General features: G+C 41.1%; 1 protein-coding gene and 1 long non-coding RNA gene across 3 annotated transcripts; one reads left to right on the top strand and one right to left on the bottom strand.

Moving 5' to 3' along the window:
- The first annotated feature begins 45,642 nt into the window (after positions 1-45,642).
- On the top strand, positions 45,643-137,147 carry GALNT1 (polypeptide N-acetylgalactosaminyltransferase 1). Of its 2 annotated transcripts, XM_058677167.1 has the most exons (12): positions 45,643-46,101; positions 75,216-75,461; positions 82,225-82,399; positions 95,851-96,017; positions 106,908-107,115; positions 111,483-111,653; positions 113,026-113,143; positions 114,549-114,729; positions 115,470-115,609; positions 131,411-131,509; positions 131,964-132,098; positions 135,247-137,147. In XM_058677167.1, exons 2-12 carry the CDS (start codon positions 75,323-75,325, stop codon positions 135,391-135,393), a joined length of 1,680 nt encoding a protein of 559 aa, XP_058533150.1. In that variant the 5' UTR covers positions 45,643-46,101; positions 75,216-75,322; the 3' UTR covers positions 135,394-137,147. The 2 variants fall into 2 exon arrangements, with proteins under 2 accessions (XP_058533150.1, XP_058533151.1); XM_058677168.1 differs by lacking the exon at positions 45,643-46,101 and having other exon boundaries at positions 75,215-75,461.
- Positions 110,370-131,390, bottom strand: LOC131482557 (uncharacterized). The gene is made up of 3 exons (XR_009247102.1): positions 131,306-131,390; positions 125,438-125,517; positions 110,370-110,499 (listed from the first exon to the last, which is right to left on the bottom strand). It is a non-coding gene; the product is annotated as an uncharacterized LOC131482557 (long non-coding RNA).
- Positions 137,148-144,179: the final 7,032 nt, after the last annotated feature.

Genomic DNA, 144,179 nt, shown 5'->3' with positions numbered 1-144,179 from the left:
GCTAAAGACAACAGCTTCACTCACTACACTACAACACCAGCTTCAGGTTGACTGATCTAAAGCCAGTCACTACAGCCTATTGCATAGAGTTATAATTTCATGATGCTTAATTCACATTAGCTCCACAAGAAAGCAAACAATAGGGAAATTGACTTTTTGTATCCATTTGTGTTTGATAAATGATTATAGAAATTATACATCAGATTTTGGTGTCTTGACATTTCTATCAGCAAAATGAACGACTTGACTTTTAAAAACAAATTTTTAAAAAATGTATGTGACAGGGCCCATCGTGGTAGCCTATTGGGTAAAGTCCTCGCCTTGAGTGCTCTGGGATCCCTTATGGGTGCCAGTTCTAATTCCGGAAGCTCTGCTTCCCATCCAGCTCCCTGCTTATGGCCTGGGAGAGCAGTCGAGGACGGTCCAAAGCCTTGGGACCCTGTACCTGTGTGGGAGACCTGGAAGAGACTCCTGGCTCCTGGCTTTGGATCGGCTCAGCTTTGGCTGTTGCAGCCACTTGACGAGTGAACCAGTGGATAGGTAAAAGATCTTCCCATATCTCTTTCTGTAAATCTCCCTTTCCAATAAATAAATAAAAATTTTTAAGTTTATTTAAAATATGTGATAGAAGTTATGTGAGTATGTTTACCTGTGTGTCACTGTACTCTGTGATGTGGTTGAAAGTGCCCATCTTGCCAACACAGTACTGTGGTGCTCCCTCTGGTCCTGTGCTTGGTCTAATCCTCTGCTCACTCACTGGACCACCATCCTGCATGGCCACCATCATCAGCACCACCACCACCACATGCTATATCATGGCCCAGGACTCCTGCTGTTTCTCTCACCTGGAAATCTATCCAGATACTATTAGGATCCTTGTTTAAGTGAATGCTAGTAACTCCTACCCCAGGAAAAATGAATTGTATTTGGAAGTAATTTTTTACAAAAAGGTCACACTTTTATTTGCTTCATCACATACTTAGAAACAATGTATAGGACTCATTAACAAAATATACTTGCATTTCAAAATTAAATGTTGAGGTTGAAAGTCACGTTCATTGTTAGGGAGTTGATCAGTATTTTAAACAATAGTGAACATTCATTCTGATGGCTCAAGTCCAAATTATCAGCAATTATTAGAATACTCATGTTGACCACCAAAGTTTACAAAACCTGTCAATATTGTCATCACCTTGTTTTCTGCTCCATGTTTCTCCACATATGAGACTATATCCTTGAATGTCTGTTTTGTATCTCTTCAAGTCCCTGTGGGTCTCCTGGCTGTTTGGTTTGGCCCTCCTTTTTCTGCCTCCTGTTGTTGCCTTTCCTAATGTTTTTGTTGTTGTGACTCAGGCTGGCTCAGTGTTGGGTCATACCAGGTCTTGGCAATGAGGATTCAAACAGAACGAAGATTCTACTGGACAGAGTGAGAGAGCAGGATGAAAACCCTGTCTGTCACAGAGCCTAGCTCTCATGGGAATATTAGGGATAACAGCATAGCTTTACGTCTTGTCCCAGAGGAAGGTAGCTTCAGCATACGACACCATGGTTATCTCCTTGCCTAATCTGTGACCGGCAGTTGTTTAAACTAAGTTCTATATAGACGCTGCCTTGAATGATCCTGAGTCTAGGAGGGACTCAGTCCACACACAACTCCAGCCTCCTGGAGAGGCAAATCAGCGTAAACTCCCCTGACAATAAATTCATGTGCATTTTATGTCATCATATTTTTGCTCTGATTAGATTGACCCTATTATGTTTCAGATAATAGTGTGGATATTCTTCCCAAAGCCTCATGTATTCGGCCTTGGTCCTCAAAGTCTTACGCCAATGGTTAATGGATTATAGGTGGAGACTGGTCTGATTACAACTAATGGAGGAGGTGAGTCTAGCAGAAGGTCTTGAGGTTACTGGAGAGGTCTTTAGAAGGTAATCTTCCCAGGAAAGTTGGTTGTTTTCTTGTTATGATTTGATTTATTTATATAAAATGCAGAGCAGAATGTGTGATAGACAGACAGACAGAATTCCTTCATTAGATCACTCCCTAAATGGCTGAAATGGGCAGACCTAGCCAGGCTGAATCCAGGAGCCAGGAACTCCATTCTGGTGTTTCACAAGGATGTCCAGAGTCTAAAGACTTAGACCATCTTCCATGGCTTTCTTAGCTGTATTAGTAGGGAGCTGGGTCAGCAGTACAGCAGTTAGGACTGAAACTTGCACTCAGATATGATGCTGGTGTTACAGGCAGTGACTCAATCCACTGCGCAACCACATTGGCCCTGAGAACTGGTTATTTAGGTAAAGTTCTGTTCAACTGGTCTCTCTTTGCATCATGGTTCACCATGTGACCCTCCTTCCATACATGTTCCAACATCTAACACCTCATCAGAGGTTAAACTGTCCAGTCTTAGGCTGTGAATCTACAAAACTGTGAATTAAATTAAACCTTCTTTCTCTCAAAGAAGCTCCTCTTGGGTATTTCAGTTAAAGTATTGGAAAACTGACTAACACCTGTTGACAGAGAAAATAGCACTTTGGTTTTAAAAGTCCCGTGGCATATTTTAACAACTCCAGTTTACCAACATCCAGGTTATATTTTTGTTCTTTTTGTAGATGTTGAAATTTTAACATATTACATACCTGAGAGAACACATTCAATTCTCTAATCAGAAATACCTTTTTGAAATTGAAAAACACTTCACTCCTGACAAAGATTTCCCAGGTTCACCCTGTGCACTCCCTGTCCCCTACCCTGCCTATTTTTCTGCCCAAGGACTCCCTGAAGGGAGGTCAAAGGCTTTCCTGCCCTCTGGTCCAGGTAGGTTTAGCCAATGGGGAGCCTCGACAGGAGGTGCAGGAGGGAGAGTGGACTCAGGGTATTTATTCTCCTTGCTTGCTCAGGCAAGGTCACCTTGAATGAGCACATCCCTCAACCACAAGCCTGGTAGACCTACTTACATGCTCCCAGTCTCCTCAGACAGCACTGGAAAGTCACACTGTCTCTTATGGCCTCCTGACTCCCAGCATACACTTTTCTCAACTGCTACTTCCTTAAAACCTCCATGAATTCTCCCAATTTGAATGTCTCACTGATTCTGATAATACCCATAAAGCATTGTCATCCTTGTTCAAGGGGTGGAAATATCACACTATACATTGACGTAATCTCACAACTCAGCAGAACATCCAACTCGAAGGGGAATCTGGGTTTATTTATTGATTTAAAGGGGAGGTGCACAGAGCACTGCCTTACATCTACTTGTTTATTCCAGAGACAGATCAGATGGAAATAGGCCAGGCCAAAGCTAGAAGCCAAAAACTTCTATCTGAGTCTCCCAGGGGGGTAGCAGGGACTCAAGTACTTGACTCATCATCTGCTGTTGTACCAGGGCCTTAGCAGGAAGCTGGCTTGGCAGCAGAGTCGCCAAGATTTGAAGCAGACACTTTACCATGTGATGTGAACATCCAAAACGATAGCTTCACCTGCTGTGCTGCAGTACCTGACCCCAAACACATTTCAAACTCACACTTGAAATTTGGAGTCATACGTATTCTTAACCTCTTATCTTTTCTCCACAAAAGGATAAAATTATGTCATGTTTTTGCACTGCTGATATAAGCAACTCCACAGTTACGACAATTCAGTCAACCAATTAAGTTTGGTGATGCCAAAGTTCAGCCAGAGAATTAAGCTGCAAAAGTGCTCATGTGTTTTGTGTCAGGACATGGCACATGGCCCATGCATTGCCATACTCATCTTCAGACCAGTTTACAATGTGTGTGGTGTGCATGTCTGCCTTTCTTGCCTTCTCTTCCACACATTCCAATCCTAAAGTGCATCCTCCAGAAAACTAAGAGGAAGCTTAATAGGACCCTTGGCTCCATATTCATGTCAAAGAAGAGGCCTGAAGTTCAAGTGGAGAGTTCACAACAAAAAATTGTCCATGTCTGGCCAGGGCTGAGACCTTTGCTGACAGTTGGAGCGTGGTTGCTGGCCTGCACAGGGAGGAGCGATGAGACAGTGCTCTGTGTGTGTGTGTGTGTGTGTGTGTGTGTGTGTGTGTGAGAGAGCTTTACAACCCTAAAAAGTGAAAGGCAGTTTGAGTTGTGGAGGAGTCAAGAATGAAAATTCAACCAAATCAGTTCTGTGACAGTGAAGGAAGTGGCAAATACAGCCATTTCCTGTTCCTTCATTTGGTGGTCTGGCCTGCTCAATGGACTGACTTCTGCCCTGGAGAATTGGTTTAGCTGTGGGAATGCTACTCCCCATGTGTTTATTCCAGACAACTGGGTCTGACCTAAGAGCATGGACTTTTGAAAGGTAAGTAGGACTTTGCAGTTGCTTGCCGCAGGCCATGTTCCTCCTGAGGGGAAGTGCAGACACGGTTAATTCCAGTTCATACAAGAAAGAAGGAAAACATTTGAAGAGATTCATCACAACATACTATCCCATACAATCAAAACCACAGTCTTCAAGTTCAGGGTGGTAAAGAGGGAAACCCCTGCCATGAACAGGCATTCAATGCCGCTTCCAGCTGACTCCATTCTCTATAGGAGGCAAGCCAACCAGGCAATATCTGGTGCCTCAGTTTCCTGACTTTCAAAAGAGACACCCAGCAGTTCCAGCAGCCTCACAAAAATCGCATGGTATCAAATATGATTTTATGGACTCAACACACCAGAAACACTGAAAAATGAAGCCCTTGTAGAAAAGCCACTTTGTGCCCTAAACAACACCAGCAGTCGTCACTGCCTTTCCTGAAACTGGATACTTCTGAAATTCTCCTCTGGGGATATTTAGGGATTCTTGTTGTGGCTCCCCCTTTGGGATTTTGCAATCCACTATTCTGCTAAATTTAAACATTGACCACCTCAGCTTACAAACAAGTCAGAATGTTAGGTTAGCACTCAAAGATTTAGTTTAACATAAAAATCAAGCTAAAAGAAACTCATAACATGTGCAATCACACTAGCAGAAAACCAGGCTGTTACAATATAACATAGCTAAATAAGAAATGTACTATCTGTAATTTGACCAGATAATAGTACACTTGCTAGCAAGTGATACCTTCTGTCCATTGATTCACTTCCCAAATAGCTGAATGACCTGGGCTGAGCCCAGCTGAAGCCAAGAGCCCAGGGCTCCATTCTGGTCTTCTATGTGGGCATAAGGGCTCAAGCACTTGGGTCATACTCTGCTGCTTTCCTGGGTGCATTAACAGTCAGCTAGATTGAAAGTTGAGATGCCAAGGCTCAAACCGGTATTCCAATATGTAATGCTAGCATTGCAGGTGGTGACCTAACCCATTATGCCATAATGCTAGCCCAGGACGCTCATTCTAAAAGCAAATCTCTTTCTCCAGATCTAGGTTGAATTTTCCCACTAAGGTCTTCAGACATGTGGTCTGACTGACTACATAATCTGTGGGTTCTAGTTTTTTTATATATGTAAAAATGTAGGGCCTCTTGTTAAAATTAAGAACCACAAGAAAGCAAAAGCAGAACTGTTTAAAGTATGATTTACTTATTTTGAAAGGTAGAGTTGCAGAGAGAGGAGAGACAGAGAGACAGATCTTGCATTTGTTGGTTCATTCTTCACACGGCTGTGATGGCCAGAGCTGGGTCAGACTGAAGCCAGAAGGTGGGAAGCTTCAGCCAGGTCTCCCACTTGGGTGTAGGAGCTCTAGCACTTGAACCATCTTCTGCTTTTCCAGGTGCATTACCAAGGAGCTGAATGGAACGTGGAGCACCTGGGACTCAAACCTGCGTCCATGTGAGATTATGGCATTGCAATCAGTGGCTTAATCCTGTACATCACAACGCATCTCCAAAGACAGAGCAATAACGCAAGCACAGACTGTGTTGCTGCACAGGTGGCAAGGCCACGAAGCTGACTGTGAAGATGGCTTCAACTTAATAGACCATCTTGATCCTCTTGATCAAGCCCAATCCTCAGAAAACAAAGGCCATTTTCTACCTAGATTCCTCAAATGATTTCCTTTAGCCCCTTTCTCTGCATGAATTATGCCTTGAACTCTTAATAACATTGATATTAGTTCCTGTCCTCAGAGAGTCCCTTGGCCTCTAAGGCTCCAAGTCTGTCTGGCTAAACAGGTAGTTGCTCTAAATCAGCGACTATATTCTACCTCCTACTGTGGGGTCTGGATGGAACATATGTCACGCACCTTCTTCTTCTTCTTTTAAAATTACTTTTATTCAAAAAGCAAATTTACAAAAAGATTTCCCATCTGCTGGTTCACTCCCCAAATGGCCACAACAGTCAGAGCTAAGTCAATCGAAAGCCAGGATCTAGGAATCTCTTCCAGGTCTCCCACATGGGTGCAGGGTCCCAAGTGCTTTGGGTCATCCTCTGCTGCCTTCACAGACTGTAAGCAGAGAACTGGCTGGAAAATGAAGCAGCTGGAACACGAACGAGCATCCATGTGGAAAACCAGTGCTTGCAGGAGGAGCCAATTGAGCTTTTGCACTGGTCCCCTGTTAAATACTTTCAAAACCAGGAACAGATTGTGGTAGGTCGAAGGCCAAAATCACATGGTTGCACCTGGGTCCTTTTTGTTTCAGCATTTATCCAGGGTCCACACCTTCAACTTGTTGGCTGGTCTTTCTGTGAGTGTCAAGTCAGTATCAAACCCCATTGATTTTTTTTTTTTAAAGATTTATTTTATTTTTATTACAAAGTCAGATGTAGTGAGAGGAGGAGAGATAGAGAGGAAGTGGAGCTGCCGGGACCAGAACCAGCTGCCATATGGGATCAAGGCGAGGACCTAGCCACTAGGCCACGCTGCCGAGCCCAAACCCCATTGATTTTTAATTGTGAACTTAATAGGCTTTTGGGTGCCCTTTTACTCAAACAATAATTGACTATATCTGTGAAGGTGTTTGGGGGGGTCTCACGAGTAAATTGGCAGACTGAGTAAATCAGGTTGCTCTGTCTCATGTGAGACTCACCCAGTCAGTTGAGGACCTAAATAAAACAAAAGATAGACCTTGTCGTGACAGAAGTGGGAGAAAAGCCCCCACCTGATTGCCTTGAGCTGAGACATCAATTTTTCTTTTGTTTCTAAACTCTAACTTCCAGAAACACTGGCTCTTCTTGAGTCCCAAGCCTGCCAGCTTTTGAACTGGAACTTGCACCATCACCTCTCCTCATTCTTGAGCCTTGAAATAACAGAGATTCTCCAAAGAATAAAGATTGCATTGAGGAATAGTGGAGCACTGCAGTGTAATAAATGTACCATAGCAAATTATGGATGTTTTCAAAGAAGTTGAGGCCAGGGGAGATTTGCTGTTTTTTAAGGCTTATTTTATTTATTAACTTTTTAGTTAAAATTCATTGATTTTTATTAAAGAGTCAGATTTACAGAGAGGAAAGCAGAAAGATCGTCCGTTTACTGGCTGCAATAGTCAGAGCTGAGCTGATACAAAGCCAAGGTTCAGGAGCTTCTTCTGGGTCTCCCACGTGGGTGCAGGGTCCCAAGGCTTTGGGCCGTCCTCGATTGCTTTCCCAGGCCAAAGCAGGGAGATGGATGGGAAGCAGAGCAGCCAGGACACAAACCGACTCCATTATGGAATGCTGTGTTTGGAGATGGAGAATCAGTTGAGCCAATGTGCCAACCCCTAGTTTATTTGCAGGGCACGGTGACACAGAGAGAGAGAGAGAGATCTTCCGTCTTATGGTTCATTTCCCCAAATGCAACATTGACCATGCCTGGGCCAGGATGATGCTTGGCACTTCATCAGGATCTCAAATGTGCATGCAAGCATCTGGGTCATCTTCAGCTGCTTTCCCAAGGGCCTTAGTAGGAACTGGAGCAGAAGCGGAGCATCTGGGGGCTCAAACCAGGGCTCTGACATGGAATGCCAGCATCATAAAGCACTACAATATGAACCCAAGATTTTAAAGGCCCAAATGAGGATTATATCAGGTATTCAGAAGGAATAATCTTTGGTCACAGTGATTAATAAACAGGCTGGGCAGACATCCTTACAGAACAGTACTTTTTTGTATAAGGTTGTGGTGGCCTCTGTGTAAGCTTGTGGTTATGGCAGAGTCTTTTGTTATGGTTACTAGGGGGCAATCGTGCAGAAGAGCTCTTTCCCCATAGCCTCCTGGCTTTATGTGTTTGTTTGTTAAGGCTAATACAAGAGACTGCATCTTCATTCTGACCATTTTCATAATACTCAGACTGGAGCTAGGCTGCCAGCTCTCCAGGGTCTCTAGCTTGCTAACTGCAGAACTCAGTTTTTCTGGGTCTCAGTAACTGAGTCAGCCTGTTCCCATTTTATATGTATGTGTGTGCACCCGTGTATATGTGTGTATGTATGTATGAATGTATGTATGTATTTACTGTTATTTCCATTTCTCTGGAGAAATATAGTGCACTCAGTCTATCCAAAAAGCACAGTTAGGATTGAAAGTGCTCATAGTCAATAGGATGTCAATGGGCTCCAGGCAAAGACCTCCAAAAAGGTAACTGTAGTTGATCCAGTTGGGTTTATTACTCACCACACTGAGAGAGGACACAAGCAAGTGGAGGAGAAGAACTATGGGGCATCTCAATGAGAGAATGTTAAAGTGGGTAGGTGCGTGATATATTGGTTAAGTTGTACTTGGAACACCCATACTCCTTATTGAAGTGTCTAGTGGCAGCAGGTAGTTATTCAAGTACTTGAGTATCTGTTATTCAAGTAGGAGACTTGAATCCAGTTCTAGGCTCCTGGCTTTAGCCTGGCCCTAGCTCTAGCTGTTGGGGAGTCTCTCTCTCTCTTAAATAAATAAGTGAAAACAATCAATAATTTTTTTAAATAAAAGAGTATTACAAAGAACCTATTGCAAAAGTGGAGCTTTAGGAGTGGTTGGAAAGGATCTAGAATGCAGATTCATCCTGGATCCCACACTGTCAGAAACCTGGGTCAATTCTGTGACTGGATATCAAAATGAAACTTCTCTTAGGAAAGTCACACTAGAACAGAAGCAGAGCTACAATGGGAAAGAAGCAGGAGCCACTCGTACTAGCTCAGAGGTGGAAATGTTTGCAAACTTGTGGGTAGGATATTGACTTTATTTTTATCTTTGCTTAGACAACATTGTGAAGTGGCCTTGTTTAGTCTATGTGACCTTGGCTGAGACTGGTGCTCTGTAACAACGCTTGTGATCTCTGCTTCGTGTTCTCAATGATCTCTACTCTGCTGGTCTTCCTGCCTACCCCTCCCCAGCCCATTCAACCCCTAACCAGTCCCTCTACCCGGGAAGACAACTCAAAGCTTAATCACAGAGGCCAAATGGACTGGCTCTCACTTGTTATAGCTGGAGGGGCTCTGGAACGTTCTGAAGGGAGCAGCCACTATGCACACAAGCATTTTTCTTGATTATTGTGATTCTCTTTATAAAATTATCATTACCCAAAACCCACAGGCACAATAATCTTCTTAAAAATCCTTAATTTACACAGTAATCTTCTTAAAGTATTGCTTGATCCTGATCAACAATCTGCCTGGCTCCTTCATTAAGTTCAAATACCTTATATCAATATCCTTACTGATCTGATCCTCAAATGTTCTATTGTCTGCAAATCTCTTTCCCCCTTGTTGTGGTCAAAATCATGCATTCACAACCCCCTGAGTACATCAAATGCATTTCCACATTTAAACTTCTTTAAGTTGAAGTATGCCTCTACCTCCATCCCATACAGTGATCCTGTGCTACTTTATATTGTTATCTGTGTTTTTAAAGTCACTGTGTTGCAATTACACCTATGGTTGATACTTTACAAAATGACCACAAGATCTCTCCATGCCTGTATCCATGTCTTCCTATCCCTTTGCCACTTCCACCCTCAAGGGGCAATTTGTGTCTTCCAGCTTTCAATCTAAGCTTGAAGCTGAATGTGGCTTGCTTGGGGGCAGTTGTGTTAGTCAGTTGTTCATCATTACAACAAATACTGAAGAGAAACTATTACAAAATGGTTGTTTTGGCTCACAGTTTGAGAGGTCTGGACACTGATGAGAGTACGGGATAGCAGAATGCATACAGAGGAACAATTATACGGTAGGCCTGGCGTGATGGCTGCCGAGTGGCTAAAATCCTTGCCTTGCACATACTAGGATCCCCAAGGGGCACTGTTTCGTGCCCCAGCTGCTCCACTTCCCATCCAGATCTCTGTGGGCTGGGAAGGCAGTTGAGAATGACCCAAAACTTTGGGATCCTGCCCCAGCATGGGGAGACATGGAGGAAGCTCCTGGCTCCTGGCTTGGGATTGGCTCAGCTCCAGCTGCTGCCACCACTTACGGAGTGAACCAGTGCATGGAGGTTCTTTCTCTCTGTTTCTTCTTCTCTCTGTAAATTTTTCTTTCCAATAAAAATAAATAAATATTTTAAAAATTCACATGGTGAGCAGGAAGCAGAGAAGGTGCAGCTAGGGCCAATTCTGTTTTCATAATCAACCCTCTGGTGAAAAACTATCTTTCAAAGGCACCCCCAATGACCTGAGGACTTCCTGCTAGGCCCAACTCTTGAATGTCATAACTGGACTAAGCCATCACCTCCTTTGGTATCATTAAATTATGATTTTGCAGTTAAACATCTGCAAGAGGGCCCAGCATGGTAGCCTAGCAGCTAAGGTCCTCACCTTGAATGTGCTGTGATCCCATATGGGCACCGGTTCTAATCCCAGCAACCCTGCTGCCCATCCAGCTCCCTGCTTGTGGCCTGGGAAAGCAAAAGAGGACGTCCCAAGCCTTAGGACCCTGCATCCACATGGGAGACCTGGAAGAAGCTCCTGGCTCCTGACTCCTGGCTTTGGATCGGCTAAGCTCCGTGTGGCACTTGGGGAGTGAATCATCAGACAGAAGATGTGTCTCTGTCTCTCCTCCTCTCTGTATATCTGACTGTCCAATAAAAATAGATAAATCTTACAAAAAATCCGCAAGAATTAGGAGCCAAATCTTGTTGAAATCATAACAACAGTTTTGTGGTTAAGCATAACAAAGGGTTAAGCTACCATCTATCATTGCTGGCAATCCATATTCCAGGCTGGCTTGAGTCTCGGCTGCTCCATTTCCAACTCGGCTCCCTGTTAATATACTTGGGAGAGCAGCAGATGTTGGCTCAATGGCTTGGGCTTCTGTCACCCATGTGAGAAACTTGAATGGAGTTCTAGGCTTCTAACTTTAAACTGGAGCAACCCTGGCCTTTGCAGCCATTTGCGGACTAAGCCAGTAAATGAAAGATTTCTCTTTCAATCTTTCTCATTCTCTCCCCTCCCTCTCTCTGTAACTCTGTCTTTCAACTAAATAAAAAAAAAGTGTAGCACTAGTAGAATACTTGAAGATCACCATATAAGGAATCTGAGCCAGCCAGCAAAGTATGAGAACCAAGGAACAGAAATGCTTCAACTTAGATAACAAATTAAAGCACAGGCTGTCCCAGCCCAAGCAGCCAATGCCAGATGTGTGAACGCAGCCACTCTCAGCCAGCTAGCTCTGCAGCAGGCTTTGTGGCACAGCAAGTTAAGTTACTGTTTGAGATACTGGTAACACATGTTAGAGTGCCTGGGATTGAGTTTTGCTCCTGATTCCAATCCAGCTTCCTGCTATGCACCTGGGAAGCAGCAGCTGATGGCTCAGAATTTCTGCTATCCATGTGGGAGATGTGAATGAGGTTCTTCACTCTGCACGTTGACATGACCTGGCCCTGACTATTGAGGGACATTTGGGGAATAAACTGAGAATAAAAGATACTTCTCTTCTCTCTTCTCTTCTCTCTTCTCTTTCTCTTCTCTTTTCTCTTCTCTTCTCTTCTCTTCTCTTCTCTTCTCTTCTCTTCTCTTCTCTTCTCTTCTCTTCTCTTCTCTTCTCCTACCTTACCTTCCTTTCCCTTACCTTCTCTTCTCTCTCTCTCTCTCCATTCTCTAGGCCAGCATTGTGCTACAGTGGGTAGCCTACCTACACTGCTAGCACCACTACCTACAGTGCTAGCAGTCATATGGATACTGATTCAAGTCCTGGCTATACCACTTCCCACCAGCTCCCTGCTGGAAAAGCAGTGGCAAGTGGCTCAATCTATTGGATCTCTTCATCAATGTGGGAGACCCAGATAGATGAAGCTCCTGGTTTCTGTCTGGACTAGCACTGGATGTTGCACCAATTTGGCAAATGACCCAGTGCATAGAAAATCTTTTCTCTGTCTCCATAACTTTGCCTTTCAAATATATATATTTTTAATTCTCTCTCTTGGGCCTGGCGTGGTAGCCTAGCAGCTAAAGTCCTCGCCTTGCACATGCTGGGATCCCTTATGGGTGCTGGTTCTAATCCCAGCAGCCCCACTTCCCATCCAGCCCCCTGCTTGTGGCCTAGGAAAGCAGTAGAGGATGGCCCAAAGCTTTGAGACCCTGAACCTGCATGGCAGACCCGGAAGAGGCTCTGGGCTCCTGGCTCTGGATTGGCTCAACTCCAGCCATTGCGGCACTTGGGGAGTGAACCATCAGATGAAAGATCTGCCTCTCTGTCTCTCCTCCTCCTCTATATATCTGACTTTTCAATAAAAATAAATCTATCTTATTAAAAACTCTTCTCTCTTTTTCTTTATCTCTGTGACTCAAACAACAGCTATTAAAAATCTTACCTCTAGCTTTAAAAGCTTTAAAAAAAAGCTATCAAGGGATCAGGACATAATCAGAGAGCCAAATCAGAAGTGGAGTAGCCGGAATACTAACTAGTCCCCATGTGGGATGCCAGCCCTGCAGGCGGAAGATTAGCTGGCGTGCCAGCCCCATGTGATGCTTTTTGGGGATGGCTTATTAGCAAAAATAGACACAAGATTCTAAATTCCTTCAGGGTCTGACCTATGACTCATCTTACCTGTGGCCTCAGACTTCTGCTTTGCCTATGGGATAGGTCAGTAATGGAGATTGGCTTTGATGACAATTGGACCAGAGAATGCTGAGAGCTGGGGCTTGAAGGAGCTAGGCTTAGTCTATAAATGGGAAATGTGGAGATGCCTGGGACGAGTTATATCATGCTTAAAACCTGCACGAAGCTCACAGGGTGACATCTGCTCATGTGTGCTCACCTGCCTCTGTCGTGACACTCTCTTATGCACAGCGTGGCTGTGCACTAGGGCAGCTAGCCCATGCTGGGTGTGGAGTGGTAGGAAGCGGTGACACTCAGGGAGGAGAGAGACATCCTGTGGCTGTGGGCTCCCACCGTGTTTCTCATTCCTTTGTCTCTTCATCAGGTGGCGTGCTGCAGAGGAGTGAAGACATGAACAAGCCGGGGTCTGGCTCTTCATGGGACTCTAGAACCAAGCAGAGACAGGCAGCAGGAGAACACACTTGCACGTCCGGGGGACACTCAATGGTAGGAAAGCTTACCTAGAAGGCTCCCTGATGCCAAGATGCTAGTTCCTGGGGATCTTTTTCCTGAACACAAATTAATCAACATTACTCTCTATCCTCTCCCACTTGCGGGAAGTCATGAATAGTTTCCCAAATCTGTAAGGTCCTATGTTCTTAACCAGATTGAACTTTTTTTTATTAGGCAAACAAGTCAAAATAAGAGGTTCTTAGAGGCAGAATTGCCTAGCTCTCAGAGCTGACCCCACCACACAGCTAGATCCTGTGCTCTGACCACATCAGCACCTTGAACTGTGCAGTCTGGGAGCAAAAGAAAGCCATTCTTTCCCACGGTCTGGGTGCCCCAGCTGTTTCATAATATTAGCAGTTAGTGGGTATTGAGTGCCTACTGTGTGCTAGTGAATATGAATGCTTTGTATGTTTAATCCTTTCTGCAACCCCACGAGGTAAGAACAACAGATGATTTCCTTTTTCTGATGACCAACCTGAAACATAAGAAGCTCAGTGACTCACAGAAAGTTCCTGAGCTGGGAAGTAGCAGACCTGGGGCTTGTTGCCTGGGGGCTTGGTACTGCTCTCCCTGAAGGTTGCACCGTTCAGATCATTCAGATCTTGTCTATTAACAGAAGTGTTAGAAAACCACACTGCTTCCTGTCCTTTCCTGTCACGCGGACCAGAACTTCAGTGTGGCCGCAGCCCAGCAGCTGTTTGGGCGGTCAGCAACCTTATGCTATTTTAGCTCTTAGAAGATGGGAAGTGCTCCCTCGATACTCTTGATACTTTTTGTCTGCTTTATCTTTTCTACAACATTCACTGTGAAGTAAAAGAAAGCCTGCCCTGCTCTCCTCAGACAGCTTAGGCATGGAGACCTTGACACACCTCTAGCTGGCACCTATCTGACACCTGCCCATGTCTGGCTGCAAGGGACTTGGAGAGAATCTCAGGGCTGGCTGATGCTCACCTCTTGCTGCCTGGTGGCAGCCTGGCACACTGCAGGGGCCAACTGCTGGCTGACAAAGTGAGTCATGGAATGAATCCACATGATGACGAGCAACCTGCCCCTATCCTTTCTACTTTTGGTTACGTGGTACATAGATGGAAGGAACCATTCCTGCATTTGCTATATGAAATACAGTGCAAGGTCAACATACAGTTAATGAGAGAAATTTCTCCTTTATAATTAATTTATCTTATTACAAAAAATAAAAATATATTATAATATTACCATTTTGCGGCTTCTAATGGAGTAATGGATCTAAACAATTAGTCCCAATTGCTGCTAAAAACCATGAACTAGCAAGTCACAGAAAACTCTTAGGCTTGTTTGTTTTCTCAGCTTTATTGGGATAATCTGATAAAGAGAAATTGTATGTAGATACAGTGGCCAGCTTACTGCTTTGATTGACATAAACACTGTGAAATGACCAGAACAACTGAGCTAGTCAATATATCCATCACTTCATGTAACTACCTTGTGTGTGCATGTGTGTGTGGTAAGATCACATAAGACCCACCTTCAGGCCCAGTGCAGTAGCCTAATGGCTAAAGCCCTTGCCTACACACACGGGGATTCCATATGAGTGCCGGTTTGTGTCCCAGCGGGCCTACTTCCCATTCAGTTCCCTGCTTGTGGCCTGGGAAATTAGAAGAGGACAGACCAAGGCTTTGGGACCCTGCACGCATGTGGGAGATCCAGAAAAAGCTCCGGACTTTGAATCAGCTCAGTTTTGACCGTTGTAGCCGCTTGGGGAGTGAATCAATGGACAGAAGATATTAACTCTCTGTCTCTCCTCCTCTCTGTATATCTGCCTTTTCAATAAAAATAAATAAATCTTTTTCAAAAATCCACCTTCTTAGCAAATTTTAATAATAAAGCATTACTAACTGCAATCACTCTGCTGTTCAGTGGATTTCCAGAACTTACTCATCTTACTTGATTGAAAGTTTATACACTGACCAATCTCTCCTCATTTCTCTTACTGCCTCCTGGCAGTCACCATTCTAGTCTCTGCTTCTATAAATCCAAATATTTTAGATTCCACTGATAAGTTAGCTAATGCAGTATTTGTCTTTCTGTGCCTGGCTTGTTCACTTGGCACAATGTTCATGTTTGTTCAATGTTTGTGGCACAATGGTTCATCCATGTTGTCACAAATGTCAGGATTTCCTCTTTAAAGGCTGAATAATATTCCATTGTAAACACATTTGCTTTATCCATTCACCTGTCAACAGACATTTAGGTTGTTTCCAGAACTTCACTATTGCAATGAATATGGGGTGAAGATATTTCCTCAGGATAATAATTTTATTTCCTTTGAGTATGTAAACCCCCAAGGGGGACTGCTGGATCATATGGTAGTTTTTTTTATTTTAAAATGTTAAGGAATTCCCTGCTTTCTATTTTCTTTTTCATTTTGTTTGAAAGACAGACAAACATAAAGATCATCAATCTACCTGTATATTTCCCAAATGCCCACAATAAGCAGGGCTAGACCAGAGCAAAGTCAGGAGCCATGAATTCAGTCCAGGTATCCCAAAAGGGTGGCAGAGACTCAAGTACTTTGATCTGTTACCTGTTGCATTAGCAGGAAGCTGGATCCGAAGTGGAGGCACTGGACTCAAAGCAGGCATCCTACTGTAAGACGTTGGTGTCCCAAGTGGTGACCCAACCAACCTGCTGCCTCCCAGGGTTTGCATGATCAGGAAGCTGAATCACAAACACAGGAGGCAGGGCTCCAACCGGGAACACCACAGTGTCAGCCCTTCCCCTTGACTTCTGAATGTCCTTGGGATTGAATGGAAGGATCCTTAATTTAATTCTTTGGTATGACAATAAATTTGTCTGAGTGCAAAGATAAGGCCAGTGTCTTCAGTTTATGACTCAGAGATGTCCTCAAGGCCCTGGGCCTCTTTCTGCACTTAGGTCAAGCTCTTTGGAATGTTCTCTCTACCTGAGGATTTTTAAAGTCTTCTAAGCTTGCTTTAGGCCAGGAAATAAATTTTAGTGAAATTTGTTTAGAAATTCCTAATTATACAGAAACAGATTTCTTTTATAATCTCATGAAAACTTTGTAGTAAATAGATCTTGAAAATATAGCTTGAATCTTCTGATCAATCTGACTTCACCAAAAAAAAAAAAAAAAATCCACCTCATTGTGTAATTTCATAGGAAATTCACAGAGCCACCTTTGAAGCATTCTTGTTGAATAATCAACCATACTCTAAGTAACCTCTAGACTGAAGAAATAAAAGATAAGAAATAAAAATACATGCTAAAAGATGACAGAGGGATGCAATCAGTCGGATTCAGAGTATGGAAAATCCTACAGGATAGATGACTTGGCTGTGGTAAGGAGTAAGCAGCAAGAAAACAAGGAGGTGGGGAAAATGTAGCAACTCAGACGGGGTCGGCCTCATCTACTTCCTGATTGAAACAAATCAACTAGAAAAAAAGTGATTTCTGGATAATAAGAAAATTTGAAGCTTGGCTGGATTCCAGAGAATAAAAATGAACTGGGGCTCATTTTTAAGGTCTGAGAACGGTCATGTGGTTCTGTTTTAAAATTGCATTTTTTTAATCTATAAGCTTTACATTTGGAAATATTTACAAATAAAAATGTATGGTACCCAGGGTTTTCTGGAAAACTGCTGATGGAGAGCTACAGGGAACAAGAAAGTGCAGAAGAAGGAAGACTGGCCACACGTATTTTTGGGTTGACTACACTACTCTCTACTTTGATGTTTGACAATGTGCACAATATTTGTTTCCAGGAATCTTAAATCCTGGAGGGTGGATTGCTTCTAGTTTCCTCTGCACCTCTCCTCAGTTCCCTGGGGCTGCCTTGACAAAGCACCACGAGTTGACTGATGTAAAGAATAGCGGCTTACATTCTTTTTTGAAAAACTTATTTCTTTTAATAGTGACTACATGGTGGATCGGGGTGGGAAGGATTGAGGTTTAGGGAAAATTAGGTGAGTTCATTGCTTTCAGATTTGCCATTTCTTCTTGTTGCTCCTGAGGGAAGGGGGAGAAACAAAGGCGGAAACCATTCATGACTTTCCACATGTCCCAGTATCCAGGGATGAGGAACTGCCACCTCATATTAACCCAGAGTCTCCATGTGTACATACTCCGAGGGTTCTGTCCAAGTGATTTGGATAATTCAGAAATGCTGCCGATTTCACCGATCCAAGGATGATGTCACCCTCCCAATGTCCATTGGCTCCATTCACTGAGATTTTTGCTGTCATCCTTTGGGGTTGTTGTTCTGTTCTTCTTCTGCTAGGGCACCAAATGAGCTGCCATAGTCTCCGTTTACAACAGGGCCTGTGTCCATTGCTCCACGCTTTTCATTAAGTAGGACATGTTCTTTCAGGTAAGTCCAAGTAACTGGGCCAGGTGTCCCAAGCATCACTGGATCCCCTACCCCTGGGCCTCACAAACCTGACACTCACCTAGTTAGATGGGCCCTGGGATACGGGACAGGAGACCCAAGCCCCGCCAGATCACCCACACCAGGGGTTCACAAAACCAACACCCACGTAAAAGGTGGGCCCCAGAATCAGGGCCAAGTGATCCACACCCCACTGGTTCTCCCGTCCCCACCCAGCCCCCACCACACAGGTGGCCCCATGACCTGAGCCAAGCTATCCGAGCCCTGTCAGATCCGCTGTCCCTGGGACTCATGAACCCGGTCCCCTGGGCCCAGGCTGGCATGACTCTCCTCACCTCAGTGTCTGCAATCTTATTTCATAGCCTGGCCTAGTCTGATCTGCTGCCTGTTTCAGCTCCTGTTGGTGGGTGCTGCAGCCTATCCCAGCCCAGCCTGATTGCTGTCCTGGTCCTAATGTGAACTGGCTGGTGTTGTGGCCCGATCTGGCTCCTCTTGCCCCCTGCCCTGGTTCTCAGATCTTCCAGTGGGTGTCATGTGCTGGCCCAGACTGGTCTGTTCTCAGACCTGACCCATATGTATACCGGCGGGTATTGTAACCTGGCATGGTCTGGGGCTGGTCCTTGCCTTGTTTCTTGTGCTCACCTGTAGGGGCTGTGTCCCAGTGAAGAGGTTTCCCAAGCTCCTCCAATGAGTCTCGGAGGCTTACATCCTTAATTTTCGTTCCAGAAGTTACAAAGTCTGAGATCAGGTACTGGCAGAGCAAGCTCCTTAAAAGAGCTGTAATGGAAGGATATGTTTTTTTCTCTCCCTTCTCCTTTTGTCATCACATTGTTTTCTTTCTGCCAAGGCTGGGTCCAAATCCTCTTTTCCTTGTAAATTCACCAGTCCTGTTGGATTAGGATCCACTCTAATAGCCTAAATTTGACTTATTGCCTCAGACCCTACTTCCACACATGGTCACATCCTGAAGTACTAGGGGTTTTGATTCCGACACATGAATCTGGAAAATACAAGCCAGTCCTTGACTCTCCTCTATCCCCACACCTGCTCCACTGCTTGGAAAGTAGAGGTCCAGCAGTCAAGGCTGCTGCAGTTTTAAGGATGGGGAGTCATTCCCCTCACTTTCCTCAGTTCAAGGCAATGAGAGGATGGTGAAAGTAATGCAGGGCTAACCAGTTGAAAGCTGTCACCAGCCCAACTGGCTCTTTCTGGTACTTTCATTTACTCGGACCATAATTTTAGTAGGAAACAAGATAATCAGGCAAGACCAAGTACATTGCCTCAGGCAGACCCTGTGCTTTTCCATCCTCAGTAGCCATTTAATCTCAAACGGAATAGTATTAAGAACCTAGTCTCAAAACAAAACAGGAGGACCCTGCATGATATCCTAGTGGCTAAAGTCCTCGCCTTGAACCCACCGGGATCCCATATGGGCACCGGTTCTAAACCCAGCAGCTCCACTTCCCATCCAGCTCCCTGCTTGTGGCCTGGGAAAGCAGTGGTTTACGTCCCAAGCCTTGGGACCCTGCACCCACATGGAAGACCCGGAAGAAGCTCCTGGCTCCTGGCTTCGGATCAGCTCAGCTCCAGCCGTTGCGGCTGTTTGGGGAGTGAACCATTGGACGGAAGACCTTTACTCTGTGTCTCCTCCTCTCTGTGTATCTGCTTTTCCAATAAAAATAAATAAATCTTTGAAAAACAAAAAACAGGAGTAATTGTTAACTGGTGGGAGTCCTGTTGATATGTTTTAAAACCTGTAAAATTTATTTAAAAATTATCTTTACACATTAATAATCAAAAAGGAACAGAAACACATGTTACAAAAATGCAAAAATAAATTTCTTTTAGTCTACAATATATTTAGCCACTTAATGTAGTTCTGACTGTATCTTTAATTTCTGCTTCTTACATAAAAGAACAAGAGAAAATTAAACAGTTCAAAGTTATGTGCATATGATCTATTTTTAAATGTTTAAACTATCAAAATTAGGCAATTACAGAACATTAAACCATTTTTGGATACATACTATTTTGTCAGATTACTTGTTTCTTTTAACTTCAAGCTTGCAAATCTCATAAGAGCACTGCAATATATTTTTTACAGATTTATTATACATATATATATGTTATTTTATTGGAAAGGCTGATGTACACAGAGGAGGATAGACAGAGAGGAAGACCTTCCGTCCAATGATTCACTCTCCAGGTGACCGCAATGGCCGGTGCTGCGCCAATCCGAAGCCAGGAGCCAGGAACTTCCTTCAGGTCTCCCACACAGGGTCCCAAGGCTTTGGGCCATCCTTGACTGCTTTCCCAGGCCACAGGCAGGGAGCTGGATGGGAAGTGGAACTGCTGGGATTGGAACCGGTGCTCATATGGGATCCCGGTGGGTTCAAGGCGAGGACCTTAACCATTACGCTATCGCACCGGACCCAGATTTATTTTATGGTTTTTTTTTTTTTTTAAGATTTTATTATTATTATTGGAAAGCCGGATATACATAGAGGAGGAGAGACAGAGAGGAAGATCTTCCATCCGATGTTTCACTCCCCAAGTGAGCCGCAATGGGCCGGTACGCGCCGATCCGAAGCCGGGAACCTGGAACCTCTTCCAGGTCTCCCACGCGGGTGCAGGGTCCCAAAGCCTTGGGCCATCCTCGACTGCTTTCCCAGGCCACAAGCAGGGAGCTGGATGGGAAGTGGAGCTGCCGGGATTAGAACCGGCGCCCATATGGGATCCCGGGGCTTTCAAGGCGAGGACTTTAGCCGCTAGGCCACGCCGCCGGGCCCTATTTTATGTTTTATTAAAAAGTCTGATTTACACAGAGAAGGAGGAACATCCGCTGGTTCACTCCCCAAGTTGCCGCAATTGCCAGAGCTGAATCAATCTGAAGCCAGAAGCAGGAGCTTCTTTCAGGTCTCCCATGTGGGCGCAGGGTCCCAAGGCTTTGGACCATCTTCTGCTGCTTTCCTATGCCACAAGCAGGGAGCTGGATGGGAAGTGGAGCTGCCAGTCCATGAACCAGTGCCCATATGGGATTCCAGCGCATGCAAGGCGAGGGCTTTAGCCAATGGGTCATGGCGCTGGATCCAGCACTTTAATTTTTAAAAATTAATTTTCCTAACTAGTCACTTAAGAAAAATTTGAAAGAAAAGCAGAAAGAAACCTTCGATTCCAACCTCAGACAGGCCAGTTACTAACGTCAGTGTATTTTCTTTCTGTCACTCATTTAAATAGTTAATAACATTGGAAAGATTTTTGTTTACCTTGATGGGAAACGCAAATTTACAGAGAGAAAGACAGAAAGATCTTCCATGCACTGGTTTACTCCCCAGATGGCCACAATGGCCGAAGCTGAGCCAAACCCAAGCCAGGAGCCAGGAGCTTCTTCAAGGTCTCCCACACTGGTGCAGGATCCCAACGCTCTGGGTCATTCTCTACTGCTTTCCCACACCAGAAGCAGGGATCTGAATGGGAAATGGAGCATACAGGACAGGAATCAATGCCCCTATGGGATCCCAGCAGTTGCAAGGCAAGGATTTAGGCACTAGTCTATCATGTTGAGCCCTAAGCATCACTTTTTAAATTTACTTTTTCATTGAAGTACTTGTAATAGTCAGTAAGTATACAAATGTTATTAAATCATGCAGTTATTTATTTGACTGGCACAGAGATTGATAAATCAGGAGAGCTGGTTCCCAAGTATTCAGTCATTCCCCAGTCATTGGTCCTGGCTGCAGCCAAACCCAGGGGTTGGGAACTTGATCCCATGGAGTCACAGAAACTCACCTCTGTGGTCCTGTAGGGTTTTCACTAGCAGGAAGTTAGGATCACAAGTCAGAGGTTTTCTTTTTGCCTGTTCTTGAGCTAAATTGACTCAAAATGCAAGAACTCTTGATTTCATTCAATATTAACTCTTTGAGATTTCACTAAGTGTTTCTGGACCCCATTAGTTTATTCTTTTTTGGTGTTGCATAGTGTCTCTTGCAGAAACATGTACACCATTTATTTATTCTACTACAGATCAGTGTCTAGATTATTTCTAATTTGAGGCTATTATGAGTAAAGATACTGTGAACCTACTTGTACCCATCTCTTTTGGACACAAGCTCTCATTTCTCTTGTGTATTTGTCCAGGAGTAGAATTGCTACATCATATGCTAATTGCATGTTTAGTTTTGGTAGATATTTCCAAACCATTCTACAAAACGGTATAACAAGTTACCCTTCTACCAGAAAAGCTCAGTGGGTTCTTTCCTCAGCTTAATATAGAAATGAAAGGCTGGGGACCAGTTGCAGACAAAGAAGTTTTATTTGTGAAGTGGCCAGGTTAAAGGGGAACGAAGAGGGAAGAGGAAAAAGCACCTCCCAGGAGAGAGCTGGGAGATAGGGTGCCTCTTGAAAGGAGGGAGGGCCCGGTGCAGTAGCCTAGTGGCCAAAGTCCTTGCCTTGCAAATGCTGGGATCCCATATGGGTGCTGATTTATATCCCAGATATTCTACTTCCCATCCAGCTCCCTGCTTTGGGACCCTGAGTCCATGTGGGAGACCTGAAAGGAGCTCCTGGCTCCTGGTAGGGAACAACTCAGCTCCAGCCACTGTGACCACTTGGGTGATGAACCATAGGATGGAAGCTCTTTCTCTCTGTATATCTGCCTTTTCAATAATAAATAAATAAATCAAAAAGAAAGGAAGGAAGGAAGGAAAAAAGGCAGGCAGGAAGGAGAGACACCAACGGTTTCTTGGGATTTTAAGCATTTTCTGATCCTTGTTGGGTGTTCCCCATTGGTGATCTCTTAACCAATTCGGAAATGGCTGGGCAATTTTTGTGCCACCCACTTGAAGGTGTGGCCAAGATTTCAGTGGGCACAGATGGTCTCACCTTGCACTAACCTCATATAACTGTCTCAGTTACTCACATTCTCAACAATTGATATTGTCCATCTTTTTAATTTTAATGATTCTTCTGGCAACGTTATTGCTGTTCATTGTAGTTTGAATTTTAGTTTACTTGATTACTTTTTTTAATCAGAAAAGGTACTCAGAAAATGCTCATATATATACACATATATTTTAAACAATTTATTATTTATATTCATTTGAAGAGCAGTTAGGGTTTACTCTTCCAATGGTTGCAAACAAATCCAGAACTAGAAGTTTCTTCCAGGTCTCCCCTGTGGGTGGCAGGGCCCAAGCACTTGGGACATCTGGTACTTTTCCAGAAACATTATCAGGGAGCTGGATGGGAAGATGAGCAGCCAGGGCAGGAACAGACTGAAACTTGGATCTATACAAACAAATGTTGAAGACAAGAAATGGAATAAATTCAGGTAAAATACCATTTTTTAAATCTGTAATTGTTCTGACTGTGTATTGCAAAATAGTAGCAATGTAGCACACACTGCAGGCGTATGCTAAAACTATTATGGCAATGTCACAAAGAGTAGAAGGAAGTAATTGAGAACAAACAAAACTCTAAAGCCATTAACTAGATGCATAATGCCATATTACTATTTCCAAGTAGACTTTAATTAACTAAAAATGTATATCATATAACCGAAGGCAACTATGAAAAACTTTAATGGATGCATGCACAATTCTAGAAAGAATATTAAAAATGGTAAAAAAAAATGATCAAATGAACAAATAAATGGTTAGAGAGAGGGGAAAGAGTGAAGGAAGAGGTAGAAGAGAGAATAACTAACAAGACTGCAAATTCAATATCAGTCATCAGTAATCACATTAAATGTGCTTTAATGGAAAAAAAGAATGTGCAAAAACGGAAGCCAGAACAATTATATTAATCTCTGAAAACATACTTCAGAACAAAAAATGAGGAAATAAAGGGACAAAAAGATATTGCACACTGATGAATGAATATGCCTCAAACAAAAGTACTGGAGGGGCCTTAGCACAGTAGTCTAGTGGCTAAAGTGCTTACACTGTATCTGCTGCGATCCCATATGGGTGCCAGTTAGTGTCCTGACTGCTCTGCTTCCCGTCCAGATCCCTGCTTGTGGGCTAGAAAAGCAGCAGAGAGCAGCCCAAATCCTTGGGACCCTGCACCAGCGTGGGAAACTTGGAAGAAGCTCCTGGCTCCTGACTTGGGATTGGCTCAGCTCGGGCTGTTGCAGCCATCTGGGGAGTGAACCAGTGGATGGAAGATATTTCTCTCTGTACTTCATTCTCTCTATAGTTCTGCCTTTCCAATAAAAATAAATCCTAAAAAAAAAAGTGCTAGAGGGGCCAGTGCGGTGGCATAATAGGTTAATCTTTCACCTGTAGGGTTGGCATCCCATACAGGCACCAGTTTGTGTCCCAGCTGCTCTTCTTCCCATGCAGTTCCTTGCTTATGCCCTGGGAAAGTAGCAGAGGATGGGCCAAAGCCTTGACACCCATGTGGGAGACCAGAAAGAGGCTTCTGGCTCTTGGCTGCAGATCAGCTTAGCTCAGATTGCTGTGGCCATTTGGACAGTGAATCCTCAGATGAAAGATCTCTTTCTCTCTCTCTGTTACTCTGACTCTCTAAGGAAAATAAATAAATCTTTCAGAAAACAAGAAGTTGTTGGCATTGAAAAAAATAGACAAATTCTCTATTGTAGAAAACTTCAACGTTCCTTTTTTTTTCTTCTGTATCTGGGGAAAGGGGGGAAATAAAGGGAGAAGCCCCACCCAACCTCCTACCAATCCCAGGGTCCCCAATGTGGGGCATGCTCCGAGAGCATTGCTCAAATGGTTTTGATAGTTCAACGGTTCTGAATTGCTGCCAATTTCTCCATTCCAAGTGTGATGAAATCTCTCTAGAATCCACTGACTGACATAGTCCACCTTAGCGTCTCCATTTGCCCAGATTTTCACTGCCAACACTTGGCTGGGGTGGTTGACCAATTTGTTCTGTTCTCTGTCCTCTCTTACAGTACCAGGTGTCCTCTGCAGGCTTCAATGTAATGCTGTATCCTACATATACACCTGGATATGCTATCTACTGCTCCAACTGAGCCACTGAGGAGGCTCAGCTTTGGCACATGAACTCCACAGTTAGATCATGGAACCTGCACTTCTCTTCATGGCTGGGGTTCTGAGTTCAGCAGTTCAGTTGGGAGGATCCTTAAAGAAACTTTGAGGTAATCCCAGAACTGGTCTTGTGTGTGATTGCCAGTACAGCGTCCGGCACAATCCATCACCCCAATCAGCTTATGCACATGCTGGTCGTTGCAATTGTTGGGTCAGTTCTGTTTCCAGTCCTGTCTTCTACATGAACAAATGGGTGTTGCAGTCCAGCCCGATCCTGCCCACCACACGTTCAGCTTTCACACAAACCAGGGGAGCTGCCTAGTCGAAGGAAGCCACAACAACCCCCCACCAGTCCTGCCCGCTGCCCTGGTTCGTGTACAGCAGGCTGGTCCAGTCCGTCCCACATCCCTTTCAGCTCTCTTACATGTCAATGGGATTGAAGCCTAGTTCAACCCGACCAGCCCCACTATCCAGCCCACACATGTGCCAGTGGGTACCATTCTGTCTAACCATGCCTGCTCTAGTCCTGGTTCTTATGCTCACCAGTAACCCAAGAAGGAGGTGCCCACTATTTCCCTACTAGACCCACTCCCACTCCTGGATCATGCACTCTCCAGGTGGTTCTGCAGTTTAATTTAACAGAATTATCCCCCCATGCTGGTATCTGCCAGTTTATGCTGTGGCGAAGCCCAACCAACCCATACCCACTCTGACTTATGCTTGCACCAGTAGAAGCAGTCAACCTAGCCTGTCTTTTCCCTGGTCCAGCTCACATCAGGCCAACAAGTATTGTAGCCCTGCCTGGTCTGGTCTGGCCCCTTCAACCTTCCTTTCTTGACAAATGATGAAACAAATAATAAATAAAAATAATAAATATAAATAATAAATATAAATAAATAAATATTAAAAAAAGACCTGAAATAACCAAATTTTCCTGAAGTGTCATGAAAATGGCACTAAGGTGGGTCTTTTTTTTATTCATTTGGCTAGGATTTTGGTGGTCCACATTGTTGGGAGATTCTGTATTATTTCTTTACTAATTTTTCCTTCTTTCAGCTTTTGTGGAATTCTATCAACTATTGGATTCCTAAGCTTCTAATATTCTTTTATTATTGTTATTCCTACCTTCCTTAACCTTGTGTTTTTATTTTTTAATCTATACTCTTGGAGTTTTTTTTAAACTCCACTTTCTACTTGTTTTATTTATATATACATATATATCATATTTTAGTTTTCCAAATGCTTTTTTCTACTCTTCAATTCTTTTCTTTTTCAAGAAGAAAATTATTTGTGTGTTTGAAAGGCAAAGCATCAGAGAGCAAGGGACAGCGACAGTGAGCTTCCATCCTGGGCTTGTCCAGGCCAAAGCCAATAGCTAAGAGTCCAGAACTCCATCCTGGTCTCCCACATGGTGGCAGAGCCCACATACATGAGCCACCACCTGCTGCCTTGCAGGAGGTAGTTTAGCAGGACGCTGGATTGGAAGTAGAAACCAGGACTCAAAGCGGACCTTCTGATACTGGGTGAAGGTGTTTCAACTGCTGAACCAAACACTTGCTCCTCCATCTTCCCTGGGCAGCACAGAGAGGCTGACCGACCACCAGCAATGGATCTTGCACTATCCAGGTGGTTCTGCAGTCTAGCTTGACAGGCCATGCCCCCATTCCCAGTACTTGCCAGCTGATGCTGCAGCAAAGCCCGACCAGTCTGCACTTATTCTGGCTCATGCATGCACCAGGGGATACAGTTGCTTAGCTCAGCCAGGCTCTCCTCCTAAACCAGTTCATATGCAGGCCAATTAGTGTTGTAACCCTGCCTAGCCTAGTCTGCTCCTGGTCCCAGTTCTCATGCTCACCAACCAGAGCAATGGTTTAACAGGGGAGTCCTTGCTGACTCACTACCTGGCTTGCCTCCACCACCTCAGTCTTACGTGTACTGGTGAGTGGTGCAGCTCAGTCTGTCATGCCTACCTCACCTCAGCATTTGCCAGAGGATACTGTAGCCTGGCCTGATCTGGGTTGCTCCCAATCTCAGTTCTTGCACTCACCTGAAAGAACTGCATCCTGACAGAGGAGTTCCTCAAGCTCCTCTATCAGATCACCTCCCAGTGGCAGATCTCACACACACCGTGAGTCCTTGGTCCAGTCTGACTTGGTCCACCCCCTGTCCTAACAGGTACAGCAGCCTTGCCCAACCAGCCCATCCCAATTCTGGTTCATACCATTGGGTGCTACAGGCCAGCCACGCTTACTCCACATCTAGACCCAGCCAGCTCCCATGGTTCAGCAAGTACCAAAACCTAGTCCAGTCAGTGTTGGAGCCTAGCCTAATCTGGCACACCCCAGAGTCATTCCACATCCATGCCAAGGGAAACTTCAGACATGTCCAGCCCAGTTTGCCACCCCCGTTCTATCTCTCATGTTCACCAGTAGGAACCACATCCCAGTCGTGGCCTTCACTGCTTTTGATTCATTCCTCAAATATTCACAATAGCTAGGGCTGGCCCAGGCTCAAGTCAGGAAGTTGATCCACATTTCCCACATTGGTGGCAGGAATCCAGATACTTGGGCCATCATCTTCTGCTACCCAGGCATTTCAGCAGGAAGCAGGATTGGATTTGAGACTCAGCCCCAAGCACTCCAACATGGGATGAAAGCATCATAAACTGGGGTTAATCTCGTGTGCCCCACTGCCTCTTTTCTGCACTTTCATGTTTTCTTTAATGTTTCTTGTCCTCATGGTTAAAAAATACTTCCTGATTTTTTGTTTTATTTTCTTTTTACTAGAATTTAGTAGGCTTTTAAGTGGAAAAAAAGTAAGATGTATGGCATTAATCTACCATTTGTGATCATGAAGAAGCATCAGTAAAGAAATAATGACTGGGGCCCTGCGTGGCAGCCTGGTAGCTAAAGTCTTTGGCTCGCATGCACCAGGATCCCATATTGGATGGGTTCATGTCCCAGCTGCTCCACTTCCATTCCAGCTCCCTGCTTATGGCCTGGGAGAGCAGTGGAGGATGGGCCAAGGCCTTGGGACCCTGTACCCATGTGGGAGAACTAGAAAAAGTTCCTGGCTCCTGGCTGTGAATCAGCTCAGCTCCAGCCATTGTGGCCACTTAGAGAATGAATCATGGGATGGAAGAGCTTTTTAGGTAACAGCAACATTTTTGCAAGCCACATAGAGTCAAGCAAAGATGTCTTGGCTAAAGTAAGTCATTCATAACAAAGCAGAGTGGAACAGGCCTCAGAACCAACAGTGACACTTTCTGCATTTACGTCTCTGCACCTGCCTGTGTGTAGTTCTCATTTTCCTACACCAGTAAACATGGGAGAGAGCCCATGGCCACTCTAGACATAGAACTAAGTTAGCAGACACTGTTGTCTGTTCATCTGTTTGTGGCTGTTTGAGGCCATCTAAGGTATTATTCTCACACCCACAACGTAGGCATGGAAGCTAACACTTGAATTTGAAAGATACAGGCAGCTGTGACACAGCTGCCAGAGTCCTCATCTCCTAGGAAACAGAGTGACTACAAGCAAAAGGTGAATGGAATCCAGGAGGGAAAACCCTGGTACATCAGAATGTGGTCGGCCTGAACCTTTGATCCTAGTCCACCCAGGCCGGCTTTGAGGCGAACGGGGCGATGTGTGAGTGCTGGAAATCTGCTGGGGCAGAAGCAGCTGAGCGTACTGCACCTGAACAAACAGAACCTTCTTGATTCCTCCAAAACCCTCCATCAAAAAGCTGACTCTTTCCTAAAGGGATGTACGTGCTTCTGAATTCGTATTTTCCTTGTCAAAGCAGTGATTTTTAAATTGTTCTGGTGCCATTTGAGAAAAGAGGTAAAATTTCTAGTTACAGTAAGAAAAATAGCATAGTTCCCGGAAAGAAAAATAGCTAGAAGATGTTAGAATCAGAGGAAGTAAACGGAAATGGAGCCTGGAGCAGAATGGTGTTGACCAGAGCCAGAAGGTAGAAAAGAAGAAATATGAAAAACCAGTAGGATTCCTGCTGAGAATCTACAAAACCGCCTGAAAAAGAAACCTGGGATGGATTGATATGTAGATAGATTGGAAGAATGGATAGATCCTGACATGCTAAAGGGTCTGTGTCATCTTTTTGATGCGATAAATCTTATCTCACTCCTCTTCACCAACAATCACACATACTGATTTGCAGAACATGGCTAGCACTGTTGTCACAATAATTTATTTATTTATTTTGCTTGAGAGGCACAGAGGCAGAAACACATAATTGCTTCTTCTAAGATCAAGTGTGAGACGTGTGAGACACACAACTCTCTAATGCCACGATCATCAAAAGAGACTTATGAGAGCCAAGAGAAGACCGTGAGGATTGGACAGCAGCCTGGCAGGTAACAAAGATAATGTTTTAGTCCTCTGTTTCAGAAGGATGCATCTTCACGATAAAAGGAGGAAAAGCAGCCCAGAAGCAGTAAAAAGCAGCAAAAAGGAGCAGCGGGAAGAAATCTAGCAATCCTTCAACCCTACTTCTTTTTCTTTAGCAGCAACAAGTTTACCAGACATGGGGGACAGCCCTGTTTGTCCAGGTGGAGAGTATCCCAAGATGCAAGACTTCAGTGCTAAAACAAAAAAGATCTGGGAAACTCAGGATGATTTGATCACCCTAGCTAGATCCTTGGCTCACCTAAATTAAAGAGTTAAATCCCAGCCTCACTTTTAGCTAGATACAGTCAAGTGATTGCGTTTTAGCTAATGAAGTAAAAGCAAAAATAATGTCAGATTCCTGTGCTGTTCACATTGAAGGAAAGAAAGTGTGTTCTTCCTTTCCTTTCTGTCTTCCCAGCGGGCTTCACGAATAGGTGGAAGAGGAGTAAAAAGTCATCTTAAACTGTAAGATGGTTACAGCCACATGGGAACATTGGAGCAACAAGAGAGAAGGTTCAGACCCTTGACTATTATAGATCTACCCTAAGCCTGAGATGCCTACCCAGCTGTTGTGTGTGAGAATAAGCACCTTTTTGCTGAAGTCTCTATTTTAGGTCTTCTACAGCTGCCTCATATAATGTATAAAGGTACAACTAGGTTGGGCTAATTGACTTTTTAAAAGATTTATGCATTTATTTTATTAAAGATGAATTTATTTTTATTGGAAAGACAGATTTACAGAAAGAAGGAGAGACAGAGAAAAAGATCTTCCATCTACTGGTTCACCCTCCAAATGGTCCCCATGGCCAGAGCTGGACTGGTCCAAAGCCAGGAGCCAGGAGCTTCTTCTAAGTCTCCCATGTAGATGTAAGGTTCAAAGGGCTTGGGACATCCTCCACTGATCTCCCAGGCTACAAGCAGGAAGCTGGATGGGAAGTGGAGCAGCCAGGACACGAACCCATGCCAATATGGAATCCTGGCACATGCAAGGTGAGGATTTAACCACTGAGCCATTGTTCTGGGCCCTATGTTATTTATTTTAAAGGCAGAGTTATAGAAAGAGAATTTTCTGTCTACTAGTTCACTCCCAAAATGCCTGCAGTGGCCCACACTGGGCCAGCCTGAAGTCAGGAGCCCGGAGCTTCATCTGAGTCTCCCACATGGGTGGCAGGTGCCCAAGTGCTTGAATCATCCTTTGCTGCTTTCCCAGGTACATTATCAGGGAGCTTGGCCAAAGTGGAGAAGCCATGACTTAACCAGTGACCTCTTGCTACACCAAAATGGTGGCCCCAGCTAAATGATTCCAATGGATTTAAATGGAAAATCATTTTCTCCTGGTTGAAGTGGAAAAGGATGAAAGAAAACATAGTATTTGTTGAGTATTGAGTGCTGAGCATTCCACTGCTTGTTCCTTTACTTAGGATATTTCATTTATTCACCAAAATCTTAGTAAGAGTGTGTTGAAATATTCCTGTAAAGAATATGTTCTTAATTTTGAAAAGATGGAGGAAGGCATTGTTCATGACCCCTCAGTTGACTAATTGGATGGCAATATTGGGTTTTCTAGAGGTTAATAAAGCAACATTGGTAATTTACAAAGTGGGCGAGATCACGAAACTCCAGAAAAAGTGTTCCAAAAACAAAGTTTGTTACAGCTGTCTCAGTTTCATCTTGATGAGATGATTTCTCTACTGTAGGTCAGTGAAATGTATAGTATAAAGCTTTTGGTAAGAATATCTGTGACAACCATACAGACTTGTACAACTCGGTATACTAATTATTATGAACAGTCATAGGCAAAGGGTACTGAATAACACTTCAACATCAGTTTGGAAATGAATTTCAAGAAGTATGCCTTGATGTGGTTCATTATCTTTCTCAGTGATTTGGGTGACGAGATAGTAGAGTACTCAGGAAACTGATAAGGTGACAGGACACCAAGAAAGACAGTGAATGTTACAAAGATAGAGTCAAAGTAAAGAGTCAGCCTTGTCAACTAGAATGGCAGGCTGGCACTAGCAAGATGAATAAATGTATATTTATCCACCCGTATTTTTAAAAAACAAAACCAAATTCATCCCATTAGATAAGGCATGAAGGAAGTATGGAAAAGACAGTGTTTTAGGTGATGATTCAAAATGGGTTAAAATGAACTTGTCTTTTAATTCCATTTCCATTTAAGAATTTTATATTACAGTTTTGTCATGTTTAAACTTTGCAGGAAAACTGGACGAAGAGTACAAAGGACCTCCTTCTTAATTTTGTAGCTGTCTATGAATTTGTAAATATTTTTAAGTGGAAGTTGTTACAAAGTAGCTGGGAACAAAAATTAATGACTGATTAATAAACAAAAATTGATTGCGGGGCCTGTGTTGAGATGTGGTAAATTAAACCAACAACACCAGTGTGCCAACATAGTTGCCTATCCTTTTATTAATTTAATATAATTAATACAATTAATTTAATACAATTAATTATATTAAGTTAATAAAAGGTAGGGAGTGCCAGACTTGGACACACCACTAACCCTAGGTGTGTGTGGGAGTGAGGGGAGAGGGCTCCAGTTTCCCCGGGAAATGTAGCTTGGGGACATGTTGAAGTGGGAGTGGTTGAGGGCATGTTTGGCACAAGGGGAGGAATGACTTATGGGGGCTTCCACAGACCAGGTCATCACACTCACAGGTAGGTGAGGCAGCTGAGATGAAGTAGTTTAGGAGGGGAAACCAAAGGGCATGTGTGGGTCAGGCTAAGGCACCCACCCACATGGAAGATCTGGCTAGGCTAAGAAGCATCACCTGTTGGTACATGTGAAAGCTAGGTGGGGAGTGGGTATGCCTGGTAGGCTATAGTACCTGCCTGCGAGTGTCAGGGTGGACCATGTCAGACTGGGCCACAGTACCTCCCGGCCTGGTAGGAGAACTTGGGGAACTCCCCTGTTAGGCCTCAGCTTTTGCTGCTGAGTTTGAGAGCTGGTGCTGGGGGCTGGCCAGGCCATGCACTGAGGTGAATTTTGTCAACCAATAGACTTTGGAAAGATTGTCTCTACCCTGGTGCAATGAAGCCAACAGTGTCTCAGAGCTATCATAACCACTCAGGTAACACCCTCAGAACACTTTCCCACATCAGGGTCTCTAAGGTGTCATCAAATGACTATACTCCATTCCTAGGGGCTGATTTAGTTTGACAGCAAGGAGAGCACTCCTCCCTTCCCCCTGCCCCTGCCAATCAGTAGACTGGGAGAATAAAAAAAAAAAAAAAGATATGTTCTGTCAAACAGAAACAGTCTTAATATCAATAGACCTGTTTAATATTAGTACTAATAGTAGTACTTCAGAAGGTATCAAAAGATCTCACAAAAGTCGAAGACATAAAAATAAATGGTTAGCAAATAACTCAATAAAATTACCAATTAGCCTAAATATTAATTAACTTTTTAGGATAAATAATATCTGAACAACTAGGTAGGTAAAAATAAAGTGAAGGAGGAAAAAAGCAGAATAAGCTTTTTAAAGGATGAGGGGAGGGAGTAGGAGCTATTTAGAGTAGTGGTTAAGATACTGTGTTCCATGTCGGAATATCTGGGTTGATTCCTGTCTCTGCTAACTTCAGCTTCCTGCGAAGGCAGACCCTGGGAGGCAGTGATGCTGGTTCAAGTAATTGGGATCCTGCTGCTCAGATGGGACACCTGGTTAGCATTCCTGCTCCCAGAGTCAGCTGGGATAGTGTGGATATTGGGAAGCAGACAAGCAGATGGGAGTTTCTTTCTCAAATAAGCAAACACGATCATATAAAAATAAATGAAATATAAGAAAGAATAAAAGAAACAAAATAGAAAAATAGGATGATACCTTGTAATAAGTAATACACACAAATTCAGATGTAATCCTAAACACTAAAAGCCCAGGGTTTTTTTTGCTTTTTTTTTTTTTTTTTTTAAGAAATGTATTTTGGACCCAGCATGGTAGCCTAGTGGCTAAAGTCTTCATCTTACATGCCCTGGGATCCCATGTGTGCCAGTGCGTATCCCAGATGCTCCACTTTCCATTGAGGTCACTGCTTGTAGCCTAGGATGGCAGTCAGGGACGGCCCAAAGTCTTGGGACCCTGCACCTGCCTGGGAGACCCAGGGGAAGCTCCTGGCTCCTGACTTTAGATTAGTTTATCTCCAGCTATTGTGGCCACTTAGGGAGTGAACCAGTGGACAAAATATCTTTCTCTCTGTATCTCCTCTTTGTAAATCTGACTTTCCAATAAAAATAAATAAACCTTTAAAATTTTTTTATTTTGATGATATTTTGATATCAAATATTTATTTGATGATAATTAAGAAGGATGCATGCCCATGTGGACCACCAATCATGGTTGGAAGTGTCCAGGAATGGGGAAAAGTGGATGAGACAATTGCTTCCATTTTTTCTTTCCTGCTGTATCTTGTGGAACGCAGGAGAGAGGGAAAAGGGCCACTCCCAGCAGCCAAGCTGCATCAGTACCTAAGGATGGGGGTGGCCCTCGCTGTTCTCCTGGGACCCTCATTACGGAGCCTGTTCCAATGGTACTGCTTAAGTGGTTTTGATAGTTCTGAGATGCTGTTGATTTTGTTGCTCTAAGTAAACCCAGTTTTGAGAAAAATTGGTTTCAGAGATTTTTTTTAAGAAGCTGTTTTCAGGAGACATATTTAAAAAATAAGGCACAGGAATTGGAAATGATAGAATGGGGAACATGCTCACACAGAAAACCAGGAGATATAATGATATTAATGTCAGACAAAATAGACATAAAGGTGAAACTAAATGGTACAGATTTCCCGTCAAGGTAAAGGGGAAATCTCTAAGGGAAATGGAAGTAGGAGTGTCCGCTGGAATCACAGAATTTCCTATCCTTGGATGAGTTCCATTCTGGGCTGAAGACTGTTTGGCGGGGACGTCAGGGAGGGCAGTATGACACCGGAGGAAAACTAGGACTCAGTGATCATATGGTTTCTTGTCATCAAGTCTAATTTTTTTATCTCATTGTTTGCATTGTTTTTCAGGTTTTAAGAGCTTATAAGATTCTAAATTTATACACTTAAAGTATAATTGCTTGCTGTGAAATTTTAAGTGAACATTTTATGCCTGGAAAAATATCCAACAATTGTTTTTTCCTTCTAATTGCACACAATATGCTATTTCTTTGTAGCCTTTGAAATGTCATTCTTTCATGGCTAGAAGCTTTTCTAATCAGCCAGGTATTAGAAAGCAAGCACTGACACTCCCACCTGATAATGAGCTTTCATTTCTACATTAAAAGGTCTGGTACATGGGCCCAGCACAATAGCGTAGTGTCTGAAGTCCTTGCCTTGCACATGCCAGGATCCCATATGGGCGCAGGTTCTAATCCCAGTGGCCCCACTTCCCATCCAGCTCCCTGCCTGTGGCCTGGAGGACAGCCCAGAGCCTTGGGATCCTGCACCATGTGGGAGACCTGGAAGAGGCTTTGGGCTCCTGGCCTCAGATCGGCACAGCTCCAGCGGTTGCAGCCAACTGGGGAGTGAATCAATGGATGGAAGATCTTCCTCTCTGTCTCTCCTCCTCTCTGTATATCTGACTTTCCAAGACAAATAAAATAAATCTTTTTTTTAAAAAAATGATTGGTATACGTCTGTATATGTAAGGGCAAGATTATGTGTATACTAGAGTATTTGCATACATAGATACACACACAGAGGCATGCATATCTTCCAATCATTTCTTTAAGCCAATTGACAACACCCTCAAATGGAAACTTTTAATGTCCTATCTTGTCTAACTTAGGCAACAGCAGTTAGGTGACCAAGTTACTAATGGATACCCAAAGAAATATAAACAACACCAGGCCTTTTGAACAGACAATATCTTTTGAGGGTGGGGTGGGTGGCAACTGTTGGCAATCATACTTAGCAGTTCTTTTGCAATACAGAGCTTTTGGTTTTTAACTTCTAGAGTAAGATCTATCAAAAAAAAAAAAAAATTCCCATTTTCCTGGGAGATCTCCTGGGCTGAGAGGGGATAGAGGAATTTCAACCTGCTTCAAGATATCCCAAAGGTAAACCAGAGCGCCATGTGTTTTGTTGTTGTTGTTGTTTTTAATCACTTCTCTGGAGACTTCTGATAACACCAAGCATGGAGAAACCTCATTCTAGCATTAAAGAAGTATGACCTTTTTCTGTGCTTTAAAATATCGATTTCAGGGGCAGGCATTTAGCCCAGTAGTTGTCCCTTGGATATCCATATTGGAGTGCCCGGATTTAAATCTTGGCATCGCTCCCAGGTTCAGCTTCTTGCTAATATACTCCCTGGAAGGTAGTAAGTGATGGCTCAGGAACTCGTGCCCCTGCAACCCACGTGTGAAATCTGGACTGAGTTTCTGACTGCTGGCTTCACTTCACTGAGTTCCAGATGTTGTAGACATTTGGGACAGTAGATGGGAGTTTTCTCTGTCTCAATCTCTTTGCCTGTTACATTCATAAACATGAATTAAAGTATTAATTCCTCCAGAACTTGATAGTCTTATTTTACTGGACACATGGCGATTATAAAGTTTTTGGTGGTGTTATTTTTTATTTTTTTGGGGGGGGATCCTTCTTGAGGCTGTATTTCCAAACACATCTCATTTGTTGTCATCCACTTTGAAGGTCATGCTATTTTTCACTATGATGCCTGAAGTCTGGCCTTTAGATTGCATGTAAGAGTACAGCACCAAGAGATGACCAAAATGGTCATGGTTAGTGAATGTGATTTCTGTGATCTTAAGGAGAATTTAATAATTGTCTCAAGAAGATGAACTAAGACAGCAAGAAGCTTATTTCAGATATGATTGAGTTTCTAGGAAAATGAAACAAAAATAATGAGTTTCAACTCCTGTAATCATTTACTGACTGAATGGACTTTTGTAATATAATTTGGAATTAGTATTCAAGATTATTTTTAAGTGGCTATATTACAAAAGGGTTGGTTTAAAAAGGTAATTTTAGATTTTAGCAAAAAGGAAACAACAGAGCAGTGAAGTGGTTGACTTTGCTCTGTCTTCAAAACATTACAGAATTGAATATTTTTAACAGAGGTGCAAAAATAAATACCCTCTACTACTCACAATCTCCTCGGATGCAAGGAAAATAGCTGAGCTCAATCTGGCTTAAGAATTCATTATATAAGAGCCACATGAAAATTTATCCTTTACCTAGACTGAAAATGTCCTATTTATGAGTTTTTTCTGAGAAATCGGTGTTCCACTTGTACATTCCTCATGTCATTAACACTCTTGACAAGGCAATAAATATTAAAAATATCTATTGCTTAAATATCTGATTTTTAAAAAGGACTCACTGTGAACTTACACATCCTTATGAAATTTCAGTACACTACAGAGGAAACTCTCCAAGGCTTCCTGAGAACACAAATACCTCATTTGCAATGAGAAGAATTATGCAGGAATATGGTGCAACACTGCCTTCATAGTGCTAACAGAAAGTGACTTGGGATATAGAGTTCTGTGTTTATAAATTTATCAGTCTGTAATTTTGACTGTGGGAACTAAACATTTAATCATCTTTCTGGAAAAACAGGTCACATGAGCAGATGATCCAAAAAATGAAAATGGGAATAAAAACTCCCACAAAAGAGGGGCTGCTGTGTGGCACAGCTGGCTAATTCACAGCTTGCATCCCATGTAGAGTGCCAGCTAGAATCTTGGTGCTCTGCTTCTGATCTTGTTTCCTGCAAATCCTCCTGGGAAAGCAGCCGATGGTGATCTGAGTACTTGGGCCCCTGCTGTCCCTTGGACATCAGATGGACTTCTGCACTCTGGGCTCCTGGCTCTGGCTTGCACCAACCCCAGTCATTGCAACCATTTAAGGGAGGGAACCAGTGGATGGAATATCTCTACGTTTTTTTCCTTTTCTTGCTGCCAGTGATACTCTCAAATAGCATAAATAAGTCTAAAAAAAAATGAGGGTAAAACAAATCCAGAAAGTTATGGTCACACTCAGAATAGCAATAAAAAGACCCTCTAGGCTTTTGGTTGGGAAGCAGCTATAAAGGCAACTGGTTCAAATTAAGCACGTCATTAGAAGACTTAGAGACAAATGCATTTGATAAGAAAATGGATTAGCTTCAGCAAGTAAAGATGATTTAAGAAGTTGTGTGGACTTGATGAAACAGTGGAAGTGGTTGTTTCTTTTAAAGGAAAAGTGCAATAAAAACTTCTTGAAAAATAAGAATCTCTACAAAAAAATCAGTCTATACAAAGGAAATTAAGTGGACCATGATTCTAAATAGCTTATAAAGTGTAATGAATAATAAACTATTTAGTCTTGGTTTTTTAAATATGTTGTAGATACATGTGTTGAGAGAATTCCATTTTCTCCTCCACAATTTTATTAAATTTTTGGTTTTGCAGAGAATAGTAAGCAGACAATTATAGTATTAAAAGTGCCTTTTGGGCCAGGTGGGGTGGCCTAGTGACTAAAGTCCTTGCCTTGAACGTGCCGGGATCCCATATGGGCACTGGTTCTAATTCTGGCAGCCCTATTTCCTATCCAGCTCTCTGCTTGTGGCCTGGGAAAGCAGTCTAGGATGGCCCAATGCCTTGGGACCCTGCACCCAGATGGGAGACACAGAAGAAGCTCCTGGCTCCTGGCTTCAGATTGGCTCAACTTTAGCCGTTGTAGCCACTTAGGGAGTGAATCATCAGAGGGAAGCTCTTCCTCTCCGTTTCTTCTTCTCTCTGTATATCTGACTTTGCAATAAAAGTAAATAAATCTTTTAAAAAGTGCCCTTTTTGGATCTTTTAAAAAAAATCTACTCACATATAAGGCACAGACTTAATTTTAGTTCTAAAACATAATGGAAAGGCTATAAACGTTCATGATGGAAGAGCTGGGAGACAGAAAGAGGATATAAAGATAAAGGGATATAAAATGTAAGGGTGTACATATTCTGATTTTTTAAATGAAGATTTCAGAGATACTATCTAAAGTTAAATGAACAAGAAAGTACTTAATACAAGGAAAATAAGCCAGTGGAAGGATTATGGAGGATACAGCTTGGAAACTGAAAGGCTGGAGAGAGGGATGCATGGGAATTTAACTGGAATAAACTGCTTATGGATTAAGATAAGTTTAGGAGTGCAGGCAAGGAACAAAAAAATAGCTTAACAAATATGGAGAAGGGGAAAGAGCAAGGTAATTGTTATGACTGGAGCTCAGAATCCTTATGGATGAGCTCGAGCGAGAGCTGGCATAATTGGGAGGACCAGGCTAGGAGTGCTTGGTAACATGCGTGAATCCAGGCTAGTTTCATGCATCAAGTGTTTCAGGAAGACCCATGTAGTAGAGCAGGTTAGGACAGGCTAAGTGATGAAAACAGTCCTGGGAGGGGGCTGGCCCAAAGCCAGGAACTATCCTGTGGGTGTTTGAGCCATCACTATTGCCTCCCAGGGTTTGCACCAGTAGGAAGCTACAGTTAGGAGTGGAGAAAGATAGTGGACCCAGGCACTCTAATAGGAGATAGAGACAATTTAACTTCTAGGCCAAATGCTTGCCCTGTCATGTAGCTTCTGTTAGATCCCTTGTACCTAAATTTACAAAATGAAGCCTCATTTTTTCAATAGAAATATGAAGACTACACTAACAGACTGGGTGCCTTGCAGTATGGTGAAGGAAGAGACCAAGAACAATATTTTCATAAGGCTCTGAAATCTAGGACCACCTGGGAAAGATCTATGTAAATCTCCCCCCACCTGCCCTGTGCAACTTGACATGGGTTATTTCTTTGAGTCTTCCTAAATGCCATCTACTCATCATGAATTTATATGCATTCATGGCGGAAATTGTGGCTGTTTTCTAGTGCCTTTTGGAGGCCAAGTGCCCGTCACCTCTTCCATTTCTTTTCATTTGCAGTTCTTGCCATTTTTCTTTTATTTCCCTCCAGAATTAAAAAAAAAGCTCTATATGTCAATATTCTTACTCATACAGCTTAACCTGAAAATGTATGACCTCATGTGTGGTGTTTCCCTTAGGAATTGGTGAAATTAGAGGAAAAAAACTTAATTTCTGAACATATCAGCAATATTCATTTCAGTGTGATCTTATCTGTTTATACCAAGGTTTTCTTCTCCCCCAATAAAGGCTCTAGCACAAATTCAAGACTCCTTTGAATGACAAATGTTAAAAACCAAGAAACCCTTTAAAATAACTAGTTTATAAAACAACACAGCAGAATTTCTAGGTACATGTAACATGAAAGGATGTTCATTGAAAACAAGAAACATGACCATAAGCTTTTATGAAGAAGTATAACAAGCCCTTAGCTATTTCATATATACCACAAGAACATCTGGACACAGTTTTGTGAAGAAACCTAGAAAAGTCTTATTTTTATAAAGCACACATGTGAATCTTTCTGAATGCTTCTTCCAACCCGCCTTCACTATGCTGAAGAAATACCGAGTTCCTTCATTATTCTGGTTGGGTGGGTGCCTTCCACAACTGGACTCTCCGGACAAGTGGTTTCTGCACAGGATTTTCCTGTCACTGGATTTATGACTTTTCCAACTCTGACAAGGATCTCAGTCAGTTCATGTTTTACAGGCTCTGCTAGTGGAACAGGTGACGCTTGGAAAAGCACAATATCCCCAGCTGTGCAGTGCTGAAGGGCATTGTGAGCAAGACAGAATTTTTTTTCTTACTAATATATGTGTAAGAAACAGAGACTCAGAACAAGCCTGGTCACTCTCACCTGAATAGATTTTTGCTTTCCTGCCCACAACCTCTTCCCCACAATCCACTTGTTTTGGACAGTTCAAAGAACTATTGCTATCATGTGATTTTGGTTACTTCTGGCTACACTGTGTAACCCTTTTTTGATTTCCTTTAAAAATAAAAATACCCAAATCTACTGTCTCCTGAGACTTCCTTCTACAGTCCTGGATGACTTCTGTATCTGACTTAAGGTTCTACTTCTTTGCTGACTCCTGCTTTTCTCGAACTAACTAAATTATAAAAAAAAATCACATTGGTAACTCTTCAACTTTGGAAAATGTTCAGTCTCTCGGGTTCATTTCTGCCCATTACCTTCTATACTTTCTTTGACTGCATGTCCACACACTACAGTCTTAAATATGCAAGCCCTGACTTCACTGCCACGCTGCGGCTTGTTCTTCTCACTGGCTGTCTCACCTTTCACACTTCTCCACACCTCCTGACTTCAAACGCCAACTGGTCCTTGACCTAGCAGTTTCTAGCATTTTTTCCACTACAATAAACATGATAGCTCCAAGAAATGTCTAGGTGTACTCCAAGGTGTATGTGAGTGGAATTCCCAGTAGCCTGGCAGCAAACCTTTCCTTTCCTGACTCAAGAAAGCCAACTGGAACACAGCAGTCTAAGAGTGATGTTTTCCCTAGAAATAATCTGAAATCTTCTCTAATTTATGCTTTAAAAATTTATTCTCAACTTCTGGTTTCAGACCAAGATGCAACAGTGGATAGAACATACTTTCTACTAAAAAACAGCTACAATGCCTCGGCATTAGGTGTGAAATACACAGAAGATGGAAAGGTGGAGAAGGAAGGGAACTGGCTGCACATCTTCGCATCTGAGGAATAGCACAGTATCCAGTTCCTTGGGGTTTCCTTTTGTCCCATACGCCCTGCACCAAGTGCTTGCTGGAGAGTGAAGTACCCCAGGGACACCACCAGAGCAGATGCAAAAATAAAACAACCCTTTGTGACCGAAAACCAGGAAAGGGGCAATCTAGCAAGACATGAAACGTATAGACGTTAATGCCCTATTCCTGGCATACCTCAGGGAGGAAAAAAAAACACACACACAATCTTACATTAACCTTGGCCAGTAAAGGCTGAATAGAGAGGCTAAGCTCTCACCTTAACCCTCTGTCACATGGTATTCCCTCCCTCATGATCCCTTCACTCCCTGCTTGGATAAGTGTCAAAGAACAAGTCAGGAGCTATCCTTGTCCAGCTAACATGAGCAGATACAAACATGACCAAACTATACAACTGAGTTTGAAAAAGTTAGGCCTCGTGGCCTAGTGGCTAAACTCCTCGCCCTGCATGCACCAAGATCACATAAAGGAACCAGTTTATATCCCAGATGCTCAACTTCCTATCTAGCTCCCTGCCTGTGGCCTGGGAAAGCAGCAGAGGATGGCTCAAAGCCTTGGGATCCTGTACCATGTGGGAGACCCGGAAGAAGCTCCTGGCTTCGGATTGGCTCAGCTCTGGCCACTGTGGCCACTTTGAGAGTGAACCAGCAGGTGGAAGATTTTCCTGTCTTCTCTCTTTAAATTTGCTTTTGCAACAAAAATAAGTAAGTCTGAAAAAAAAGTCATTCTCAAAAGGTCACATACTATATGATTTCACTTACGTAACAGTCTTGAAATGACAAAATCCATAGAGATGAAGAACTTGTTAGTGGTTACCAGGAATTAGAGATGGTGAGGGTGGGTGTGATTATAAAGGGTTAGTTTGATGGAGATCTTTTATCTGGATTGTGGCATGATAAAATGGCACAGAACTGCACATACACATTGTACTACGTCAATTTCCTGTTTTTGCTATTATTCTATAGTTAAGCAAGATATATCCAAGGGGGGAAACTGAATGTTCAATTTGTAAATCTTCTATGAATTTTTAATTATACCACAGTAGCAAGTTAAAGTTATCCTTCAACTTTGATACTTTTGATGGTCACTAATGCTATAATCCAAATAGTCCCCCTATTTACTGTGATTGATTCTATTCCTTGGAAGTTAGGAGTGGCCACATGTGTGTACATATTGTCTTTACCACTGAGGATCCCTGTCCTGCCATGGATTCAACATGGGCTCAGGGTAACCTAAAGTTCCACTGACTCTGAGAGGGATGGACAGAAAGAACCAGACTTTCAGACTTGTGGATACTGCCATTTGGCACGGCACAATAACCATTAAGTCAGTCACTTGCTCCATCACCCATACATGACTAAACATAATGCCAGGCCGGCTCCACCTTCCTCAGCTCAGGCCTGCCCTCGTCATGCTGACACACCCTTCCTGCCTGACCACCCACCATCTCCTCATAAGGACAGTAGATCAGGGCTATCACCTCCATCTGTTTTGTCCCCCTTACTCCCGGGCTTCAGTTCCTGACAGTGATGAGGTGCTATGCGCAGAGGAGCAACGAGAAGAGCACCCATGGACCTGAGGCTACTGCTACAAGGCAGGATTTGGCTTGTCAAAAGCAAAAACAAGTAAAAAAAAAAGTCACAGACATAGCACCTAGGGGGTTCTGCATGATTCCACATACTTCCTGTCATTTGACTTCTGGCTTGAATCTCATTCCTTCAATACACTCTTCTCTTCTTCCCCATCCTGTGGGCACTTGACACAGGTCTGTGTAACCAATCTACCCTCTCCTTCCAGCAAGTGCCAATTAGTGATTAGCACTGGGCAGTTTACTCTGCCCTAGGCAGTCTCTCATATCTCCCCATTAAAATCAAATCCATCCTAGGTACCATTCCCTGGCTTTCTAGCAAAGTGGGAACAACGAGGCCTCATTCACAAGTTGAAAGACTATTAGTGTGGTTCATGTAGCCACCATTTTAGAGAAATCTTGCAGAAACAATGCAGGGGTCATGGTTTCCTGAAAGGAGCAGCTCCTCTCTGTGCGTCCACTTGGTAGGCAGTAGAGTCTCACGGCAGACAGGTTCCTTTCTGTGGGATCAACTTCAGCCTTTCCAATCAACGGGTCTTCTGGGAATTCCACCTATAGTAAAATCATAGAAATGATGACAAAATCCTTGAAATAGCCGTGAAATCATGGAGAACAATCCTGAAACACAGCATTACCCAGCCCAAAGGCAGGACTCCTCTGCGGAGGCATGAATCTGCCTAACTGGAAGAAGCCAGCAAGTCTTGAGGAAAGAGAAATAACACAGCATCAGGAAAGACGAAGTTAGAGGTCTTCGTCTGGGACTCCCTGTCTTGTCACTCTCTTTCTTGTTGGCAAATCTTGACCGTACAGCATCCAGTTTCATCCTGCTGTCCAATATGCTTAACCTCTTCTTCCTCATTTCCTACGCGTCTACTAGGTAAAGAGTGATTTTCGAATGAATAGAAATAGGTAGTTGTGGAAGGGCATGTTGAAGAGTATTCTTGGCTATACAACCGAATTATAAAAGTTCATTTCATCAGCGTAGAATGCAAACTACAATTTTTCCATATGTCTCTAAGGGTTTAGTTTTTTTTTTTTTTAATTGCAGGGAACTGTGGAATCATCTCAAAAATGTACTACTATCTGGGGCTACTTAATGGTACACAGAAATCTTTCTTAAGAGTTGCTTCATTTTTGAGGTAATTATACATGCCATAAAACTAAACTCGTCTCAAGTGCAGAATCACATTACTTTTCAGTGCACCGAGAGCTGTGAAACGACACGCCAATGCTAGAACACTGCTATTGTTGGAAACCAATCTCTCGAGCCTGTTTGCAGTCATGCTCCATTCTTACTGCAGTCCTGGAACCGACAGTCTGCACAGCTTTCCCTTTTCTAGACATTTCACATAAATGGAATCATACAATATAGGCTTTTTGGAATCTGGCTTCTTGCCTTAGCTTACAGGTTTTTATTTTGTTTTGGTATTTATTTGAAAGGCACCTACAGAGAGCGACACACACACACACACACAGACACACACACACACCCCTCTTTCATCTGCTGGTTCACTCCTCAAACGCTGCTCAAACTCCTCAAATGTTCCCCTGTGGATGGCATGGAACAAAGTACTTGGGCCTTCTGCTGCTATTTCTTTTCTTTTCTGTTTTTTTTAATTCATTGATTACATTGTATTATGTGATACAGTTTCGTTGGAACTGGGATTCTGCTGCTATTTCTTGATGCACCTAGCAGGGAGCCGGATAAGAAGTGGAGCAGCCGGGAGTTGAACAAGCACTCTATGGAACCTGCGTAGTGCAGCCAGCAACCCATTGAACCACAGTGAGCCTGTGAACTTTCTGGTTTTGAAGTTCCTCTGTGTTGTATCATCTGCAAGTACTTTGTTCCTTTTTTTTTAATGAATAATAGTCTGAATAAATATGCATTTTGTTTACATATGCAGCCGTTCCTGGACTTTTGGATTGCTTCCACTTTCTGGCTCTTATGATCTACACTCTCACAAGGAATGTATGAGGGTTCTAACTTCTCATCTCCTCACCAACACTTATTGTCTGTCTTTTTAAAGACAGCCCTGGCAGCCAGCGTGAAGAGCTTTCCCGTGGTTGCTTTTCATTTGCATTTCCCTGGTGACTAACGATGTTGAATATCTTTTCATGTAAATATTGATCAGTTAAATGGTTTCTTTGGTAAAATATCCTTTCCCCCATTTTTTTCCCATTGGATTATTAGTTTGATTCAGTAGCTGGAGTTCTTTATCTACATGTAATCTGGATGCATGTTCTTTATTAGATATTATTTCCAAATCTTACTAAGTTTTTTTTTAAATACAGGATTTTTGAAAGTCTTTATTTTAAATCAAAAAAAATTTTTTTTCCTGGTGGAACATTACTAGTCTAGTTCTAGTAGATTTTGTTTCAAAATATTATATAAGTAAGTACTTTTAAAAACTGTGACTTTTAACTTCTATTTTAGAATACTACCTGGAAAATATAAACACAGAATAGTTAAAATGTCACAGATAATGTATAAAATTTTGCGTGCGATTTTCTTTGGGGGGGGCACTTAAACAATACAAGCCACAGCATTACAGTTATTGGTTGGCAAGGCATACGACATAAACCTCTGAACAAGTAGAAATCCAATTACTCAAAAGACGGTGGGTTATGCCGGGAGTGAGTGAAGGAGAACCAGGGTTTTGTCTTCCCTTCAGGGCAGCGGACGCCTGGGTCCTGGGATTAGTACAAACAGGGGTGCTTCCCAAAGGGAGCGTCGTAGGAGGCTCCCCCAAGGATACTGAGCCGGCCCACCTCCCTAACGGTCCCTGTTCTTCAATTTCTGTACCCCGAGGCTCGGCAGCCTCCTAGGGTGCTGCAGCTCGGTGGCCTCCCCTTTCACCATCCACCCTGGGTCCTGGACCGTGTGCACTCCCGTCTACAGGCGCAGGGCTCCGCAAGGCGGGACGAGGACCCAGCGGCAGCCCTTCAGCTGCAACCCTCCTGGAGCGGTGAGGGAGCTTCTCTTTTCTTTCCCTCCCACCCCGTGATCTGTTCGACGTGAAACGGCCAGAGTTCTATTTTACTTGCTGCGGCAGCCTCTTTGTCCGCACCCTGGCTCAGGGGGAGGGGACCTGGACGAGCGCTTCCCAGACCAGAGCCGCCTGCGGGTCGGGCTGGGGAGGGCAGCCACGCCGAGTCGCCGGAACCTCCCGGGCCCAGAGGGAAGCGCGGCGGTCCCGGCCCCGGCCCCCGAGGTGGGCTCGCCGCAGGGGAGGGGGCCGGCGCATCCGGGTGAGCGTGCCGCGGCGCCCCCGCCTCGCCAGCCCGCCCGAGCAGCCTGCCCCGCGCAGCCGCACGGGCCGCCGCGCCGAGCACGCGGCGCGCTCCGTGCACCGTGCTGGAGCGGCCTGCGGGGCGGCCCTGTGGCCTCGGGCACGCCGCGCTGAGGCGGCCCTGAGCTAGCGGCGGCGGCGGCATGCCGGGCGGCCCGGACTAGCACGCCGAGCCCGCGAGGCCCGGCGCGGAGGCGGGAGCGGGCGCGGCGGAGGCGGGGCCCGCCGCGGGCCCGCCCGCCCGCCGGGGGAGCCGCCGGCAGTGGCCGAGGAGGCGGCGCGGCGGACGGCGGCCCGAGAGAAGCGCCCGCGCTGCGGCCCGCGGGACCGCGCCGCGACCGCCCGGGCCGGCCCCGAGGAGCGCTCGGCGCCGCCGCCCGCCGCGCTCGAAGCGAGGTGAGTGTCCGCCCGCCCGCGCCCGGGCGGTCCGGGAGGCGCGGCTTGCGCGGGGCCGGAGGAGGAGGAGACGGAGGCCCGACCGTGTCCGCGTCCCGCGTCCCTTTGTGGCCGGCGCTGCCGAGGGGCCAGGGCGCGGGCGCGCTCGGCTCGGGGTCCGGGTCGGGGGGACTCCGGGACCACTGGACACGCCGGCGTCTGTGGTTGGCAGCTGCGGTGAGCAGCGAGTTTCCGTCCTAGTTTGACATTGAGTTAGAACCGTTTTTCTTTAGAAGACGGAAGTTTGTTTTATTGACAAAAAATATCGCTAAATATGGCTTCTTGGTTCGGCCGTGCGTGGTACTTGAAGCCGCGGTGCCAGCCTGACCCTCGTCGGGTCAGCGCGACGGGGGAGGGTAGGACACGCCGGCAGCCGGGGGCGGGGGCTTCCCGGGCGCTGCTCCGGACGAAGACCCGGCCCTGAATTAGCCAGTATGTGTGTGTACGTGTGTACGTGTGTGGCGTGCTGGGACGTAGCGGACTTCAGGTATTGGGGCAGCCCATCCTAGAAGAATGAATGAATGAATGAAAATAGCATTTCCTCGCTCAAGATCGATGCGACGCCCACTTAAAGGATTTAAATTGTGACCATTTGCATCGTCATTGCCTCCCTTACCTGGCTAGCCCTTCCAAGCGAGGGCCCTGTCCCTCTTCCCCCACTCCCTCAACTTCCCCAGTTGTGACCTTGGCCTCATTTTAAAAGCCAGAGGGCAACCAACTCCTAAAAACAAACTCGCTTGACATTTTTTTTAGCAAGTGTGGGCGATAGAGTAGGTTTTGTGATGGTGAACGTGTGCATGCGGGCAAGGAATGTCACCCTCATCATATACCCGCTGTGCAACTAACACCTTGCTGTAACAGTGAGTGAGAACCCTGAGAGGTAGGAGGCCTTGTCCTCACGTCACAGATGAAGAAGTTGCCTTGAGGAGTTACAAGTTTCCAGATCAGCAAGCTAAGCGGTGGAATTGGGATGCAGTGCCGTTTATCTCACCTGAGTGTCTCCGCCACGACTGACCGGTGTGATAACCACCAACCACATGCAGCTATTTCAATTTTTTTTGAAAAATCAATTCTTAAGTCACAACTGCCACAGTTTTTAAGTGCTCAGCAGCCAGATCTGTTGAGTGGTTACAGCTGAGCAGAAGTAGTCCAGACCACTTACTGATAGGGCAACTTGAGTGCTGCCAACAAAGCATGGCTTTAAGTCCTGGTATATACTGTGGTGCCGTGCCTAAGCGATAGCCTTGCCTTCCTGGAGTTTGCGCTGGGGGAGGATGTATCCGTGGCACAGCTGAACCTTGTTTATCCCAGTGTGGCTCGTGGATCACCTGGGTTTCTGAAAGTAATGCAGAGTGTCGGCCCCACCCCAGGTTAACTGAGTCAGTATCTACTTTGACCAGATTCCAGGTTGTTCCTGTGCACTTTGAAATCTGAGCCTCCTGTATTCAGATGAGTGTGATAACTGGATTAATGGGCATTCTAGGGGTTGGTTTGGTGCTGCTTTAAAGCAGCAGGCTGCTGGACTCTGGGGAGCCCTCACCAGTTATGCAGATACTTGTTAAATGCCTGGCTTCCTCGATGGAATTCGAACTTTATGAGGGCAGAGATTGTGGCTTCTTGTTCCAGCTATGTATCCCCAGAGACTTTCCTTGTGTGCTAAGCATTAGGCACTCAATAGATGCTTGGTGAATGAATGAATGAGCATGCTGGGGTAATGTAAATTTGTTGATTCCAAGGCGTCTGAAGGGAGGTAGTTCTCATGGCATTAGGTGGGAGCATGGGACCAAAGGCAAGATGAAGATGTATCTATTTGTGGATTTTCATGGAAGCTTTACCCTGCCTGGAGTTTTGCTTCTGGCTCCCTGCATGTCCTGATTCTCTAATTATATAAAAAAATTAATAATTTTGAATCAGATATATTGTCTTCTCTGCAACTTTTCTAAAAAAAGTAAATTCTAGGCCTTATTTGGAATTTATGTAGTTTTTTCATTAATATTCTCTTTCCAAAAATCTAGTCCAAGGTATAAACATTGGAGTTCGGCATCATATCTCCGTGATGTTTGGTGTGTAGCTGTTTCTCATTGTCTTTGTTTTCCTCGACTTTGTAGCCTGGAGGAATACTGTCCTGGTGTTTTTTGGTGGCTCAGCTTTCCAATGATCATATGGGATCATCTCACTCCGAGAAAAGGCTCTTACACTCACGAAAGTAAGGCCGCAACTGGAACAACACACTCTTGGCTCTCTTCTATTTGTTTATGTAATGCATATGTCTATTTTCTTATGTAACAACATGCAACTTTAGTACTTTGTTTTCAGTAACAGATTTCTTGCATAGAGTTTCTGATTGGTAGAGTTGGTTGAGATTCAGAAGTGCTACAACATTGCAGTTGTGAACCACTGTTTTAAAATACACTGAGTTTGTGTGTTTTTAAATCGTGACTGTAGAGCTGGACTGAGGAGGAAGGAAAAGGGAGAGAACAGATAAGAAGACAGTAGGCCAAAGAGTGACTGTGGTGAAGAGGAATGACAGATAATGGAAGGAGTGGGGCAGCTTCCTGGAAGAGAGTCATGAGTAAATACTGTTTGTTCATTTATTCAGTTAACATTTATTGACTGGTTAAGGTGTGCCAGCCCCAGTGCTAGAGACTCGAGATGATTGGGTAATGGACAGCACTAAGCAAATAAGCGTGTAGCTCAGTATGCACGTGCCAATTATAGCTCCGAGAAGTGCTATAAAAGGGTGTTGGAGGGTGCATGCTGCTTTGGTTAGCTGGGTTGGTGAGGAAAACGTCTGTGAATAAAGTTAATATTTGAACTCCTGTGACCCTGACTTAAACATCTTTTAAAAATTATTTTTATTTTATTTTTATTTGTAAAGCAGACACACACACACCTCTTAGGTCTGGTTGTTCACTTCTCATATGCCTGCAACAGCCAGGGCTACCAGATGGGAACCAGGAGCCAGTCCCTCATTCCTGGTCTCCTGTGGGACTTGCAGGGATCCAGGTAATCTAGCTATCACCTGCTACCTTTCAAGTGCTGATTAGTTTGGAATTGGATTGGAAGTGGAGCAGCTGAAATTTGAACCAGGCACTCCAGTATGGTATGTGTGGTCATCCCAGTGACTGCTACACCACATGCCTGCCCATCCCCTGGCTTTGCAGACCTTCCGTTGCTACCTCACACTGCTTACCTGTTCCTGATTTCACGACACACACTTGGCTGTTTCTGCACAGGTGCTGTGCATATTTCTGGCTCTGTTTTTATGAGTTCTCCTTTCTAAGAGGACCCCACCTCACTTGAAGTTTTTTTTTTTTTAATTTAATATTTTCATTTTGAATTTTGAATTATGTGGTACATTTTTGTATAGGCTGGGATTCCCCCCCAAACTCCCACCCCCATCAGATTTTTCCCATTTTGTTACAATGGTGTAGTCCTTCATAAGGAATCATAATTCTAGCAGTCTCTTATTTAAGTGTACCCCGACATTGTTGGTACAGACAATGTCGGACAGTCCAGTATCCCATTGTCTACACATGTCCAACAGTTTCATTGGGATTCCATCTTTCGTCTGGATGCAGAGATGCATGTTCCATTATATCCCCACGTCTGAAGTGCTACCACTTTAAAATTTACTCCTATTCCATCTCCTTTACGAAGCCTTTCATTGTCACTCTACTTGAGTGTATGGTGTCTGAGGGTGGGGATAATACTTTACATTTGTATCTGTGGATCCTTACTTAGTCCAGCACAAAGGGAGAGTTAATGTAGCATTCTGAAGTGTTCATATTTTGGTGATTATCCTTAGAACAGTGAATGGAGGTCCCTTTTTAAAAATTTTTAAGGATTGATTTATTTTTGCATGAAAGTCAGAGTTGGAGACAGGGAGAGACAGATCTGCTATCCGTTGGTTCAGTCCCCAAATGGCTGCAGCATCCAGAGTAGGGCTGGTGCGAAGCTGAGAGTTGGGAGTTCTTCTAGGTCTCCCGTGTGGGTGCAGGGTTTCAAGTACTTGGGCCATCCTCTGCTGCTTTCCCAGGCTGTTAGTGGAAAGCTCGATCACAAGTGGAGCAGCTGGAGTTTGAACCAGCACCCATATGGGACGTAGGAGCTGCAGGCAGAGGATTAGAATGCTATGCCATGGTGCCAGCCCCAGTTTTTTTGTTTTCCTTTAATTAAACACTTTATTGTGAGATAATCATAGAACCATTTGCAGTTAAATGAAATAATTCAGAAAGATAACATGCACCTGTTGCCCCCAGTGGGCTCTTCTTGTAAAAGTATAGGATTATATCACACCTATGATGGGGACAGATGTGATACAAAACATTTCTGTCTCTGTAAAGTTTCCTCCTGCTGATCTTTCAGTGGTTCTGCTTCCCTCTTCTGTCAGCTTAAAAACCCTGGTAAACACTAATCTGTTGCCTATTTCTATAATTCTGTCGTTTCAAGAATGTTTTATGAATGGAAACAGACAGCAAGTACCTTTTGGAATTGGCTGTTTTATTCAGCATGATTTTCTAAAGATTCATCCAGGTTGCACTTAACAGTAGTTGCTTTCTTTTTGTTGCTGGGTGGTAGTTCATAGTATGGATGTACTTTTATGATTCTTTTAACTGTTCATTCATTGGACATCTGGCTGTTTCCAATTTGGGGATATTAAAAATAAAGTTGCTGTAAACATTCATGGACAGTTTCCTGTGTGGTAGTTACTTTAATTTCTAAAGAAGCTGTCAAGCTGTTTGTAGAGTAGCCGTATTGTTTTGTATTTTTACCAGTATGTGTGATTGATATTTCCTCTGCGTGTTCATTACATTTGGTGGTGTCACTGTTTTTTGTTTAAGGTATTCATCGATATCTCTTTGTGATTTGTGTGTGTGATTTTTAAAATAACGATATTTTGAGATGTAATTCACTCCCCTGTTAGCCACCAGGGCTGGGCAGTATTGCAGCTGGGAGGCAGGAGCTTCTCCCAGTTTTGCCATGGGTGTCCTGGGGCCTGAGCACTTGGGCGATCTGCTGCTGCTTTTGTCATGTAGGCGAGTTAGCAGGGAGCTGCATCAGAAGTGGAGCAGCTGAATTCAGACTGGCTACATGATACATCTTGAAACAGATAGACTGATTCTATTTTATTAATTTTTTTAAAGGTTCATTTTATTTTTATTGGAAAGTCAGATATACAGAGAGGAGGAGAGACAGAGAGGAAGATCTTCCTTCTGATGATTCACTCCCCAAGTGACTGCAACAGCCGGTGCTGCGCCAACCCGAAGCCAGGAGCCAGGAACTTCTTCCATGTTTCCTACATAGGTGCAGAGTCCCAAGGCTTTGGGCCATCCTCGACTGCTTTCCCAGGTCACAAGGGATGGGAGGTGGGGCTGCCAGGATTAGAACTGGTGCCCATATGGGATCAAGGCGAGGACTTTAGCCACTAGACCACGCCGCCCGGTCCTCTATTTTGTTTTTTAAAAAGTTGAGTTGTTTTTGTTCTCCTGGCTTTTTATTTATATTGTAGAATAATCTACCTATCAAAAAGTCTTAGAGGATTTTGATTGAAATTTAGTAGATCAGTATGAATTCAGGAAAAATTGACATCTTTACTACATTGTGTTTTCCAATCTGTGAGCACACTATGTCCCTAATTATAGGGGATAAAGCACCATAATATTAATGGTAGATTTTTCATAGATATTCTTTCATCAAATTCAGTAACTTTCACCTTTTTTATCCTAGACTATTTATCATCAGTGGATATTGAATTTTGTCATTTTTTGTGCATGAATTAGCATTCTGTGATTTTTCTTTAGTCTATTGTGGTTTGTATTGATTTTTTTTTTTACTTTAAAATGTTCTATTTTATTTTTAATATTATTTACATAGTTGAGGAATGCACACCCTTGTATGCCTCTGATTAGAGTGGGGACGGTCAGGTATGGAGGAAGGTGGATGGTGCAGATGTTTCAGGTTTTTTTTTTGCTTCCTATGTCTACAGGATGGAGAGGGCAAGTAAGATGGCCCCTGCTTTCTGTCAGATTACATCGTCACTCGGGGATGGGAATGATCGTTTGATGATGCCTTAGAGATGCCAATGTGGGGAAGGATGTTCTAAGGGTGTTATTTGAGTGTTTTGTTTTTTAAAGATTTATTTTGTTTTTCTTGGAAAGGCAGATTTATAGAGCGAAGGGGATACAGAGAGAAAGATCTTCCATCCGATGAGTCACTCCCCAAGTGGCCACATGGCTGGAGGTGAACCAGTCTGAAGCCAGGAACCAGGAGCTTCTTCTGGGTCTCCCACACGTGTGCAGGGCCATCTTATACTGCTTTCGCAGGCCACAGGCCAGGGAGCTGGATGGGAAGCAGGTCGACTGGGATTAGAACCGGTGCCCATATAGGACACCAGCTCATTCAAGGCGAGGACTTTAGCTGCTAGGCTATTGCACTGGGCTCAGAAGGATGTTTTCTATGTGTAAAAGATTTTGTGTTGATAATTCTTTTCTTTTAGCACTTGACAAATATTTTTAAAGGCTCATTTTAATTTTTATTGGAAAGGCAGGTCAGATTTACAGAGAGAATAGACAGAAAAATCTCTGACCACTGGTTCACTCCCCAAGTAACCACAACAGCCAGAGTTGAGCTGATCTGAAGCCAGGAGTTTCTTCCAAGTCTCTCACGTGGGTGTAGGGTCCCAAAACTTTGGGCTGTCCTTGACTGCTTTCCCAGGCCACAAGCAGGGAGCTAGATGGGAAGTGGAGTGTCCGGGACAGGAACTGGCACCTGTAGGGGATCCTGGTGTGTGCAAGGTGAGGACTTCAGCCACTAGGCTATTGCATTGGGTCCTTGAAAAAGATTATACCCCTTTTTTTCCTGGCCTCCATTGTTTCAAGTATGAAAACCACTGTCATTCGAATTGCTTTTCTCAGAATGTAATTAAGGTATCATTTTTCCCAGTGTTCTTAGGAATTTTTAAAATGTAGTTTTGTGAAGTTTTATACGATACATCTTTGTGTGGATTTTTTTTTTATCCTGTTTGATGTTTACTCAGCTTCTTGATTTTGTAAATTTATGTCTTACCAGTTTGGGGGGTTTTGACAATGATTTCTTCGAGTCTTTCTTAGTACTATTTTTTCCTGTCCCCTCAAAACTTACAGATCGAATGTTAGATCTGCTGACAGTCCACAGGTTCTGAGGGTTTGTCCCTTCATTTTCTATTGTCTTAAAAATGATTTTTCTGTTACTCAGTTTGGGTACTTTATAGTCATCAGATCATTTGCTTTGTCCTTTCAATTCTGCAGAATCTATCCACTGAGCTTTTAATTTTGGTATTTTTGAACTCCAAGCTTCCCATCTAGTTCTTTATATCTTCTGTTGACTGAGGTTTTTTATTTATGTGTTTCAAATTTGTTTCAAGCATGCTTGTTCTTGCTGAGGCATTTCTGTTGCAGCTGTTGTAAAGTTGTAATTCTAGCATCTCTGTTGTCTGGGAGTTGACATCTCTGTCTTTATTCAGTTTGAGTTCATTGTGGCTTTTGATGTACTGAGTGATACTTTGTGTAGAAACCTGGACAATTTTATGCTATTTTAGATTTCATTTACTTTTCTATTTTAAATTTTTTAATTTAAATTTATTTGAGAAGGAGAGAGGAAGAGAGAGCTCCCGTTTGTTGGTTTGCTGCGCAGGTGTCTGCTGGGTCAGGCCTGATGGGCTGGGAGTTGGGAACTCAAGTCAGGACCTTCATGCTGTTCCTTTGGGAGTGGGCAAGCTGGAATCAGGAGCAGGGCTGAGATTTGAAGGTAGGTAGTATGTGGAAACAAGAACTCTGGGTAGCACCTTAGATACTAAAGCAAATACTTACCCTACTTTTTTTTTTTTAACTATTTTTAATTGACACATGATAGTTAACACACACTGGCAGGTTACAGTGTGACATTTCAGTCCATGTACACAGCGGGTATTGATCAGATCAAAGTAATTGGCAAATCTGTCCCCTCATTTATAATTTTGTGTTGGGGACATAGAAAATCCCCTCTGCTAGCTATTTTGAAATATGCAGTTAGTATTTGTTGGCCGTACTTATCCTGTTTATGCTAAGGAACACTGAAATGTGTTCCTCCTTTTCCACTATACCATGAACCATCCTCTTCCCTTGTTTTTTTTTTTGTTTGTTTGTTTGTTTTTTTTTGTTTTTGGACACCTTCCAGGAGACAAAGATTGAGGCAGAGGAATACAATGCTGCTTTGGTGTCAGGATAAATTCGAAGTACAGACTCCCTTCATGGCCTTCCTTGACTCATGAGTTAGAGTATCTTGTTAGTGCCATGTGAAGATTGAGTTCCAGGACAGACACTTGACCCCTCCCCAAGGGTGGGGTGTGGAAGGCTCTCTTGTTACTAACTCATATGAATGAAAGCTTGGGTTCCTCTGTTGGTGTGGAAAGGTTTGTGCTATCTTGTTACATAGCCTGATGAGGGCGTGAAGTCAGGTTATCCACCTGATTTCTCTTGTCATGGGTGGGGTCACAGTTTTTTCTGATACTTGTTTAGAGAATCGTTTTCTCCTCCCAATATTCATTCTTGCTATGTCTCTTTATTGGTCTTCTGATTAAGCAAAGGCTGATGTTGGGGCTTTTGACGTTCTTAGCCAATCAGCCTTCTCTGTAATCTCCTCCTGGGATTATTTCATGTGTAACATCCAGAGAGTGGTGGTGGTGGTTATACTAGAAGTAGATGTTCCTGAAGGGCCAGTGTATTCTTGTTAGGTTGATTTTTGCCTTAAGCATATGTGAGATATAAATTCCAAGAAAAGTGACAGTTAAACACTACAGTATACAAAGTCCCATTTGAAAAACTGTTGGATTCAGTAGATGTGGAATTTGTGTCAAATTCATATCAGAGTTTTTCAATACTTTCGTGCAGTCTTGCTAGTAATCTCCTGAGGGTCAGATACTAGTTTGCTGTCCAAGGACTCCATTTTTTTAAAAAAAGAATATGTATTTATTTGTTTGAAAGAGTTACAGAGAAGAGGGCAGGTAAAGGAGACCGAAACCTTCTGAATTCACTCCCCAGATGGCTAGAATGGTCAGACCTGAGCCAGGCGCTTGCTCTCAGGCTCCCACATGAGTGGCAGGGCCTCAACCACTTGGACTATCCTCCAGTGGAGCAGAGGTAGAGCAGCAGGGACTCAGACCAACTCCCAGAGAGGATACTGGCATCATGGGAAGGTGGCTTTGCCCACTATTCTGCAGTGCTGAATAGTCCATAGGGACTAGAACTGCCTGGAGTGCTGCGACTTGATTCCCCAAAAACTGTAACTCAGTGATTAGCCATTTGAGTCTTTTTTTTTTTTTTGAAAGATTTATTGATTTTTATTTGAAGGGCAGATTTTCAGAGAGAAGGAGAGACAGAGAAAGATCTTCCATTGGCTGGTTCACTTCCCAAGTGGCCCACAACGGCTGGAGCTGAGCCTTTCTGGAGCCAGGAGCCAAGAACTGGGAGCTTCTTCCAGGTTTTCCACATGTGGGTGCAGGATCCCAAGGCTTTGGGCCATCCTGTACTGCTTTCCCAGGCTGCAGGCAGGGAACTGGATGGGAAATAGGGACCTAGGACATTGAACTGGCAGCTGTATGGGATCCTGGCATGTGCAAGGTGAGGACTTTAGCCACTAGGCACTGTGCTGGGCCCAGGGACTACAAAATCTTTTAAAGTATAGTATCATAGTGATGAGGCCTAACAGCTTTAGGGATTGATGGGCACATTCTGTTCATGGTATACTACAGAATTTAAGTGTTTTCATGCATAGAGTTCACTGTTTGAACTAACAGAACTGTTGTAGAGAGTATCCCATGAGACTTTCAGCCTTTGCCCAGGTTGAGGACATAAAAGAACTGTAACAGCTTTGCCACATAGTAAGATAGTGTCTGTTCTAAAACTTGAGAGGGAAAAGACAAAGTGGAAAGAAAAGGGTGTTTAATTATAGACTGAGAGGCTTTAAGCAAGGGTGGAGATTGATGAATACTGAACATTTCAGGGCATGAGATACAGCACTCCTGGAGACAAAGGTCATTTGGTGGCAGAAGCTTTTGAATGGAAATACTTCTGAGTTGGAAAAGGGAGTGCAACATTGGTGGCTTATTACTTGGCAACAGTGACTTGATTCAGATGGATAGGAATCTAGGTTATTAGCAGTTAGGTAGAGAGCTACAAAATACAAATAAAATAGTGCAGGTGGTACTGCCATGTGCAGATCCTTATTCTGATTGTTGCCCTGTACCTAACTGGTTTGATCTGTATAATAAAATTTCTTGACACAGAGAGGTTAAGTGGTAAAGCTGGGATCTGTACCTGTCCTCATATCTGTGCTTTTAACATGGCGCTATGGCTCCACAATTCATGATGTAAACCGCTGGAAGATTTGCTAGGGTAGCTTATGCAGGATTGGGAGGATGGACAGTATAGGTACAGTTTGGAAGGCAGGAAGGGGTTGTTGAAGGATTTCATGGGAGTATTGATTGATATAAGAATCAGTAACTATGGGCAAGTCATTTAAAAAAACTGGGGGAAAACATGAGGCTAATGCATTAGTGCAGGTGACTGAATACAGGAATATACAGGTGTGTTTTTGGATTTTCTTGTTTATGGATGAAGGGAAGAGAGGACTCAGTCTCTTGATCTCTGAGAGAATGTAACTGTTTACAGCAGTGGTGCGGAGTGCAAGTTTATGGGAAGGGAATGAGTTTAGTTTAGATGCTGTTCAGTTGTAGATATTGGAGAGGGATCATAGGTGGAACTGCAGGCATCATAGTTGAACTGGTCCTTGTGAGGAGATTGGAGGTACCGATGAGGGTTATCAGCATGGAGATGATGAAAACGGGGAGTGGAGATAACTGAGGAGTAAGCCCGAGGGAACACTTAGGGTTAGAGACCTAGAGGAGCAAAGTATTTTTTCCGTCTTTTTTGAGTGAGTATTTATTGAATATCTGTCGTCATCTGGTACTCTGAAGACAGAACAGAGATGCTTCCTGTCTTTATTGATCATATACAGTTTAACAGGGCAGAGAGATAAAGGGGAAATGACATTTCAAGTGAGATTGAGTTCAGAGACTTTAATGATACAAAACATGGGGACAAGAATGGTATGTGAAGAGGCCATAAAGCAGAAGAGAATTTGTTCTGGTCAAGGAACTGAAAGGTCACGTAGCTAAAGGAACGCTAGAGTAAGGGGAAAGCAGAGTGAGGTAAAGGTGGAAACGTTGGCATGGGACAGCAGATGGAGGGGTGGGGCAGGGAGGCCTTATTCTCTGTGCTGTTAAAAATTTTCAAGCAGGTTGCTGTTTGGTATGACTGTAAGCAGTCAGCCCTACTACAGTGTGGAGAGTGGGTAGGATGGGTGAAGGGAAGGCAGGGAGGCTTGGACTAAAATATTTTTGAAGTGGATATGTCTGAGGCAGAGGAGTGGGCTTTGGTGTTTCTCTCGGCAAGCTGTTCTGACATTTCCTGACCTTTTCTTTGATGCCTGTTTTTTTCTCTATTGTATGTTATGTTGTCACTTTTTATTTTAGCTCTTACGCCCCTTTTAGACTGTGAGTTCCTTAGGGAAAGGACTTCTCCTGCCAGTCTCTTAGGCATTATTGCCTTGTTGCCCAAGAAATGCTGAATAAATCACTTAATCTTTCACTGGATCCTTTTGTTGTTAATTTCCCTTAAGAAAAACTTTAAGAGATTGGGAAGTTGATAGAGTGTTATGGGGAGTAACAGCATGCTGAATGTGTGGGGCTGGTGAGCACCAAGCACTGAAGAGGCTACATGGTATAGGGGTGTTTCCCATGATTTCTTCACTTGGAGAGTTAGAGGAGTGCAAAGTCAGGAAAGCTGAAAGGAGATTTGATAGTGATGTCACCGATATTCTGTGATGTTGAATATAAAGGTCGTGAAAAGATGTGCTTTTTCCTGTTTTTGTTCATTTTGGCAGAGAGATAGGGGCAGAAATCATATTACAAGGCAGTAAGAGTGAATGCCTGGTCACAATGTGGTAGAGCAAATGCAGACCGATTCTTGAAATAATAGGAGGAAGGAGATAATAAGCATGCATTGGGGGTCAGTTGAAGGATATGCTTTTTAGGATAGAAAGGAACAGAGCTCAGCAGGATGTGGCATACTAGGGAAGTAAGGTGGATTAGGTCGGTGTGACGGCAGGGCTGCGACCCACAAGTTATGTCAGTTGTGGTGCACTCTGAGGAGTTGGCAAATACTCCATTGCAAGTGGCAGTCATTGATCAGCTTCTGGGATTTTGCTGTTTGATTATGTTCACTCACTGGAGGCAGGGGGTCTTGTCTTATCAGAGAAGCCAGAAACTGACCTTTCAAATAAAATACTCTGCTTCTTAGATGTTGATATCAAATTTAATTTTTAAAAATGTTTTTTGGAAATGCTGAAAGGGACAAAGACTTATCCTGGCACAAAAAGAACTGGTAGATTACTTGGTTAGTATGGGGGTGAAAAGGGAGGAATAATTTGTGGAGCAAGACTTGAAGGCTATTAGAACAGAGTGCAGTTAAGTGTAGAAATAGAGTGTTATCCATGAAAAGGAAAAAGGATGTTGAATGTGAAGTGGAGGGGAGATTTGCCTGCAGTCAGAGGCAGAATTGTCTTGAGTCACCTGAGGGTGTTTACGTATGAAGGTAGGGGCTAGGGTGAGAGAGTGATTGCGGGAAAGCAATAGGCAGGAGTAGCAAGGGCTGCGTCTGGTGGTTAGCATGCACTTATGATGGATTTGACCAGTGCTGTTTCAGAATTTTCATGTTAAAAAAAACAGTGGGACTTGGATAGGGTTAAAGATTATAATTGTAAGGCTGAAAGGTCCAGTGGAATGAGAATCTGTGTGTATCATAAAGTGCAGAATTGCAAAAAATGTGACTTCTAGATTCATAGCCGTGCATATAAACCTAGAGTTTTGGTTAGGGAGGAGAATAGAAAGTGAGTGTAACAGGTAGTGCTGCCAGCATTGCATGTGGGCACCAGGTTAAGATTTGGCTGCTCCACTTCTGATGGAGGTGGAGGATGGCTCAGGTGCTTTGGTCTCTGCATCCATATGAGAGACCTGGAAGAAGCTCCTGGTTTTGGCCTGGCCAAAAGTAGATGGAACTACATGAGGAAGAGCAGGCTTTTCGGGGCGAAGGAGTCTGAACTGACTAAATGGTCAGGAGACTATGGTTGGGTAGGTGTTTTGGGTTTGAGTTTGGTGTTGAGCCTTGAGACATAGAGAGGACAACTCAGTAGGACTGAGGCTGCTAGAGACTGGTGTTAGATGGTAAGCTTGACCATTCCCAGCAGAAGATTGAGGTAGAGTTAGACAGTGGTAACTCTAATTGGGGAAGGTTAATGGCATCTTAAAGATCAATCTTAATATAAGAATAAATGTTTTGTTGTGGAACCTAGATGAAATAGCAGATTTTGACTAATCAACAATTCACATTTGCTAATATAACTCATTAGTTTGAGCACATGGGAGATATTCTGTGTAAAATGCTGTCATATGACAAGAAGTAAAATGCAGAGATTTGGACTGATCTGTTTACTTAAGGCAGAAAGGCAGGGCATCCCTGGGATAGACACATTTGATTGCCCGTCCTAACCCATTTTTTCTCATTCATTAGCAACTCTCAAAACTTGTTGGAAGTGGCACCCAGTTTTGCTGTTATCTGTGACTCTAAAAGTACCTGTAGTATCACTTTTTGAGAGTTCCGGGACTTGAAAAAAGATTCAGTTTTTTTCTTAAACTTTCAGCAGAGGAAAAGGATTGGCTTGTTTGGTAAACAGAACAGCTTGTATTAGCAAGCTGCTACAAACCACTCTCCAAACCAAAACTCTGAAGAAAAAAAAAGATTATGATTTTAAGTATGTTCTTGTCTATCTTGCAACGACACATTTCTGTAGTAAGGTACTATTAGGAAGGGCTGGCATTTTGGTGTAGCGTGTTAAACCCCCACATGAGCTGCCAGCAGTGCAATGGCCTAGTAGCTAAATTCTTGCCTTGCAAATGTAGGTATCCCTGTGGGCACTGGATTGTGTCCTTGCTGCTGCACTTCCCATCCAGTTCACTTCTTACAGCCTAGGAATGCAACAGAGGACGGTCCAAAGCCTTTTGACCAAGCATCCGTGCGGGAGACTCAGAAGCACTTTTTGTCTCCCGGTTTCAGATTGGCTCAACTTTGGCTGTTGTGGCCAGTTGGGGCGTGAACCAGTGGATGGATCTTTCTCTCAGCTTCTCCTCCTCTCTGCAAAATCTGCTTTTCTAATAAAAAAAAAAATACAACTTTTTAAAAAGAGGCACTGTCATAAACATTTCGTACCAAAAAAAGAAATATTTGAGTTGAGCAGACCTTGATGTATGCAAAACCTATTGTGCCCAGATCAGTGGTAGACGAGAGCAGAACATTCAGTGCAGATCTTAAACCAGTGGGATCAAGACCTTAAAGGATTTCTAGGAATAATTATAAGCAGGAGATGAAACATGGCTTTACCTGTATAATCTTCAAAACAAAGCACAGTCAAAACAATGGTTACCAAGAGGTGACAGTGGGACAAATAAAGAGAGCAAAGGTCACGGAAGCTTAAGCATTTTGCTGTTGTCTTTCATGAGGGCTGAAGAATGATAGTATCTGTTTATTAGGGCAGTGTCTTGAGAAGTTAAAGTTTCATCAAAAAAAAATGCTTGGGGAGCTTTACCTGATTGCCTTCCACCAACTCATTGTTTGTGCCCATTTCTGTCATCAGAATTCATTCATGTATTCATGTATTCATGTAGGAAATCATTAGGCACCCACCTTACCGTCCTGATTTGGCTACTTTAATATTTTGTTTATTGCCTGATTTTTTTTTTTAAAGAACAATACTTTTTTTTTTTTTTTTTTTCAGTTAAGATTTCCAGGACTTCCAGTTGTCTGGAGAAAATGGCTGTTATCAGCTTTAAAAAGTGACTTGAGTTGATGGAGTTTATGTTGACAAATAATATTTGTTTTAAATTTTTATCTTTTAATTCCATTTCTCATGACCTTTTTGAAGTCCTTTTTGTTTTGGAGACAAAGATCTTATGAAGATTGGAGGAAACAAGAGTTTTGTGAAGATCTAGGACTCTAAATATTGAATACAGAGGACAAGATAATGTGTGTGTAAAAGAGAAGTAGTATAACTTTTACCCTTAGTTAACAAGGGTTTAATTGAGACCTGAGCTGGGGAAAATCTTTTCTTCAGAGACATAAAATAGGAGCTAAAATAGTGGCTTTGTTCAGATTGTATAGAAAGGTAGAAATTGTTATATAAGTATATAGAAATGTGTATATATACATATATATGAAGTCTATTGGTATATATAGTACATGAGAGTAGGGAAAAAAACAAATTTCCAAAGAAAAAAAGGTAAGAACTTTAAAATTGAACCAAACCAGCTGGGCATTTATACTGTTTTCTCAGCCCCTGAATATTCTTTATCTTAAAATATTGTCGGGCTGTCTTTGAGGGTTTTTTAAAATATTTATTTATTTTTATTGGAAAGGCAGATTTACGGATCAAAGGTGAGACACAGAAAGATACTCCATTCACTGGCTCACTCCCCAAATAGCCTCAGTGGTAGAGTTGAGCTCGTCTGAAGCCAGGAGCCAGGACCTTCTTCTGAGTCTCCCATGTGGGTTCAGGGTTCCAGGGCTTTGGGCCATCCTCTGCTGCTTTCCCAGGCCACAAGCAGGGACATGGATGGGAAGTGAAGCAGCTGGGATTAGAACAGGTGCTCGCATGGAATCCTGACGCTTACAAAGTGGTGATGTTAGCTACTGAGCCATCTTGCCAGGCCCTGTCTTTGGCTTTTGTTATGAACTTTTGAAGAGTGTGCTCAAGTGTGATGAACTAGGGATAAAGGATTTTCACCAGAAAAGTGTATGAAAGGGGAAGGTCACCTTGTATGGGTAATACTGGTAATCCTGAAGTTGAACATTTTTGTGTCACTCAGCTCTTTGGAAGGGACTTTATAAAAAATACTTGCCCTTGGGGCTGGTGTTTATGGGTGCCAGCTCTTATCCTGGCTGCTCCACTTCTGGCCTGGTTCCCTGCTAATGAGCTGGGAAGAGGAATGGAAGTTGACCCAAGTGCTTGTGCCCCTGGATCCATATGGGAGACCTGGATTCAGCTCCAGGCTCTTGGCTCTGGCCTGGCTCCACCCTGGCCATTGAGGTCATTTATGGAGTGAACCAGTGGATGGAAAAGATCTGTCTTTCTGTAATTCCACCTTTGAAATAAACAAATATTTAAAAAGCAATAGTTATCCTAGACTGCTAAGAGCAGAATGTTTCAGTCTAATGTAGATGGGTTCTCATATTCCTTTGCAGCACAACTTCTCAACTTGTAGTTCTTTTCATCTCTGAGACAGGTTTTACCTCCTAATATTGGAATAACTTTTAAATTAATTTTAATTTTATTTATTTATTTTTAAAGATTTATTCATTTTATTATTACAGCCAGATATACACAGAGGAGGAGAGACAGAGAGGAAGATCTTCCGTCCGATGATTCACTCCCCAAGTGAGCCGCAACGGGCCGATGCACGCTGATCCGAAGCCGGGAACCTGGAACCTCTTCCGGGTCTCCCGCGCGGGTGCAGGGTCCCAATGCATTGGGCCGTCCTCAACTGCTTTCCCAGGTCACAAGCAGGGAGCTGGATGGGAAGTGGAGCTGCCGGGATCAGAACCAGTGCCCATATGGGATCCCGGGGCTTTCAAGGCGAGGACTTTAGCTGCTAGGCCACGCTGCCGGGCCCAATTTTAATTTTATTTATAAAGGATGTGTTTTTGTTTGACAGGCAGATTTTACAGACAGAAGGAGAGAAAAGTGGTTGTCTATCTGCTGGTTCACTTTCCAAATGACCAGAGCTCAGCTAACCCAAAGCTGGGAGCAAGGGAGCCAGCTCATGAACTGGTGCCCTTAAGGGATGCCAGCATGGCAGGGTGAGGACTAGGATGCTGTGCCACAGATTTATGTATTCTTATTTGAAAGAGATCTGTAGAGAGAGCAGGGCCTAGAGAGAGAGAGAGAGAACCATCTGCTGGTTCACTCCCAAAATGGCCACGACAACAATGACTGGTCTGGTCAGAAGCCAGGAGCCTAGAGCTACCTTTGAATCCCCACGTGAATGCAGGGCTCAAGAACTTGGACTGTCCTTTGCTGCTTTCCCAACATACCAGCAAAGAGCTGGTTTGCAAGTTCACCCAGGCAGAACTTGAACCAACACCCATATGGGATGCTGGCTCTGCAGACTGAGGCCCAACTTGCTACTCCATGGCATCGACCCTGTGGCATAAATCTTAGCCTGTTGATTATCTTGCTTATCCTCAGCAGAGCTCTCCATTCCATTCATGAATTCCCCAGATGCTTCGTGCTGTTACACAATGGCTCATCCTAGTCCACTTGGGTTGTTCTTTTTTTTTTTTTTTTTTTGCAAGAAATATGTTCTTTTTATTTTACTATTTTTTTAAATTTGGGATCCTCCCCACTCCCACCCCTTGACAAGTTTTCCCCACTATACAATAGTATAGTCCTTCATAAGGAGTCATAATTCCATCAGTCTGTTATTTAAGTGTGCCCCAACATTGCTGGTACAGACGATGTCAGTCCTGCATCCCATTGTGTACACATTGCACTTGGGTTCTTTGAGTGTAGGAAGTAGACTTCACCTCAAGCAGGCAGTAATTTATTGGAATGGAATGAGAAGTTTACAGAGCTGATGTAATGTTAGAGAATCAAACTGGAAAACAAACTAATCCAGCTCAGTGGGGCTTGGAAGCAGGATTATAGGAACGAGTTGATTAGATTGTTGCCACTGGGAATAATTGAACTCCTTCTGTCTATTCTTCCATCTTTGCAAATTAATTGCCCAACATATCAGCGTGTATTTTAATTGAGCTTTGGTATGCTGAAAATACTGGTGGTTTAAGGAGGGACTTATTTGCAGGAATCTCTTTGGCCTCATGGATTAATCAAGGTAATGGACAGGTAATTCTTCAGAAGGAAAATAGGAATGAGGAATGGAAGGATGCTAGCCAGTTGTAAAGAAATGTCTCCTCTACGCTCCCATTTAACATTAATTTCATGACTTTCATCATCATAATCTACTATAAGGGAAACAGCTAGAATTTATGCAGTGCTTTGCTCACTGTGACTTACTCTGTATTCTATTTCAGCCCTTTCACATGCTGGTCATTTTCATTGCCACTTGTGTGAATTTACTTGCTAGTAGGCGTCAGAGGCAGGATGTCAACACAGATAGTCTAGTCATACAGTGTGTCTGCTGTTTAAAAAATTACTGTGGATTAAGCCACTGCCTGCATTGTTGGCATTCCAGTTGGGCAACTCTTCAAGTCTAGCTGCTTCACTTAAAATCCAGTTTCCTGCTAATGCTCCTGGAAAAGCAGGGAGGGTGATTTCTGCCACCCACATGGGAGGGCTGGTTGAAGTTCCAGCATCCCAGCTTTGGCTTGAACCAGCAACAGCCTTTACAGCCATGTGAGGTGTGGATGGAAAAATGATACTTGCCTGGTCCCAGTCTCTTTCTAGCTCTGCTTTTCAAGTAAATAAATAACTCTTCACAACAACACCATTACTAGGGGGGCTGTCTTCTGGCACAGGAGGTTAAGCTGCCACCTGTGACACTGGCATCCCATGTGAACATGAGTTCAATTTCTAGTTGCTCCACTTCTGATCCAGTTACCTGGGAAAGCAATTGAAGAAGGCCTAGTTGTTTGGACTTCTGCCACTCATGTGGAAGACCTGGATGGAGTTCTAGGTTTTAGCTTGGCCCAGCACCGCACGTTATAGCCATCTGGGGATTGAAGCAGCTTTTGTAAGGTGTTTTTTTCCTTCTTCTAACTGCCTTTCAACTTGAAATAAATAAGCAAATCTTTAAAATATAAAGCCTAGCACGATAGCTTAGTGGCTAAATCCTTCCATCGCATGCACTAGGAACCCATATGGGTGCCGATTTGTGTCCTCGCTGCTCCACTTCCCATCCAGTTCCCTGCTTGTGGCCTGGGAAGGCAGTAGAAAACAGCCCAAAGCTTTGGGATCCTGCACCTGCGTGAGAGACCCGTAAGGAGCTCCTGACTTCTGTTTGGCACAGCTCTGGCCATTGTGACCACTTGAGTGAACCAGTAGATAGAAGATCTTTCTGTCTCTCCTTGCCTCTGTAAATCTGACTTTCCAGTGAAAATAAATAAATATTTAAAAAATGAAAAAGTTACTGTGAATTTTGTTAATATGTACTTTCAAACTTATTTGATTTGTATTAAGCTTTACCTATTTATATGCATTACAGGTATGTATATATTAAAAATTTAACATTTACTTGACAAGCAAAAAAAGGATAGAACATACAAGCAAGCATTTTTGTCTGCTGGCTCATTTCTCAGAGGCACATGATGTGCAGGGCTGTGCTGATCTGTGCTGGGCCACAACTGGGAGGCAGGAGCTCAGTGCTACCCTGTGTGAGTAGCAAGACCCAGGTGCCTAAAGCACAGCCCTCTGCCTCCCAGGGGCCACAGTAACAGAGGCCGGAGTTAGGTCCCAGAACTGGGGTTGAAGGCAGTTGCTCTCACGTAGAATGTGCTAACCTCTATGCTAAGCACCACATCTCTACATAGTTGTAAATGACAGTATTATGCCTGTGTATGCCTCTCTCATTCACAAATACATGTTGACTGTAGATTAGGAATCTGGCTGACCTTGTGGTGGTGGTGTGTGACTGTCTGCCTACCCTGGACTCTCTTCTTTGGCATTTTGTAGCAATTATTGGTGGACCCTGAGTAGTGTAAGACTATCATGGCCATCCCATATGCCTTACAGGGATTTGATTGAGAAATAGGCTTGTTACTATTTTAGACTGAGGGAAATTGTGGGAGTTCCTGGAAAATGCATGTCAGAATTATTGGAAGAATCTGAATCTACTCATGAATGTTAGCCTGTGAGTTGCTGTAGCAGTCTTACCAAACACAAGGAAGAAATGGACCAACTCAAGTTCACAGAGCTGAGAAGACTATATAGGGATGAAATTGAAGATGCTGTATTGTCACTCTGATGGTTAAACTTTTTTTTTTTTTAATTGGAAAGTCAAATACACAGAGGAGAAAAGACAGAGAGGAAGATCTTCCATCCGTTGATTCACGCCCCAAGTGGCCACAATGGCTGGAGCTGTGTCATTTTAAAAAATGTGTATTTTTTAAAAAAATTTCATTTTAGCATTGTAAAATGGAGCGTCATGACAACAAATGCTTTTATTAGCTGTGGTGAAGCAACTGTGGATGTTTAATGATTCATATCTGTGACTTAAGACAACAAATCTTATTTAGCTTTGTTGCTGATTGGCTGGGATGCAACAATTGAAAATGTTAGGTTTCCTTACCTGTAAGATGAGTGTGATCATATTTGGCTTGTTATCTAGTTGGAAGAATTATGTTATGTTGTGCCAGTAAAAATGTTTAGCATATAATACATGCTTGGTAATTGCATTTTCTTTTATTTCCCTTCAACATTTAAAAAAAAGATGGTCTTTATTGCTTTGGGAACTATAGCTTGTTTGCATTTCATACATAAATAAACCTTAAAAAAAAAAACCCAGTGTTATAGTGAGAGGGATTTTCTGTTGGCTGCTCTTCTTCCCAAATAGCCACAGAGGAGCAGCAGGGACATATGAATGTAAGACTGAATTTCCGCCACCCCACTCCTGTCATCATCTGTCACTGGCTGCTGCTCTTCAACATTCTGTTGCCAAGGATCCTTTACTCGGCATTCTCATTGACAGTCTCCTTCCCAGGGACCGTCACCTGGTTTGAGTCATCTTTGTCTTCCTGTGGTCTGGTGAAATGCTTGGACTATAATAAAAAGACACTTACTAGTAAATGAATGGGTTTGTGCTTTGATTTTTATTCAACGTGTTGCAGTGTTTGTCATATTTGACCTCCAAACTAAGTTGTTAATTCATTGTTAACCTTAATCCATTTGTCTGAAATATACTAAAAATTATTTCCTTGCTTTATATTTAAAAAATTTCTAACATAAACTGTGTGTATATAAATTTGCATAAACACACTCATATATATGTATGTTAGTAGAGGAAATGGTAAAATGGACTTCCCAAATCTGTACCCATTCTTTACACTGAAGGCCAGAATTTTGCCACAGGTGCTTTACCTAGCCGTCTCTTCCTTCATCCACAAGCTCAAGAATTATAAAGCAGTAAAAAAACATGTCATTTTACTTTAAAAACTTTTTAAAGTGTGGATCTCCTAAAAATGAAAACATGTTAAACTACAACCGCATTGTTGTTCCTTTAAAACTAGCGATAGATAATTCCTTAGTAGCATCTAATACCCATTCCATAATCAGATTTTTCCATTGATCTCTAAATTGTCTTAAAATTGGCTTGTAGATTCAAAAGTCAAACAAAGCCTGGCTGATTGCATTTGATTTATATAAAAAGTTTCTTAGGAAGAAATAAAAATGTATCTAATTTTCATTACGTTATTCTTTTTTGTTTCTCAAGTTTAGGGTACTTTATAATTAAATGGTAAATTTTGTTATATCATGTTAAGGATGCATCTCCTAAGACTGCCTAGTTCTTTGGAGGAGGGTGGTAGAATCAGGGACTTAACGGGTCTGAGAACAGTTACACAGAATGTGAAATTGAAAGGTACAAATTGGACTGGTCTCTGATCTTTCTCATAAAATGAAATAACATATACAGGACTGTTGAGATTTATAAAGCTGTAACATATTCATCAAAAATATATGCTGTTTGATAATGTATAAATATGTAATTTTTTAAAATTTGCACTTAATCACCTTGAATTTATTGTAGAAGAAACTTGAGGTTAGGCTGAAGTAATGGTGCTTTGTGTTTGGGAAAGACTACTTGTGAATGAGACAGTTTTTTAAAAATGATTTATTTATGGGGCATGGCACGGTAGCCTAGTTGCTTAAGTCCTCACCTTACATGCGCCAGAATCCCATATGGGCGCCAGTTTGTATCCCAGCTGCTCTGTTTCCCATCCAGCTTCCTGTTGTGGCCTGGGAAAGCAAGGTAGTATGGCCCAAAGCCTCTGGGACCTTGCACCCATGCGGGAGACCTGGAAGACGACTCTGGGCTCCTGGCTTTGGTGGCTTAGCTCTGGCCATTGAGGCCACTTGGGAAGTGAGCCAGTGGATGGAAGATCTTTCTCTCTGTCTCCCATGCAAGTGCAGGGTCCCAAGGCTTTGGGCCATCCTCTGCTGCTTTCCTAGGTGATAAGCATGGAGCTGGATGGGTAGTAGAGCAGCTGGGAATTGAATTAGTACTCATATAGGATGCTGGCACTACAGGTAGTAAGGACTTAACCCACTTCTTCATGGTGCCAGCCCCATGATCTTAGTTCTTAATTTCTCTGACACTCCAGTGGAAAAGTCTTGCATGTAAAAAAATTTTTTTTAAGTTATTTTTGAGTCAACATTTTTGTTAGTAATAATGGTATCATATGGCAACTCACCTGTATTTCTGAGTGTTTTGAGCCTTTAGTAGAATGCAATTTTGAAAATTAGATAGGATTTAAAATTAATGCAGAGGAAATATTTTAAGTTATTATTATGAATTAAGTAGTTATTTCTGACTTTTTCCAGCAGTTTGCTTGTTAGCTTTTTGTGAGATTGTTAAGTAAGTAACAACCTAATTGTGTTTGGTTTATTGTTGTTGAGAACAGAAAGCAGAGTTGCCTTCACAGAAAATCTCAAGAAATGGCACTTGAAATGTCATGCCCTAGAAACAATTTGTCTTTTGTCAAGGCAGAGACAGCTTGAGATTGCGGGGAAAATCCAGTTGAGAGAGTGAGCAGAGAATAGCCATTCACAGAAAAATCAGCAAGGCCGAATGTAGAAAGACCACTTACCATTCCTTGTGTTCTTACCAGTCTAAAGGTAGAATTTATTTTCCTGATTACTGGTGAGATTTAGCATATTTTTATAGAAATGGGCAGTTTTGATTCCTTGCCTGTCACTTTTTAAAAGGTGTATGTGTGTGCACACAAATATGTATACATACTATATGTTTTGAAAATTATAATGACAAAGAGAGGGAGAAATATAAAAAGGAATCTTTCTTTTCCGAGTTCACTTGCCATATGCTACAGTGGTTGGGCCTGGGGCTTCGCCAGGGCTTAAGCCAGGAGCCTGGAACTCCTTCTGGGTCTCTCACATAGTGGCAAGGGCCCTAGTACTTAGGCCATCCTTTCTGCTTTCCCAGGCACATAACAAGGGAGTTGGATTGAAAGTAGAACAGTCAGAACTTGAATTGGTGCTCCTAATGTCACAGACATGGTTTAGAATGTTGTGCCACAACATTGGCCCTTCAGGATACTTAAACATTTTGTGTAGTGATGTTTATTTTGATTTGCTGATGGTTTTTAGCATACACTGATAGTATTCTTCATTATTTATCATGCAGATGTTATTTGCCAGTCTTTGGTTTATCATTTTTGAAGATTTATGTTTATTTATCTGAAAGGCAGATTTTACAGAGAAGGAAAGACAGGGAAATGTACCTTCCATCTGCTTGGTCACACCCAGATAGCTACAGTGGCCTGAGCTGAACCAATCTGAAGCCAAGAAACAGGAGCTGCTTCTGGTCTCCCACGTGGGTGCAGAGTCCCAAGGCTTGAGCCCTCTTCTGTTCTTTTCCGAGGCTGGGACGGAGCTGGATAGGAATTGGAGCAGCCAGGACATGAAACAGCTCTCATATGGGATTCAAAATTATAATGGATTCCTTGGCTTTATTCAATATGTGATTTTAGGATCCTCTGTAAAATTCTGGAAAAATTATGTCCAGAATTAGAACTAAAAAGTGCACATGTTAATACTGAGAGAATTTGTCTTTACTGTAACAAACCTTCCACAATAAGCATGCTATCTTTAAAAAAAAAAAAACTTTCATTTGATTAAATTATGTTTTGAGAGTCAGTTACAAAAGAGACAGAGACAGAGATGGGGGTTAAAGGCAAAGAGAGGAGGAGGAAGGACAGAATTCTGTTCCCTCTACCTGTTTGACGCCGCAGTTGTAGCCATCAGTCAAGGACTGATGGAACCCAGGTTGTGAGCCTTGCTTTCTCAGGTGTGTTAGCAGGAAGCTGGGTCAGGAGTGGAACCGCTGAGACTAACCAATGCCTGTATAGGATGCCTGCATCAGGGGTTGCGGCTTAACATGATATGCCACTTTGCTGATCCCTGTTAATTTTTAAAGGTCTTAACAGTTTTAATTTTTTATTGTTCTTTAATCTAGTAACCTTGCTAAAAGTTATCATTTGTTCTAATTGTCTTTATTTTCTTGGGTTTTCTATCATTGTGCATTTCCTTTATGAATCATAGGTTTTTTTTTTAAAGATGTATTTATTTGAAAGGCACAGTTACAGGGAGAGGGAGCTCTTTGGTTCATTCCCCAAATGGACACAATAGTTGGAGCTGCACCAGGCCAAAGGCAGGAACCAGGAATTTTATCTGGATCTCCTGTCTGGGTCTAGGGGCTCAAGCACATTACACCACCACACTGGACCATTGAACTCACTTGAAGTTCACTGACCATACATTCTGTTGTCCATTACCTGCTGTTAAACACCTTAAGGGGATTTTCCATTTCAGACTTTGTGGTTTTGTATTCTGCCTGGTGTGTGTGTGTGTGTGTGTGTGTGTGTTTTATTGTATATTGTGGCTATCATGTTTTTGTGACCTTCTGTCTTCTGTAGATTGTTGATACTTTATTGTTCTAGCAGATAACCAACTGACTGCATTTAAACTCCAAACTGTTTTTCTTCTGCATGGGGTAGGTGATATTTTTGCTTAATGCATTCAGCCACGTGACTGTTGCTTCTCTTTAGTGCCTCTTGAATTTCTTTGGTGTTATACAACTTAGGGGTCAGCTAAGGGTTGTGATGGAGTTTACATATATTGAGATTTTGCCTTTCTGGGGTTTTCTCCCGATAGTAATGAACTCTTCATTATTTTAAAATACTGGAGAGAAGCTACATATAAAGCAGGTTCATTTGGCTCATGGCTTGAGGTTCACAGACCAAGATGGAGTAATCTCATTTGTTTGTTGTCATGAAAGCCGGAAACAGAGCATGTGTAGGAAGAACAATCAGAAGGCAAGCCAGGAAGCAGACACACACAGGGAGTAGGATCTTCTGCTACCCCCCTGTGTGTGGTCTCCTCTTTGACCATGGGCTGCACCAACATAGTCCTGTCCAATCTAGTTGCTTCTCAGATGCCCTGCTCACCTTTGCATAACATAATTGGATCAAGCTTCTGCTCTAATCTGCTGACCATTAATGTTAATCTGTTAACTATAAACATAGAATTTTAAGTGTCTCCTTGAATTTGGAGAGCAAATTCTGCTTAAGCCATAAATCCCCCTCATTTCCACTTTCTCTGCCAGCTCCAAACCTGTCTGTTGATGCCTCAAGCCAGTAATTGTGACTTCCTTTTTGAGGTTCAGCCACTCTGCCCAGTGTAGACTGGCATCTGTCCTCAGGCAAGAGGATACATAAGGCATGTCTTGTCTAGTGTGTATATAGTTCCCTTTCTCATGGGGTGAATTCTCAGTTTCTCCAGTGTCTTAATATAGTTCTTGTACTTTATCCAGAGATTACAATTGATATTTGCAGGTGTTGTATATAAACTATTGGTTCACTTTCCAGATGGTTACACTGGGCAGTCGTGGGCCAGGCCGGAGCCAGGAGCTTTATCCGTGTCTCCTATGTGGGTGGCTCATGCCTAGACATAAGGACCATTTTCTGCTGCCTTTCCCATGCCGTTAGCAAGAAACTAGATTGGAACTGGAACACCTGGGACATCAGCTGTCACCCATATGGGATGGTGGCTTGAAGTGCTGTGTCACAACACTGACCCCTTTGTTTTCCGTTTTAATCTTTGTTTTTGGTATATGTGTTGTAAATAGTGTATAGATTTTATTTTTAAAATATTAAAATGTGATAATTTATCTTTCTTTAAAAAATTTGTGTAAGTGACAGAGTTACAGAGAAAGGAGAAAGAGGGAGATAGAGAAGGAGGGAGAGATCTATCCACTGGTTTCACATCACAGATGACCACAAGGGCCACAGCTGACCAGACCGAAGCCAGGACCCAGGAACTTCATATAGGTTTCCCACATGGGTACAGGGCCATATATTTCTGGTTTGCTAAGCATATTAACAGGGAACTGCATCAGAAATAGAGCAGCTGGGACTCAAACTGATACTTATATGGGCTGTGAGTGTTGTAGGCAGTAACTTAACTTTCTACACCACAACACCAGGCTTGATAATTTGTCTTTCAGTGGATACATCTGAAAGTTGTTTTTTCTTAATTAAAAATATTTTCTAAATTTTTATTTACTGAAGGGAGACTTGTGGCCTGCAACATCGTGGGGATGGAAGCCACATGGGCAGAAGCCCAACTAAAACCTATACCACTGTCCCTCAGTGTGCACACTAGCAGGAAGCTGGAACTTGAAATTAAACTTGAACCCAGGCACCATGGTCTGGGATGTAGGTGTCTTTAACCATTAGGCCAAATGCCTACCCCATCTTTAAATCTTAATTTTAACAACTGAAACATTAGTGTTTTTTTCTATCATTTCATTGTATGTACTCTATATGTTTAGTTTTTCATTTTAAGTTTCGCTTTTTGTTTGAATTTCTTTCTCCTTTTTCAGATTTGATTCTGTTTTTGCTTACTTGTTACCTTTTCATTTTCAATATGATCTGCATCTTTAATCGGATATTTTTACCCTATCTTTAAACACAACTTCAAAATGAATTCATTTTAATTACCTTTCTTACTCTCACATGGAATTGTTTTCTGGCATTTTCATTGACTAAAAAAATAATTACAGACTCTTCTGCCTTATGCCATGTGCTTTTCTAGGTTCTATAATACTGTTAAAGTGCCTGCCTGTTGGTATTTACAGTTAACACAAGTTTTGCTCTAAATTAGTATTTGATACGACAGTGGAGAGTGAAACACTAAGAAAGGACAGGTAGTAGCATTGATGTGGTGATGCTGTCTTGGAGATGATTCTGTTGTGAGGTATTTCATATTTTTTTGCTTAAGTATGAAGAACATAATTTCCATGGTAGAGAGCTTTTGCTGTGACCAGGAAAAGAAGGATTTGAGAGCAGCAGCACATGGAAGGTGAAGCTGTGCCCTTGATGTGCTGCACACAGGAAGTGTTTTTATTGGAAAGTCAGATTTACAGAGAAAAGGAGAAAGAGAAACATCTTCCATTTACTGGTTCACTCCCAAGTAGGCCACAATGACCAGAGCTGAGCAAATCCGAACCTAGGAGCCAGGAACTTCTTCTGGATTTCCCACGCGGGTGCAGGGTCCCAAGGCTTTGGACCGTCTCAACTGTTTTCCCAGGCCACAAGCAGGGAGCTGGATGGGAAGTGGGGCTGCCGGGATTAGGACCAGCGCCCATTTTGGATACTGGCAAGACGAGGGTGTTAGCCACTAGACTACCACGCTGAATTCTTTTAATTTTTGATTTTTTAAAGATTTATATACATATATATATATTTCTCTTTCATTTATTTATTTTTTAAAATTTATTCATTAATTACATTGTATTATGTGACACAGTTTCATAGGTACTGGGATTCTCCCCACCCCTTCCCAAACCCTTCCCCCGTGGTGGATTCCTCCACCTTGTTGCATAACCACAGTTCAAGTTCAGTTGAGATTCCCTCATTGCAAGCATATACCAAAAATAGAGTCCAGCATCTTATTGTCCAGTCAAGTTCAATGGCTTCTTAGGTAGACCCTCTCTGGTTTGAAGACAGAGCCGGCAGAGTATCATCCCGATCAATTAAAAGCTCCAACATACCATCAGCAAAAATTTACATCATTATAGAATTAATTGACATAGTAATGAGTAACCAATATGTTAAAAATAAATGCGAGCTCTTAACCACATTCTGTAACCACCTCATTGACATTTCAATTTTAGTTTATACACAACATATAACATACATAACATAACATGTTATACATAACATCATATCTTAAATTAAGGCAAACATGTAGTATATATATTTTTAATTAAAGGGAGATTTACAGAGAGAAGGAAAGACAGAAAGATCATCCATCTGCTGGTTCACTTCTCAAATGGCCACAGTGGCATGGAGCCATGAACATCTTCTGGTTCTCCCACATAGGTGCAGGGTCCCAAAGATTTGGGCTGTCCTCCACTGTTTTCCCAGGTGCAAGAAGGAAACAATGGGACATGCAGTAGCTGGGACTTGAAATGGAGTCCTTTTGGGATGCTTGTGCTTGCAAGTGGAGGATAATCTGTTGATCCATTGTGTTGTTCCCAGTCTTTAATTTTTAAAGGACCTGTACCTGGCTTTCTTGTTTTCTTAACATGATCAATAAATTTAGAAACAATAAATTTTTGTTATTTTTACTTATTGTAATTTACCTTTGATTCAGTTATGCTGTCTTAAATGAAACTGTCAAAAATAATTTTTTTATTATGACTTGCTGTTTCTAATATATATAACTAAATGGCATACTTGAGTGTTACAATAGCCAAAATGCAAAGCGCATTTGACACATGGGAGAATTCTTTGTGTCTGGTAACTGAATGTGAATATGCAGAATAGACAGGGAGTTACCAATTGTTGAGACTCCTATAATTGCTAGTTTTGCTTTAGCATTGTAATGTGACAGTTAAATGGAAAAGTATTTAAGGTCCACATGTTTGATGATATTAAATAGTTCACTATTGTTTTTATTTTTATTTTTAATTATAAAGAATCAGATGTTTTCCTACTTGTTTGTTATTTATATGTGCAGTGTATTTGTATCCTTTACCCATTATGCTATTAGATACTGTTTTATAGGAATTATTTTTATGGTTGTGAATTTTCATATTGAGGAATTAATTCATATGAACTAAATTCATAGTATTAATCCTATAATTGATTTTCTAGCTTGCAAATTTCTAAGTTAATCTTTTTTTCTCTCTATAGGATATGAATGTGATTTCTGATGAAACTGGATTGGAATAATTTTCATGATCTTTGTATATTTATATATATATATATATTTTAAAATTTTACATTTGATTTAAAGTGCCATGAGAAAATTTGCATACTGCAAGGTGGTCTTGGCCACCTCCTTGATTTGGGTACTCTTGGATATGTTCCTGCTGCTTTACTTCAGTGAATGCAACAAATGTGATGAGAAAAAGGAGAGAGGACTTCCTGCTGGAGATGGTGAGTGATATTCTGCAATAACAAGTGTTTTGATAAAGATATCAGTTTTAAATTTGGATAATATAAATTTTAATTTTATGGATTACTAGAAATCCCAGCTTTGTATATATAATCGTATTTGTAAGAGTCTCTGGTGGGTTCTTCCAACAACTAAAAATATTAAAGTATCATATATTGAATTGCTGAATACATTTGTAGCCATACTAAACATGAAATTTATTCAGGTTACTTTGTGCTACCAAACAATGTTAGAAGTATCATGGTTGAACTGTCTAAATTGTGTAGAGAAAATGCCTTACTGCTGGTTTCACTCGTGGGTGACAGGGACCCATCCTCTGTCCTCTGAAGGACAGTAGCAGAAGACCGGGTTGGAAGCAGAACAGCACTCTGTCACTGGATGCCAGTGTCACAGATGGTAGCCCAACTTGCTGCACTGCAACTCCAGACTCAAGTGTAATTTTAATAGGTCGTTTTATTTTACTAGTTTATTTCTTCTTGGGAAATTTGTCTAAAAGTAGGCTCAGTTGCTACTACTAGATGTTAGTAACACCTAGGCTGACCTTCAACTTTTTAATTTTTACTTTCTAATTCTTAATGAAATTTATTTTTATTGAATGTCAACCAGCTAATTTGCATATTTGCTTCACAGCTCAGGTATTTAACTTTGTTGGAGAGCAAAACTTTGTTTTAAAGATTGATTTATTTTTTATGCAAAGTCAGGTATATAGAGAGAGGAGGAGAGAGAGAGAGAAAGATCTTCTGTCCGATGATTTACTCCCCAAGTACCACACGGGTGGAGCTAGGCTGATCCAAAGCCAGGAGCCAGGAGCTTCTTCCAGGTCTCCCATGCAGGTGCAGTGTCCCAAGGCTTTGGGCTGTCCCCGACTGCTTTCCCAGGCCACAAGCAGAGAGCTGGATGGGAAGCGGGGCTTCCGGGATTAGAACTGGTGCCCATGTGGGATTCCGGCGCGTTCAAGGTGAAGACTGGCTGCTAGGCCACTGTGCTGGGACTACGAAACATTTTTTAACTTGCTTGAGCTGTGCTGTCTGCCTACACCTAAATCAGTGGGCCGGTCTTACTGTTCTTCCAGAAGAAATCCTGATATTCCTTCTCCTTATTGTATATTTATTCATTGCTATTTATAGTGGGAGCTGATGGTGTTCTGTCTGAAATTCAAAACTTTGAAAGCAAGGAAGAGAAGACCTCATAGCATGTAAATATTCTTAAAATAGTGATGTGTGCTGACCAGTGTGCTAGTTATTCAATGAAAAAACAACTACAACAACAATAACAAAATTTATACCTTCCTAATATAATGGAAGAGAAAAATAATTGTAAAATATCAGTGTAATGAATATTGCTCTAGAGTTGTATGTGAGTGGACATTTAGTGAGAGTCTTGGGGCCTTAGAGAAGCTGCAGAAAGGAAATATCGGGGTGAGCTTGTGTTTATTGGGTGTGATGGACAGATGAAGAGGGTCCCGGCAAAGGAAAGCAGTATGTACAAGATAAATAAGAGCAAAAATAGACTTGATGGATCGGAGAATGAAAGATAAGCACATAGGATAAAACTCTGGGAGATGGCAGAATGCCACAGAATCCTACAACAAGCTGAGGATTTTGAACTTCATCCTGTGGGCAGTGGGCATGTCCCCATGACAGATTTTTTTTCTAAGAGTCTAGCAAAGTTTTCGAATGTATTTTATTAATGCTCATGGCACTGGCACATGGCTGAAAATGTTGGTGTTGTGTGTGAAAGGTACTCATTATTTTCTGGTCCTAGCTAAATAACCTCTGTCAGGAAAACATAGGCAGCACTGGAAGTAACTGCCCCTTGACGGATTTTGAATGAAGGAGTTTAAGTCAGCTGGTGGAAACTGGACTTTAGGAGAAAGCTTTGGTTCTGTAGCTGTTTGACTGGAAGAACCTAAGATAGGTAGCACTGCCTCGTTTGAGGTGTTGTAGAAGTTTAGACAAGTACTTGTCTGTCGTTCATGCCGGAATGACACTAGAGGGAAAGAAACTCTCGGAAGTATTTAAATACTGGAATTTACATAACCTGGGAGCCATGGAATTTGAAAGTGAGAACAGTTTTAAGGTGATTGTTAGGTCTCCCTGACTGAATTAATACGAATTAGGGGTTAGAAGAAGAGCAGCCTTGATGAGAGGGTGAATGAATGGAGTTGAATTTGGAACTTTGACTTTTGAGGTCCTGGGGGTGGGTGTTCTGCCGCAGAGACTGGGTGAGGTGCAGAATGTAGGTGGTAGGTTACGTCCTGAACACACAGGAGGCTGTCAGGGAGCACGTGGAGGGTTGGATGAATGGCTTGACGGGCCTGGAGGATTTGTAAAGGAAGAGAAGGTTTCTCGGCTAACCCAGTAGGAGAAGCTGAAGGGAGCACAACTCCAAGGGTGAAATTTGCTCATAGAGTCTGTCCAAGATGAAGATGGAATATTTCTGATACATTAATGGGATTTCTGTTGATCCCAATATGTGCCATTTCATGGAGTAGTAAACTGTCAAAGCAGAGGAATTGATGTGTCAGTGGAGAAGTAGAACTGAGAACTAGAACCTCAGAGAGCTTTGGCGAAGAAAATCAGCTAGTACGATTAGTTAAAAGAAAGCAATAGAGCCCAAGTTGTTGGTTTGTTTTTTTTTTTTTTTTTGGATGTATATATTTGCTGTTTGGGGGAAGAGGTTTAAGATAGGGAGAGAAAGGAGCAATACTTTAAAGAGCAAAGTCTCAGTGCATGAAATAGTGTAACATCAAAGCCATATGAAAAGGATTATCCTCAAAGAGGATTCTAAGGTTAACATGGTTTTGAAAACCACTAGTGACATGAACTTCAAAGAAAAGGAGTAGGTTTTGTAGTAAGTAGGAAAAAAAAGTCTGAAAAATAATGTGGAGCTGTAAATGCTGTCATTGCATACAGAGATAAGAGGAGTTCTCCAAGGAAAGGTAATGGCCGTGGGCTTTTGGAGGAGAGCTGGATTTCAGTTAAAGCTTTGGTCTGTGTGTTATGAGCAAGATGATGCAGAACTTTGTAATGCTTGTGGTTGTTGGGTGTTCAGGGATTAGCCTGGAAAAGAAGAACTGAGCGAGGAGCCAGAATGTTAGTAAATACCAAAGGGGTGACAGCCTGAAGGGAAACATGTTCTTTGCTGTCAGTGCAGTGGTTACTGAGTGTTCAAAGTTGCATTGGAACCCTAAGGTTGTTCATGTCCCACTCGCACTATATTGCTGCAGTACATCTGGAGAGTTTACTGGGGATTGGTGAATTTTACCAAATTCTGTGCTTTATATTTTGAGTAAAGGTATCCTAGGTTTCAGTAGCATGTATTAGAATTCTTTATGATAATGCTGGTAAAGATTATCATTGACATTCTTAAACATTTTTTCAGAATCCTTACATGCCTGTTTCAAGTCTTCAGTGATTTCAAAAGGATTTGTTTTCTTTCTTTTTTTTTTTTTAAAGATTTGTTTATTTTTATTGGAAAGTCAAATATATACAGAGGAAGATCTTCTGTCCGTTGATTCACTCCCCAAGTGAGCTGCAACAGCTGAAGCTGAGCCAATCCCAAGCCGGAAGTCAGGAGCTTCTTCCAGGTCTCCATGTGGATGCAGGGTCCCAAGGCTATGGGCTGTCTTCGACCTCTTTCCCAGGCCACAAGCAGGGAGTTGGATGGGAAGTGGGGTGGCCGGGACATGAACTGGCGCCCATGTGGGATCCCTGCACTCGCAAGGCGAGGACTTTGGCCTCTAGACTACCATGCTGAGGCCCTATTTTATTTTTTAAACAGTTCTCTTATTTCATTCATTTTATATTTTGAATTTATTTTTTTATTTTATTGTAATTATACCCTGTATAAAATAGCAAAATCTTCTGTTGCCAGAGTTAGATTGTATTCCCATGAAATAAAGTGGGTGTGGCTTATGACCCAGGAATTTGAGAAACATTAAACATTTCAAATTAGAGAATTAAATATGATCATATGTATATCATGAATATGTTAATAGTATTTGTAGGTTTTCGAAGTACATCCAGTGTTTTTGGTACTTTTGTTGCAAAACAAGTGTAATTGAAGCATACACTAAAATATTTTTGTTCTAAATACTTTGGAACACATATAATTTCTTTGTCAAAGTTGATTTGATTCTTTAAAATGATCTGCATGTAGAATTTTATGCAAACAAATTTTTTCTCAGTTCTTGAGATAGCATCCAAACCTCCTTTCAGTTAGCTTTAAAACAAGATTTTACCGGGGAAGTGCTTCAAAAAGTTCATGGAAAATGAAATTAAAAGATAAAGTTATTTTGGTGTCATAAAAGTTTGGAAGTCCATGCAAAGAGGTGTTTTTAAAAATCCATGAAAGGGCCAGCATGGTGGCACAGTAGGCTAATCCTCAGTCCTGTGATGCTGGCATACATATGGTAGCTGGTTCCTGTCCCAGTTGCTCCACTCGAGATCCAACTCTGTTTATGGCCTATCAAAGCAGCAGAAGATGCTCCAAAGCCGTGGGACCCTGCACTCAGGTGGGAGTCCCGGAAGAGTCTCTGAATCCTGGTTTCAGATCAGCTATACTCTCACCATTATAGTCATTTGGAGAGTGAAGCAGAGAGGAGGACCTCTATCTCCTCTCTGCAAAAACTGCCTTTCAAAAAAAAACCAAAAAAAAAAAACTTTTCAAAAGTTCATGAAAATACATGTTATAGAAAAATCCACACATGGATTTCGATTTTAACACCAAAATAAACTTGTCATACAATTTCATTTTCGTGAAGTTCCCTCATATGAAAGATTGTTAAGGAAAGTTAATGGAAAATTAATGCCTGCCATGTTTTTGTTAGTTGCTTTCCAATTTTGAATATGCATTGGTAACAAAAATATATTCACTAACCACATACATTTTATCCAAGCTTCTTAGCCAAGGAAAACTTATTTATAGATCCATTTAATTCTTTAGGTTTCACAATTTCTTAGAGTATGGTGGTGTAGTCATGTTGCAATCATGTAACATTTGATTAATGACAATATTAAATGCAGCTATGTGTAACACTAGATTAGAGTAATAACTACCATGGGACTTAAGTAGAGTTTTAGAAGTACCAGGTGGTCAAATTTGTAAAACCTTGCAGAAACAAGCTTGTTTTGTCTGGTTCTCTAAGATCTCAAAGCCAGTAGTGCCACGGCAAGGCTTTGAGTTTCTGCTCACGTAGTCTTAAGCAATAACAGTCAAGTTTGTTTATTTATGTATTAATTTATTTTTATTTGGAAAGTGGTTAGAGATATTGGTAGAGACAGAAGCAATCAAGTTGATACCTTGGAGTACTTACAGCAATACATTATTTGAAAGATTGGTTTGTTCATTTGAAGGGCAGAATTGTACTAAGTGGCCAAAGTTGGGCTTTTCAGGAGCCAGCGACTTCTTTCCTGTCTCCCAGCTGCGTGGGCCCTGCTGTACTGCTGTCTCAGGTGCATGAGAGAGCTGGATTGGAAATTAAACAGCCTGCATCTGCATTTACCTACTGTGCCACAGTGTCGGCCCTATAGCAGGATTTTTTTTAAACTCTCCTTTAGGCCTTTTTGTGTAGATTTTCAAATGTAAACAAAAGTACAGGGAATAGAAAATGAAATTCCCACTTTCTCATCATGTGTCTTCCCGAGTTGTCAACTCAGGGCTAGTTTTGTGTAATGGCTTCCCTTTTCTGCTGTCGAAGAATATGAAGTTGCGTTGTTCCTTTCCAGTGTCCCAGAATTAGGATTTACATCCTTTGATGTTTACTGTGTCACCTGCATTTCCTACAAGTTGGTGATTAAATCCAGAGCCTTAATCAAATTCAGCATCTTCTCTCCACCCCCAGCAAAGCACATATTTATAGATGGTGTTTGAAACTAGTAATTTAAAAAGCAGAAAGCGGGAAACATTTGTTTTAACTTTGGTTTAAAGTACCATCTGATGCTGAGACAGGGCATAAGCAACAAAAGCATTTGTGTCAGGGCCACCATATGACTCCCAGTTACTTTGGGTTATCTCTGTGTCACCCACCGACAGTCATTTTCACCTCCACAGATCTGCTTCTTACTGATCCCTGAATTGCCAACCCCAAAATCTGTTGATTGCTTTTTACTTTTAGGGACATGTATGTGTAAATGAGTCATAGTTTCATAATCCAAGGTTTTGAAAGCATATCTTTGACATTGTACTTCAGTATTTGTTTTTATTCTACATGTTGAATTTTTAAAACTTTCTGCCAACTTTGTTTGAGGAGCTTGGTTGACAAATATTAGGCAGGATTTATGTTTAAAAGTTGTATTCCTGGGACAAATGCCATGACAGAAGGTCATGAGTGGCTGGCTGTCAGAGGAAAAAGTACTGGAGGGTAGCTGAGGCAGGTCTGTTAAGTCATGGATTTGGAAAACCAGGTAAAATTTTTGGCTTTGGAAAAAGAAAGTTGGGCTCTGGGAGACCACAGAAATAACAAGACTTTGTGTCATGGAGGTTAATGTGGCAATTTTTGAGAAGGGCAGGCCAGTTGTATGCGGTAGTTCAAGTGAATGGTGCAAAGTGAAAAAAGTTTGGGAGTTAGAATATAACTGTAAAAGTGAAAAATCAGTCAGTTCCCTGGAGGTGTTAATACATTAGGATGGGAGAGGGTGGCTTGGAGATGGTTCTCATTGTTGAGGACACAGTTTAAACTCAAATCTGATAAAACAGAACCATGTTATGAAACAAGTACTAGTTGTGTTTCCTTGTTATTAGTTCTAGAGACAGTCCAAAAGCCTCATGAAGGTCCTGGAGAAATGGGAAAGCCAGTCGTCATTCCTAAGGAAGACCAAGAGAAGATGAAAGAAATGTTTAAAATAAATCAGTTCAATTTAATGGCAAGTGAAATGATTGCACTCAACAGATCTCTGCCAGATGTTAGACTAGAAGGGTAAGTAGCTGTTATGGCACTGACTATATTTGAAGATACGTGCTGAGTTCTCAGTAAACTGTAATACAGTGCTGATTGTTCTTAGAGTGAATGGCATTATTACTAAATTAATAGTTAACTGTTAAGAAATAATGCTGGTACAATAAATAAGATCATTAGAACTGCACATAAAGATGTTAGTAAATAATAATGTTTTTGATGGGTTAGTTGGGAATTTTAAGCTTCATTACTTCCAAAATGCTGATATGTTTAAGTTTTTACAGAAACGTTCCAACTGTGTGGCTTGAAATAGTTGAAGTATATAGCTTGATAAATTTTAACATTTGTATACATCATCCAAATCAAGATATGGAGCATCTCCATGCTCCTGGAAGTTTTGTAGTTTTTCTTTCCAGTCGTTTCTTTCACTCTCAGAGACAGCTATTGCTTTGATCTCTCTAAACATAGGTTGGTCTTGTGTCTTTGTGAAATCTTTTTCTGCAAGATTACATTTTTAAAAAATTTTGGGTTTTATGGTACAATTCCAAAGCATCTGTGGATACATCGAGTACTGTTGTTTCTTGTAGTTTTTTGTTGTTGCATTTGTCAGAAGTTCATTCTTTTTCACTGAATTATAGTGATTTGATTTGTGAACATTACTCTATTTTATACACATTTGGGTTATTTCCACATTTTGATTATTATGATTAAAGCTGTATGACATTCTTGGACATGACTTTTGGTTTTAAAAGCTTCTGTTCTTAAAATTTGTTTTTATTTAGTATGTACTGAGGAAACAAATAGATGATGGATTTATGTCATTTTGTATGGTGCTGCCAATTATTCTTCCAGAAAACATTTATATTTCACTGCAGTGTAACAGGTTGAGTTGCTCGATGTGAAAAAGATAATAAAAGGTATCTACACTAGTAGACAGGTAGGCCAGTTTCTAGAGCACAGGGACTGTGTACCTGGCAGGTAGATTAAATGAGCCGGTGTAGTCTAGCTACTGAGCACCCTCACCTACCTTGCCGTATTTGGCTCCCCTAAGGCTTTTCTTTTCCAGGAAAGAAGTAAGAAGAATTTTCTCAGCAAAATTGGATTTGTTATAGAGAAGAAGAAAGATAAATGGACCATCTATAGTGGCAGGGTGGGGGAATTTGTGAGAGTCCTACACAAGTTGACATTGGAGATTCTCCAACTTAATAGCCCAGGATTGTCCCCTTGTGCATAAGTCCCATTTACAAATCCATGCTCATATTCAGCTATATAGCCTTCTCTTTTTAAAAAGAACTTATTTATTTTTATTGGAAAGGCAGATTTGCAGAGAAGAGACAGAGAGTAAGATCATCCATCTGCTGGTTTACTCCCCAAGTAGCTGCAGTGGTCAGAGCTGAGCCAATCAGGAGCCAGGAGTCAGGAGCCTCTTCCCGATCTCCCACTTGGGTGCAGGATCCCAAGTCTTTGGGTCTTCCTCGACTGCTTTCCCAGGCCACAAGCAGGGAACGGATGGGAAGTGGGGCCAGGATTAGAACAGGCACCCATATGGCATTCTGGCACATGCAAAGCGAGGACTTTAGCCACTAAGCTACCATGCTGGGCCTTATAGTCTTCCTTTTTAAAAAAAAACATTTATTTTATTTGAAAGGTAGAGTGACACAGAACGGCAGAGACAGAGACAAAGAAATAGTGAGTTTATTGTTTCATTCTTCAAATTGCAGAAACCAGGAGCCAAAAACTTCACGTTTTTAAGTGGGTTTCCCATGTGATTGCAAGGGTCCAGGAGTTTTGACATCTTCCTCTGCTTGCCCAGGCATATTAGCAGGGAACTAGATTAGCCGAGGTGCGGGACTGAACCAGTTTGTTGGCACAGACTTAACCTAATGTCCCACATAATGCTAGCTTGGTTTTTCATTCTTAATAGTAAACATAAAACCCAAGGAATACTAGAAATCACAGGGGATCCTCATACATGACAAAACAAAGACAGCTGGAACAAAGGGGAAGTGGGAAGAATCAAAGACTGATTAGGAAAAGGAAAATATAAAAAGAAATGATGAATATTCTCAGCAAAACAGAAAACACTACCACTGAAAAACGAGAATAGGGTATGATTCACAAGATACACTCAGAGAGCCAAAGAGAGCCCTAGAAATTCAAAAATAATTACCAAAAAAACTGTAATAGATTGGGAGAAAAATCTTCTATAAGCATGTGAAAATTGAAGCAACAGTCAGAAGGTCCAATGTTTAAATAATAGGAAGTTCAAAAAAAATGGTAGCTAAAAAACTGGGAGTTTGTCCACAAAATTTTCCACAACTGCATACATTTTCAGACTAAAACAATTCAACACATTTTTTTAGTTGATTGGCATCTCCTGGGAGACGGTGTCAGTTTCCAAGCAGTGAGGATGCCCCCTCCCACTGACAACAACAACAAAAAACTTGTTAAAGATATTTCAGAAGAAAAAAGCAGGTCACAAAAGGTTATTAATCCAAACATCTTGACACTTCTCAAAAGACTTTAGAATCAGAGGAGCAAAATTCTACATAGGAATAATTAACAACCCAAAATTTTATATTTAGCAAAACTAAGTACACAGATTAATAAGCATATTTTTAGATATGATAAGTCTTGAAATGTTGAACTGCTGCCACACATCTGTTCTCAGTGGGTTCGTATAAACCAAGTAATATTAGAAGCATAGTCTCCAGCTTGAAGCAAAGCTGTATCATTTATAAATATTTCAATATACTTAGAAAGATAAGGATTCCAAAAAGTCATGACACTGTTAAAAAAAAAGAAACCAAAGAAAAACAACCCAATTTCATGAAGTTTGACCTAAAAGTTTGTTTTCTCATTACTGATTTTCATTCCCATCACTCCCTTTGTTCTTTGTTAATGTACACTTTCAGCTGATAGTTTTAGGATTCGTGTTTTTCCCTCTCCTGGTTTAGCAACTGTACGTTTTAGTTTTATTCCTTCAGTAGTAAGACTCGGGCATCTCTTCAAGGGTTTATCTTTATGTGCTCAGGGCACAGTAATGTACTTTGGAGCTGATGTGCAGTTCCGGACACTCCTAGCCGTAACCTCGAGTGTTGCTGCTTCACCATTCCCTCCAGTTTGTGGGATGAAAGTATCTGAATGCAGGTAATGGAACCTCCAGAGGGAGAGTCTTGGGTTTTTTGTTTGTTTGTTTTTTGTTCTTTTCCTCTGTTCCTTTTTGAGTTGTCTGTAGATGAGTATCTTAATAGTGACAAAGGCTGTTCTGTCATTTTGTGGCTATGTGGCTTTGAATAGGTTACTTGACTTTTCTATACCTCTGTAAAATAAGAATATAACAAGGATGGGTGGCAAGATTTGTGAATGCTGTCAGTATTTCCTGACACCTGGGATATAAAGGAGTAACCACTGTCTCCCAGTCCAATTCCTGGGAGATTTGATGCCAAATGGACTTTTCCATCTTTACTCTTTTTCTACTGACTGCTTTTTGTTTGTTTTTAATATAGATTTGTTTATTTACAAGGCATAGTGAGCAAGAGAAGAGCTGGAGAAAAGCCCTTCTAGCCACTGTTTGAATCCTCAAACGTCTGCAAGGGCTGGAGCTTCACCAAGCTGAAGCCATGAGCAAGGAACTCCATGCAGATTTATTATTTGGGTATAAGTTCCCAAAAACTTAAGCGATCTTCCACTTCTTTCTCAGGATCATTAAGAAAGTGATCAGGAGTGGAGTACCTGGTACTCAAATTGGCCCTCCAGTATGGGTTGCCTGTGTCACAGGTGGCATACAAGAGCCCTAGTCCACTTGTTTTTTGATTTGCAAAGTGGAACAAAAGCAAATTATTAAATCAGAAGTAACATTTATATATCCCTATACCAAACTGAACAAATATGTACTCATGTGGTCTTAAGACAAATATTAAGGAAAAATAGTGGGCACAGTGCAGTACTCTCGTGGCTAAAGTCTTTGCCTTGCATGCACCAGGATCTCATATGGGTGCCAGTTTGTATCCTTGCAGCCCTGTTTCCATCCAGCTCCCTGTTTGTGGCCTGGGAAAGCAGTCAAGGACAGACAAAAGCCTTGGACCCCTGCACCTGCATGGGAGACTGGGAAGAAGCTCCTGGCTCCTGTCTTGGGATCGGCTCAGCTCTGGCCTTTGTGGCCACTTGGGGAGTTAACCAGTGGATGGAAGATAATTTCTCTCTGTATTTCCTTCTCTTAGTGTATCTGCCTTTCTAATAAAAATAAATAAATCAATCTTTGAGGACAAAAAAAGAGAGAAATAGTATGGATAGCTCCTAGAGTATAACTTTTTTTTTTTTAACCACCTCTTTATATCCCGAGGTGTTTGCATGTTCTAAGGCCTGGCTTAACTGGGAGTGTAGCTGGCTGTGTTTCATCCTGTATCTACTGAGAACCTTGACTGTCTGTGGTGTCTGTAAAGACACATTTCCTGAAGGAAATTGCAAGGAAGGATAACACTATCGCAGAGTTAAGAATTAGGAAAACAATCACTAATAACTGTGATGTGTGATTTTTAAGGAAGAAGGTTTGAGACAAATTCCAAGTCCTCCAGTATCGCAGATCCATTCTGTATAATTAATCTCAGATATTTAAGAAATAGCAACACAATGTATTAAATATTCATTATGACACAATATGCATTTAAACAGTTGAACAAAGTAATAGTAATATGTTAAGTTTATAGATAAAGAAATTTGCACTTTGAATATTTGTAAGAGTATGAGAGTTTCAGAAATTCATGGAAATGAAATTGAAAGATAATGTGAATTTTCCCTGAATGTTTTTGAAGTTCCTTCATGTGGTTAACAAGGTGACCTGTTTGAACTTGGATTTCAGTGACAGTGTGTGATCTTAACTACTGTGCTTTGGCATTGCTCTTATGGTTACATCTTAGTTGATTTTATATGAATGAGAACACACAGAGCAGAAATTTTCTAGCATTGCCAAACACCTAGCTGGCTGGTAGCCAGACATCTTTTGAAATATTTAATTGCTTTTGGTACATACTAGCAACAGGCTAGATTTAGTGAGTGGTAAATAATACATTGAAAATTAGTTTAAATGAACACAGAGAAGAGGATTAGACATACATGCATATTCACCTTGATAGGGAAACTTCTTTAAAAGCCTTTTCTTTTTTTGCATTTCTTCTATACTTTAGTCTTTGACATAAATAAATGACATATACATATATGTCATATATTTGGATGATTGACAAGTAACAGAGATTGTGTCAAAAGTTATAGGTTTCATTTGTAGTTATAAGAAGAATTGGGAGTATGCATCTAAACCTCTTGATATAGTCCAAGGAGCCTGATAAAATGGCAGGACCTTTTTAGCTTGGTGCCTTGATAGAGTTAGTATAATTAGAATGGGACTAGTACTTTTCAAATAATATCTGTTGTAAATATCAAGTGCCTTCTCTGTGTTCCTGAATTGTTAGGTTTCTGGCCAGCCTCGTTGTGCTGAGGTCAACACTGTCCTAAGCAAACGTTAATAATGTGTTTCCAGGAAACACCTCTGAGTCACTAAGGCTAACACTCAAGCTAACTTAGACTGTGCAGAGAATTTTCCACATCTGAAATTATTCATCACAAGTTTTTGTTATGCTAGCAAATTTTACTTAGTGATGTACATAGGGACATAATGAACCCATTTGTATGTTCAGTCATTGTTTAAAAAACCAGGAACGTCCGTCAACTCCACCTGCACTCCAGTGTGTAAGTTGATCTTGTTATCTTGTTATTAGCATCAGCTCACCATGGAAGTTTGAAAAACCTGACTGTGTCCTCTAATTTAATAGGACATATTCTCTTGGTTTTTGAACTTGATTGCAAGTACATAGAAAACTATACAGAAGGAACTAAAATTATCTAGGTGAAGTAGTAGGGAAATGTTATGTAGAAAAGGAAAAATATTCATAAAATATAAACTGGATAGCATTTTACATAATCCTAATTATAGACATTAAATGGTATATAATCTAGTTTATGGGATTAAGAGAATGAGAAGCTAGGAAATTGGGATGGGAGTAGGAGTGAAATAATCAAATCCTCATATCCTGTTGTAGTCTGGTCATACATAGAAATAAGGGAAAAGTCAGGAAGTATACTTAAAGTGCAGTACTTAGAATTTTAACTGAAAGGTGAAAGAACTGAAAGTAGTTCAGTTATGGGAAGTGAGAAACGAGGGAACAGCTCTTATTTATTTATTTATTTATTTATTTATTTATTTAGACAAGCTTCTTAAATTTCCTGAATAAACTACACAAATATTATCAAATTTAAAATACAAAAAGTGGTTCAGGTAACCCTAGTGAGTGTCATATTTATTATGGCATTTGTACTGGATATGAAGTGACGTCTCAAATTGTGATTTTTAATTTGAATTTCCTTAACAGTGGTGTTGACAGTCTTTTCATACATTATTGGCTACGTGTGCATTTTGTATAAAAATGCCTCAATTGTTTTTCCATCTTTAGTTGGGTTATTTCTCTTCCTTATTGCTGAAATATGAATTCTTTGTATAATTTGGATAAAAATCCTGTGTCAAACACATAATTTGAAAAATTTTCTCCCAGTTTGTGGCTTCTTTTTTCATATACCTTAATAGCACCTTTAAAGCACAAAATATTTAATTTTGACATAGTCAGATTTACATACTTAGTGATGAAAGATTGAAAACTTCCCCTAAGATTAGAAAAAGCAAGGAAAGTGTCCAATTCACCACCTCTTATTCAGTACTATATGCTGGGTGCAAGAAAAAAAGAACCTCAAGAGAATCTCCTTTTTTCTGATCCAAGAAACAAAGTGTTAGTGAAGGAGAGCTCCTGTCTTTCTTTTTTCTTTTTTTCCCCCTCTTTTCCTCTTCATTTCTAGCAAGCCCCCAGGCAGTATCACCAAGGAAGTGCAGTGATGGGAGCAGAGCCTGTACTTGCTGCTAAACTCTGAATGATGGGAATTGTCTTCTGACAGTTTCCCAGGCAGGGTGGGATCACTATTGCTTTTCTTTCTTTCCCACTAGGCCTAGAACAGAAGAGAATCCTGAGAGGCATATACAGCAGGGCAGGGAACCAAAGCCCTAGCTTTCCAGGGACAGTAGGAGAGCCAGCCTAAAGATAGCAGTTCCCTCCCAAATGATTGGCAGAATTTTTGTAATCACATTCAAGAACTCCAGAGAAATGCTTTAAAAATTGTTTGGAAAGGCAAAGAAATTAAAAAGTAAAGCTAGGGAAAATGTAATACCCAGTTTATCTGTAATGCTACAGTAATCTAGAGTGTGTGTTAGCAAAGAGGTACATAGATGAGTAGAACAGAAAGAATAATGTTCAGAAATAGATCGCTACAAATGCAAGTTTTATTTTTTACAAATATGTAAAAATAACCATTCAGTAAAGAAAATATTATTTTTTTAACAAATGATATTGGGACTACTAGCTATGCATACGCAAAAGCTTAAATATCTACCTAAATGTTGTGTTACATAAAATTTAACTCAGAATTGGATCATAGGTCTGAATTTAAAATCTATAAGTTTATAAAATTTAGGAGAAAATACTCAAAGCCCGAAAGAGAATATATACATGATACCAGAAGCATAATTACATAAAAGAAAAAATAGATAAATTGAGCATATTGAGTTTTAAAACTTTTTTCTCTGAGGTAAAGAGAATGGCATGACAATTTACAGACTGAGAAAAGACATTCGTAAATCAGATATCCAAGAATATATCCAGAATGTATAGGTAGTATAAACATACAGCTTACTGTAACTTATATGTGGTTTGTCATGATCAGTACTCGTGTTAAGACTTGTGTGTGTCTACCTCTCTGAACTCTGCCTTTGCAATAAAAATAAAATAATGTTTAAAAGAAGCAGAACCCCATGGGAGATGAGATCATGGCACCGCCCTTTTAAGGAATCACTGCCTGTGTTTTTATGAACACCAAAAAAGATGTTAGTCCTTGGGGAGGTGCACAGTAAAACCATAATGAGTTAATACTCTATGCCTATTTAAATGCTTGAAATAAAAATATTGGCAGTATGAAGTGCTAACAAAGATGCAGAACAGTCCAGAGTTCTTGTATATTTCTAGGGGAGAGCAGCACTAAATACTATTTTTCTGGCAGAATTTGTCAACTTTTTATAGTTATATAATCCAGCAAACCCACACTTGTGTATTTATCCCAGAGAAATGAAAACATGTTCACACAAAGATCTATGTATAAATGTAGCACCCTACTCTAAGGCCAAAAAACTTAGAAGTACTTTGTATGTGAATGGATAAACAAACTGGTATAAACAGTTGAACACTATTCAGCAATTTTTAGTAGCAAGCTATTGGTAGACATAGTATTTGGTACTATATTTTCTCTAGCTTTATTTTTCATTTTCCAAATTATTTTAGATGTACTGTTTTGTTGTTTGGTTTTGGTTTTGGTTTGTTTGCCTTTTCAAATATAATGTATTAAGTGAAATAAGCCACTCAGAAGTAAATACTGTATGCTATTTTTTTTTTATATGCCATTTTGGAAAAGTTGCAACTGGTGTAATGGAGAACAGATTTTAGTTGCCAGAGGTTCAGTGTGGAGGCAAATTGTGACTGTAAAAGGATGGTATGAGGGAGATATATTAGGGAGAAGCAACTGCTCTGATTCCCAAATTTGGTGATTCTATCAGTTTATACTTGTATGAAAGCTTATAGAACTTATCTCCTGCCCCCACCAAGTCATCTAATGAAACAAGATACCAGTTCTTTTTGAATATGTAGGGTAGTTATAAAGTATTACATGTTATAGAAAACAATTCCTCAGAATCTGCTGAAACTATTTATATATTTCCTGTTGTCCAACAGTACAGAAATGTGTACGTGCAGTCACCAATGTGAGTGAATGATGATCACAGCACTAGGCATACAGACTGCACAGTGTAATGTCCTTCAGTGGTAAGCCAGGGAAAGAAGAGACATGGAGTGGAATACTATGAAGCAGTAAAATAATCTTTTGTATATGGCAGGATATGTACAAACAGAATATAAAGTAAAAGAATTAAGACGAAGGAAGAGTCTCTGTCAGTAGTGCTCTAGATAGTCTGGGACTTTGGAGGATTGCTGAGGCATTTGCACGGAGTCTGCAGGGTCAGAACACTTACTGTACTAATACACCATCTACTCTTTTTGCTTTAAGTCTTCAACTAACGCATTTGTACCTGAGAGGCCATATGGATTTTTGTTCATGCAGGAGGTAGGAATCACGTAATAATTTGAACAGAGAAACTGTAGTATAAAGGATTAACTAAAATGGGATGAGTTATAAAAAGGCTGAAGACAATTACATAAACCATGTTCTAGGCCAAGGGAAAGAATATTGGGAAAGGATATACTTTGGCAGGGAGCCCCCTCCCTAAGGCTAGGATTTAGACTTTACTGGAGAAGGTCTGATGGTAGCTCACTTGAAAAGTTTGCTGGATACCCTGTCCATAGGGTTTTTTTTTTTTTCTTTTAAGGTTTATTTTTTGGGGATGGCAAATATACAGAGAGAAGGAGAGAAAGAAGAGAGAAAGATCTTCCGTTGCTGATTCACTCCCCAAGTGGCTGCAGTGACTGGAGCTGAGCTGATCTTGAACCAGAAGCAGTTTCTGGGTCTCCCACTTGGGTACAAGGTCCCAAGGCTTTGGGCCGTCCTTGACTGCTTTCCCAGGGCGTGAGCAGGGAGCTGGATGGGAAGTAGAGCAGCCAGGACATGAACCAGTGCATGCCAGATGAGGACTTTAGTCACTAGGCTACTGTGCCAGGCCCGGTCATACCTTTTGAATAGTACCCTCTGTAGTGAGGACTGGTAGGTAGCCCTAGTAAATGGAAAGTACGCTTTGGAATGTATTAGGGCAAGAGAGCATAGCCAGAACTGGCACACAGGACTCACTGTTGCAGCAGTCAGACTTTCAAAGCTGCCTGCTGGGGTAGCTGGAAGACGCACTGGGAATCTATCTCTGCTGGTGCTGTGTGGGTTAATGCTTCCATATCTACCAAACTTCACTGTCAACCATGTAGTAGCAGGGAGAAAAACAAGCAGATGCACATGAGAAGCAGAAAGGGAAGTGTCCCCTCCAGTGTCCCTGTAACACCTGCTACTGACTCGGTGTATGTATGTATGTATGGTGCCAGCTGAAAAGGAAAAATGCTTAAAGCCAATTCTCTTATCACAGATCAGCTTATGAAAGGTTTATCTGGAGCTAAATGGCAATGAATTAGTAATAAACACGCTGTATGACAGTGATGAGTCATCTCTGGCAGCTAATGTAATATGCTTTTGGGTTTTGGGTGCATTTTTACAATTCCTATTTTAGCTTATAGTATGGTAATTATAAACACATGAAAATCTACGGAAATTCTCAATTCCTAAACATGTATAAGTTCCCAGAATAGACAACCTGTCTGTGTAATGCTCAAAATCCAGTAGAGTGGTGGCTGTTAGGCTGTTGGTAAGTGTTTCCTCGTTTAGTGCTGACTGTTCAGTGCAGAGAGCTGGGGGGAGTAATCCTTTGTGACACACACCATCGTCTATGGCCTTGCTGCTCAGCCTGAGTCCTCTGGTAGCACTCCTCCTCCATCTGTGCACAGGTCCACATACACACATGGGGATCTGTGGTTTCTCCATGGGAAAAACTTACTTAGAATACACCAAGATTGTGGTGGGGTGGCGTGAGTGTGCCCATGCATGCGTGTGTGTGCCTGTTGTTAGTTATCTTTGCTCCGTATTTTCTGAGTTACTTTGAGAATATTATTTTTTCTGAATGTGATAGGGCCTCTGTGTAATTAAATTTAATTGTTTGATTTGGGAAATTATTTTCTTTGATTCTTTATCTAGTGTTCTTACAGTGCTACTCTTAGAATTTAAGTTTCAGAAATTTAATTCTTTAACATGCAAGGATTAAGTCCGGTTTATCACTCCTCTTCTGAACATGCTTTCTTCAGAAAAACATACTATTTTTCAGATTCCTTCCTGTGTTTGCCTGCTAGTCAGACAATACTTCTGTGCATTGTACATGTTACCTGATAATCTTGTGTGTCTCATTTGTTTTTTTTCTTTTAGTTGTTGTAGACACAGTATCTGTTTTCTGCCTCTCAGTTCTTCTATAATAATAAACATGATTCAGGCAAGCATCCTAGCACTGTGGGTTGGGCTGCTGTTTGGGAGCTCTGCATCCCATCCCCTCTCAGTGCCAGCATCTCCAGCTTCTCGGTAATTATACTGGGAGGTAGCAGAGGATGACCCAAGTACTTAGGCCTCTGTGGCCCGCATAAGAGACTTCAGAGAAGTTCAGGGTTCCTTTCTTTGACCTTGCACAGACCTGGCTGTTGTAGTCATTTAGGAAATATACTGGTTGATAATACTTGTGGATAGAAGATCTCTGTGTTTGTATGTCACTCTGCCTTTCAAGTAGCTGAAAAGAAATAAGCATTTAAAAAAATAGTAAATAGGACTAACTTGGGGGAAAGGTATATATAAAGCCAAATCTTCTTATTCATATACTCAGGCCTGATTTCATAGTCATATGTAACTAGTTTGGGTCAGGCATTTAGGATCCATTCTCCCATAAAAACACCAAGTATATTGGCTTACACACCTCTAGTGTACCTAAAAATAGTACAAATATATGAATGTAGCCATTATTTACAATAGGAATAGTTTAAGAATTCAGTTTCTGCCCTCAAAGTGTTAGCAGTTTGTCTCTCAGACTCTGTCTCTTTAGCCCAAACTTGGAGTAAAAGAGATACAGAAAGTTTGGCAGGCTAGAACTTTGTGCTAGATCTTGGAGTAAAGGCAGGGTACAGGAGAATGAACCCTGAGATGGAAATCAGGCCTTGGGTGCTTCGGATGAGTGGTTGTAGGAGATGAAAACCCTGTGCAAACCCTCTGTGAAAAAGGTTTTGGTGGAGAAAGTAGGAGCTGCAGAAATGAGATGCAGTGAAGGACACTGGAAACTACTTTGTATCTCCTGTCCTGAGAGAGAATGGTTGAGGGCCGCTGGGGGCCCCAGCAATAAGTGACCTCTTTTTCAATTCTCTTGTCAAACCCTTAACCTTGTCATCTTTATTTCCCTGTCCTTTGCCTTTTCCCAGCAGTGTTCAGTAAGTAACATAGGGTTGCAGTAGCTTTTTATTGGTGTTTTCCTCATTCCCTTCGCCCCCACCCCTTCTTCCCTTTCTCCGTTTCTGTTGTCAATTCATAACAGAGGATACAGCAAAGTGCAAGGTTTGAGGAGTTTGGAAGAGAACAGGGGAAAGGGGAACAGAAGGCTGGCGCAGCTTCTACAGTTGGGGATACTAAGAGGGGGCTTTATGTGCACTCTGCGGGGCACCTCTCAGTAGCTTTACTGTTCTTTACTGTTCTTACTGGATCTCCAATAGCTATGTTACCTACTAGATGGATCTAGCTAGCAAAATTGAAAGATCATGTTATTGCTTAACAAAGTGCTAGAGACATACAGTTAATTTGCAAATTTTATGTGTGTATATTTTGGATATTTTTGGTCTTTGTGATGATCGCCATTTTCATGCAAAAATACTCTTTACTAAACAAATGAATGTTGACATTTAATTATGGAGGTGGCAGCATCAAGAGTGTGATTAGCAAAGAACAGGTTGTGGAGTCTTCAGCCAGGCATTTCTACTTCTTCCAAATCTGTTCTATTTCTCATCTGTGAAATGTGGCTTCAAGTATCTTTACAGAGTGATATAGTAAGAACTGCATAAATATTCTCTCTCTTCATGATTCTAATATTTTTATTTATTCATTCAACTCTAAACTCTGGCGATTTTTATTTTTTGTTTTACTGGGTTCTTGAAACATTCACTCTGTGATAACACAACCTTAGTTCATTTTTCCGTAAAATGAATCAACAGAAACATCAGGAAAAGGTACCTAACTTTAAAACCACTAAGTGATGTCGAGGCCATGGCATATTGGATAAAACTGCCACCTGACATCAGCATTCTAAATGAACACTGCTTCCAAACCAGCTCCCTGCTAATGTGCCTGGGAAAAGGGCAGGGAGTGTCCCAGTCCTTGAGCCACTGAACCCATGAGGGAGATTGGGAAGAAGTTCCTGGCTTGATCCTGACCCAAACCCCAGCCATTGTAGCCATTTTGGATATAGAGCAGTAGATGGGAGATCTGCCTGTCTCTGTCCCTCTAACTCTGCCTTTTGAATAAATAAATCTTTTTTTTTTTAAGTGAAATCTTTAAAATTCCAATTTAAATATATATCTTTAATTGGGTTTTGATTATTAAACATGCAGTGTTAACCAAAACTTCAGTTTAAAATAATCAGCAGCCTACCACAGAAGCAGACTGTTTTCATTGTTCTGTTATCCCTTCTACTCCAGATTCATTTATTATGCTGTCTTAACAGTCACTTTTTATAAAGGCATTTGCTTTGTCTCTAGGTGTAAAACAAAAGTGTATCCAGATAATCTTCCTACAACAAGTGTGGTGATTGTTTTCCACAATGAGGCTTGGAGCACACTTCTACGAACTGTTCATAGTGTCATTAATCGCTCACCAAGACACATGATAGAAGAAATTGTTCTAGTAGATGATGCCAGTGAAAGAGGTAAAATTTAATTTTCATGCCAATAATATGCAGCACTTTTTGTCACCAGTGGTTGAAAAGCAAGTTAATACTGTTTTTAACCTAGTACGTTTATATAAACTTCTGCTTATCATAAATAGTTTTATAGTGGGGTGGTTGTTTGGTGCACCAGTTAAGCCACAGCTTGGCATGCCTGCATCCCATAGTGGGGAGCCTGAGTTTGGGTCCCAGCTCCATTACTAATTGCAGCTTCCTGCTGATGTGAACCCTGGGAGGCAGTGTGTGAAGGCTCTAGTATGCCACTCATGATAGAGACCTAGGTTGGGTTCTGGGCTCCTAGTTTTGCCTGGCTCAGCCCAGGCAGTTGCAGGCATTTGGGTAGTGAACCTTGGGTTGGAAGCTCTCTATGTCTCTTCTTTTCCTTCCTCTGTCCCTCCTCCTCCTCTCCACTCCTTTGCTGCTATTCAGCTGTCTCTGCTTTCCAAATAAATAAAAACAATTTTTTTTTCAATTCTATGGTGATTGTATACTTAAATTTTTATGGCATTTGGATTCATTCAGACATGCAAAAGAGTACATCCTTGTCAAATTTATATTTTCATTAAGATTTTGTGTTATATGCTCATCTTGTTTTAAAAAATAATATGTAATATAAATACTTGGGCAGAACAGTGAAAATTGCACATAACTTTGTTAGGTTTTTCACTGTGGGAAGTTGCAGCTTTTAGTCTTTGGAGACTGAGTCTTAAGTATAGCCACGAATGGAGAAATTTGGTTCTGAGTGTAGTGGAAATTGTCTTTGACAGCAAAATGAGCCTTGGATGAGTGAGCTTCTCTAGATTCTTCTTAGGTTTCCCTCTGTGTTTGTAAGTTTCAGGAATGGGGTATAGCCAGGTGTGTAAAAGAATTAAGAAGGATAAAAAAAAAGGTTGAGGATGATAAGGTGATATGACTCGGCTCACAATACATTTTTACAGGGATACTTTCCTAAATATCCTTCCAAGTATCGTGGAATATCTTGTAAACCTTACCATGCCAAGCTCATTTATGAGATTTATTTATTTTTATTGGAAAGGCAGATCTACAGACAGAAGAAGAGACAGAAAGACCTTCCATCCGCTAGTTACTCCCCAAATAGCCACAGTGGCCGGAGCTGAGCCAATCCAAAGCCAGGAGTTTCTTCCAAGTCTCCCATGTGGGTGCAGGGCCCGAAGGCTTTGGGCCTATCCTCTGCTGCTTTCCCAGGCCTTAGGCAGGGAGGTGGATGGGAAGTATATATTAATGTATTAATGATATTTTAGGTCAACATTAACTCTTCTCAATCCTGCTTGGGAATTTCACACAGAGGACTTCGATAGTAAATAAACTTGTAATATTTAATATTTCCTAGTCTTTTTTTTTTTCACAGTACACCTGTTTAGGAATCATTGGTATGATGTGGTCCTCCAGTATTATTATGTTCATATGAAAAAATTTTGTGGGGAGCTACAGACAGGAGCTCTCTACTACTTTTTATTTCTTTCCTGTCTAGCCTGAAATGTCATCGCCTAAACCTCTTGTTGGTGTTTTAGCTTGATGGCCTTGACTCATTGCATATGCTAAGATGTTCTAGTCAAGCATCATATCTTCTTCCTATGCCCACTTTAAAAATGTGCATTTAATAATAATGAGAATAATTGGTGCATGGCTAATAATTTAAAACTTACTATTTTGCCAGATTATACAGGTACAAATGAAGAATAAGATAATAGTCCTATTTCCTCGGTTACTTTATTCTTAAGTTCATAATCTAATTAAAGAGTTATAATCACATAAAACATTTAAATGGGCCAAGCTTCTGATGTAGCAGGTAAGATTTTGCAGTGGCCTGCAGTGACCTGCAATTCTTACATCCCATCTGGTTGCCAGTTTGATATTTGCCATATTAAATACTTCCTCAAGGAGTGATATATTTCCATTTCCCCCGTTTATTTTCTCTTTTCTGTGATTGCTTGAGAAAGCTATTTAGAATAGTAAGTTTCAGGTGGACTGTGGCCTTAGAAAGGTAATTATAGCTAACCATTCCAGAGTGACAGAGGAGAAATTCACATATATATTTCTCTCCTTTTTTTTGAATCATGTAGACCCTTAACAATACTCTAACCTGTGTAAATATGTGGGAGAAAACTAAGATCAAGTTATCTAGTTCACTGTTACACTCAGAGCTCGCTAGGCGGGGCTAACAAGGGCTTCCCCTGGGTCAGTTACCAAGGGTGTGATTTTTTTTTTTCTGCCTGGAGAATCCCAGGTACTACAAGTACTAAGATATAATTTCTGATGTTTGTAAATAGCCAGGGTTTGTTTGTTTGCTTTAGTGTAGTTGTGATCCTGTGCAGTTTAGGGATGTGTAATGTAATTTTTCTTGGCTTCCTTGTTTTTAGTTGGTAGGTGTTAGGCCCAGGAACCGGAGCAAGCAGGTTTTTTTTTTTTTTTTTTTGTCACTTTGCTTTTATGTCAGTCTGCTTTGTCTTATTCAAGAGACAGCCAAGGCACTGTCATTCTCATGTGGACTAATCTAATAAAATAGTGCAACTATTCTCCCCTTGTACACTTTGATCCTTCCCCTTCTGTAGACCATGCTGCATACAGAGTGTGCTGTTACGAGCACAAGCTGATCCTAACTTGATTTCGTAAGCTTTATATGAAATGAACAAGTTGTACATATATCTGTTGTAATACATATTTAAGATCTTACTGGTACTTCCCATCCTGATCCCCTCCTAGCCACATTCCCCACCCACTCTCCTGCTTTCTTATTTAGTCTTGTTTTAGTTTTTACAATAACTTACTTTGATTTTCATCACACTCACAGGTTTAACACTCCATTAGGTAAACATATCAACACCTGCTAATTAGACTATAATAATAACAAAGAACAAAAAATCAAAACAAAACCTATTCCTTGGGTGCATAAACAAAAGCTGTACATGGTAATCAAAAACCAGAATGTCACTCTCACACTTCTCTAGATTGCATTTTTGAGCTCTGTATTAGTTATCACAGAGGAGAGAAAACATGAGATTTTTCTTACTGGGACTAGCTAATTTAACCAAGCGTATTGATTTATAGTTGTGTCACTTAGCTGCAAAAGACAAGATTTCGTTCCTCTTTATGTCTTGGTGTATCCGTAATGTATATGTATCACCTTTTCTTTAGTTATCTGTTAATGGGCATCTGCATTGATTCCCTATCTTAGCTATTATGAATTGAGCTGCTGTACACATGAGGATACAGAAAACTCTCACATGCTGATTTCATTTCATTTATAAATATTCCCAGGAGTGGGATGGTTGCATCATATGGTAAAGTATTTTCAAATTTCTGAGGAATCTCCATTCTGTTTTCCATAGTGGTTGCACTAGTTTAAATTTCCACCAACAATGGAATAGAGAATGGTTTCCCCACATCCTCTCCAGCATTCATTTTTTTTAAAAGGATTATTTATTTTTTTACTTGAAACTCAAAATTTACATAGAGGCATACACAGATCTTCCATCTGCTGGTTCATTCCCCAAATGGTTGCTATTGGCAGGGCTGGACTGGTCCAAAACTAGGAGCCAGAACCTTCTTCCAGGTCTCCCATGTAGGTACAGGAGCCCAAGGCCTTAGGCCATCCTCTGCTGCTTTCTCAGGCTATTAGCCGGGGGTTGGATTGGAAGTAGAATAGCCAGGCTTTGAAGTGACACTCATTGAATGCCAACACCAAGGCAGATTATCAACATGCTATACCACCATGTCAACCCCTCATTTTTTTTTTTCTTTTGGGATGAGGTGAAATCTCACTGTGTTTTTATTTGCATTTCCCTGAGGGCTAGGGAATCTGAGCATTTTTTTTATAGGTGTGTTGGGCATTTGAATTTTATCCTTTGAGATATGCCTGTTCGTGTCTTTTGCCCATTTTTTATTAACTGTTGTTGAGCTTCTTGCACTCATAGATCCTGGACATTGTTTCTCTATCAGTTGCAAAGCTTGCAAATACTTTCTCAAATTCATCAGAGTGCTTCTTCCAACAGAATGCTATCCAACAGGCTGCCTCTTGACTTTACTGAAGGTTTCCTTTGCAGAGCAGCTTTTTAGCTTGGTGTAATGCCATTTATTTTGTGTTTTGATTGCTGGTGCTTCTGGGGTCCTTTCCAAGAAGCCTGCCTATGCCTATGTCTTACAGAGTGCCCTGATATTTTCCTCTAGTAATTTGATGGTATCAGGTCATATCTAGATCATTGATTCATTTAGATGTGATTTTTCTGTACTGTGTAAGATAGGGTCTTGTTTCATTTCTGTACACGTGTAAATCAAAATTTTCCAGCCCAGTTGTTGAAGGGACTGTCTGTTCTCTCTGGATTGATTTTTGTTTGCTTCTCAAGAATTAGTAGCAAACACCACATCAGAGACCCTGCGGTGGCATCAGGTGGCTGTTCCCCATCCCCAGGGACTCGGGTGGCAGGGAGACTGGGTGAAGCTTTTCACCTCATTCCCCCCCCCCCCCAGATACAGAGGATGCAGGGAGGGGAGTATTTGGAGGCAGTGGTCTCACTCTGGTCAACTATGTAGACATTATCAAAAATAAATAAAATGTCAAAAAAAAAAAAAACTTAGTTGACTGTAGATGTGTGGGATCATTTCTGGGATTTCCATTCTGTTCCTGAGGTCTTCAGGTGTGTTTTTGTGCCAGTACCAGGCTGTCTTAATTACAGCTGCCCCTGTAGTCAATCTTAAAAGTCTGATATTGAGATGCCTCCAGTTTTGTTTTGTTGTTCATAATTGTTTTAGCTATCTGTGGTCTCTTGTGTTTCCAAATGAATGTTAGCATCATTTTTCTAGATCTGAGAAGAATGTTGAGGTATTTTAATTGGGATCATATTGAATCTGTAAATTGCTTTTGGTAGTTTGGACATTTTAGTGATATGAGTTCTAACAAGCCATGGATATGGAAGGTTTTCCCATGTATTGGTATTATTTATTTCTTTAATGTTTGGTAATTTTTATCATAAGAGATCCCTCACATCCTTGGGTAAATTTATTCCAAGGGATTTAATGGTTTTTTTTTTACAAGTATTGTGATTGGAACTGATTGTATAATTCTTTCTCAGCCATGAAATTGTGCGTACAAAGGCTATTGATTTTTATTGTTGGTTTATATACTGCAATTTTACCAAATTCTCTTTTGAGTTCCTTACTAGAGTTTTTGATTTCCCTGCATAGAAGATCATGTTGTCTGCAAACAGGGCTAGCTTGGCTTCTTTCTTTTTAGTTTCTATCCCCCCACCTTTTTTTTTTGACGGGGTTTGGGAGGATTGCCTAATGACTCTGACTAAAAATGCCAGGATTGTATTGAAGAACAGTGATGAGAATGGGCCATCCTTGTCTGACTCTGGATCTTAGTGGAAATACCTGCAACTTTTCAATATGATGCTGGCAATGACATTGTTCTGTTTTTGCTTTTGTTTTTTTCCATATACTGCCTTTATTGTCTTGAGGAATGATCCTTTCATACCCAGTTTGCTTAGGGGTTTTATCATGAAAGGATACTGTATTTTATCAAATGCCTTTGCATCTGTTATGATCATCGTGGTTTTTTATCCTTCAGCTTGTTAATGTGGTGTGTCACATTTATTGATTTGCCTATGTTGAACCATCCCTACATACCAGGGATAAATGGATGATCATTCTGATGTATTGTTGGACTAAACTAGCTGGTATTTTGTTGAGGATTTTGTCAGTAGGAATATTCATTTCTGATTCTCTTGTATCTTTTTCTGGTTTGGGGTTTGGGGTGACGCTGGTATCATAGAAGGAATATAGGGAATTCTTCCCTTTCATTTGCTTTGAATAATTTGAGCAGAATTGGAACTAGTTCCTTGCAAGGTTTAGTAGAATTCAGCAGTGAAGCCATCTGGCCCTGGTCTTTTCTTTGGAAGGTCTTAACTACTTATTCCGTCTGTGTCATAGTTATTTAGGTTTTCTTTGTCTTCATGACTCAATTTAGGTAGATTATATGTGTGCAGAAATGTATCCATTTCTTGTGGATTTCCTACTTTGTTGGCAAATAGCTATTTGTGGTAAATTCTGATGATGATTTGTGTAGCTGAAGTGTCTATTGTTACATTCCCATATTTCTTCCTACTTACTTTGTATTTGATGTTTGTCTTGGTCCTTGAGATGCACTGATAGATCATTTATTTGATGCCTTTCTGATTTTTTGATATAGGCATTTATTGCTAAGAACTTCTCCTTTGACACTTTATCCCATAAGTTTTGATATATTGTACTCATCTTCATTCATTCCCAGTATTTTTTATTTCCCTTCTTCTATGACCCACTGTTCCTTGAGTAGGGTGTTCTTCAGTCTACAAATTTATGCATTTTTTAGTTTCTTGAGTTGTTGATTTTTAGCTTTTTTCCATGGTGGTCAGGAAAGATACATGGTATAATTTTCATTTTGTTTAAATACGCTGAAACTTGCTTTGTGACTGAATATGTGGTCTCAGAGTAGGTTTCGTGAGCTAATGAAGAGTGTATATTCTAAAAGTGTGGACTGAAAGTAGTCTGTAGAGATCAAGTAGGTCTGTTTGGTACATAGTATAGATTAGCTCTGTTGTTTCTTTCTTGATTTTCTGTATAGTATGGCACTTTTTTGATTAAAACACTTCCTCTGGACAAGAGCCAGCCAGTAGCACGTGGCAAAAACAGGGAGCCTTCCTCTATGAACCCCTGTATTCCAGCACTGGCTCTTCCTGGCACTTGGAACGGATGAACGGTTACAGGCTTGAGGAAACATGTCTGATTTAGTTGAGGGGCTCACACACTGCTATGGCCACTCCCCACCCCATATTGTGCAGTGTTCAAGAACATAATTGATAGTGACTGCAAGTATAACTGTGCCCTGGGCTTTACTTATGAAATCTATCATTGCCAATTCCTTTCTACACTAAACATAACTGATTAATATTGCAAATGCATCTAAAGCCGAATTTCAGAGCATTTCTTTAGTGTAGACTCCTAAGAGTGCAAACGTTAGGTCAAAAAACTCAGCATCTTGTCTGGACTTGGATCTACACATTGCTTTTCAGAAGAATCTCCGAGATTGGAGACCAGGCTCAATATGACCCTGCCATCACTGTGCATTGTAACTGCTGATACAAACAAAATTTCATAAATTTTGTAAATAGCATTAATTTTATTAAAGTTTGGCCTTATATCTAAAACAGTCCAACACATTCCTCCAGTGCCTGTGGCCTCATCTGGCATCTCCCTTCATGCTTCTTAACCCCTCCCCATTTTTATGCCTTTTGTCCTCAGAGCTCTTTGAATTGACTGCAAGTGTCATCCTCTTTCCTACCTTGGACATTTGTTTGGGCTGGTCCTATTCTGTCTCCCTTAACATTGTTTTCTAGAAAACATTTTATGCCATCCCCGCAGGCTGAATTCTCATCCTTCAGGGATCATCTCAAATGTGACTTCTCTAGGCCTCCGATGAACACATCTCAGAGCACACTATACTTTTCCATAGCTCTTACCTGAGTTTTAATCTTGTGCTTATTAGTTCATGTCTGCCCTTCCCCAGTCTGCTCCCTTAAGGACTGTTTGCTCACCATTATCTCATTGCCCCCAATGCCTTTACATAGTAAACAGTCTGGAAATCATTAAATGAGTGATTTGCCAGTCATTTCATCCTCACATTTATTTCTTACCTGTGTACATTTCAGGAGAAATGTGTATAACACACATAGTCTTCACATGGCCTTAGGATATTTGATTTCACAGTTAATTTGGCCTGCTGAATAGTTCTGTATATCAAAGAAAGTATGAAGTAGGTGCTATAATTATCCCAGTTTTATTGATGAAGAAAATGAGGCTTAGTGTAATAGAGCAATTAAGCCTAGGGCTTGACCCCTTAAGCACTATGTACAGTACTTCTGATGTGATTCTGCTATTAGAAGATCTGTAATGCAGTCAATCTGGGCAAATGTAATTCATGTCAGAAGTTACATGATGCCACCTCAGAGGGTTTTCTTAAGACTTGGAATTGATGTCATAGTCCTAATCTGAGATGACTGTTGTTTTTCTCATGAAACCCAGAAGAGATGCTCTTAGGGATCAGGTTTGTTAGACTGTGAACTCCTTCCTCTTCCTACTGCATGTTAGAGTTGTATCCGGTACTGCTCAGATGTTGCTATGAGCAGTCTGAAAGTCTCATCTTGTCTGATGGAGGGATGCTTCGGAATCTGTTTATAGGTCTGTAATTATCCAAATAATCTAGTAAATAAGATTCTCTGTTATTTTTAGATGAAATAGCACCCTCTAACCACAATCATTTACTTTCCCATTCCTTCATTTATGTAAAATGAAATTTGAATAGATGGTTCCTCTTCCCCAGCCAGTCCATAATTTTGTATTGGCTGATGCAGACAACTGTTTCTTAGCTTAATTGCATGAAAGCTACAAAAAAGTGAAGAATATGTATGAATAGTGTTTTTTTGTTATCTGACCACAGATTCATGAATTTTTCATTTTGTTCACAGACAAGAGAGAGTATTATATCTTCCAAAAACATAGATCTTGGAAATGATAACTTTTGTTCTCTAAATTGCATTTTTAACCAAAAATTTTAGGAAAAACTTGTTGGGAAATAATATTGTTTATGATAAAACCAACCTTGACTAATTTAATGTAGGAGAATTTATGTCAAATCCTACAGCATATGAGAGTCTACCAATCTGGACAAAAAGTATTAAAAATTTTTTCTGATTCTATGCTTTTATAGTGGTCTCAAGTTTCCTTCTAGGATGTTCTTGCTGTAAGTCAAGACATAGGCTTTGCCTTTAGATAGACTTGGATCCCTCCCTAACAAACTATACCTTGATTACATTCATGCAATGGACTTTCGTTAATAAAATATGCACAGTAACACTTAATCCTGTAGGGTAGTTTGAGGGTTAGATAAAATATAAAATGAGTAGCATTGTGGTCAATAGAACCAACTGCTGTATTGAAAGGTTGCTTTTATCCGGTAATGGCTCTCAATGTTTTCCCTCAGAAATCAGGCTAGAGCTTTCTGATTCTAAGACTTTGCTTATAGGAAATTACAGTGATAATTTTCAGATACTCTTAGCTCAGAAACAAAATTAGAAAATAATAGCAGAAATGGAGATGATGGGGCTTCTATTGTAGTGTCTAAAGCACCTTTCCATTTTCATGTCCCTCATTACTTCCTCATTTAGTCATTTCTAGTGTTATCAAACTGGCAATTGATTTTCTCCCATTTGTCTTCCCTGCTCCAGCATTTTGGAAGCTCTTTGGATCCCTACTATTTAGTATTTAACGAGGGCCTAAACATTGATCATGATTTCTCTTATTAGAGCTTGTTATGTAGGAGTTGCAGTGTTTCCATGTCAGGTATTTCTTTTGCTTGAGAAATTATCGTCTTACCTATTAGATGGGGACTAACTGGAAAAGATGTTTGGTCATATTGCCATCAATAAGTTAGCTTCTCTGGCGTGAGTTCTGTGAACTCACCTGATCTGAAAGATTTCTCTCTTTGCGTAAAGGAAGCTGTGCTCTTCCTGTTGTTGGTTTTTTTTTTTTAATTCAAAATGAACGTGTAATTTTTCATGAACTTTTTTTTACATGAACTTTTTTAAAAGCTTATTTATTTGAAGGTCAGAGTTATTGAAGGAGAAAGGTGGAGATTTTCATTCACTGATTGACTCCTTAAATGGCCACTACACTGGGACTGGACAAAGCTAAAGGCAGGAGCCAGGAGCTTCATCTGGGTCTCCCACATGGACTACAGAGGTCCAAAAACAAGGGCTCTCTTCCAGGCTTTTACCAGGCCTTAAGCAGGAAACTCATGTCCCAGGTGCTTTCACTGCTGCTTAAAGTCACTACTGGAATTTAGACTTAGCCTCTTTTCTGAACTGTTCGTTGTAACTGCTGATTTTGCCCTCACATACTTTCCTTTTCCTCTTTTCTCTTCCTTTTCTCGTTTTCTCATCAAATTGTCTCTCTCTCTCTCCAAAGCTTTTTTCCTTGGAGCTTCTTGTCTTTGAAGGATCTTTCTTTGAACTTACATTTACAGTTCAGGAGATCTCTTAAAACTTGACCTATGTGCCTCCCTACAAATGAATTGTGTGGTCAGAAGATGGGGTAATCAGTAGGATGGTTCGTTCCTGTTGCCTGTGAAGAAATCCTACAGCTATGTTATTTCCTGTTCTTTCTCTATATTGAGGTATTTTTATTTATTTTTTTAAAAAGATTTATTATTATTGGAAAGCCGGATATACACAGAGGAGGAGAGACAGAGAGGAAGATCTTCCATCAGATGGTTCACTCCCCAAGTGAGCTGCAATGGGCCGATGCACGCCGATCCGAAGCCGGGAACCTGGAACGTTTTCCAGGTCTCCCACGCGGGGCAGGGTCCCAAAGCATTGGGCCGTCCTCAACTGCTTTCCCAGGCCACAAGCAGGGAGCTGGATGGGAAGTGGAGCTGCCGGGATTAGAACTGGCGCCCATATGGGAACCCCGAGGCGTTCTATATGCCTCCGGGCCCTCTATATTGAGGTCTTAAAGTTCTTAAATTTTCCCCTGTTGCAAATGCTTATCCCTGATTAGAAAAAGCAGCATTGAGCCCTGACAGAGTCAGAGAAATGTGGTAACATGCCAGCCTAGAACCCTGGAGGCACTCACAGAGGCAGCTGTAGGTCATGCTCATGAAGTTTTAGAGGATCCTTCAGTGAAATGGGTTTATAAATCAGGAATCCAACAAAGGGCACTCAGTGAATTTGTGTTGAAGGAGTATTTATTGTAAATCAGAATTGCTTCTGTATTTGGCTAGCACTGTGTCACAATTCTTTCTTATTGTTACTTTTTCAGATTTTTTGAAAAGACCCCTAGAGAGTTATGTGAAAAAATTAAAAGTTCCAGTTCATGTAATTCGAATGGAACAGCGTTCTGGACTGATCAGAGCTAGATTAAAAGGAGCTGCTGTGTCGAAAGGCCAAGTGATCACCTTTTTGGATGCTCACTGTGAGTGCACAGTGGGGTGGCTGGAGCCCCTCTTAGCCAGGATCAAACATGACAGGTAATTTTCTATGTTGATCTTAAACTATGTGGTGGGTTGTACCATTCTGTAATTGTAAATATAAGTGATTCCCTAAGCTTAATCACATTGTAAAACCTAGAAGTATTTGCACACTGTCTCCTTAATAGGGATAAATTGGGAGGCCTGTTATTGGAATTTCAGTACTGTATGTTCAGCTCTCTAAATGGGAGAGCAGATGAACAATGAACTCAGAAGGTAGGATAAAACCATGTACGTGTACCTGCCTCCGAAGGCTGACACTGGTTCAGCAGGTCATCGGTCTAGCCCGTCCATGTTGGGACTGCAGCTCTAGCACAGCAAAAAGGAAAAGGAGCTGAAGAAGAGCACATTATAGCCTGAAATGCTTAATTGATAATATAGGAGAACATTGGTACAGTGTGTACATAAGGTTGTAGTCTTTCATGTCTGACTTTGCAGTAAAAATTTTTTTTAAAAGAAACAGAAAGATCATCCATCCACTGGCCGCACTGGCCAAGAGCTGAGGTGATTTTCCGAAGCCAGGAGCCAGGAGCCTCTTCCAGGTCTCCCACGCTGGTGCAGGGTCCCAAGGCTTTGTTCCGTCTTCGACTGCTTTCCCAGGCCACAGGCAGGGAGCTGGATGGGAAGTAGAAGCAGGGCCGCTGGGATGGATATGTACCGGTGCCCATATGGGATCCCGGCATGTGCAAGGCGAGGATTTTAGCCACTAGGCTGTTGCACTGGGCCCTTTGTTACACATTTTCCAAAAAATTGCCTGTTGCTTGGCATTTAGTTCTCATGTATCAGGGAAGAATGTAGCATCTACTACATACATATTGGTTGAGTTTTTGCTTGTTCATACAATTTGACCTAGAGGCTGTGTTTAACATTAAATGCTAAATTTTAGTAGGGTAAACTCACCAGTCGGGTGGAATATGAGGGGAACTAAAATTACTGGATTGATTATGTTAGCTGGATTTGCATCTGTCTCCATTAGAGTTGAATAAACAAGGGGGAAAGTCAGCATTCTTTTCCAAGGAAACAAATGGAATGTCTCCCTAGATTAGTCTCTGTAAGTCACAGGTGACTGATTAGGAAATGCTTGCACAAGGATAACAAACGTTTAGGAACATCATGAACTCAGAGAGAAGGCACTGTGAGGTGGTAAGAGAAGCATTGAAGGTAACACAAGAATTTCCAGTGTGAGTTGTACCAGAGTATTTCAAAGAGTTTGTGGAAAAATTAAAGTAAAAATTGAGCTTATTTTTGTGTCCCCTCCTAGTGTTGTTTTAAATTCATTTTATTTGAGAGACAGTGAGTTCCCATCCACTGATGGACTCCTCAAGATCCCTCCCTTGAGCGGTAGAGGAGAGTAGCAGCTGCACTGCAGTCCAGGTCACCCACGTGGGGAGCAGGAACCCAGTTACTTGAGCCATCACTGCTGCTTTCCAGGGTGTGCACACATGAAGCTGGAGTCAGGACCGGAGCTGAGACGTAAACCCAGGGGTTCCAATGTGGGATGCAGACATCCAAACCTGCAGTAGAACTGTGAGGTCAAATGCCCATCCAAGATGCAAAAAAAATTTAAGTATGTGTATACATATATGACAGCTTGACTTGTTGGTTTACTACAGTATCTTCCAATAAATTTTTTTCAAACTATGATTATAAACCTGTGATTAAAAACTGGTGATGGCTTCCATAGGCATGGATTACAGATGGTACTTACAAGTAAATTTATCTAAAGATGCATGAAATAAGTTACTAAGATTAAATTGAATTTTATAGCTAAATGTTTAAAATTATAGAAAAACAAGTGGAGAAGATGAGGTTCATGCATAGAAAGTGAATATTCTAAAAATATATGTTTCTCCCCAAATTGATGCATAAATTCAATTCATTTCCAGTTTTAGTTTCAACAGAATTCTGACAAACTGGACAGGCTGATTCTTCTTTGTCTTTTTTTTTGCATTTCATTTTTTTTTTAATTACATTGCATTATGTGATACATTTTTTATGCACTGGGATTCCCCCGCCCCTCCCCACACCCTCCCCCCATGGCGGATTGCTCCACCTTGTTGCATTTCCATAGTTCAAATTCAGTTGACATTCTTTCATTGGAGGTATTTACCAAGCATAAAATCCAGCGTCTTATTGTCCTGGTAAGTTCAATGGTTTCTTGGTGAGACCATCTCTGGTCTGAAGGTAGAGCCGCAGAGTATCATCCCAATCAATTAAAAGCCCCAACATAATATTTCCAACCATTTACAACATTGTGGCATTAATTAACATGGTATTGATTAACCAATATGTTAATAGGAAAATGCAGGTTCTCAACCACAACCTGTGACTTCTTCATAGACATTTCAATTTTGGTTTATATTCAGCCATGTTCTACACACCTTAAAATGGCTTAGATTGCTATTCAGCTGTCTCATGCCTATTTTAATTTTAGTATTTAGCAGTTTATAGCATTGAAGCATGTTTTCGCTGAACCTGGCTGTTTTTCAGGTGGTCTAACTCTGTAATTCTAACAGGATATATGTCAACAGTTTAGGTGAGCATGTTTAGGAGGGGTGTGCAGAGAAATCTTCCATACCCCAGTGAGGAGTAACTAATCTTTGTGTCCCACCCAGTGAGTTATAAGTGCATCCCCGCTGACCGTTTCTGGACTGGCTGATTCTAACAATTACATAGAAATGCAAAAATGGCAAATATTGTAAGATGTTAAGGAAGACCCAGGTTCTCAAAGGAGAAGCTGTTAGCTTTTTGAGCTTTTTGAGCCACAAACCCACACCAAAGACACCAGGAAACGCAAGAGGATTTACTGTCAGTAGCCGGCCCACCGGCAAGGATGTCTCTCAGAGTGCAGGAGTACAGCAGCCTCCTGGTAGAGGGTGAGATTGGTATCAAGGCAATTGAGCAAGAAAACCAAAAAGTTATTTAGTTTAAGTGTAAAGGGTTTTATTACTCAGGAGAAAGAGAGAGGGAATCTGATGGACTGCTTCCTGGTGGGAGACAGCCCCAGACCACTTCCACATGGCAGGGCGACCCATAAGGGAAATGGCTGCTCAGGGTATACAGTACTGGACTCTTACACATTTTAGGTGTAGGGGCTGCAGGAAGGTGGCAGCTCCTCAGTTTGCGCATGTTTGCAACGCATCGTCAGGGAGGGCATTGGTCTTCTGCACAGTCTCAGTGTGTGGAACATTTTTGAATGGGAATGTCGTCTTGTCCTCGGCGAAAATAGCATTGCTAGGGATGCTTTCTTCTGTTGTTTACGGCCAGAGGGAAGCAGGAAGAGATAAAGCAACTGCTGCTTGGTGTTTCAGGGTTACCAGGTGTTCCTGCCTTGTGATAAGCTCTCTTGTCCGCTGATGTACTCAGTTCCTTCAGGAGTTGGTTCTGCTTGGACCAACAGAAGCAGGTAGAGGGTTTGCCTTAGACAGTGGGACTTGTTGTAAAGCTGTATTGATAATGGCAGTGAGGTTGATGCAGGAACTCCCTGATACCCTAGTTTAATGGTATCTAGAAAGAAGCTTGTTTTACAGGTAGACTTCATTAACAGATTCAGGACAGCAGCCATCTTGATTATTACATTAAGATAAGGTGCTGGAAGATCTGATTCAGGAAATAAATGAAGTTGGATACTTGACTGAGCATCCTACCCACAGTCAATCAGTTGAGGATTGAAGACTCAAAAGTGAAAAGCACAAGCCTTCTTATTGAAAGTAGTATGAAGATATCTTCACAATGTCAGGGTAGGGAAAGAAAACACAAGGAGGTTGGGTGGATCTCACAGACTGTAAAATATGGCTCGAAAGGCTAAGGGGTACCTTTCTTTCCTCAGGACTAGAGACATTGGGAAGGGATTGTGATTTTTCAGATTTATAAAAATAGGCACAATGCTAATTAAGCATTTTTAAACATACTTTGTGTGAAGAAATATGAACTTTTGGGAAAAATATTTCTAATAATTAGAAAACACATTCTGAAATTTTTGAGTCAAAAGTTGATGTTGTCAAAAACAAATTACAGGGAGGGAAATATACATACGTGTAACACTTCTGAAATTTGTTGAAAAACAATGCTTTCCATTCAGTAATCTCCCTGCTAAGAGTTGACTCTGAAAAAGCAAAATTTATGTGTATCATGTTCACTTAATAGCTTAACTGCAAAAGATACTACAAATATTTACTTGTTTAAAAATTAATACCTTGAGGTTATTACATATGTAGTAACTAAAAGTATTATTTTGAAAATGTAAAAATGTATTTTTACATGTGGCATTTATGTAAAAGTGAAAGAAACAGGGACAGGAGTTTATCACCTGATAATTACACACATCAAACGAGTGATTTATTTTTTTAACCTGCCTTTGATTTTAGGAGAACAGTGGTCTGTCCTATCATTGATGTGATCAGTGATGATACTTTCGAGTACATGGCAGGCTCTGATATGACCTATGGTGGGTTCAACTGGAAGCTCAATTTCCGCTGGTATCCTGTTCCCCAGAGAGAAATGGATAGAAGGAAAGGCGATCGAACACTTCCTGTCAGGTAATTGTCAGACATCTTTCTTCTGATGTCACTGACAGGACTGTAGAGCTTTGGCTACCATAGGAAGAATTGTAAATGTATTTTGGAAAACTTAAAACTGTTTATATACTTTATAGTATAAAGAACCATGTTTCATGTTTCACATACATACTTGAAAGAGGAACTTTTTTCTTCGATCAAAAGAAAATTTTATTTTGTATAAATCAGGTGTTTGTGAAAAATGAAAATATGCATATATGATTGATATATGAATATTTGAGATACAAGTTTGAGTATTTCAGTTAAAAATCAAAAATGCTGAATTTGTGTCACTGCCACCGAATTATGAATGTCTGTATGGGAAAATGTTACCTACAGCTGTATCTTTGCACTATGATGTTAGATTTTAAACTCAGACTTATTCTATCTGGATGATAGTTACTGGCTGGAAAGGTTAGCAAGGCTTGTTTCAAACATGAAAATAACTAGAATTGACTCAAAGTATAGAAAGGAACTTCATTAACGCATTATCTGATTTTGTTGTTTTACAGTTTGTCACATATGAACTTTTTTTCAGAGAGGGCTGAAAATTTTGGTGGTGTTCAGAATGTGAAACTGAGACTCAGGGCTTTATGAGCAATCCTACGATTTAGCTCACTTATATCAACCTTCTGCTGCTGTGGCAACCAAGAGTCCTTCCAGCTTGTACTCTCCTGCGCTGCTCAGATCTGCTATCCTAAAGATGATATTTACTTGTTTGTTATATTGGAAAGGCAGATTTTTATAGAGCGGAGAGAGAGAAAGCTCTTCCGTCTGCTGGCTTACTGAAATGACTGAAATGGCTGGAGCTGAACCAATCCTTAGAAGATGTATATTAACTGTATTCTACATTTCCTTTTTTTTTTTATGTCCTTAAAAGTTTGTTGAATATAGGGAAAGGACTTTGTTACATTTTCATGCTATTTTCATATTTTATCTTTACAGTTTTTAGCATCCTTTAGAACCTGGGTATGTTAACTCTAACCTGAGTCTAATTGGTTTATAAAATAAAGCATATTTGTAGTTGTGTCAAATTGCAGAATGGGTGTAGAGTCACATGAAAAGGATTTCAGGTAGTAGTTTCAATTTAAAGAAAGGTGGTGAAGACAGGAGCCACCCTTAGGCGTGTGGCAGACAGGGCTGCTTGGCAAAAGCTGACAAAATAGGGCCAGCAGCCAGCTTTACCAGGTTACAGGTCATGTTTGAAACAAAGTTCCTGGGGTCAGTGAAAGTTTCTGAAGAGTGAAAGTTTATCCTGTAGTTATAAACAGTTCTGAAACTACAGTACTTATGAATCAGTTTTTGTTGTTGAAAGTTTTGAGTTAACATTAATAACAGTATTATTAAATTTCAGAACACCTACAATGGCAGGAGGCCTTTTTTCAATAGACAGAGATTACTTCCAGGAAATTGGGACATATGATGCTGGAATGGATATTTGGGGAGGAGAAAACCTAGAAATTTCCTTTAGGGTAAGTTCTCTTTGAAAAACTAAATCTGAAATTTAACTTCAAGTATAGATAGACTTTGATTATTTGTGCTATCTGTTAATTTAATGCATTTAATCCAACTTCAAAGACTCAGTCCATCAAATGTTTGGTACTATTAAGGGTTCATTACAAGCTGTTTAGGCAAATCACTCAGTTACAGTAATTCAGCTACAAAATTTATACAGGATTCCCTAGTATTTGTTAACTTCAAAAAGTAATTAAGCTCCAGGAAAATTAAAGCTGATACTTTGATACTTGACTGCCAAAATCATAAATTTATGCTGTGTAAAATGCTTTTTCTTTCTGTTGTGAAAATTGTTCTCCTAGATAAAAACCTGGTCCTTTACTGGTTTTTATCTTTCCATAAAAACAGAAAGACCGAAGAATTCTGAACTGTAGCTAAAAATCTTTGCATGAGTTGATATGTGTACAGTATCATCTTGAAAACAATCTGTAATCTGAACCAACAAGCTCACTCAGTTCCCAGTGAATCGCTTTGCTGTTTTGTAAAAGGAGAAGTTCAGACTCTAGGTTATCCTGGAGATGTATCCAGGTCAGCACTTTGTGATCCTGGGAAGACTTAAAGGTAGGCCTGTTGAAAGCTGAATAAAATCAAAATTTCTCAAAATGTGATTTTAATTGCAAATTACTATGAAATTAACTTAAAAAGAATACTATTTTGAAAGCATTTCATTAAATTAAGGACATAAGCCTATAATTGAGAATCTTTCTTTTGCCTTTGTTTATTGTTCTGACACAACAGACTCACTGTAACTGTTTCACTGAAGAATCCAAAATGGATCCAGTTTAAGTTTTAGATTTTGTTGAATGTGCAAGTTGTGACATAGGTTTGGAAAGAAGAAATGTAAGAAACCGATTAGCATACCTATATGGTTGGTTTTATTTTGTTTTGAACTGTGAACTACATTATACAGAGAAAAAAATACATGTACATTTCATAAAATGGTGTGCCTATGTTAACCAGGTGTGGTTCCAATTTAACTATTGGAATTCATGATCCTATTAAGGAATCATGACCTAAATATAACATTTAGCCTATCTTTCTATATTTTATAGTCTATTTTTTCATTTGACTACAAGCAAAAATTAGAGAAACATTTGCTCTTAAGGAACCTTTGGCTGTGTAACCATATAATAGGAACCCAATTGTATGCCCTGGAGTCTGTGGAATTCCAACTATAACACTCAATAATTAGTCTTAAATATGGCTCTGTTGTTGCTGTTTTCAGACTGGGTGATGTGGAGGTACTTTGGAAGGTTTTTGGTGATTACAATTTTAAGAGAAACATCACAGGAAAACTAAGATGAACTTTTCTCTTGGTTATCCAGCAGTGTCTTATGTGCCAGTCTTTGCTGTTTTTTCCAGATTTGGCAGTGTGGAGGAACTTTGGAAATTGTTACATGCTCACATGTTGGACATGTGTTTCGGAAAGCTACGCCTTACACATTTCCAGGAGGCACAGGGCAGATTATCAATAAAAATAACAGACGACTTGCAGAAGTATGGATGGATGAATTCAAGAATTTTTTCTATATTATCTCTCCAGGTTAGCTTACTTTACCTTAGAAAAATAATGTACCTTTCTTATCCCTGGAAGATACCTACATTTTAAGGAATAAATGAGATCACACACAGTAACAAGATACTTTGCAGGAAACTAATATATTATTAACAATGTTACGAAGTTATCCAGATCAGTTTTGTTGTCCCTGGTGTTACCCATGCCCTCTGTTTTCTTTTTTAAACCTAACTTCATTTTACATCTGTTCCTTTAAGGTTTCATTTTATTAATTTTCAAACATTCTTATATGGGTTCCTCTGGATTCTGGGTTTTTTAATCCACCATAACAACGTTGCAGTTTACCAGTGGGTCGTGAGCATGCTGTAGAAGCAGACCCGTGATGCTATCATACTCATCATCTAGGAGACCAGTGGGTATCTGCAGCAGGCGCGGAGCCTTAGTGACCTGCCATCAAGGGCTTCTCACCTTAGCTTAGTTTTGTGGGGATAGTGCTCTATTAATCCTGAATTTTGTTTCTGCGTTAACAAACTTTTCTGACCCCACATGAGTTATATTTGTAATTTATGTTTTGGTCATGTATTACATTAATTTTTTAAAGACATACCTTAATATCTTTTCCTTGCTTTATATTTCGCTGGTGAATTCCTAGAATATCATTGATATAGTCATACATCACCTAAATCATTCTCCTTTTGCCATTCTTCCAACTTTTTAGAGTCTAAATAGAACACTAATAATTCATAATCAGTTGTTTCTTTCAACAGGTGTTACAAAGGTAGATTATGGAGATATATCGTCAAGACTTGGTCTAAGACACAAACTACAATGCAAACCTTTCTCATGGTACCTAGAGAATATTTATCCTGATTCTCAGATTCCACGTCACTATTTCTCCTTGGGAGAGGTAATACATAAATATATGTATATGTTCTGTGTAGTTACTATGTTCTTTTCGAAATTATATGGAAAAATTAAACTGCTAACTAAAGAAATACCATTTGAAAATTATATATTCTTAGCTGTAAGAAAGTTCCTATTAGTTGACACTGTCTATAAATTTAAATCTTATTAATGAAATTTTTTATTTTTATATTATGTTTTTTATGTATCACCCACCTCTCACAGTTGGGCTCTTGTATAGCAATGTCTTTTGTAAACTTACTGTTTTAACATACCGTATACTCTCAAGGGTAATGTGATAGTGTTCATTAGATCAAAGTTTCAGAAACTTCAAAGTCAAGATAAGTCACAAATAACTGACAACACTTAAAATATTCATGTATAATTATATTTTAGGCATATATTTTTCCTTTGTGTTTTAAATGTCTGTATGGAAAGGTCAGAAAGATTGGAAAGAATGTTAGTAAACATGTTTTTCTTGCCAGATGCCTTTAGAATTCAGCAAATTTTCCTGAAGTTTGAAATAATTTGCTTATTGTTGACAATTAACAAGGATTACTTGTGCTTTGGAGCTTAACCTTTTTCTCTCCGTGCGTGTCTATTTCAGGATCTAGTATAAAAGGGATTTGTATTTATTTATTTTTATTGGAAAGTCAGATATACAGAAAGGAGGAAAGACAGAGAAAGATCTTCTGTTCGCTGATTCACTCCCTAAGGGACCGCAACGGCCAGAGCTAAGCTGATCTGAAGCCAGGAGCCAGAAGCTTCTGCCGGGTCTCCCACACAGTTGCATGATCCCAAGGATTTGGCTGTCCTCGACTGCTTTTCCCAGACCACAAGCGGGGAGCAGGATGGGAAGTGGGGAATGCCAGGACACAAAGTGGCATCCATATGAGATCCTATTACCACGCCAAGCCCTGTTTTTTTTTTTCCCATCTGTGTTTTTTTTTTATATTTTATTTTTATTACAAAGTCAGATACACTGAGAGGAGGAGGAGAGATAGAGAGGAAGTAGAGCTGCCGGGATTAGAACCAGCGGCCATATGGGATCAAGGCGAGGACCTTAGCCACTAGGCCACGCTGCCGAGCCCCAAGCCCTGTTTTTTTAACTCATTTCTTTTGGGGCACTGGCACAGTGGTGTACTCAGGCTAGTCCTCTCCCTGCGGTGCCAGAATCCCATGTTGGTGTTGGTTAGTTTTCTGCCAGCTCCACCTCTGACCCAGCTCTGTGTTTAGGGCCTTAGAAAGCAGCGAAGATGTCCAAAGTCTGTGAACCCCTATTGCCCCTTGAAATACATTGAAGCAGCATCTGGTTCCTGTCTTCTGATTGGCTTGGCTCTGGCTGTCGTGGCCATTTGGGGAGAAAAGCAGTAGAAGGAAGATCCTTCTGTTCCTCCTTTTGTCTCTGTAAAATCTGCCATTCTTAAAGAGAATTACTTTTTTTTATTATTTGAAAGGCAAAGTTAGAGAAAGGAGGAGAGAGGGAGAGATATCTTCCATCTATTGGTTCCCGTCCCCAAATGGTTGCAATGGCCAGAGTTGGGCTGGTCTGACCAACAGCTTCTTCTGGGCCTCCCATGAGGGCACAGGGTCCCAAGGACTTGGGCCATTCTCTGTTGCTTTCCCAGGCTCATTAACTTAGCAGCTGGACTGGAGGTGGAACAGTTGGGACTTCAGTTGTACCTGCATGGAATGCCAGCACTGCAAACTGAGACTTAGACTAATAGACCACAGTGCTGGCTCTGAGAGTCACAAGGTACTATTTCTTGTGTCCTATTTTACCATATTCTTAGAGTATCTGCCTCCTGTCAGAAACCTAAATTGTTCTTCCCTCTTAGAAAACAGGACTGTCTTCACTTCTAGTGTTTACTGAATCTGAAGCCATTCTTATTCTATTTTTCTTTCCTCTTGAACTTCCTAGTTGTCATTCTTACTTTGTTTTCATTGTTGGTCTAAAGTTTTCAATATATATTCCTGAAGTAATCTTCTGTAAGCTAGTACTTCCAATAGTTTAAATAAATCTTTAAAATCTTTGCAAAGTTTTTAAAGGTTTATTTACTTGGGACCAGTATCGTGACATAGCAGGTAAGCCTTTGTCAGTGGTGCCAGCATTCGTATAGGTGCCAGTTCAAGTTTCAGTATCTGTACTTCCCTGCTAATGGCCTCTGTGGGAGTCCTGGAAGAAGTGAACCAGCCAGTGTCAGATTCTGTGTGTATTCTCTTTGTAATGCCGCCTTTTAAAGAGGTGGGGCGGGGGGAGTATTTAAAATGGCCGAGTTAGAAGGAAAGACAGATCTTCCAGCTATAAGTCACTCCCCAGATTGCTGCAAAAGCCAGGGCTGGACTAAGTTAAAGTCAGGAGTCTAGAACTCCGTCCAGTTCTCCCAGTGTGAACCACCTTACATTGCTTTCCCATACATAGTAACAAGGAGCTAGATTGGAAATGGAGCAGTTGAGACTCAAACTGGTATCCATCAAAGATGCTGACAATGCAGGCGGTGGTTTAACCTACTGTGCCACAAGGCTGGCACCACAAATTTGCAGTTTAACATGCTTCCCATATTTTTTGGAACAGTAATGCTGGGCTAATACATTCTGTCTAGAAGCAGTGCTTTACTTTAATATTGCAAGCTATTATTCAAGGAAGATTCTCAGTATCTTATCTGTCATCTAACTCTCCAAGATTCTTTGTTAGATCAGTGATAAGATTTTTCAACAAAGCCCAATAGTGAATTATAAAAATTAATTTGTAACAGTTTAAAATCACCTTTTAAAATGGTCTAGGATAGAATATATGCAAGTACATTGCATGCAGTAAAGAGATTTTTTTATTTGGTTGTGGTATAAAATATGTTTATTCTAATTCCAATCCAAAAGGTTTGGAAGAGTAAATGAGACTTTTTTGGGTAGTCGTGTATTCCATTGGTTGCATTTACTATAAGATGTTTCTTGCGTCCTTGTTAACCCCTATTCTACTATTCTGATGGAAACATACCTTTCTGTCTGTATCCCATGCCTTCTTTACCAGCAGACACAGAATTTAGGTTATGTTATACTAATTTCTATCTTCTCTCAAACTTCTTTGCTTCGAATTTGTCTCATGGGGGTGGGGTCACTTTTTAGTTGTTAGAAGGCATTATTTGGACATAGGCCAAGATTGACCCATCTTTGTTTTGCTCCTGTAATCATTGGGCTGAAAATCTCTGGAAAGGCAAAGGTAAGTGTACCAGCAGGACAGAACGATGGCCGTTTGTGCTGCAATCAGCCCATGGTCTAGCCTGCTGCCTGTTTTTGTAAATGAACGTCTGTTAGAACAGGATCACAGCCAAGTGTTTACTGTCCCCACTTTTGAACTACAGCAGCAGAGTTCAGTAGTTGCCACAGAATGACCCAAAATATTGATATTAAAACAATATTGGCCACCTGTGATATAGAATAGCTATCACTGGCTGTCTGTTATCCTCACTTACCTCTTCTTCCAACTTGTCTGTTATCACTGATGCATTGTCTCCAGTTGATAAAGCTAAAATTAATTTTCTTGATTTCTTCCTCCTCCTTTACCACCTAGGTCTAAGAAATACTTCTCCTCCTCTCCTAAAAATATCAGTTTCCATTGATATGTCTGGGAATATGTACATTCTGCTAGAACTTGCCTTATTTCCACTATGTTTTTTTTTGCATAATGACATGTTTCCTTAATAGGCTGTATCACCCACAATTCATTTAAATGAATGATCTCATAAAATTGCCTTTTGGAAAAAATGATGCCTAGTGTGTATGTGTCAGACTGGGTAACCTGCCCTTTGGTTTTTTTTTAAGATTTATTTATTTTCTATTAGAAAGGCAGATATACAGAGAGGAAGAAAGAGAAAGATCTTCTGTCCGATGGTTCACTCCCCAAGTGACCGCAACGGCTGGAGCTGAGCCAGTCCCAGGCCAGGAACCAGGAGCTCTTCCGGGTCTCCCACACGGGTGCAGGGTCCCAAGGCTTTGGACCATCCTCAACTGCTTTCCCAGGCCACAAGCAGGGAGCTGGATGGGAAGCCAGGCATCTGGGATTAGAAACGGCACCCATATGTGATCCCGGTGGGTTCAAGGCGAGGACTTTAGCAACTAGGCTATAACGCCGAGCCCTGCCCCTTTGTTATTAAGAAAGGATCAGAGTCACAGCAGCAAATGCTGGTTGTGTGTGGATGACGCCACCACCTCCTGGGCTGAAATCTGTGGGACTTTTGGGATGATTTAGCATCCTTAGTTGCCACTTTAGTTTTCATTCATTCAACAAATATTTAAGGGCCTGGTATGTAACAGGTATAAATTTAAATATTGAATATGGCGGGGTCGGGGTTGTGCTGCAGGTTGAACCACCACTTGGAACACCTGCATCCAGTGCTTGAATGCCTGGCCACTGTGTACTTCCGATCCATAGTCCGCCCGGGAGACAGTAAATGTTGACCTGAGTGCTTAGTTTTAAACTGCCACCTGTGTGGGAGACCATGATAGAATTTCAGACTTCTGGCTCCTGGCCTGGCTCAACCTGAGCAATTTTGTACACTGTAAGAGTAAACCATGGGATGAAAGATGTCGATGTATCTCTTGATATCTGCCTTTCCCTTTTTTCTCCCTCTTTCAAGTAAATCATAAAAACCAAAATTTAGGAATACAACAATGAATAAAATAGAAATCCTGCTGCTGATCATCCAGTCCATAGGGAAGACAAATTATGAAGAACATACACTCTGTAACAGAAGGATGAGGAATGGTTTGGGGGATAAAGGTGCCATTTTATGTAGGGTGATTCAGAAAGGTCTCACAGGAGGTAGCATTTTACTAGCAGTGAAGAAACCAAGCCATTCAGAGTTCTTAGAAAAGAGAATTCTGGGCACAAGGAAGGGAAAATAAGGAGAAAGGCTCCTAATGTGCTTGGCATGGTCCAGAAGTGGGAAGGGAGCAGTAAATAAGCTCTAAGTCACAGTGAGGGTCAGATAGCACCGAGCTAGGGAACATAGGAAGAAGGGAAGCCAGAGAGAGAGAGAGATGAACTAACTGTCATTAGAAAGCAATAAGCTTACCTGCTTTGTGGAGAATTCTACACAAGCCAAAGCCTGGAGACCGGGAAGAATTTCCTGGCTTCAGATTGGCTCAGCTTCTGCCGTTGTAGCCATTTGGGGAAGTGAACCAGCTGATGGAAAATCTTTGTCTCTTCTCTGTAAATCTGCCTTTCCTATAAAAATAAATCTTTTTTAAAAAATGGCAGTGGGCCCCACTAAGTAGCCTAGTTGCTAAAGTCCTCGCCTTGTATGCACCAGGATCTCATCTGGGCGCTGGTTCATATCCCAGTGGCTCCACTTCCCATCCAGCTCCCTGCTTGTGGCCTGGGAAAGCAGTCAAGGACAGCCCAAAGCCTTGGGACCCTGCACCCGTGTGGGAGACCTGGAAGAAGTTCCTGGCTCCTGGCTTTGAATTGACTCAGCTCTGGCCATTGTGGCCACTGGGGGAGTGAATTGGGAGATGGAAGATCTTCCTCTCTGTCTCTTCTCTGTATCTCTGACTTTCCAACAATAAATATTTTTAAACATGGCAGCAAAGATTGACAGTAGTCAGAATTCTTTGGACTGAGAAACAGATATGGTAGAATTTCCATTATTGAAGTGGAAAGGTCTATTGGAAGAGCAGATTCTGAATGAGTTCGGTGATACAGCTTAAATATGTGTCCCAAGCTGTAAGAGGAGATATTGAGTAGTTAAATTTTTAAAAATTTAATTTGAAGGGAGAGTTAGCAGTGAAGATCTAAACTTTAGGATTGTCACTGTCATAGCCGATCAGTTTTACAGCCACAAAACTGCATAAGGTCACCTTGAGAGGATCAGATAGAAGAGGCAAGAAAAGACAGACCTAGGCCATAACACACCACGGCTCAGCATTCACAGTGATGGGAAGGAAGTAAAAGGGAGGAGTGAGTGAGAACGAAAGCCAGAGAGAGAGGTGGTCAGTGAAATATAAAGATGGCAACAAGTGGTGTCTCAGACTAAAACGAAGGTTATATTTAATACAGTGGAAAACACCTGTGTTGAATACTGCAGAAGAGTCTAGCAAGATGAATGATGAGAATTGATCATGGTGTTTAGCCAGGAAGATGAATCACAGTGTCAAGAATTCCCATGGAGATTATTACTAACTCTGATGGCTTTGAGAGAAAGGCAGAGGAACTCATCATGAATAGATGTCCGTCTTACAGAAACCATACATGGAAATAAACAGTGTTATCTCAGACTGAAAACTTGAAGATACAAATGTGAAAGGGTCAAATTCACATTATTTTGGCTACTATTAAAAATACATTAATAGCAGGTGTTGGAAAAGATTCGGGAAATTTGGAGTACTTCTGTTTGTGAGAAGGTAAAATATAACTGCTATGAAATAGAGATTTCTCAAACATTAAAAATCTGACTACCATATGACCTAATTATTTCACTTCTGAGACTTATGTATCTAAAAGATTGTAAACAGTCATGAAAGTGCTCGCTTCGGCAGCACATATACTAAAATTGGAACAGTCATAAAAAGATTTGTGTATGAGTATTCATAGCAACACTATTGAGATGGGTGAGAAGTAGAAGCCATCAAAATGTGGTACATACACGCAGTGGAAGATTAGCCTTAAAGGAAGGACACTGTGGCAGCAACTGCAACATGAACGAACCCTGGGGATATTACATTAAGTGAGATAGGCCAGTAACAAAACAATGACTTTACTTGTTAGAGACCTGCAAGAGTTTCAGATATGTAGAAATAGAAAAGATAGACAAAAGAAAAAATACGTACAAAGCAGTTACCAGGAGATGAGGGGGAGAAGGAAAGGTTGTTAATGAGTAAAGAGTTTCAGATTTCCAAGTTGTAAAACAGACCTACGAACAGTTCAACTGTATAGTATATTTAACACTAAACTCTACACTTCAAAGGGCTTTTGATGAGTTTGTTACGTTTACCTTTTTTTTAAGGCTCAACTGTTGTAGAATCCTATAGGATTTGTTTTGAAAGGCAGAGTCCGAAAGAAAAGATCATCCATGTGCTAGTTTACATCCCAAATGGCCATGAGGGTCAGGGATGGGCCAGGCTGAAGCCAGGAGCCTGGAACTCCGTCTACATCGCTCACGCAGGTAATAGAGCCACAATTGCTGCCTTTCCAGGCTGATTAGTGGGGAGCTGGATCAGAAGTGAAATAACCAGAACTTGAACCAGCCCTCCAGTATGGGATCCTGAATCAAAGGTAGCTGCTTAACCCACGAGATGACCGTGCTGGCCCAGCAAACTTGCCTCTCATCTGCCTCTTGAAAGGTGGCTAGCTTCCTATGTAAGTCAGAGTTTACCCTCTGTGGCTGCTGTAAATCACCTTATTAACTAAGCAGCTAGTTCTAAGCCTGTGTGTCTGTAATGCCAGGTCATATCACAGTGCAGCTGGGCTCCTATGCCTGTGATCGTAGCTTGACCTCTGAACTTGCCTCCACCAGTGTCAGGAATCTTTCAGAGAGATGTTCTGTTGGGTTTTGAGGGGGCCCAGGAAAACCAGAATCATGGGATTTTTTTGAGCAGAAAGGGAAATCAGAAAATATTAACATGACTAAGGTAATGGTGTCTAACTTTAAATCTGACTTCCATATCCCCTTTAAAACTGGGAGCCAAATAAATGTGTCTCACTGTGGCATCTCGGAGTTCAGTGGTCTAAATAATCACAAGAAGCAAACAGTTTAGGCTTTTACCAGTTTAGCAAGTCTTCCAGGGTTGATGGATTGCTTCTCCCAGCACATTTAACAAGTGAAACACTAAGCAGATGCTTAGAACAAGTACCAGTCTGAATGCCTCACACTTTATCCTCACTTTAACAATGAGATACTAATGAAAGTCCTCACCGTGCATGCACTGGACTCCACTTTGCATCCTGGCTGCTCCACTTCCCATCCAGCTGCCTGCTTGTGGCTTGGTCAATTCAGCCCAAAGCCTTGGGACCCTGCACCTCTGTGGGAAAGCTTGGAGAAGCTCCTGAGCTTCGGATCAGCTCAAATCTGGCCGTTGTGGCCACTTGGGGGAGTGAACCAGTAGATGGAAGATCTTTCTGTCTCTCCTCTATTAATCTGACTTTCCAACAAAAATAAATCAATCTTTAAAAAATGAGATATTATCCTCACTTCACTGATAGGTATATTGACTCACAAGCAAATAATTGAAACAATGTAATTAAAGTCATAATCACAAAATGAGGCAAGATTTGAACACAGCAGTCTAGCTTGAGACCCTGTGTTCTTAGCCAGTAACACCATATTCTTTCCCATCTGTAACCAACATTTTTATCATGTATGAAAGTAAATAATTCAAATCCTGTAACATCAAATTGAAAGTTGGAGACTGGTTCTAGTTGAGTTTGGAGTTTGAGGAAGGGTGTGTGGAGTTGGTCAGAAAAGAGGTGTGTACTATTGTTATTTGGTGTTTTGAATGAATAGTTTAAGAAATTTATAGAGAAATGAATTTTTGTGTGAATATTGTCCTTTTTTATGACTAAGTGGGTATGTATAGGCATTTAGTTTGTTATGGTTAAGTAGGTGTTTTTGTTTTTATTTTTTAAGTAGGTGTTTTTAAAGGTAATTTAATAAAATAAGTTAAAATTATATTCTTAGTAGTTATTGGATGACAGGACTTTACCGTTAGGGTATATTGGTTATTTATTAATTAACAATGTTTTTACTGTGTTTTTATTTTTATAATTTACTGAGAAAAATAAAGATTTTAATTTTTAAATATTAAATTTTATTATAATTATGGGTTTTATAATCCCATAAATAAGTGATCATTAAAAGCATGTTTTTATGAGTATTTTAAATTTTTTTTAGTTAAAGGGTTATAAAAGTGGCTGAAATAGGCTAGTCGTTAAAACAAAAAATAGATCTTTAAGATTTCTTTAAGGTTATAGTAACAATATGTTATTACAATAGTTTTGGCCTGTATTTTCATTGTTTTTATGAATTTGAGGGATACTTAATATTTTCTAGAAGGTGTGTTATATGTTTGGGCCAGGTTCTGAGGTAGTAGTTAGGTACATGGTAAAGTGTCTAAGAATGGCATGGGCTTAATTGTACTCTTGTGTGTATTAATTTATAAATTGTTAAAGGCCCACTCACCAGGACATTATTAGTAGCATTAATTCTTAAACTTATAATGTAGAAAAACTTTAAGGGTAAATAATGTCTTAATAGATTCTAGAATTTTTTTATTGGAATGGTTAAGTGTCCATGCAAAGGGGATAAAACTGATTGAAATGGTTGGAGAGACATCCACCAGGCCTTGCCAGCAAGGGAGTTGTTCTCCTTAAATCTTTGGGTTGTTCACCCCAACTGCACAGCCCCCAAAACCTTAGGTTGTCTATGCAAATGAAGGTATCAAGGGTGTAACACTCAGAAATGGATACATTTATAATTATCTTCAACTGATAAAATCAAATACAATGTTAGTGGTAGCTGTGTATACCTAAGTTATTACTTCAGAAGGGAAATGGAAAAGTTGCTGGATTTGTGGATGAAGAAAGATAACAGTAATGATGTGCCCTACTGTGTGTCAGTCTCTACAGGGCGTCTGAGTGTGCATGCATGCTTCATAATGTTCATGCAAAATGAAGTTTAAAAACTCCTTAAATTCATGTATATCAGTCTTTAAAAAGTGAGTGGATGTTAATACCACAAAGTTTGAATTTTTTGTACCATGATAAACTTTGTTTTCCAATAACTTCTTGAAGGATACTGATCTCAGCACTATGAATCCGAGACACAGGTGTTTGTCTTACCTGTGAGAAGAGTTGACACTGAGAGCAGCATTTCCCAGTTTTCCTATTCTGAGAACATGATGTCTCATGTCCCCAAAATGCTTAATTAGAAAAGTAGGGTATTGGAGAGAAAGAGGCAGATTCTATGACCAGAAATGTTTGGATAATGCTACTTTTTGTATCTTTTATCCTTCTGTGCCACCATGCCCCACCCCTATCAGTAGTCATGTTTTAGAGACTTTGAGAAGTCCTTCATGTTTAACCTTGTATTCCCAAATATATTTGGTTACAAACTTTGTTTTGTAATGACATATGTATCATGGTTTGGACATTATCTGAGCATAGATACCACTCAACAAGATCTCAGTACTAGGCAGAGTCAAGGGAGGCCTGGGGAATTCCCCGTAGCCTTAACTCACCAATGGCAATCTGATCTCATGCAGAAAAGTCCCTGTTTCTAACAGTGCCCACTTTTTTTATGACATTTTTTTTCAGTTTTTCTGTGGTACCTAAGATTGTTTTGCTTTTGCTTAGTGGCATGACTGCCAGGTAAGAAGACATGTGTTAATTAGCCATACACAAATCCTATTTAAGGGACCATCAGCCTGAAAATCGTTTAGATCCCAAAGGACTTCTGTTTTCAGAAGGTACAAACAAAACAGACATTTTCTATGTGTGTTACAGAGGAGCCAGAGAAGTAATAACTTGGGTTTATGAACATGTTGCATCATTGGCAAATAGCTCCTTGTATGTGATCTGCCCATGCGACGTGGTGTAACCACTAGTCACATTACATATACGATGAAACTTAAAACACAGTTCCTCTTTCACATTGGTCACATTTAAAGTGCCCAGTATCATATTGGAGAATGTACATGTAGACATTTGCAGCATCAGAGAAGTTCTCTTGGACAACACTGGATGGAGATGTTAACACAGCTAACACAGAAGATATTCCTTCGTTCTGCATCCTGCAAATTTCTCCCTGCCAAGGTGCCATTTGAGGTCTCCATTTTTGCCTTGTGAAACCCACTGTTTTCAAAACTGGTGAGGAATGTATACCTTCTTTGACCCTCCTTATTCAAATACTTTAGCGTTAACAGCACCCCTCCCCCCAATTAAACAATAACAAATTTTTAAAAACCACCTCTTGGAATGCTACCAGTCCTCCAGTCCTTCAGAACCCTAGAATCACCATGATATTCAGGAATATCAAATTCAACTAGGAAAAATCGTTTTTCCATATCTCATCATCCTTTTAATATAAGGGCCTCTGATAATTTAGAATCTCAGTGGCTATTAGACATCCCACTGAATATAATACTAAATCAGGGTACATCTCTTTGCAAGATAAGCATCATGATAGTGACTTTAGATGTGAGCAAAACAGAAATGATAGTGTGGAAAGGTCACCAGTTACCTATATACCATATGTATACCAAATGATGGAATAAAATCCTTTCTAAAGACTGGGAGAATCCCTAACCAAGCTAGTTGCTCTATTAAAATGCCCCTTGTATTGTCAGAGGTTCCCACTTTTTTGAGGAGTAAATCAATGAAAAACATCTAAAACATCTTTACAATCAGTAAGTCTTAAATTCTCATGTGTTTTGATAATATACCTATTTGTATGTCATTCTGTATTCTCCCAATATTCTTGCTTCAAATATTTTGGTTTTTAATGTTCAGTTTTGAATAACTAATCCCTGTAACTATTTCCATCTCATTATAGACATGAAAACAAATGTTACCACCATTTCTACTTTCCATATCACACTGGAAGGCTGGTAATTGGTTGTATATCCTTAAAACTATGCGGAATTAAATTTCAGCAACTGATTCAAAATCACTACAAAATGTATTTGTTCCTAAATTTTCTCCAAAGGCTCTTTAAACTTAACTCCCATGAAACTAAATTCCTCGTCCTCCTAGAATCTTAAAAACCAAAATTATTCCCAGAATCTACTCCCTTGGTATCGGGTTTTTCATATCCTCAAGGAAACATCTTGCAAACCACATTGAAGAAATTCCCCCAAGTGAATAGGGGGCTATTCACTAAAACAAGCTTGTCTAGCCACCCCATGTGTAGAGGAACACACCTGGAGAGCAGATGTCCCTTTCAGCTTCAAAGAAGCCACTTACTTATTCAGCAGAACAGAATCCTCTGTGCCTCAAAGCCATTCAGAGATTGTAAAGGGGCAGCTGTGACGTTTCTAAGTCTGATCCATGGGACAAGTTGTCGGAGGCCTCCAGCTGAGCCCGACCGCTCTGCTCACCTGGCCCCGCTGACCACCTCCTGCCAGTCCAGGTTAACAACTGAAGGAAAGTCATGGTGTCTAATCCTTGGAGAAACTGCATTTATAATACCTATTGGTCAGAACTACTTCAAAGTGATGAAAGCCTAGATCTCCCATGTCAGGAAGCAACCCAGAGTTAGTTGTAGGAATATTATGAAGATAGAACAAACTTAAACACAGGAACTTCAAAAGAGTTCATGGAAAATGCATATTATGAAAAGCCTATGCATGGATTTCAAAATTTTTCTGACCAAGTCTTCCTTTTAATTCTGTCTTACCACAAGCTTTTTAAAATGCCCTTGTGTTCAGTGTATAAAATAGTGCCTGGTAAGGAACAATCTATTTGCTATCATTAGCAGTATCACTTAGAGAAGCAAATTGTTACACAATAATAGGACACCCTATGTTGGGAGAGTTGTGGGAGTTTTTTTCCTCATTTTGTTATGAGTTTGGGTCCAAGATAAACAGTTATTCGAAATAGCTCTTCCATATCGGAGACAGGAAAGCAGAGAAAAATATTGGTTCTACTGTTTTCATTCCAGGAGCATTTATCGCCTTTCTTCAGCACCATTTACATCCTATTTGAAAGAAAAATGTTGAGGAAAACAAAGGATTAGAGGGTTTCTTTCTTTTCCCTATTTCAAGAGTAGAGAGAGCAAGAAAGATCATAAATCTTTTGGTTCATTCCTCAAATATCCACAACAGATAGGCTTTCCTGACAACTGTATAATGCACTGTGCCATAGTGCCCACCTAAATTTGTAGTATTCGTTAGAAGTACAAAGGGGTTGGGAAACCGTTGGCTCAGCAGTTAAGTCACTTAGGATTCCTTTGTCCCATATCAAGAGTTCCTAGCTTCCAGTCCAGGTTCCTGCTAATGTGTGCTCTGGGAGACAACAGATAACAGCTCAGTGGATCCTTACCCACCCACATAGGTTTCCCAGATGGAATTCAGGCTCCTGGTTCAGCCTGGCCCAGCTTTGTCTGTTTTCTATCTATCTAAGGATTTGGGATGTGAACCAATAGACGGGAATTCTCTCTCCGTCTTTGCCCCCAAAATTAGAAAAAAAAGATGCTGGGGGAGCAATATTGTATCTGAATATGTGAGGTAAAGACATATCACAGTCAAAACCTGTTTCAAACCAGATGGCAATCATTAAGAATTAATTGACCACTTCCAAGTATATGAGAGGGGGTATACTTTGGAGTTTTACAAAACTGTACAACCTGTGAGGTAATGGGCTCCTGGTTAAACAGATGTGAATTAGGAGATGAAGCAGTTTTTGAGTACTATTAACAATATATTGGGCCCAGAAGGAAAAAAATGAAAACAGAAGGGGATTGAGGTGTCTAGTTAAGGTAACCGGACAAATTGCGTTAAGAGCAGAACAGGGCAAGTTTCTGAGGTTTGTTTCAGACAGCCATGGCAGTATATAAAAAACTGTTTTGAAAGAACTGAGATGCGGGCCCGGCTTGGAAGCCTACTGGCTAAAGTCCTCGTTTTGCACATGCCAGGATCCCATACGGGTGCCGGCTCTAATCCCAGCAGCTCCACTTCCCATCCAGCTCCCTGCTTGTGGCCTGGGAAAAGTAGTCAAGGACGGCCCAAAGCCTTGGGACCCCACACCTGCATGGGAGAGCTACAGGAGGCTCGTGGCTTCAGATCGGCTCAGCTCCAGCCATTGCAGCCACTTGGGGAGTGAACCATCGGACGGAAGATCTTCCTCTCTGTCTCTCCTCCTCTCTGTACATCTGACTTTGCAACAAAAGTAAAATCTTCAAGGAAAAAAAAGAACGGAGATGGAAGTGACTAGTGATAAGACGAAATGTGCAGATCATTACCGTAGCTGAGAGCCTTCCTGAAGTGTTGGCGTTTGTTGTCTCGCATCACCACAGGATAGAGTTGCCATGATCCCTCTTCCACCTCCCCCTCTAGTTGTTGATCTTAAATTATGTGAGCGTATTGGATTTAAATGTTGGTCTTTCTGTCAGAACCTTGTTTCTTATGCCTAACCACAACTGGGAATAATCTCATTTGTAATGCCTGTGCCCTTGAACCTTTTTAACAAAAATGTGGATGGAAGCTCTCTCTGTATTTGCCTTTCAAATAATTTTTTAAATGTATCTGGATCACATAATGCCTTGTCGAAGTATTAGAATAATATGCAAAAGTATACATTTGTGTATGAAAATAAATAGCTTGTTTGTGATTATAACTTTATCCCCACTTTATCACATACGTAATTTTTTTTTCATTTGACGCAACAGTTGTCAGTTAAATTTTCCTCTGACTTTATTTTTACAATCCATGGAAACAGTTTTAGGACTTTTAAATTAACTATTTGTTTTTCAATTGTTGCGATGTAGAGGAAGCAAAATTTCCAGTAATAGTGCTTAAAATATTCCTAATTTGGATGGCAAGTTTAAGTTCTTTCTATGTAAGCAACAAGTAACTAATGAAAGACTAGTGTTCACATCACACCATGCTTAGGTTTGCAAGAAAACCCAGCCCTTAGTACTCTGAGTTGAGTAACCACCTTAAGTCCGTTTAGGAGTCCTGAGAGTACAGCAAGGAACAGGGCGCTTTCCCCTTCCCTCTGTCGCAGGAGTGAAAACTGAAACATTTATCTCACCCACTTCCCCCTACCCCAACCCTCTCCATCCTAAGTCAAAGTCCACATGCAAACCCCACACCTTTGCAGTAAGTATTCAAATTGAATATCAGTTAAAATTTAAAAAAATAAATCATCAGATTAGTTATCTAAATTAATGCCTTTCAACAGGAGTAGTAAAGAACAGTTGTCCTGGCCTTTGGATTTGCTAATGGCTCCGTGGAACTACATGCGGCCAGACTAGATCACTCATCCCTGCTCTAGGGGGCTGGAAAGAGGCAAGTGGCCTGCTGTGGAATGGGGCTGTACTTAAGAGCCAGGGCTCCATCCTTACGGGCTTTGAGAGGAACAAGTTGTGTGTTCTGCCTCTAGCTAAGAGGAAGAGGTGTAGCCAGGGAGCCCACACAACACAACCACACTGGGCTGAGCCTGCCATAGTGTTTGAGGGGCATAAGCCAGTGGCCCCTCTCTCCTCTTGACCCAAAGCTCCCGGCATTTTGCCAGGTGGAATTGGGCCGTAACAACCTCCCACTCAAGTACAGATAGTTTTTTTTTTTTAAAGATTTATTTTTATTACAAAGTCAGATATACAGAGAGGAGGAGAGACAGAGAGGAAGATCTTCCATCCGATGGTTCACTCCCCAAGTGAGCCGCAACGGGCCGGTGCGCGCCGATCCGAAGCCGGGAACCAGGAACCTCTTCCAGGTCTCCCACATGGGTGCAGTGTCCCAAAGCATTGGGCCGTCCTCAACTGCTTTCCCAGGCCACAAGCAGGGAGCTGGATGGGAAGTGGAGCTGCCGGGATTAGAACCGGCGCCCATGTGGGATCCTGGCGCGTTCAAGGCGAGGACTTTAGCCGCTAGGCCACGCTGCCGGGCCCGCACAGATAGTTGGTAAGAACATTCTAGACCAAAGAGTTTTGGATAGCCAGCACTGCCTCCCCCTCCTCCTCTCTCCTGCACACAGCTCTATAGCCTTTACCTAAAGAATTCATCGTCATTTCAGAGTAGAACTAAGGAAGCTTTTTGATGGATATATCTTCCTGTCTAGTTAACCTCTAACTCATGATATTTTCATTATTTGTAGATTCGAAATGTGGAAACAAATCAGTGTCTTGATAACATGGCTAGAAAAGAAAATGAAAAAGTTGGAATTTTTAATTGTCACGGTATGGGAGGTAATCAGGTGAGTATCTTGGATCTTTAATGGGTATACTTTTTTTTAATTTGCTCTTGCCTTGTACTTTTTTTTTCCTGTGACATCGTTGAGAGAATAGGTTCTTACCATTTAAGTGAAAATATAGGTGAATGAAAGTGGAGGTGGCCTTCACTATAGTGAAGCCCTAATGAGACGTGTGTTTCCATTGGTAAACTACAAAGATGAATTGTGCTGCTTTCAGTTGAGCAGCTGGTAGACCTCAGCAATACTCAGTGTACGCAGAAAACTCGGTCGTTTTGCTCCCCACCGTGTATACTTAATACCAACTTCTGAGTCATTTTACTCCCCGTTATTTTAAATATAAGGCCCCAAAATTATGTATCTTGAAGTACCTGTTTTTATCTGTACCCGTTATTGAGCATCTAAAACACTTAATTTCTTTTTATTGTTAAAGTTTTTTTGGTGCATGTTTGTTTGACAGGTTTTCTCTTACACTGCCAACAAAGAAATTAGAACAGATGACCTTTGCTTGGATGTTTCCAAACTTAATGGCCCAGTCACAATGCTCAAATGCCACCACCTAAAAGGCAACCAGCTCTGGGAATATGACCCAGTGGTAAGTCATCCAGCCACCTATAGGAATAAAATTACAGGTACTATGGAGGCTTATTTACATACTTTATAACTAAAGGAATGAATCTTTTAGAATTTTTTCTCTTATTTGAAAGGCAGAGTTACAGAGAAACAGGAGGGAGATAGAGATGTTCCCACTGGCCACAACAGGCAGAGCTGGCTGGTTCTTCTAAGTGGGCGGCAGGGGTCCAAATACTTGGATTATTCTCTGCTCCTTTCCCAAGTGCATTAGCAGGGAGCTGAATCAGAAATGGGACAGTTAGGACTTAAGCATGTTCATACCATAGGCAGTGGCTTAACATGGGATTCCACAACCTTAATCCCAAGTAAAGAACTTTTATAGTTTCAATATGGGTCAAACACTTGATATTCTAAAGATTGACAGATTACCAAATTGAACATTCAGGTAAAATACGAGTTTTAATTAGTAACTTTTGGGCCTGGTACAGTAATCTAGTCGCTGAAGTCCTCACCTTGCATGCACCAGGATCCCATATGGGCGCCGATTGTAGTCCTGGCAGCCCTACTTCCCATCCAGCTCCCTGCTTGTGGCCCGGGAAAGCAGCCAAGGGACGGCCCAAAGCCTTGGGACCCTGCATCTGTGTAGGAGACCAAGAAAAGGCTCCAGGCTCCTGACTTCATTTGGCTCAGCTCTGGCCACTGCAGCCACTTGAAGAGTGAATCATTGGACAGAATTTCTTCCTCTGTATATTGGACTTTGCAATAAAAATTTTTTTTAAAATAAAAAAAAAAATCCTTGATAATCTTTACTAACTATACATATTGTAAGAGGAAAGTTTTCTGGTTCTTGGTGAGTTTTCAGTGACATAGCAAAACTGTCCATATTTACTTTCCTTTGGAGCCTCTCCCTCAACTCACTATTAATTGTACTTTAATAGAGGTATTCGACAGGTACTAGTTCAGGAAAAGCACCTCTGAAACCTCCCCCTTTCCTCATGTCTAGCTAGTCTTTCAGCTTGTACTTTGGCTTTGTAGTTCTGGAACCAGCACCAACGGCTCCTGTGTTTGTGCCTCATTCCATTTCCACTTAGGAATAGCTTTGCTTCTTGCTTCACTTTCTACATGTGCGTCTCACTTTTCTCTTGCTGTATGTCAGGGTAAGTGGCCAGCTGGCACTCGTACCTCTGGGTGTCCTCCCATCCTGACCAGACACGGTATAGAAACAACTCCTTAGTGCAAAGCCAGGAGCACCCCAGTCCCTTTTTCTTATTTTCTCTGTAGCATCCTGTAGCATCTACTCTTGCTAAGCAGATGGTATTTTTAAATGTATATACCTTTGGATGTAGTATGGTCTGGGTTCTTCACCTGGCTTCCTGTTTGTTCCATTTGACTACTTGGCTTGCTCTGCTTCTGTCTCCCCACTGACTGGAGATACTGTCCAGTTACAACTTTGGCTTCCTTTCTTTCCTGTATGTTATGGATATTGAATAGGTGCATGCCTACCCTGGAGCAGTAAACTATGTCTTTGATGTGAGTTCATTTTAATGAATCTAGATAGCTGAAAAATGCATTTTTAAAACTGGGATGTGTTGAGAAAAACTAGCTGTTCATCTACATTTTGCATTGTGCTTAACTCTTATTTGTAGCAATCCTGAACGTGGGCCTAATGAAGGACTCTCTGCAGGGACTCAGATGCTTGGGAGTTGGAGTCCCTGTGCCTTGTTGTATCTTACACAGACTAAGCAGCAGTTTGCATGCAGAACCATGGCTGTCTGGCCTCTAGTTTCTACTTAGGGTGCCTCTGGACATTGCTGATATGCTGGGTTTAGCAATAAGTATCATTTACTAAGTATGTGCTCTGGATTAGACATCACTTTTAAGTAGATTAGGTCAGGATTTCATCACCAAAACCCCTATGAGATAGGTATTTCAGTTCTCTTTTTGTAAACGAGGAAACTAGAAAGTGTTGAATAGGGTTTACGTTTTTCCTTAGGCTCTCATAGTTGGATCAGATGGATCGCATCTGGAATTCACTGTAGGAATATGACGGCAAAGCTTATTCTCAACCAATAAACCTTACAGCATCTGCATGAAAAAGGAAGAACAACCACATCCACACCAACTTTGTCCCCGATTCTATAGTGTCTGTTTAAGAGTACTATACCGAACCCAAAGTCACCGTTGATACACCAGCATATCTTGTTGCAGATTGCCGCTTTCACCACAGCACAGAGTAGAGAACTAACAGCTGTTAGGTTAGGTTTAAAACTCAAGGTGGTTGAGAAGTTTCATGAAAGTATTTGAGAAGAGAATCATATTAGAACATAAAAGAACTTGTTAGAGATGTTAATACTTATAAGATGGTGCTTAATGCATATTCTTACAGCTGCCTCAGAGAACTTGATGGGACCAGAGCACATTGTCAGAATCATTAGATTGAGAGTTAACAGATGTACTAACAACTGTTATCCTAAAAAACAGGACAGAAGCCTGTTCCTAAAGAAGTTCATAGGAAGATACTTGTGTATGTCTGCATCTATCGGCTACTTAGTGTGCTTTATATTATGTGTACCTCACAATGCTTAACTATGCAACATCATTTTTAAATGAAAAATTCTAAGTTATCCAGATTACAAATCCAATCTTAATTACAGTTCTTGTCCTTCTGCACTATACCATTGATGTTATAAAGATAGCCTGGGTTTTCTGTAGAAATAAAAACAAGGTGGTTTTTATAAATCTCAAGCATTCCACTACTCTTACTGCAAAAGAACCCAAGTTTCCAAAAATTTGAGCAACAGCCTCATGGAAACAATCTTAAAATAGCCCTTTGAAAATAGGTTGAGGATCCTAAATTAGGAACCACTAATCTGGTCCGTCTTCCCTCCCGCCCTCCCCCCCCCCCCCCCCCGCCCCCTGTTACAGAATTGAATTACAGTGTTACAGAGCCGATGCCAGAATTAGTACTTAGATTTAGGTCATCTAACTGCAAAGATGAGGGTACCCCAATGAACCCCTGGACCTTTCTCCCTCGCCATTGCTCTTAAGACAACTTTGATGCATACATTTTTCTGTTTTCTAAATTATTTTTTCCAAAATCCATTGTTTCCACTGAATAACTTAATAATCCTCAAAAATGATTGGTTTTCATTTTGATTTGTCTCTTTCAGAAATTAACCCTACAGCATGTGAACAGTAATCAGTGCCTGGACAAAGCCACTGAAGAGGATAGCCAGGTGCCCAGCATTAGAGACTGCAGTGGAAGCCGGTCCCAGCAGTGGCTTCTTCGAAACGTCACGCTTCCAGAAATATTCTGAGACCAAATTTACAAGAAAAGAAAAAATAATGGTTGACTGGGCTACCTCAGCATAACATTTCTGCCACACTCTAAGTAGCAAAAAAGGAAAAGTGCTTTCCTCCTCAGCAGGATGTAAGGTTTATCAGCCATTAAAACTCAGACTCTCCTAGCTTTTCACTAGCTGTGAACCAGCCTTCCTGCCCAGGGACGTGAGACTGTGCACTGATGTTTACAAGACTGAACGTCGTTCATCAAGAATCATGGTAAATAATAGACAGTGAAACAATCAACAGAATGTGCTTTCTAGAGAGCTACACCTTTTATGGTTTGCTTGCACATCAGTAATTTCTACTGAATGTGCTGTCATAATGAAGAGATTTCCAAGGGTTTTTTTTTTCCTGATTAGAACTGGTTGCCAATATATTAAACATTGAAATAAAAATAAACGAAAAAGAACTGGAACCAGATTGAGAATCATGAAAACATTTTTACAATTAAAGGAAACTATATTAAACAGGGTTTAAAGGAAATTAAAACAGAGCTATGAGAAGTACAATTTGTTATAATATAGTATCAAATTTCTATATAGATTTTATACCTCAGTGGGGAAAAAAATAACTTGATTCCAATGACATTCATTTTGTTTTCATCTGTGATAGACATGGATGCTTTTATTTTCCTTGGGGTGCTGAAAAAAAAAAGCTCTTTGAACATAGTTTTCTTTCTACAGTGTTTATTTTTTTTTCCTTTTTGGTTTGTGGGATGTTGGAATTGTAATTTTTAATTGCCTTCTAAAATTGAGATTTAGCATAATGTCTAATCTCAGCAAGTTCAAAATCCCAGTTGCTCTTGTGTCAGCTGGCTTATCCACACAAATTTCCTACCACATTTTCAACTTCTTGATTGAGCTGATTATGCTTAATACCCAAGATCCATACTACTGTACTCCAGATGCATTTTCACAGCAATAAATCTTCAGTTGTTTATGATTCCACATAACAAAAGGCCTACAGAAGCAAAATATTGTTTGGGTATTAGGAGATAATCTGATGGGTTTTTTTGGAAAAACCTTTTCCACTCCATACCAGATGTACTTCGTTGTAAAGTGCATATTTAGATCAAATTCTTGAATTGTAATGTTGATCTGCTTTTTTAATAAAATCATCCTGAAATGTTCAGTTGGCACTTTCTTGATGAGTTAGCAAAAGAAGTGCAGCTGTTACTCCATTTACTAGTCCTGCATTTCTTCCCTAAATTCTATTTAGGTTTGATTGATTTTTCCAATTTTCAGTACCGCAAAATCACCTGAGTATTAAAAGCTAGTTTTTTAATTTCATGAAATATCTTTGTGACTTTTTTCCTGATAATGTAGATGTAAGACAATTCATTGGCGAAACTACGTATGTTTTCCCATTTGTAAGATTATATTTAATGGTTTTTGTTTCAAAGATTCTTCACTGCAGGCAGTGCTCTTTCTTGTGCCTAAGAATGTTTCTGAACGTCATATCACTAATGATATTTGCCAAGTTGAGTGTACACAAACTTCCTTCTATTCTATTCAAATTAGTCAACATCAAGCACAAACGGATGCTATAGGGTAAGGTTCTAGGACAGAATGCAGAAACTGTGTGCCTAGTACTTTGAAGTTAAACCGGTGCTGGGTGGGATATTTTCCTATTCCATGAGTTCTGTGTTCATTCTGTCTTTGGTAGGCCTAATGACTGAATAAATCAGATGTCTAATCAATAAATTATTTTCATGCTCAGAATTTCAGGTTTTTGTACTCCAGCATATGATCTTACTCCTTATTGTAAGAAAGCTCAACAGCAGTGTGATTTAAGGTTGTGTTGTTTTGTTTTTAAGTGGGGAATACAAGTGACTTAATTCATGGGTACTTTTAGAACAGATAATCCCATTGCCTTTATTTTTCTAATTAAAGAATTCCTGAGTACTTTGAAAATATAAAATATTCCTAAGTAGTTGTGCCTTATATTGGTTTTATGTGTAGTTAATATGAATCCCTGTTCATGAAAACTATATGTAGATTAGGTAGCTACTGTGTTATAAATCAAATTGGAAAGAATGAAAAAGTGAATAAAAAGATGGGATTAGTTATTAATGAAAAATTCATAAATGTTACAATTCAAAGTAACTTGAATCTCATAAGTATATTCACTCCCAGCCCGATCCCAATGTGTGTGTGTCTGTCCTCATTTGGCATTCTTGAGAAATAGGGTTTTACTCCATGTTCTGCAGATGGGGAGTACCACATAGGTCATGTCCTCATCTCAAAACAGCTTCCTGTGGCATGCTTCTCATCTTCAAGTAAGTACACGAGGAGTAGAATTAACTCTAGTTACATATTCAAAAAAAATCAGAAGGTAGTGTACCTGAGGTGATGACAAAGGCTGACTTTCTATAAAATTGGAAAACAAAGATCTGTGGCATTTCTTCCATTTCTTAACGATTACCAAAATAAGACTAATATGTGAAACTCAGTTGTACAAATTATATGCTGGTATCCAACATTGAGATTAAAACTTAACATTTGCAATAGGGCCCAGTGCTGTGTCATATCAAGTTAAACCTTCACCTGCGTCACTTACATCTCGTGTGAGTGTTGTTCAAGTTCCAGGTGCCCCACATCCAGTCCAGCTCCCTGGTTTTGTTTTTGTTTTTTAAAGATTTATTTTATTTTCATTACAAAGTCAGATATACAGAGAGGAGGAGAGACCGAGAAGATCATCTTCCTTTCAATGATTCACTCCTCAAGTGACCACAACGGCCAGTGCTGTGCCGATCCAGAGCCAGGAGCCAGGAACTTCTTCCAGGTCTCCCACACGGGTGCAGGGTCCCAAGGTTTTGGGCCGTCCTCAACTGCTTTCCCAGGCCAGCTCCCTGTTAATGTGCCCAGGAAAGCAGCAGCAGATGGCCAAGTGCTTGGGCCCCAACACCCACATAGGAGATACAGAAAAAGCGCCTGGCTTCAGACCAGTTAAGCTGCAGCTGTTGTGGCCGTCTTGAGAGTGAACCAATGGATGGAAGATCTTTCTCTCTGCCTTTCAAGTAAACAAATAAATCTTAAATCTTTTACTCTGTTTTAAATTGTACAATACAATTCCATAGGCTCTGGGATTTCCTCTACCCTCTCCTCAAGTTCCCTTCCCCCAATTAAATCATTTTTTTAGAAAAAGACACCACTTTTGAAAAATATAATAGCATAAAGAAGTCAGGAATCTAGCAAAAAAGTTATTTAAGACTTCTGTAAAATAGTGTGAGACAAGTGTAGAACACAATAGACATGCTGTGTTTATTAGTTGAAGGACAGAACAATGCTGTTGGCTGACCTATTAATTCAATGAAATTAAGATTCCTTGAAGCTGTCTTGTAGAAATCAAATACATATAGAAGTGCAGCAGTTCCAGTCAGGGGAATGTGGAAAAAAAATAAAATTCAAAGACTGCATTTCACCAGTGTCAAGACTTGCTCTGAAACTGCAACGATTAGGCGTATGGTATTACAACAAATAGTTCAATAGAATAGAGCGTCCTGAAATAGACCACATGTATGTGGTTCTTCACAACGAAAGTTGAGCAAGTTAGTAAAAGGAGGATTTTTTCCCTATTTGAAGTAGAATAACAGACTGAGGGAAAAAAATGAGTGATACCTCCTTCATTCCATATATAGCCATAATATAATCCAGTCAAAATGGATTATAGGTCTATGAAGAGCAAAAGAGCAAATCTTAGAGAAAATGTAGAATCTTAAGTGACCTTTAGGTATGCGAAGATATCTAAGACACAAGAACTATTAACAAAAATGATGAAGTATAAATTAGATACTTCTCAGCAAAGATACTGTTAAAGTGGAAGAGCAAGCCATAGCCTAAGACAAAAAACTTAAACCATTACACAGATATCCATGTCTTCCCAAATGAGTGATCTGGATACCTACTTCACAGGAGCTAGGTGAATATACAGCTAGCACAGAAAAGGCGCTCAGCATGACTCATGAGGGAATGCAGAGCCACATGGAAGCCCCTGCCTCGTGGGAATGTGGCACACCCGCGGAAGTGTGCAGTGGAATAAATAGTATCTTGGGAACAGCTTCTCAGTTTCTAAGGTGAGCATCTGCATATTCTGTATGCTTGTTCCTGTAAGGTTCATACAGGAATATTCCTAGAACTTTGATTTTAATAGTTCCAAACTAACTGGCAAATATCCATCAGCAAGTTAATAAATAATGTTGATAGAGTTGTGATTGGTTTACTATTAAAGAATGGATTATTGATTCAAACAACAGTATTAAAAACTACTGAAAAAAAGTCAAACTCAGGAACAGGTAAGACCCATCTAGGCCAGTTATCCAGTATAGACTGAACCAGGTTATGAAAGAATTCCCTGGAATGACGGGACAGTTCCATGTCTTGATTTGGATAATGGTAATGTATGCAAACACATACATGTTTCTAACTTTATTGAGAAATATTTTTTGAGCTAGTTACTTAGGATTTTATTTTACTCTATACACTTCAATAAAATAGTAAGGAAAATGATGAAGTTACCGATCCTGCTGGCATCAAGTATGTCTAAAAAAAAAGTACCCTGCTGCAAAGCAGAAATACTGAGCTCATGTGAAGTATGAAAAACCCCTAGAGGGCCCAGCGTGATAGCATAGTGGTTAAAGTCCTCACTTTGCACATGCCGGGATCCCATACGGTTGCCGGTTCTAATCCCGGCGGCCCTGCTTCCCTTCCAGCTCCCTGCTCATGGCCTTGGGACCCTGCACCCACGTGGGAGACCCGGAAGAGCTCCTGGCTCCCGGCTTTGGATCGGCACAGTACCAGCCATTGCGGTCACTTGGGGAGTGAACCATCAGACACAAGATCTTTGTCTTCCTCTCTGTATATCTGCCTTTCCAATAAAAATAAATCTTAAAAAAAAAAAAACCCTAGAGATAAGACTTGTGAAAAGCAATAAAGCTACTAAAACCACAGTAACGACCATTAGATATAATGCTAGAGTTTCACAAATAGAAGTTCAGACCTTAGACCTGTTCAAAATGAGGGAACTGAACTCAGGATGTGCTTAGCATATTCAAAGGAGCCATAGTATTCATGGAAGCATAGTTGAACAGGCTGTCCTCCTGGGCCAGTGTTGTGGCCCTGTAAGCGGTCACCTGTGATGTTGGCCTCAGTTGCCAGTTCAAGTTCCAGCTGTTGCAGGTATGGTCCAGCTCCTTGCTTAAGATCAGGCACATTACCATGGAGCTAAATGGGGAGTGGAGCTGCCAGTTCTAGAGCTGGCTTCTTGGGCTGCAGGTTAACTTGCTATGCCACAGTGCCCCTTCAGAAACTAAGATGAGGTAATCAGAACTTATAATGAAGAGGAAACTTAATGCCTTCATGAAGCCTTCAGATCAAGAAAAATTAGATTTGTAGCGCTTACAGGGCCTAGCCAGCATTGCAGCACAGAGGGTTAAGTCAGTTTGAATCATGGCTGTTCTACTTCCAGTCCAGCTTCCTACTGATGTGCCTGGGAAAATAGCATAGAATGAATCAGCTGTTTGGGCTCTTGCAACCCATCTGAGGAAATCACAGCTGTGTTCCAGTCTCCAGCTTTAGCCTGACCTAATCTGAGGAATGAACTAACAGAGGAAAAATCTTTCCTTTGTTGCTTTTTGAAATAAATCATTGAAAGCTATTAGAATGAAACACAAACATCAATCTAGGTTTCCATATCACAAAATCAGATAAGTCTAAAGAGGAATCACTATGTGAATGGTAATGGGAAAACATCAGTTCTATCTGCTGGCAATATGAGACTAAACCTTAGTAACCTTGAACAAAACAGGTTTTAAAGAACAAAGTCCTGGGGCCCGGCGGCGTGGCCTAGCGGCTAAAGTCCTCGCCTTGAAAGCCCCGGGATCCCATATGGGCGCTGGTTCTAATCCCGGCAGCTCCACTTCCCATCCAGCTCCCTGCTTGTGGCCTGGGAAAGCAGTGGAGGACGGCCCAATGCATTGGGACACTGCACCCGCGTGGGAGACCCAGAAGAGGTTCCAGGTTCCCGGCATCGGATTGGCGCACCAGCCCGTTGCGGCTCACTTGAGGAGTGAAACATCGGATGGAAGATCTTCCTCTCTGTCTCTCCTCCTCCGTGTATATCTGGCTGTAATAAAATGAATAAATCTTTAAAAAAAAAAAAAACAAAGTCCCAGAAAAGTGAAAGAAAAAGATGAATTGTAGAGGAGTTGACCCTTGTTAAAGCGCTAGCTGGGGGGCTTGGCAGCGTGGCCTAGTGGCTAAGGTCCTCGCCTTGATCCCATATGGCCGTTGGTTCTAATCCCGGCAGCTCCACTTCCTCTCTATCTCTCCTCCTCCTCTCAGTATATCTGACTTTGTAATAAAAATAAAATAAATCTTAAAAAAAAAAAAAGCGCTAGCTGGGTTGGACAATAGCTGTTCCCCAGAGAGCATCCTCGCATGAGCAAGGTGCTGTGGCTAGGGATGACGTAGAAACTGCAGTATTATTTGACGAGACTGCATCCTTATTTGTGAACAGACAGACTGGAAGGAGTCAGAACCACCCCCACATCTGCATACAAACTCAGACTCAGCGAATGGGACGAAGTTCGCACAGAGTGGGATGCCGTGAGGACCAAAGGGAAACATCTGAGAGAGAGCTCAATAGCTGTTGCCCAGCACCAGGAATGCAGATTGGAGTTCAAATTCTTCAAAGTCAAATGGGCTTAATAAACACTTAAGATTGCCTTGGAACTCAAAAAGGGCATGTGTAAAAATAAAGACCATTTCTGAGGTGGTAGGACTATTCCTAAATTCAGGTGCAAAATGGAAATAGATCACATCTAGCAAAATGTGAAACCAAAGTCTACAACATAAAAATTGTTCTCCAGTGATTCACTCTCCTTGTATACAGCTCAACAATCCATTCTGCAAGATAGAGAATCAAGAGTCTCCAGACCAGCCTTGAAGTGCAGCGAATTGAGCTACCACTTCAAATTCGCCCAGTTAGGGTCCCGGCTCTGCTGCTTCCAATCCGGCTTCCTGGTAATGTACCCGGGGACGCAGCAGGCCCAGGTGCTTGAGTTTGTGCCACTCCCACGGGAAACCCAGATGGTGTTTGTTTCCTTAGACTGACTCAGGTCTAGCTGGCATTTGGGGAATGAACCAGAACCGAACAGATGAAAGATAACTCAGTCTCATTCATCTTCCTCATCTCCTTTTTCTGCCTCCTCCCCTGCTTTTTTAAAAAAGGGGTTTTCCTGTGTATTTTTTTACGATTTATTTTTATTGCAAAGTCAGATAGAGAGGAAGATCTTCCATCCGATGATTCACTCCCCAAGTGACCGCAATGGCTGGTACTGTGCCGATCCGAAGCCAGGAGACTGGAGCTCTTCCAGGTCTCCCACATGGGTGCAGGGTCCCAAGGCTTTCGGTCGTCCTCTAATGCTTTTCCAGGCCACAAGCAGGGAGCTGGAAGGGAAGCGGGGCCACCAGGATTAGAACAATTTGGGATCCCGGCGCGTTCAAGGCAAGGACTTTAGCTGCTAGGCCAACGTGCCAGGCCCTCCTGTTTTAAATAAAAAACCCAGAATCTTATCTCTAAGAAACTGGCATTTGGGGCCCCAGCATGATGGCTTAATGGCTAAATTCTCACCTTGCAAACACTGGGATCCCATATGGGTGTTGGTGTGTGTCCCAGCTGCTCCACTTCCCATCTAGCTTCCTGCTTGTGGTCTGGGAAAGCAGTCAAGGACAGCCCAAAGCCTTGGGACCCTGCACCTGCGTGGGAGACCCGAAAGAAGCTCCTACCTTCAGTTCAGCTCAACTCTGGGCATTACATTCATTTGGCTAGTGAACCACCCGAGGAAGATCTGTTTGTCTCATTTTGGTAAATCTGCCTTTCCAGTGAAAATCACTTAAAAGTGGCTTTTTACAGAAAGCCATAGAGACCCTCCATCTTCTGTTTACCAGTGAAATGCCTACAACAACAGGGGCAGGGCTAATCTATCCTAGTGTGTGGATGGCAGGGACTAAGTACTTGAGCCATCTGCTGCCTCTCAGGGCATCTGTTAGTGGGAAGCTGGACTGAAAGTGGTTAGTACTTAAACTCGGGCACTCTGATACGAAGGCATTTCAAGGGGCAGCTTAAACCCATAGTGTGACAGCGCTCACAACATGGCTGTTTTTGGAATAGTCAATAAAAGCAGACAACCAGCACAGTACATTTGTAAAGCTGCTGCCTGCACCACCAGCATCTCATACAGGCACTGGATCAAGTCCCAGCTGCTCCATTTCCAGTCCAGCTCCCCACTACTGGCCTGAGAAAGCAGAAGATGGACCAACTGTTGGGTACCTGTGAGCCATGTGGGAGACCAGGAGAATGCTCCTGGCTGCTGGCTTCAGCCATGGTAGTCATGTTAGGGCTGAATCAGCGGCTGGAAGATTGACTGACATCTGTGACTCTCCTCTGTGTAACTCAAATCTCTAAACAATGTAGAATTAGTGTGTTCTTTAAAACAAACATTTTAAATATACAGATAGAGATACATGAATGTACTAAAAGAATTTTAAGAGTTCTACAGACAAAAGTATTTCAAAAAATTCATGCAAAATGGAATTAAAATATAAGTATTCTGGTGCAAAACACGTTTGTAACCCATGAACATAGGGTCTTCTTCAAAATGGTCATGGAAAGTGCATATTAAAAAAACATGAATGGGGCCCAGCACAGTAGCCTAGCGGCTAAAGTCTGCCTTGCACGTTCCGGGATCCCCTATTGG

The sequence above is a fragment of the Ochotona princeps genome, chromosome 18 (assembly GCF_030435755.1).
Source record: "Ochotona princeps isolate mOchPri1 chromosome 18, mOchPri1.hap1, whole genome shotgun sequence".
NCBI classification, from domain to species: domain Eukaryota; kingdom Metazoa; phylum Chordata; class Mammalia; order Lagomorpha; family Ochotonidae; genus Ochotona; species Ochotona princeps.
Note: the sequence above shows the minus strand (reverse complement) of the source record. Positions and strands in the feature narration are given on the sequence as shown.

Bases quoted from the DNA above. Each gene is read 5' to 3' on its own strand.
- GALNT1 (XM_058677167.1), top strand. From the start codon at position 75,323: ATGAGAAAATTTGCATACTGCAAGGTGGTCTTGGCCACCTCCTTGATT. The intron at 96,018-106,907 runs GTAAAATTTAAT...TTACTTTTTCAG, and splicing joins AGATGATGCCAGTGAAAGAG to ATTTTTTGAAAAGACCCCTA. The intron at 131,510-131,963 runs GTGAGTATCTTG...TTTGTTTGACAG, and splicing joins ACGGTATGGGAGGTAATCAG to GTTTTCTCTTACACTGCCAA.